Below are 144,179 nucleotides of genomic sequence, written 5' to 3'. Positions count from 1 at the left end.
TAAAATCACCTTTTTTTGAGGTTTTAAGCATTTATTAATGTTAATTCCTTGCAAAAAAAACAACAACCCCCAAGTGGTATTTTGATCTATTTACGGATCTTTGAGTATTCCTCTAAACCCCTTCTCTCTGAGCACCAGCCCCTCCCAATCCCCAAACTAACAAGCGGGTCCTCACATTGTGACATCACAATGTCACAATGGAAACCCTAAGGTCAAAATGTATATACATACATATATACATATATATATATACATATATATATATATATGTATATATGTATATATATATATATATATATATATATATATATATATATATATATATATATATATATATATGTATGTATATATGTATGTATATACATTTTGACCTTAGGGTTTCCAGTTCATATTCTGCACACATGTTCCTGTATATTAGTCCAGCCACTTGATTGTGGCGCTTCATGTATGCTTTACCTGCCAGCATCTTACATCCTGCAGTTATGTGCTGGATTGTTTCAGGCGCCTCTTTGCACAGCCTACACCTTTGGTCTTGTCTGGTGTGGTAGATCTGACCCTCTATTGCTCTGGTGCTCAGGGCTTGTTCCTGAGCTGCCAGGATGAGTGCTTCGGTGCTGTCCTGCAGGCCAGCCCTTTCTAGCCATTGGTAGGACTTCTTGATATCAGCCACTTCAGTTATGGTCCGGTGGTACATCTTATGCAGGGGTTTGTCCTCCCATGAGGATCTGTCCTCCAGCGCTGTGTCCTCTGCTCTCCATTGCTTGAGACATTCACTGAGCACACTGTCAGTTGGGGCCTTGAGCTAGATGTACTCATGCATCTTGGATGTTTCATCCTGGATAGTGGCTTCCATGCTCACTGGTCCTCGGACTCCTTCCGTGCGGCTAACATACAGTCTCAGGGTGCTGGATTTGGGATGGAACCCTCTATGCATGGTAAGGAGCTTTCGTGTTTTAACATCCGTGGTCTGTCTATCTTCCTTTGGCCATCTTATTATTCCTACAGAGTATCTGATAACTGCCGTGCGTAGCTGTTTATTGCCCGGGTCTTATTTTTCCCATTAAGCTGGCTTCTCAGGACTTGCCTGAAGCAATTTCCACATACACAAAATAACCAGTTCTCTGAAATATTGTTCACAAATCTGTCTAAATCTGTGATAGTGAGCACTTCTCCTTTGCCAAGACAATCCATCCCACCTCACAGGTGTGCCATATCAAGATGCTGATAAGACAGCATGATTATTGCACAGGTGTGCCACAAGAAAAGGCCACTCTGAAATCGTCAGTTTTGTTTTATTGAGGGGGTCAGGGGACTCAGACAACCAGTCAGTATCTGGTGTGACCACCATTTGCCTCATAAGGTGCGACACATCTCCTTCGCATAGAGTTGATCAGGTTGTCTATTGTGGCCTGTGGAATGTTGGTCCACTCTTCTTCAATGGCTGTGCGAAGTTGCTGGATATTGGCAGGAACTGGAACACGCTGTCAGATCCAGAGCATCCCAAACATGCTCAATGGGTAACATGTCCGGTGAGTATGCTGGCCATGCAAGAACTGGGATGTTTTCAGCTTCCAAGAATTGTGTACAGATCCTTGCAACATGGGGCCGTGCATTATCATGCTGCAACAGGAGGTGATGTTGTTGGGTGTACAGCTCAACAATGGGCCCCAGGATCTCGTCACGGTATCTCTGTGCATTCAAAATGCCATCAATGAAGTGCACCTGTGTTCTTCGCCCATAACATATGCCTGCCCATACCATAACCCCAACACCACCATGGGCTACTCGATCCACAACATTGACATTAGAAAACCGCTCACCCACACAATGCCACACACGCTGTCTGCCATCTTCCATGAACAGTGTAAACCGGGATTCATCCGTGAAGAGAACACCTCTCCAACGTGCCAGACGCCATCGCATGTGAGCATTTGACCACTCAAGTTGGTTACAACGACTATATATATACTATATATATATATATATATATATATATATATATATATATATATATATATATATATATATATATATATGTCTACTGTCTAGATAGTACTTTTGTAATCTATGTCTCTAACACGTTAAGATGGTCATCATTATAAACCAATTTATTACGGTAAACTGTGGATAAAGGTATGTCAACATAGGTATTGTTCTTTCAGTAAGAAGTTTGTGTTAAATGTTTCTTGGATTGCTCAGAAGTGTTTCTATAGTTTTTTGATGTGTCAAATTGGAGCACTCTGGAGCTGATGGTTTGTTTGTTTTTTATTCATTTAAAGTTCTAGATTGAAAATTAACCCCCTTGGTGGTGTAAAAGTAAAGGTTGGAAGTCACCTCTAAAAGGAAAACTTTATAAAGCCACTTTTTAATGTGGTATTTTGATCTTTTGCTGTCGCACAATGTCAAGTGAAAATATCTCAAAATTTGGCTTTTCACAACAGTTATTAACTTAATTAATTACAGGCCCTGATTGTTCACACAAAACAGTTAATTGCAGGACAACACTAGTTTCTTTCATATGTTAACCATCCCAGTCGTAAAAATGTACTTTTATGCAGACGTCACATTTAGACAGTTTTTTCAATAAATAAATCCCACATTGTTTGTTGTTACATACTTTGAAGTGCTTGTTTGCCAGATGGCCTTCAAACCTGGAGTTTAGTGCAGGGACAGTTATATCCGGGCTGTCATCACATGCAAACGTTTTCTTCTCTTTGATCTGCAGCGTGTTGGCATTGACCACCACATGTGACTCTGCAGTATCCGCTTTAACCCTGTCATGCATTGATTTACCTTCAGGTCACTCTGAATCTGAATGATGTTAAATCGTCTAAAGATTCAGTTACATATTGTTACGGAGACATTATACATACAATTCACAGTACAGCACTTCTACAAGGCCATTTCATTCATATCTGCTCTTTTGAAATGAGCCGTTTTGGGCATGCGGTTTCGGTTGGCTTTTAATTGGCTAACAGCTCACTTAAATGGTAAATGGCGTGTTCTTATACAGCGCTTTTCTACTTTCTTTAAGGCCCAAAGCGCTTTACAGTCACAGACCCATTCACCCATTCACACACACATTCACACACTGGTAGCGGTTCCGCTACCGAACACTGGCGCCAACCTCCCACCAGAGGCAAGGTGGGGTTCAGTGTCTTGCCCAAGGACACTTCGACTCATGGGTGTGCAAGGCGGGAATCAAACCTGCAGTTTTCAACAATGGGTCGACCGCTTCACCACGGCTGCCCATGTACTGCCATTCCATCCAAAGAAATAAAGTCTGTGGGAAGATGAGCTGTTTTGGTGGTTCAAATGAAATAATTCCAGGTTTGTGAACTCTCTACTCTTAGGCTTTCTATGTTCTTCATGACTTTCCTTGATTTGTATGGACGATCACTTGTGTGGACTGTATGGACGTTCAGGCAGGACTCAAAACTCCACCTGAACCAAGCCATGGTCAAGACCTTGAAGTTTCACATCTGCACAGATTTTTTTTTTAAAAATGATGCAGCTCAATTCTGTGTTGTTGTTTATTTCATTGTTGCTGGTTAATTATAGATCCACTCTATTGAAAACAGTGTTTTGGGTGTTTTTAACATGTTCTTGTGGCATTTTTTTTTATTATGGAGGACACGTACTAAGAAAATTAAGTATCAAATTGTATTTCTGAATCTTTCTATCCTTTTCAAATTCTCGTGAATCTGGAGCAGACGAAAAAGTTTAAAAAAGGGCTAATTTGTGACATTGATAATATGCTGGACGTGTCACAAGCTCCCCGCAACGGGAAGGCAAAGGGGGCGGGGTTTCTTCACGACTACAATCCCAACCAAAACTCAGTGGCCTATTTCTAACGAACGATGGCCGCTCTGCAGAAATGATGTCCCAGAAAACAACACAGGTTATATGATTATGACTAAAATTGACATAGCCAAATCATAATTAAAAGACCACTGGAAACACTTTTAAAATAAGTCAAAAAATGATCCGAGTGGGACTTTAATCAAAACAATTTTTCAGGGATCATGTAAAAACTTTTTTTTTTTAAGGATGCAGTTTACTTATGAGTGAAATTCCTCTGAAGCACTTATATTTGTTTACTTTTTAGTTCTTGTTTGTCAAGATAGATACTGATCCTTTCTGGCATCCTAAAGCACTCCAACCAGAGGCCACTACTTTATTGAATGAACAGAAATTTCCCATTTTTTTAAAACCTTTTAATGAAATCCGTCAAATATCTTTCGCAATTGACTTTTTTATGAGATAAAGACAGAATCAATTATAATACGCTGAGTGATTTGTTAAGGTTTTTCCCCACAAGTGTTAGTTTGAGATGCAAAGATATTGATGGTCATGATTGTACAGGAAAAAAGCACCTTATTTACCTACTGTCTCACAGTTGATCCGCACATTTTTAACATGGCATAACTGTAATTTATCCACATATTTGCCTTCTTTCAATAGTATTAGAAGTATTTTTTACGAATGAATAACAATAGATGAGATATTCTTATCTTTAAATTTTGAAAAATTAATAATGAAAAGAATGTAAAAAAACAGTTTTTATGGATCATCCATTTTGAAATTAGCAAGTTCAATTCAATTCAATTCAATTCAATTTTATTTGTATAGCCCAAAATCACAACAACAGTCGTCTCGATGGGCTTCGAAGTAAAACATGAAATCAAAAGGATCACGAATACAAAGAGTTCAATAGAAAAATACTAAAATGAACTAACAAACTGACTAAGCTATACTGGCATCCCTGCCCTTAGACCCCCCTTCGCGGTAAGGAAAAACTCCCAAAAAAACCGGATTCCGGAAAAAACGAAGAAACCTCAGGGGTGCCCACATGAAGGAGGGATCCTCCCCCAGGACGGACAGGCGATTTACCAGAAATCTTAGAGAAGAATTAACTTATCTAAATCTACAACTACATATATAAAAGTCCAGCAGACGAGCTTCATCCAGCCGTGGTTGTGGGGACAGTCAAAGGCGCGAGTCGAGCCGGAGACAGGAACCACAGCCAGGTGTAGGAGCAGGAGCAGAGACGAGGTACTCGGTCAGGTACAGAGCAGAGACGAGCCAGAGATGAGCCAGAGACAGGAACCACATCCAGGTGTAGGAGCAGGAGCAGAGACGAGGTAAACGGTCAGGAACTGGAGCACGGATGAGCCAACTGGAGTCTGAAAGCACTCCCACTCCCCAGGAGGGGAGAGGAAAAGAGGGACAATACATGAATCGCACTGCACCAAACAGAGGCATGGAGAACTAAATGATAAATTATGATCAAGAATAAGTAAGGTAAAGGCCTTCTACTGCCCCCAGTGGAATGATGAACTACAGGGCAGAAAACATGGACCAAGGTATGCGAAAGGGGTTTTTAAGTTAAGTTTTGATCATGCTAATGAGATCTGCATCTCAGACATACATTTATTAAATGCAAATGCTTATATAGGATTAAATGTTTGAAAGATGTTTTTTAAATACAGCTGTCCTGTCTAAAACCAGGGGCCAGAGTATTCACTTTCAGTATTTGGTGTTCTGTGACTATAACTGGAATTTCTTGTAGACGACATGATCTCAGCAGCAACTCTTCCCACAACACTTACACAAGAGCCCTCAAACCACAGGGCTCATTGAAAGAAAAGCTTGACCCCTCATCCATCTTGCAACACGTTTGGATAGGGATCTGTTCAATGGTTCAAATGTCAAGTCCCAGGTATTCAACCCCAGGGATGACACTGACCACTAAAATAAAAAAGTAAAACAAAACTGAGTGATGTGGTCACCACTACAAGAAAAAGTATGAAGTGCAAACATGCAGGAAACTGAACATTTCTTTGCCCTAATGTAGTTCTAACCTGCAGTCATTTGTGGTCCTTCACTTCTAATAGTATCCCTAAATGAGCTCCCATTTCCTCATCTCATCTGAGCGCAGCGTGACCCGCAGTTAGACCCTTGTAAATTCTTCCCCATCTGGCTCCTTTTAAGTCCATGTCAGATTGTCCATAATCGCCCAGTCAAAATAGTATCCCATCACCACCGCTTGTTACGAAGCAGCACTGAGCAAGAGGATGAGAAATACCAGAGTCAGAGCAGACTGCCAGCCTTCGTCATGTAACATGAGGAAATGAGTTTGTGTCAGGACTATTTTGGATTTGCTTTGAAGTCTTATTTTACCCTCTTTGCCTTCGGGGGGAACAGCTCAGAAAACAAAAGGGTGTTGGGTGGTACAGTGTTGGAGGATCTACTCAAATGCTCTAATAGGTCAAAAGGAAGTGCCTGGCCAATCTGGGTGGGTGAAGCGCATAGTAAAACCTCATTTATTAAAACCTGTAATGCATGCCACTGTGTCGGATGGCCGTGTTTGGAATTTCATCTTCCAACGGCAGCTGTAAAACCAGCCTCCCTCTCTGCATGCATAAACAAGTCCCTAGGAGAGCGTTTTATTACCCTGCAGCCTTGAGTTGCTCCATGTTATATTCATATTAGGGTTTACATTTTGTACTTATCATTTCAGTTATAATTTTCTGGGATTGAAGCCAACAATTTCTCATTCATACCAGTAACAATTGATACCCCCCCCCCCCCCCCCGCACAGTTATCAGACCTTCCTGTTGTGGTTTTTGTGCTTTTCAAAAGGATCTAAACAGACAAGCAGGGCATGGAAAAAAACGAGAGGCCCATTACAATTCCACCACTAAAAAAGACATATTTCTAATATTATATTGTACAAATTCATAGATCAATAGACGGCTGTGGGGCTGTCGATTTGAGCCAGGAGCAATAGACTCCTCCATGAGGAGGGGGAATAAACTGAAGGCAGCCAAAACAATGATTTTTTATCCACTCTGGAAAACAAATATATATATATATATACACCCACCAGGGAGTTTTTTTAAAAATTGACTAGCACACTGAGACAGACACATTAAAAAATAATAAGCCTTGAAGTGGACTACTTTAGACTTGAGTGCAAGTTTTTTGGATAAGTGATGGAAGCCTTTCTCAAAATTCCAACTTTTGATGCTAAACATTAGCAGTAAAAGAGTGAAGGACACGACTTGAATTCACACATGCATGGATGCACTCATGCTGCCATTGGTGAGCACAGTGGATGCCTCATACCCCCTGTTGTGTCCACAGCGATGTTCCAGGAGTAGGGACAGAGAGAAGGGCATCCCGCAGTGCTGTTTTGGGCGTCCTTGCCAGCGTCAGACAACTTCACTATCCCTGCCCTAGCAGGGGGCGATAATCACATCAGCATCCCCTGACAAGAGGCATTGAATTCAGCTTCGGTCCCCTTAAGAGTCTGGCATCCAGCACTCTCTTCCGAACATGCTGCTGACGTTGACAATAAGGAGGTTTGTGTTTCTTTTTTGTCACCAGTGCATGTACTCCCCCCCCCCCCCCCCCCAACATTCTTTTCTTTTTCTTTTGTTTTCCACCATATCCAAGATGCATCTCGGAGCAATTTTGAATTTCATGTCATAATGAAGGAAAACCGAATCGTTAAGGGCGAGCGCTACACGGTCATTACCCAGCATCTGAACGTATTCTCTCTGAAAAATGATTCATATTAGTGCTTAGTTCTTCTCGGTTCGTCATGGACATAGTAAAAAGTTCATTTGTTTTTTCTCTTGTGCAATTAAAGTTTTAAAAAATAATTTTTTTTAGCAATCATCAGATTTTTTTTTTGGTGCATAAACAAGTAAAACCATGTGAACTAACATGATACCTCTTTGACTCATTCTGGGCAGTGGCCAAAGACCAAGAACTCTTTCATTTTAAGAGATCTATCAACAACCGCTGTAAGCTATCAATGTAACTCCTTTTTTATGCTAGCAATTATTGTAAAAATAAAAACATAAGATGTTCTGATTTGCATTTATGTCTTTTCAAGGTTGCAAAATCCAACAACATTCTTGGAGAACCCGGTCCAGTCAGGACTAAGCAAGTCTCCTTTTTACTTCTGAAATTAACCAAAAGATGTGTGAAAACCTCACTGGACTCTTGGAGGCAGCTACCCAGGGTGCCTGGCTTCCTGCAGCTATGCCCTATTCATCACCTGCTTTGAATGGACACCACCAAGCCGCCTCTGACTGGAAGGCCAGGTAGGGTGTGGGGTGGTGTGCAAAGGGGGGGATTAGCATTCAAAGACCCGGGCCTTCCGTTCTGGATCTGCCATTCAGTCCTAGCAGGGGAGGAGAGCTCCAGCAGCGGCCAAGGTCATCATCTCCATCTCTGCAGGAGGTAACTGAGAGGACCATGGGAACGAGGCGTCTGGGCTCAGCTAGTTTTGGGCTAGTGAGCTAGCAGCACAGCGGGTGTTTCATCCCCCAAACATTCATCTGTTTGTGCTGCGGCTGGCAGTTCTGACAACAGGATAATTGCTATTGCTTTACTCTCTTCATTCTTCCTTCTCCGTGTCTTTTGTAGTTTTTTGCTTTGGTCTAGTCTCCTTCTGTGAGATTGTTCCCTTTCTGCAAAAAAAAAAAAAAAACACTAAGTAGAACTGGCAGAATAAGAAGCTACTACAATAGTGTTTCCAATGAGACCCTAATTGTTAATGAAGATTTTCACAAAATGGACTTTGTGGTACAATCAGAACCATTTTCATTGAACTTTCCAAAAAAGAAACTAGAAATTAGCGATAGAATGTCAACGATGAGCTGCAAGTGTTTGTTTCTGAATGACGTGGTGGAGAAATGATCCAGGTCATCAGTTTAAGCTGATTTGGTATCCTGTGGTGAGAAACACTGGGTTAAGAAGTCTGGATGGAGTAACTGGCTGTAAACTCCCAAAGTGGCTTAGAACGGCCAACAGACTCTCAGAGTTCGCCGACTGGGGAGACGAGTTTAGCCCGCTAGGTCCAAGAGCGGGACGCCGAATTCACGATGACGTCAAATGAGTCGTGGTCTTTTGCCAGTCAAGGAGAAGACGGGGAAACATGACCCGCTAACCCCACCCCTCCGCAAACACACCCCATGTTGGGATACTGGCAAGTTGTCATGACGACAGGGATGTTCTGCTGATGAAGTCTCACTCAGCGCCGTCCAATCAGATCGTGGAGCTTCGACTGCAGCGTGAACAGGGGAGGACGCACCTATTCCACTTGCACAATGCTGTGAGAGGATAGGCGAAATCCTGTAGCACCAGCGGGAAATTGGCAATCCGGGGGAGGTTGTCAACGGGCCGCCGTGGTTCGACAATGCACAAACAGCGGGGGTCGGAGAAAAGGAGCTGCCAGGTAGGGGGTCTCCATCTTGTAATACAGCTGGATTTCCCATTGGTACAAAGTATTGACGCGTTATTTATTGCTCACGATTGTTAAATATTCCCAAACGAATGATGATGATTAGAAGAATGTTGTCACTTGATGTTTGCTCTCGGTTTGTTTTCGGTAGCTAAACGGTAAATTACTCCTGCAGGTGGTTTTCACGAATCCGCTGCTGCTGCAAAAAGCAGTGAGTTTTATTGAAAAAAAAAAGGTGCAGAACTGACACGGTCTTTGACCTGAATGCAATTTGATGGCTTTTAAGTTTTTATTTCACTGCAGGAAACTGAAGGAGGCTAATGTGGAGAAACTGAGCAAATGAGTCGCCTGGTGTCAGTTTGATTCAGGCCTTTTATGTCAAAACTGCGGGGAGGATTTTTCCATTCGTTTTGTTGCTGCTTGACCAAAAGGAGATGCTGGGATTGTTTGTAGACCCATGCGATAGGGGGCTAAATCGTATTCATCTGTTTTAAGATTATCATTGTAATGAAACTCACCAGTAACCCATGTTTTTACTTTTTATGCTCAGATGTGTCCGTCATATAGAGGTTTTATTCGTCGCTCACTCTTATGGTGTTACTGAGCACTAACCCTCAGCCTACTCCCTCCCTTAACTTCAGTCCCGTGGATTCCCTGTGGGGTACCCATTGACAGGCTGACCCCCAGTTGTGGTTGTGTTTAACTCTTCAAACTTTAGATTTAAATGAAGGTTGTCAGCATGCCTAACCTACCTTTCTTAACTCCTAGTTGGAAATCGCCACAATTGTTGCTTTAAAATTTGCACTTGAGCTTAATACATGTCGGATTGGCGACTCCACAGTCAGACATTTAGCGCAGCTGGTCAGCTTCAGAGTTCTGTTGTTTTGTGAAACCTAAGATTTTTTTTTATCTATAACCATAGAGTTTTTAATTCAATCGTGAAGTCAAAATTGGGGAAATGGGCCTCATTGATGAAGCACTGTGGTCACGGTGATGATTTCATGGTTTTCTACCCAAATAGAAATTCAAAATAAAGTCAGAAACGATGGCTTGAAGGTATTTCTGAGATTACTGTAAAGCTGTTTGTGGTGTGTGTGGATCTGCTATTAGGGGAGATCATGTTCAAAGTGGGAATTTAAATTCGTTTACCAAAGACAGACTGACCTTTCGCCTCTTTTTTAATCACAGAAAATCTGTCTTGAAGGAAAACTTGTTTCCCCTTGTGTTGAATGTGAGATACTGAAACCATTTGGCTGTTGGAGGCTCTTTATGTCTGATCTTCAAAATGTTAGACTGCACTCAGGCGACAATCTGGTTATTGGACTATTATGTGGCTTGAATTAGTATCGGTGGTGCCTAAAGCACAAGGAAATCTGTCAAATTTTACCTTAGATAGAAATAATGAAAACAGTTTCTGATGGAAACCTTGAGGCTACATTAAAAAATTACTAATTTAAAGGCATTCTTCTTCAAAATTGTAACATTCATGCCTTGAACATAACATCACCCAGCAGAAACATACTTTTTAAAACCATGAGTTGATTTTGTAAGAAACAAAAAATTTAAAATTAAATAACAAACAATACTATTAATAATAATAATAATAATAATAATAAATATTCAATAAAAAATGTGGGTTTTGGAGTTTTTAACATGTTCTTGTGACATTATTCTAATAATAGAGGACATAACAAAATTAAGCTTAAAATTGTGTTTCTGATTATATCTTTATTCAACTCGTGACGTAGAAAATACGCTGGGTGGGCCACAAGATCTCTGCTCCACTCCACTTGTAGAGGAATAGATCCAATGTAGGTCTTTGTTTTCCTCACCTGAGCTGTCATCTGGCTCAACACTGTATGGCTGGATAGTTCCAATATTGTTCGCCATTTTTATTGCACCTGTTAGGTTGTTAGGGGCTGTAAGCTAGCAGGAGAGAGTCAAACGGAGAGCTTTCCGTTATGGGTGACGGCAAGAAGGGGCAGGGTTACTCCGTGCCACAACTTGGAGGCAAATTTCCAATGAACTCCTGCCACTCTGCAGAAACTATGTTCTACAAAATGAAAAGGGTAAAAGAGTACCTTTTATTCTACTATTTGTTTATTCACACATCAAATACGTTTAGGACGTTGCAGATATTGATGTCATACTGCTGCTTAGCAAGATGTTTCGTCATCCATCCATCTTCTGAATCCATTTTGGAGTTGCGGATATTTTGCAAAATTTTGAGTGGGGCTTCATATGACAGATTTTAAGGAATGTTTATAGCAAGTGCAGAACAATGTTTAAGAAACGTATTTTTTTTTTTTTTAAATGTTTTGTAAAGACTAAAATAAATGCCACAATTGGCTCTGGGACAAACCATCTAAAAAATGCCAAAAATGTCACAAAGGCCTCTGGGAAACCCAAAACAAGCTCCTTGCAGTTCATTGTTGTCCCTTGTAATCAAATGCTACTATTTTTTTAGATAAGACACTATTTGAAACATCCTGAGATGGAAGTAGAAGGTTCACTCTGATGTTTCATGAGCTCAAATCAATACCTGGAGACGCGCGTGTCAGTAAATGTCATTTTGTGGCTGATTGAACCATCCAGATGTTGCCCATTTACAGTCGTGCAGTTTCTATTGGAGAGGTTCCAGGGTAGCACCCCAAAGGTCGTCCTCCCCCAGCCCACCAGCCCCCCAGATCCAGGTGCTGTGATCTGCAGATGGGCACCCCTTCCACGACGAAAATGTCATTCCTGCCGGTTAGCCTGCACCCCCCCCCCCCCCTCCCCAGACTGAGCTAAAAAAATGTGATGACAGTCAGACAGCAAACACTTCATGCTCAGTCGATTCCCAGCCTTAACGTGTCCATTAGAACTCTGTGAAGATGAGGATGTGGTTTTCTCAAATTAATTGCCCATCATTTGTCTGCGCTCCGCAGGAAAAAATGACAACCCTCGGCGAGGAGCTGTCAGCTCCGGACAAAGAACGCTTTCCCTCCCTACCTTCCCAAATTTCATTTAATGGAGACAGACGTCGAGCACAGATGGAGCTGCAGTGCCGGCGTGGTCAGGTTGTAAACACACAGACATGAAAAGGGAGAGCGGCATTACAAACAGGTTTGATCTGTCTCAGGCTGTCCAGACTGGCTGACATGTTGGGGGGTGGATGGAGGGGGGTTGATTTAAGTCACTTTTATTTGCTCCTCCTCTGTCAGCTACCCTCGCCAGCAGCGTTATCATTCGGGCTGTCCAGATTTAAGACTCCGGCATTGAGAGAAGCATCACAATGAAACACCAGACGAACGGGCAGACAAACGTACCTGCAGGCGGAAGTGCTGGGAAACAGCTGAGGCCCTCCAATTTGTTAGCAGCACGTATTTCACTGAAGTCACACCAATGCCCCCCCCCCCCTTCCCCATCTTTTTCCCCCCTTTTTCTCCATTGTTTATTATTTTTAAAGCCCTGAAAAGATGCTTTTTTAGCTGGACTGGTCAAAGGATCTTCAATGCCGAATAAATCAAATTAGATTTCTTATTACCGCCTCTGTTTTCAAAAAGAATCAAGCTCCTGTTTTAATTCCAGAGAAATTGAGTTGCGTTTATCTCCACCAAGCTGTAATATTACCCTCTTTGTTCATATCAGATTAGCTCAGGAGAGAGCAGGCACATGCAGATCATGAGATAATGGTGATGGGTCTTTTCTTCCAGGCATGAGTCTAAGTGTATGATTGGCACGGTCTGAAGATGAAGAAGTGTCCACCCAGCCAATTTAGACGGCAGAATTAAAGGTCTAACAGAGGTAGAAAGTGAATCCCGTCCTTCACGGGAATCTGTTACTTCTAATATCACTTGTGGCCATGAGGCATATGTCTCTCCTGAAAGGTAATTGTACAGCTGCAGGAGAAAAATGAACTATCACTTTGGTCTTACGCCCTCTAAAGAAATGGTAAAAGGGAAAAAAATGGAGGGGTTTGGAGGAGAAGTGAAATATCGTTGTTGTGTGGAACGAAGCTGCGGCTGAGTTTTTAATGATTTTCTTACTTTTTGCTGCTCTAAGCTACTGTTGAACTTTCTAAAGGCTTTTAAAATGTTGTAACTTTCTGAATATTTAATGACTGCAGCTCCCAGATTCCCAAAACACACATTAGAGCTTAATGTTTAGGCCTTAAAAAGGTAAAAAATTAGATCCTTGGACTATACAGGATTTATGCATAACTGAGTAAATAATAGAGGAACGATCTGCTTAAAGTTCCAATCTGATCATCTTTTGATCTATTTCCAGTGGTCTTTTATAAAAGAAGAAAAAAACTGTTGAAAATTCGCCTCTAAATTGGGAGCGGGACTGTTGGGGCGGAGTGATTCTGCCTTCATTTCCCATGATCCCTTTGTCCCTCTCTTCTGCTAGCTTACGGCCCCTCACACCCCGAGCCGTACAGTTTTGAGCCAGTTCAGTTTTCTCGAACGAGAAAAATGAAGACTTACAGTACAGGGATCTATTTTTCTGCAACTGGATGAACTAGAATGGAGCGCAGCAGCGACGTTGTGGCCTGCCGAATGCAGCAGCTGCGCCATCGTTACCGGCTTTTTCAAACAGCATTTCTTTTTGCCTGTTTGCGATTCATCACATTTTGAACAAAGTCATACTCAGAAATGCAATTTGGAGCTTTTTTTTTTTACATGGATTTTTGTTTACATGTCCTCCATCCTAAGAAAAATGCCACAAGAAGATGCCAAAAACACCATTGGAGTGGCTCTTTAAGGGAATGCAACAGAGAGAGCATCCATCAACTGGGCTAAAACATCTGCCAGACAGCAGACCAGTGGTTTTTTCCAGGCAAGAAAGGCTTCAGCCATGCTCTGTTCCTCAAATCTAACTGCTGCCAACTGGTTTTAATTTCGGTTGTCTGTTTTAAAGTTAAAATGGGCGGGTCTTCAAGCAGAGAAACCATTTTTTTTATATATTTGACCATGTTTCTGTTGGAACTTTCTTTGCAGGTTAGCATGTGGTCTGCAAATACGAGCGCAATTGGACCGTTTTATTTTCCCAGGCACAGCTGCAGAAGCACGGGATTGATGTGTAACCCAAGCCGGCACTTTAAAGCGCGAGGGGTCTGGACAGACGTGGTCTTGATAGAGCACCAGATGGGGCTTTATGATGAAAAGATCCTAATCCCCATCCAGGCATTAGTTCCATCACTTGTGAACTACAAATACATCCACAGCATTTCACAAGAATAAAGAATCTCCTGTGTTTTTAGTGTTGCTAAACACAATCTTTTTGTTTTTTATGTTTTTCCAGTTTCTCATGTTATGTCTTCATCTTCCTGTTTTCCTCTTTTTTTTCTCTCCATCTTTTCACATCTCTTGGTTTGCCCCACCCAGTTCTCCTTTTGGTCCTGAGGATTTGCAAATGTGGCATTAACTAATAGTCTGAGAGCAAGGCAAGCCTTTCTATCTGCTGTAAATAATCTTTTAGAGCTACATGTGTGTGCATTACAAGATCTCCCAAAAGAATGTACACTAACTTCAGAACATGCTGGTGTGGGACTACGAGAACTGTTCCCCTACCTACACCTGTATGAACTCCATATTTATTTGTCAATTGAAAGTACTTTTTTTCATCTTCTTAATCTCAAATATAGTAAAGTATTAAGAAGGAAATTTATCAGACTAAACCTGGTTGGTACTGTAAATGTTCCCGTCCTTGAAATAACAGGACTCCTAACTAAATCCATTTCTGATTGCTGTGACATCATTGTGGCTCACCTCAGCATCATTCCGAACACGGCCAATTTTTGGAATGACAGAATGAAATAAGAGAACTATCCACGTGCCACATAAAAACATGCACCCCGATAGTGCTCTAATCTGAGCTCTAATAAATCAAAATAGCTGATTTTTGATTTATTACCTAATAGAAAACAAATATATAACACGAAATTGTTTTTAAAACAACTCTGGAAACGTACATTTTAGCAGAAAAAACCTTACTTTTCACGTGAAAGTCATGGATGTTTGGTCCTTTTTTGTGACCTGCCTCCTGTGGTCGTTTTAGGGGTTGATGATCTCAAATCAAAGAGCAGACTATGGGAACAAAACAGGAAAAAAAAAACTATAATAATATTTACTCTTAATTTCTTTAGTTTTAGTGGTCGAGCTGAATTAATGATGCAACCAAACCAGAAGTAGCACACTAGTGCTGATCTAGCTGGACTGGTGTGCTAACACAAGAGTCCCCAGTGCAAACCAATTTGACAGACCAGTACACAATAGCGTTGTGGTAAGCACACATGCCTCACAGCGAAAAGGTCCTGGCTAAAAGTTTGCATGTTCCTTCTATGCACCGGTTTTCTCCAGCTTCCTCTCACGGTCCAAAAGTAGGCATCATATGTCAATTGGCGAAATGAACTGGGTGTGAAAAGACTCTAGAATGACTTGGTGTGGCTTTGTGATAACTGTCCAGCTGCCCATGTTGTACCCTGTCTTTGCCGAACAGTGGCTGGGATAGGATTCACTCACCCTGGCACCCCAAAAGGGAGTAAGTGCTTTTAGAAGATAGATGTAAAAATGTGCCTCAGTTTCTTTCCTGAAAATGTAGCCTTAGTTTGTTGTGTCTTTCTTTCTCTTAGCTGCTAGATTAGGTTCATTGTTGGTTTTTGGTGTATTGGGCATTACATTTTTGTTGCTATCTATAGTTGTGTTGCTCTGTAACTGTCGGGTACCGGGGTCCAGGGCGGTTAGGTTCACCTTCACTTCCGGGTTGGGGCTTTTATTTTGTTTGGTTCCGGTTCGGTGTTCTGTTGTGCTTCTGTGGACTTGACGTCTTCATCGCCAGCACCTGTTTTACTCACCTGTTGTCAATCACTGTTGTGTGTATATATACCTTGTGTTCCTCCTCACTTATCACCGGATCGTTCTCTTATGACTGTTACTAGTTTACGAGTCTCAGAGCTTTCCTCAGGATTAAAATCCTTGTGTTTCTCAACTTCTGTCGTCCTGCATCTTGTGTCCACATCTTCGTTCCCTGACATTACGATCCGGTCATCATGGACGCAGCAGACGCAGAAGCTTCTCGAGCAAACGCCAGCAGCCAGGAGTGGGTCATCCGCCACCAGGAGGAACAGCTGAACTGCCTCCGCCGAGGTATGCTGGAGATGGCCGATCGCCAGGAGAAACAGCTGACTGCGATCTGCGATCGCATCGACACCCTGGCAAGACAGGTTCAGCAGCCGCTGACACCTCATCCGCTCCATCCCTCCTCTGCCGCATCCGCACCGATGGTTCCGGTCCAGACGTCTCCCGCCCCAGCGGTTCAGCTGGCCCGACCGGAGAGGTTTTCTGGTGACTCTGGGGACTGCCGGGCGTTTGTCATACAGTGTGAACTCCATTTCGAGCTGCAGGCTGCCAGTTTCCCCACGGATCGTGCCAAGGTGGCGTTTATTATTTCTCACCTCACCGGCAGAGCCGGAGCGTGGGCCACCGCGGAGTGGCAACGTGGGGGAGCAACCTGCGCCTCTCTTTCTGTTTTTCTCGACGCCTTCACCCAAGTTTTTCAGCACACGAAACCCGGTCGAGAGGCAGCCCGGGCGCTGATGCGGTTGACGCAGGGAAATCGTCGGGTGGCAGACTACGCTATCGAATTCCGGACTCTCGCTGCAGAGAGCGGATGGAATCCCGCCGCGCTCGTAGACGCTTTCCTGGAGGGGCTGTCCGAGGTGCTGAAAGATCACCTAGCTCCATTGGAGTTGCCGCCGTCTCTGGAGCCTCTCATCGCTCTAGTCATCAGGATCGACAATCGACTGCAGGATCACCGAAGGGGGCGCCGGTCGAACGTTTCCTTTTCCCGGGGACGTACTGACGACTACGACCCGCCCTCTTCTCATCCTTCTTCGGTTGCTTCCACAGACTCTCCTGTAGTTCCGTTGGAGGAACCCATGCAGCTGGGTCGTGGTCGTTTATCCCCCTCTGAGCGCAGACGACGGTTAGCGGCGGGTGAGTGTCTTTACTGTGGTCAGCGGGGACATTTCTGTAAGCACTGCCCAAATGTCTCCGTTCGTCATCAAGAGTGGGCACACTGACGAACGGAGGGCATGCGCCCACCTGTTCAAAATCCACCTCCTGTTTTCTGGAGGGTCATGTCATGTCTAGGGGTGGGGGGTTTCCTGTTCAGGCTTTATTGGACTCAGGGGCTGAACAGAACCTCATGGATGCCGAGCTAGCCAAACGGGTCGGACTAAAGACCGAGTTACTCCCCCGTTCTTGGCAGGTTATCTCCCTTAATGGAGAGGCTGTCGCCACTATTGACCAGATTACTGAGCCAGTCAACCTCATACTGTCTGGGAACCATCACGAGCATACTCGTTTTTTTCTGTTTGACTCACCACATAATCCGGTGGTTCTGGGGTTTCCTTGGCTCCTGGCCCATAATCCAGTCATTGACTGGCCTAACAACTGTATAAACAGTTGGAGTAATCACTGTCACAAGGTCTGTTTACGCTCAGCTCGGCATCCAGGGGCTGATTCCGCTGACCCAGTAGGACAGCCGTCCTCACCCGACCTCTCCAAGGTTCCCTCTGAATACCACGATCTGGGAGAGGTGTTTTCGAAATCCCGGGCTCTCTCATTACCTCCTCACAGGCCTTATGACTGCTCCATAGAGTTGCAGCCCGGTGCTACACTCCCCAGGACTCATCTTTACAGTCTGTCTAAGCCTGAGAGGGAGGCCATGGAGCAGTATGTGACTGACTCTCTTCGGGCGGGCCTTATCAGACCCTCTTCGTCCCCTGTGGGAGCGGGGTTTTTCTTTGTAGGGAAGAAGGACGGTTCTTTACGGCCATGCATTGATTTTCGTGGGCTAAACGCCATCACTATTAAGAACCGTTATCCTCTTCCTCTCATGAACACTGCATTTGAGTCTTTGCAGGAGGCCCGGGTCTTCACTAAATTGGACTTAAGGAATGCGTACCACTTGGTGCGTATGAGGGAGGGTGACGAGTGGAAGACCGCTTTCAACACACATCTTTGACACTATGAGTATCTGGTGATGCCGTTTGGTTTGTCCAACGCTCCAGCTGTTTTCCAGGGCATGATTAATGATGTGTTACGAGATTACATCCATCATTTCGTGTTTGTGTACCTGGATGATATTCTCATCTTCTCCAGGACCCCCAGCGAACATAGGCGGCATGTTCGTCTGGTTCTCCAACGGCTCCTGGAGAATAAACTGTTTGTGAAGGCCGAGAAATGTGATTTCCACTCCTCTAGTGTATCGTTTCTGGGTTTTGTAATCACAGGTGGGGAGGTGCGACCTGATCCGGCTAAGATCAGTGCGGTGGTGGATTGGCCCATCCCGGCCACTCGCAAACAGCTCCAACGGTTTTTGGGGTTTGCCAACTATCTACGCCGTTTCATCCGGAATTACAGCTCAGTCGCAGCCCCCCTTACGGGTCTGACCTCCACCTCCTCTCCTTTTCTTTGGACGGAGGCCGCTGAGGGCGCTTTTCGGGACCTTAAATGCCTTTTCACCACGGCGCCGGTCCTTGTCCAACCTGATCCCTCCGCCCAGTTTGTTGTGGAGGTTGACGCTTCGGACACTGGGGTTGGAGCTGTGTTGTCCCAGCGTAAGGGTGCGGACAGCAAGCTCCATCCTTGCGCCTTCTTCTCCCGCCGGCTTAATCCGGCGGAGACGAACTATGACGTGGGTGACAAGGAGCTTCTGGCCATCAAGTTGGCGTTGGAGGAGTGGAGGCACTGGTTGGAGGGGGCGGGTCAGCCTTTTGTAGTCTGGACTGATCATAAGAACTTGTCTTATATCCGGACCGCAAAACGGCTTAACTCTAGACAGGCACGGTGGTCACTGTTTTTTGCTCGTTTTGATTTTGTGGTGTCTTACCGCCCTGGCTCCAAGAACGTCAAACCGGACGCTCTTTCTCGGCAACAGGAACCGGTGGTTGAGAGGCAGCAACCTAAGACTGTGATACCTGCCTCCTGTGTTCTGGGTTCCCTCTCTTGGCAGCTGGAGAGGGATATCAAAGCTGCCCAGACCCGGGAACCTGACCCTGGTGGTGGGCCACCTAACAGACTCTATGTACCCAGGGCCGTAAGGAGTCAGGCCCTTCAATGGGCTCACGCTACTCGCCTCACTTGCCACCCCGGTGTACACAGAACTGTCTCCTTCCTGCGTCGCTGTTTCTGGTGGCCCAGCTTGGCGAAGGACGCCCGAGAGTTTGTTTCGGCCTGCACGATCTGCGCCCAGAACAAGGTCAGCAATCGACCACCAGCAGGTCTGTTACACCCCTTACCTGTCCCGAGCCGCCCGTGGTCCCACATCGCCCTGGACTTTGTTACCGGTCTGCCATCCTCTTCTGGGAAGACTGCAATCATGACGATCGTGGACCGGTTTTCCAAGGCAGCCCACTTCGTGCCCCTGAGGAAGCTGCCTTCGGCCGTTGAGACCGCCAAACTCGTCATTGAACACGTGTTACGGCTGCACGGCATTCCGGTGGATATCGTCTCTGACCGCGGCCCTCAGTTCATTTCACAATTATGGAAGACTTTCTGTGCAGCCTTTGGCCCCACGGTCAGTCTCTCTTCGGGGTTCCATCCACAGTCCAACGGGCAGGCCGAGAGGACCAATCAGGACCTTGAGGTGGCTCTCCGATGCGTCTGTTCCCGTAACCAGACCTCTTGGAGCACCCTGCTGCCGTGGGTTGAGTATGCCCACAACTCTATGACATCATCTGCTTCAGGTATGTCCCCCTTTGAGAGTTCCCTGGGCTACCAACCTCCATTGTTTCCGGAGCAGGAGAAGGAGGCGACGGGCCCGTCGGTTCAACACCTCTACCGCCGCTGCAGGCGCATCTGGAGGGAGGCACGCGCTGCTCTCCTTCGCTCGTCCGCAGCTAACAAGAGACTGGCCGACCGGCATAGGTTACCTGCACCTACCTACACACCAGGTCAGTTGGTTCTCCTATCTACAGCTAACATCAAGCTGCGGACGGAGTCGAGGAAGCTGTCTCCCAAGTACATCGGGCCTTTCGAGGTGGAGAGGGTCATCAACCCTGTGGCGGTCCGACTGCGCCTTCCTCGTACTATGCGTGTTCATCCAGTCTTTCACGTCTCTCAGCTCAAACCACACGTTACGAGACCTCTCCAGCCTTCTCCTTCCCAACCGCCACCACCTCGTATCATCGACGGTCAGCCGGCATGGACCATCAGACGCATCATGGACGTCAGACGGCTAAATCAAAGGGTAGGGTGAAGCCACAGGGGTAGGGGAAGAATTCAGATTCGGCTAAAGTCTTTAGCTCCATGATCCATGATGGTAGACTGAGCTCTCCAACTCTACACCCAAAACTGCTTCTGTCCCAACAATAAAAAAGTGCTCAAGGCTAATCTCTGCTGTAACTTCTTTTTCCCTTAGTCACATGCAGTCGTTCTGTGGTTAACGCTGCAGATTTCTGGGCTGTCTGGGCCCACGGAGGGTCGTAGAGAAGAGCGACCGCATCTTAAGGGAAGAGCAGATGTGTCTTACAGGTCCCTTGAGGCTCGTATGACCACTTTAAGGGACTTCACAGAAATACAATTTTTGATTTAAGTGCGTGTGGTAAGTGTGTCGTAAAGTATCGGTAAGGCTAAGTTGCACGCTCGTATGACATGCAAGTGATGCTGTTGCACAGTGCTTTTACGTCTCACTAGTCTTTAATAAGGTGCAAGGACTGACACCTTGTTGATTGCGCGGGAATGCTGTACACACCAGGTGACACTTAAGTACCTGTAGGACGCCCAAAGGATGTCCGGAGAAACTGCGCTTTTACTGTCTAAATTCTTAAGATCTAACAGTTAGAGTGCACCACGAGGAGTGCAAGCTTTTCTGTGAACAGCACTAACAAATCCATACTACAACGCCCCTGTATCTCACCTAATTTCCCTTTGCTTATGTTGTCTATTTGTTCCCTGTTTTTCACTTGCAGTTTCACTGTAGAAAAGAATGCTCATGATCATTTCTGCCCTACAGACTTGCCGAGCAGTCTACAACCTTGCGATGTTGTGGCACAAATATCCGGAGTTTAGGTTAGAATGTGTTGTATGACTTCAACTCGGTTTTTAGTTATGAACTCTTAAGGTCACTTCAGATAAGAGTTCCTATGTGAAAAAAAAAATCTGATTGAAATGTTAACAAGTGGACCATTCAGAGGTGTTTTTCCTCATTTGAATGATGCTTTATAATCTTTCTGGGATGTAAGCTGTCACAGGACTTTAAAAACAAATCACAGTCTGTATGAAACAGATAATTGTTAGTAAGCTCTTGAAAAGTACAAAACTGATTTTTTTCACACCTCAGACACTCTGAGCCACTTCCAGAACAACTGGGATCTGTAATTCCTCCATGGACTCCTGGGTGAAGCGAAAGGCTTTTTTCCAGCTGCTTTCCTGGTAAACCTGTGAAGAAAGTCACCTTATTAATGCCAACGTTGAGAGCGAGGTCCACATCACATGTGGAGGAGCAGCAGGTGTATCCTGAGTCTCTTTGAATTTCCAAACCTCTCGTGCAGTCATGGAGAATGAACCCAGCCACACTGCAGAAGCAGACTAATTCCAGTCATAGCCGCAGGTGAGGGAAAAGGCGCAGAAGCGTGAGTGAACTGTAGCTTCACTTACTGGTAGTAAGAGGATACAAAATGTTACATTTTTCTTTGAATGCATCACCTATCACACAGTCAGCTGCATTCTGCGAATCTCTTTTGTCAGGGGATGAACAGTGTTTCACACAAATGCACTGTTTACCAAAGAGGTCTGAATAAATTCAGAAAAAAATCATTTTATGTCCAGCAGTTTAAAAAACATAGAAAACACATCTGCCTGTGAGATTCATGCTTTTCGGATTCTGAAGGCATCTCCGTAAGCACGAGGGAACTGAACGTTTCTCTTTATCGCACACTTGCATCACGCTTGCAGGATATGTCAAAGCCTAAACTTGCATTTGCATGTGTTCAAATGTGCCTGAAAACCGCAGAAGTATCGTGGCCTCAGGACAAGTTCTCTATGACGCTGTCTGTGGAGTTTGAGCAGCGGCCCTCACCAAAACACCATCGTGCTGGTGGTAAATACGCCACTGTGATTTCAAAGAGGCAGTCTGAGAAAATGATAACTTGTAGAAAGAAATTTTCTTACCTGTTTCAGAAGCGATAAAAATTGGCCTGTTTTATTAGTGAGAGTACAAAGCTGTTCCCCAGTTTTTTAAAGGAAATGTAGAACACATGAACCTGTTTCTAGAATAATCTCTGTTCTTCTTTATCTGGACGAGATATAAAAATATTGTGGGGTGACGTTGTTGGTGGATCAATACTCCACTTATTTCAATCTTTTTCCATTGAAACTGAGGGTCTAGCTTTTGGTTCCTTTCTCGTGGTAGAAGTGCTTCGTTCCAGGTTTGCCCTGGCTCTGCTCCAGGTGTAGGAGGTGAAGTAGAAACAGTGTACAGATCTGCTGCGGCTGGGGACAGCTGAAGGCTTTCGCTGGGAGGAAAGTAACCCGAACATCATTTCACAGAGAGGCAGATCTGCAACATGAAGCATTCATGTTTGCTGTGTCAGGACCTGACAGGAAAATCACCCAGAGAGTACTGTGGCCGACGCCATGAAGGGGAGGGTCCTAGCAGCTGAATTAGAACTTCAGCCATGCCGGCCGTCAGAGCTATAGACGACAAACAGCAAAACACGGAGCTGACGATTTGATTTGCCGCATGCCTGTTTTGGTTTTTAGCTGTTTTTCTGTCCAATTTTTTCACTACACAATTTTTTCCACTTGCAATTAAAATTTCACACTTTGTTTTATTCTTTTCCTTTTTTAAATGTGTAAGCCATGTATTTATTTATAAAAAAATGGAAGAAAACAAAACTGCCTTTGCAGGAATGACAGTGGATATATTTAATGTACTATTTACACAGACACAATAAATACAGGCTTATTTATTCAATAGGAGCATTAGATGGTTTGTTCATCTTGAAATGGACTTTTCACAGTGTTTATGAAAGCTGTTAGGTTTAGATGCAGAACAGTCCTCAAGGGAGAGGCCTCAGACAAAGTCAGCAAATGGCATTAGACTTGAAAAATGGACAAACTTGTAAGGGGCACGCAGGTAAATAGGAAGGTCTTCGACCGCTTAGTGAGCCAGTGGAGCAAAAATGTTCATGCACATTTCTTCCTACGGACATGCTGAGGGCGTAGTGAACACTTATGCAACACGCTGGAGTAAGTAAGGGTGAAGTACAGCAGAGGCAGGCATGTCCTGTGGATGTTTTTTTTCTTCCTTTTTTCCAATATCTGCGCAAGAGGTGCTGGTGATCAAAGCGTACTTTATTGGTCACTTGCACATCACCTGCACATCCTGTGCATGCAGCATTTGCATGCACACCTCACTTAAACTCAGAGTGCAGCGTAAGGGCAGCATTCAACAGCTTCATATGTACACCGTAAGTGCGTGTAGCTTACTTTATCTTTACAAATACTTCACCACACACAACAATCATACCTCCTTTTTCACGACGTCCCTTGAAGTGGCTGTTTGAGGCATAAGGGAACTACCTGCACTCCTTTCTACCACCCCCCCGGCCTGGGCAACCCAGAAACCTGCAGCACCTGTACTGGTCAACCCCACTACTGGTAAATGTGACAAAGATTTAAGTTGATGTAAAACAAGACTGTGTTTTATAAAACATTTCAAATTGATTTGAACAGTATTTGAAAAGCATGCACTTAAAAACAGTTTTCATACGTGCTGAACTGGTGGAAGGATCTTAAAGTTTTAGTTTGGAGATACAGTCCTCTAACTTGTCTGTTGGAGAATAGGTGGTTTCACCTCAAAAACATGAATGCAAAGCAAAAAGACTTCAGTCAAATTTACCCTCACAGTGAAAGGAGAGAAAAATCCCTCCATGTCTCAGGCATGCTATGAAGCTCAACAAACTGAAGAAAAGTTCAAGACATGAAACTAGACTTATAACAAACCAGCCAAAACGTTTGGTTATTAGTGACTACAAGGTGTGCGGTAAACCCCGTAATTTAAAAGGAAAGTCGAAACCAGAAGTTGGCAAAAAGGAAGTGGTTATATTTTTTTACATAAACCAAATTAGTAAATATTTTAACAAAAAAAATATGATACATTTTTCAAATGTTTTGCTTCCAACCCATCAGACACCATAAAGTAAGCACAGTACCAGCATTAATAACAAGGCTACCAAAAATTTTCAATCCAAATAAAACTATTAAAGCAAATTCACAACAATAATTCTTTAACTTTTTTCCGTCGAGTAGCCTCAGTACCAGTCAGCACCTAAAGCTCTCAACTGTGCCATTAACATTAAGCAGCAAACTGAGGGCGGTAAAAAAACAGCTCTGATTTGTTCACTTTTCTTTCCAGGTTTGAAAAGCAAATACAGACTTGAGACATTAACCAAGACAAAAAAACAAAAACAAAAACAAAACCAGACTTTAATCAATTGGTTAATAAATGATCTGGCTAAACCACTGCTCTGAACAAAGTTGGAAACTAAATTAAATTTATACCTGTTCCTTTAACTCAAAAAAATGTTTAAAAAGTTTTAAAAAGTTTTGCTATCTCAAATAATAAAAAGCATTTAATCAAATAAATTAAATATTTTCCATTGGAGCAGAAACTTCCTCCTCTTCCTGTGTCTTGGTACAAGCCACATTTCTTTGACTGCACACACAAAGCCCAACAGTCATTCGTGTGCTTAAACAGATCTTATCTTAAACAGTTCTATGTATATTCATCTCAACTATTCCCCTGAATGTCAACAGAGATTTAGTCATAGAAGTGACTCGAGGAGGATTTCACCTATGAGGAAGAGATAGCTTTCAAATTCCCCTCCAAAACAACACAAGGAATACATGTCAACACAACTGACCCCATGTTCAGAGATCAACACAAAGCAACGTTTGTCAAATACTGGAAATAAAAGTGATGTTTGGGGGCATTTCACTGTTCACCTCTTGGAGTGCCCTCATTCCCCTCACACTTGCATCGAAGATCAAAAACGGTTAAACGGATTTTGTTCTCCAGTCCTAATATCTAAATGTGATCTCTTTATACAAATTATGCCATCGTACTCTTGTTCTTCATATGCCACCAGGCTGGTTTCTGCCTTAGCCCATATGCTTCACAGGTTGAGTCTGCAGAGAGGCAGTATTAAGACCACAACATCTCAGTGTCTGTTTCTCCTCCAGACTTGTGGTTTTAATCTTCTTTGTAAACACTGGGGATGGTTGAGCATCAAAATCCCATCAGACCATAGGTTTATAAAATACTTGGAATCACGCTCATCTGGTAGTGTTCAGCCACACCAGTGCTCGAGCTGCAAAGTTCTTGCTCTTGAATCCTGCAGAAACAAACATGTTTCTTCCCTAATCCCGGTTGTTTCACTTCATCCATTCAGCCTGACGTGATGTTTGTTCTGGCAAAACATTTGCTAGGTGGAGGTTTGTTTTGTTTGGATCTAATTAAGTGATAGTTAATATTCAGCTGAGGCATTTTGGCTGTTTTCACTGTGCAGATGTTCAGAAAGGATGTTGCCACCTTTGTTTTTAATCCTACTTTCCTGTTGTAGTTTAGCTGTAACTGCTGCCAAGGAAACAATAGTTATTCTAATATGCACTCACCAGCCACCTTCTTGACACACCCTGCAAGTAATGGCATACGCTGCGGTCACGAATACAACCACCACCTTCAAGATTTTGTGCCACCACCTGATTTTTTATTTATTTTTTGGGAAAATCGTTAGCGTGGTCATTAATAGACAGCGGCAGTCAGTAAGGCGGGGATGTCGCCATTACGAAATCGTGCGACAGCCGGGCGGCCACAGGGCGGTGGCAGCTGGATCGCTGACCTGCAGCAGCTCTACTTGGATAATGTGTAAATGTGTCCGGACGGCTGACTTCCAACAGGCTCCCTCCTGATTGGTTGCCATAGAAATGTTGACTCAGACCAATCACGGGCTGTGTCCAAATTCCTTCCCTACTCCGTAAAAAAACTATATAGTGTTGGGCTATATAGTGCCCTGGATTTTAAAAGCAATTTGAATACTACGCTCACTCCTTTTTTTGTTTGTTATTCTTACTGGCAAAAATGACGTCACAGATTTAAAGGTAAAAACCTAATAAATATGAATATTTTATGACACCTATTTATGAATCCACCGTGTTCTGAAGATTAAAACTTATTAAAAAAGATATAAAACTACATTTTGTTCACATGAAAACATTTTTCAAACGCAATGCATTGTGGTCTACATTCACCAATCTAGTGAGCACCAATGCACACTGGTTTTTTCACAGAGACTTCTGGGAAATGTCTAAGCCCCAGTATTTTGCAATAGCAGATTTGGACAGCCCTATAAACACACAATATAGTGAACTAAATATTTGAAAGATCCATTGGTTGCAGTCAACTTTCCAAAAAAAAAGGGAGGAGATGGCTTCAGGTGGGAAGCCCAGTGGTAGTTTGATGTTTGAGAATGTTTAATTTATAGAGTTTTTATTTGGACCCAACCCACGCTCAACCAGTTTTAAGACCGTTGACCCTCTTCATAAAGGAATTGAAAGTCACAGAGGACGTCTGTGGTGTAAATCGAGCACAGCTGGTGCTCCCATATGAGTCAAGTAGATATTTCCCACACCATTACACCACTACCACCATCCTGAACCATCAAACAAATCTAGTTGAATCCAGACTTTCTGCCTCTACATCTATGCACTCAGAAACTTATTTTCTGTTAACCTGGCTGTGAAGGCTGGTAATAAGGCTAGTAATGTGGTTTTACAGTTTATCTGAAACCAGTCTTCACATTGAGTTTAACCATTGGCTCTCACTGGCAATTTTTTGTTCTGAGAGGGATTCTCTTGGAAAACAGACTATCCCCCATGTTCAAACTAACCTGAGTCAACCTTTTTCCCAATCTAATGTTTGGCTTGAACATTAGCAACTATTTTTGGCCTGCTGACGCTGTCCACCCTTATGTCGCGCAAAAAATTGAGCTATTTGTGTAAAAAAACTGAATCCACTGTGTGGATGTGTAACATACATAAACCACTCAGATTCAGTGGTATAGATTTTATAGCAGCTGGACAATTTTGTACAACTATTGGTGTGAAGCCCCTTGAGGCAACTGTGTTGGAATATTGGGTTACATAAATCTAAATTTAATTGAATTGGGCCACTAAAAATTATGAAATATTCAGACAAACTGTGAGAAACATGGTGTAAAATGAAAACAATTTTGAAGGACAGACCTTTACAAATGAGTTCTTACCACACTCTAACACAAGTTCATTAAATTAAACCAACAATTCTCAAAACATTAGCCAAAGATTGAGAGTCACAGCAGAGATGACAGCTTTGACTTCATTTCCTTGCTTCACGAAAGCAAAGATGAAACTGGGTTGACTCACCCAAAGATACACACCCACAGCCGCCGCATGCCCTTAAATGGTCACATCACTTGCGTTTATGAACTGCATGCCACATCAGAGTGCAAACGTTTTTGGTGCATTCAGCATTGTCACACCGTGTGGATGTGCCATTTCTGTTGTCTGAAGCGACACAGTGCAGAGCGTCAGCTCAGGAAAATGAGGTTCTTTGAGGAAGTAGACACATATCTTCAAGGACACATACCACCCTGTAGATCAAAGGAGCTAGAGGACACGTTTGATGGGGAAACCACACTGGTTTTCAAAGCACTGTAGCTCTGCATCTCACCCGCCCATTAAGGCCCACGATGGAAATTCTATTACATCCGCCCGTCAGTTAATTGAAGTCCCAGTCTTCCCCTTGGGGGACAGCAGGCTGGTCTTTACAGCTTCATTGTCTTGCTGCATGATCGCCATTAATTATCTCCCCTCAATCACCTTCTCAATAACACAATTTTATGTTTGAGTTAGTTTTTGCGTCTTGTCAGGAATCTCTTGTGAAAATGCACTGATGTCTGACAGGAAATAGATCAGTTATTCGCATACAGCATTTACTCACAACATACCTTTGGGGAAGTTGTGTCTCCACTGAGGAGATGTTCTGTGTCAGCGTTGCTGCATTTGATCATAAGATGTATAACCCAGAGTCTGAAAAGTTTCTTAGTTTCATCCGACGTGTCGAAGAGGACAAGATAATGACGCAAGAGACTAATCTTATGTTTCTTTTTCTTAAAGCCTGTTGTTGGAAAGGGGGAAAGACTTCTTTTTTGTGGTGAAATTCTTGAGATCTTCTTCTTAAAGAGAGCAAGTCTGCAGATGTTTCAGGTGACAAGTAATAGACCATAAGGCCAAAATTTTTTCTCTTTCGGCTTGCCCCATCAGGGGTCACCACAGTGAAACAACCTCTCCTTTGAGGACAAGTCGCATGGTTAACTTGGCAAAGCTTTAAGCCGGATGCCCTTCCTGATGCAACCCTCTCAATTTATCTGGGCTTGGGACTGGCACAGAAGCAGAGAAGGGAATAGGGAGCAGCCTGGATTTGAACCCTGGTTTCTTGGATGGAAGGCACCGCAAACCAGCACGAGCTAAACCGCCTCCTTAAGGCCAAAATTACGCGACTAAATTATATCAAGTCAATAAAAGCTTTGTTGAAAAGATGGAATTTTGGAACAGATCTAAAGACAAAGCACTATCTTGCAACTATGGCTCAAAAGATAAATAGTTTAAAAATGTTATGACGATTGAGAACCTTAGTTCAATTTTTGGTCGCGTTCTATTTTTGGTCATGTTTTTTTTGCTCTTTTACCTTTTTCAGTCACACCAGGTTTCGGTTGCAACTATCAACAGCTGTCTTGATTGGTGTGAATTACCCTGAGTACCGTATATTTAAAATCTATGGTTTTCAGTTCTTCAGTGTCAGTTTGTGTTCCGCCATGATTTAAGTTTTGATATTATATGTAGAGGTTTGTGCTACCAAGCCCAGCCTCCTGCATTTTGGTCCTAAACTCCCAAATGATCTGCATACAACTCTACAGATTCTGGACACCAGAAGAGGAAAGAACAGGAATATGAAATGGTGATTGGGAAGGCCATTGTGGGCTTTGCAGGGGGTGAGGAATTTTGTTTTCTGAATGTCACAAGCATTCATTGTGAATGAGTTAACATTTGACTACTCAATTCTAAAATGAATTAGTACTTTTGCAGCATCATATAAATATTTGTGTTGCCCCTAGGTGTGCATTTGAGAGTTTGTGGTCCGGCGACAGACGCTTTATCCTAAGGGATAAAGCGGGTTCAGAAGAATATATGAGTTTTAATCAATTGTGGAATATCTTATACATTCTTTTGAATGAAACTCTTTTGCAACATTGTTCCGGTAGGAAAGGGCTCTTTAGATACCTGTTTGTTTTATAGAATAAATATAAAGTATTGGGAAAATATCACCCCTAGATTTTTCACACAGAACAATTAGCGGGAATTCAACATTTGTATTGATTTGTTTAATTAATCCAGTTTGAATTTACTTTCAAGTATGCAATTGTTAAAAATTTAAGGCCACTCAGCGATAACATTGAGGCAACAATACAGCTTTGGAAAATTATTTGCCTCACAAGATTCCCAGACAAAAAGAGATTAGGTTTCAAGATCTGTAATGTTTGAAATTAGGTAGAGTTCAACAGTCCCAACACATTTTTCTTAGTTTGACATTTCTTACTTTGTCTTGAGAAAACATTGGTTGTAATTCAGTTGTAATTCAGTTAAATAAGTACAAGTATGAATGAAGAGTGAATGAATAATGGAGACATTGTGAGCGCTTTGAGCGTCTGGAAAAGCGCAGATAAATCCAATCCATTATTATTATTATTATTATTATAAATGGTGTTGGAATTTTGCATGTTCTCCCTGTATATGCGTGGGCTTTTTGCCGGGCTCTCCGATTTTCCCCCTACACTCCAACAAAACATGCCACACAGGTTAATTGGTTAACTGCCCCTTTGGTGGGAATGTGGTTGTGAGTGGTTATGTGGCACTGTGTCAAACTGGCAACCAGCACAGAGTGTACCCCCCAACAGTAGTTTGGATAGGTTCCAGCAACCCTGAGACCTTGATAGGATTAAGCGGGTTAGGAAAAAGGGGGAATGGATCGAATGGAATAGTTTTGAACCGAATTAAGAACAATTAAAGTGTTTATTATGTTATCTGATTGCTTAAAAACATGTCAATAAAAAACAGAATTGGTTCAAGTGCTGAACCCTGTGGAACACCAAATAAAAGTTCAGATGACAATTTTAAAACCCATGGACTAACCCCTTCACGCCATATGTTGATAATTCGTTACAAACCATTTCATCCAGGCTTCCACTTAAGTTGGCATCACCTTGAAAAGACAAATACCCGAAGAATATGTCTCTATATAATTGGAAATCTGGTCAAGCATGAATGGGTGTAAATATAGAACTAAAATCTACCAGCGCAAAACCTGGAACTGGTATTTCACTACAGGAATATCTTCTGGCTCATGTTTACCGTCCAAGGGTTTCTTGGAGTTCCTGGGCAGATTATGGTGGATCAACGCCACACTGCTCAGAGCTTCTATAATTCCTCATTTTTGTCTTTGTGAACTCCTATATCTAGACCAAATGACTGGTTGGGACATTGAAAGGGAAATTACTTGCATTCTTCCATAATCATAAGAGGTATTTACATATGCTCTTTAAATAATTATGCGGTCCAGCCGGGAGCATCCAATGAATTTTTCACAAAAGTAGTTTCTGCTGTTTACATTCCTAAAATGTAATGTGGTTTACTTATGCAGCTGGATGGCCCGAATCAAAGCATTCATTCCCGGGGATGGAGATCGGCCAGGAGGGGAGAAAAGAAAGAGAGACAGGAGGGGGGGGGGGGGGGGGACTGAGGAGAGAAGTTCAAAGCTTGCGAGGTCAAGCTTGAGGGTCACCCTCTCTGTGCCTTTTCGCAGCTTGCGTGAATACATAACCAGCGATTGACTCTCTAATCAGGAGGGGCCTCATAGAAAATGCACTTTAATAATTATGGTTATCACGGGTCCTTTTCTTTTTTCCACCTTGTGTTTCAGTACATAAGCATCCAGCTGCATATTGAATAATCACGGAGCCACTTCTGCTGCTGCCGGCTTTCTTTTTGCCTCCTTTTAAAGCCAACCATTTATTTGTACCTGTTCCTCATAAAAGCCCTCGCTGTACAGCCTCTGATTGGATCAAAGCTTTGACCTGTGTTGCTGACTCACCTTTCATGGTCCCGCTGGAGCCTCCAGAGTGGGGACCTTTGCCAGGGCACCTGGGAATTACTTTGACTGTGGCGTCGTCGGCAGCTGTCACTGAGCCCTGGTGTGTTTGATGTCACCTCTAACGCGGCTCTCTGTAGCAATCATCGGGGAGATCTGACGCCCTCGCCGGGCCCTGAATAATAGAATAAATCTTCCCGTCTGCGACCACTGTTGTCACCTGTGCTCCTGTACGATGAAATGCTCCCATGCTTACCTCCGGGGGCTGATGTGTTCTTCCTGTCTCTTTCAGAGCACAAAGCGGTGTGTCAGAGCGGCCAGCCATGGGACAGAGCTGTCAGGGAGGGGGCTCAGCTGGCAGTGCCCGGGCCTCCTGCTGGGGCCACGGCTGTTTGAAGAGGAGAGTCAAGGATGCTTATGGATGACAAGGAGTAGCAGGAGAGGAGGACTTTTGGCTCTGCGAGCGAACTCCGTGAGCTGCTGTCAACAGTGAGAAACGCTGGTGAATGTTCATCCTGTCCTCTTTTTTCCATTCATTCAAACACAGAGTTCCCCCAGGACTCATTACAAACTGTCCTTGTTTTTAAAATCTTTGTATTTTTATAGATGTGTGAAGGAATATCACTGTTTCTATTTCATAGGCTAAATCCAAATTCCCTCTTTAACTCTTAAATAGCGGCTGGATGGTTCAGTTGGCTGCGTGCAGGACTGGTGCATGCCTAACAATGTAGCCAGGAGGGGGCCCAAATCTGGGTCTCCCTGTGCCAGTCCCTAGCCTGGATAAAATACAGGGTTGTGTCAGTAAAGGCATCCGAATTAAAATTCTGCAAAACCACCTGTGTGACTCATTGAAAGCCGTTTTGCTGTGGCGACCCCTGAAGAGATATGCCGAAAGGTCAAAAGACTACATAACTCCCTAAAAAAATATTTAGTGTGTTATTATCCAGTGCCCTGGATTTTGATGCAGTTCAGACACATACTTACTACTACTAACAACAGATGTTGTGTTTTTGCCGGGATAAAAACCTAATAGATTTGACCAATTTACAGGATCTGTTTATGAATCAATCCCCTGTGTTCTGACGGTGAAACCTTTGACATAAATAAATGTACCCCAAATTATTTCCCCTCCCTGTATCGCAGTTCACCTTTTGCAAACACAGTGTTTTGCTGGTTATTTTTCAGGGCAATGTTGCATGCCTTTTTTCTCACAGCTCATTACATTCTGAGTCCTGATTGGCTGTAGACCATGTCAATCATTTTCCTCCCTGCCGTGTCTCCCTCAAAGATTGCATCCAGCTTGCCAAATCTACATAAACATTAGATTGTGAGCAGATCTTTGGTTTCATTCTTCAAGTCAAAACTTTCAGTGTGCAACCGTTTCACACCAGAGGTGTCGCCGGCAACACATGAATAACACAGGCTCTTTGGCGTGCGGTAAATCCTTTAATGTTAACTTGGTCAACATGAATCAGCCTCTTTCCTCCGCGGCATAACCAGCTGGTTTACGCAGAGTGTGTGAGCACTTCACTGCTAAAACGTGTTGCACATCGGTGCAAGGCTGCTTTTCTCTGCTTCTTAATTTGTTGGAAATTGGGTTAATTGCATTAACTGTTCAAAAGTTACAGTAATGGAAAGAATCTAAACACTGGAGCTAAAGCTTCGGTGTAAAAGGGTTAAAGTCCCATTCCGATCATCCTTTGATTATTATCATGCAGCGTTTAGCCAAAATCCTGGAACATAGTTTCTGCAGAGTTGCAGCAGTTCATTAGAAATTCCTCTCTGAGTTGTAGGCAGGACTCTTGGTGCATTTTTTTTGTCTGATCTTGATTCACCACAATTTGAACAAAGAAATATTCAGAAATGGAATTTTGAGCTCAGTTTTTCTTATACATGACCTCCATCCTCAACAAAACCCCATCAAAGTGGCAACTGCCCTATGAAGGGCAGTAACAGGGGAGTAATGAGGGAATTCAGACACAACCTTATTGTTTTAAGGTTGATCCTGCAGTGAAAGACCATTTAATCACATCATCAATCTCTCCTTTTTTTTTCTTCTTAAGTCACATTTCAACATTTAAGGTGAACATGACTTTACTACTACTCACTGCTTTGTAACAGGTCAACACTTTAACCCATCAGGTACCCGAAGCTGCACAACTTCTGCAGCACAGACAAGTAGATATACTGTATAGACAGAGGACGCCATATTTTGTTCAGAGCTGTTTGATTGAGTTACAGTTTGACCATCACTCCTCGCTTTCACCAACCAGAACGAACACAGCTGCCGCTTGGCTCACAATATGGTTTTCATTATTTATCGAATTTAAATTTCAGCGTCTTCGATGAGCTTTCAGTTATTGCTGATAAGACCCAGATGCAGAAAATCTGCAGTAAATCAGTGCGCATGAAATGATGATCATGGCTGCGTGGCCGCAGAGCCACTGTCCTCATGGGGCGCACATGTGTGTCAGGCATCATCTGCTGTGGATTAGTGTGGTCTGGGAATGTCTGTGGGTTGATCCCACTGCTTTGTCACAATGTGTCACTTCTCACATCTTTTTCAATATATTGTTATTTACAGAGAAAATTGCTAATTTTTCCCATCTATTTGTTTATCTTTAAGTTTCTACTCTAATTTCTATGTTTATCTTCACCTATTTCTTGTCGTCTTCGCCTCTTTCCTTCGGAGATGCATTCTGCATTCCATGAATGAAGGCCCGCTTTGGAGTCAGCACTTCTGAAAATGGGCTGGTGCTGCTCCGGCTGAGGCTCCCCCTCCTATCTAGGAGCAGGAGATGAGAGTAGGAGGAAAATCCTCTAAATCCTCCAAACTCTGGAATCTAATTTCACTATAACGCGTGTGTTTGAAGAGATTAGGAATGTGGAGAGGAGCGATGAAGAATCAAAACTGCTATAAACCAATAGGGCTGCAAGTCTTAAATAGGCATTGGGAAAACAAGTGAGGACCTAAACTGGTTGCAGGTATTGCTGACTGCAGTTTCCCCAAGTCAAATATCAAAGACCAAGCTGGCAAACTGGGACAGAAACATCTCAACTGTGCAGACACCTGCAATTGCAGCCACATAGCTAAGCCCCCCCGATTTTATTAGTTTCTTCACAATGAAAGGATTCTGGTCTGCAAGCTAAATATGATGTTACACAAATATGAATGTAGCATAAACTGAATATCAAGTTTAAAATATTATTGTCATCTATTCCGTTTGCCCTTCCGTATTTCTCCCCAAAAGTGTCAAATGTATAAGATTTTATTTTTCATCATGAACCTTTTGATTTATACTCCAGAGCAATTTATAATCCGAAAAATCCAGCAGCTTTTATAATTTACGCATCAGATTTCAAGACAAATGTCCAATACATACTTCGAAGACAAAGACGCATCCAATTATCATCTTTCCGACAAGGATTTCAAAGAAGTGAAACATTTGTATTTCTGAATATTGCATGCATGCATGTACGTATGCATGTATGTATGTACATATGCATGTATGTGTCTATGTATGTACGTATGTATGCATGTAGTACATATGTATGTATGTGTGTATGTATGCATGTATGTATTTAAAATATTTGATTTAAATGTGTGCAAATCTAATAAAGGTAATATTTTCTCGTCTAACAAGACAATCTTTATTTGTTTTTTTCATAAATGCTTCATGTTATTTTGAAAGATAACTGGCTATTGCATGACCACAATGCATAGTTCACTATAATGTGTCCTAAACACACCTTAATCTTTGACAGTTCTTCATTTGTGTTTAAAATTGTGTCACCATTTGTACAAGTCATTGAAATCATTTCTGTTTATAAGAAAGGTAACACAACTGTTTTCTATTCATATGTGTCTGAATCAGCACATTATCACGGGTTAAAAAAAAAAAAACTTCCCTCAAGGTTTATATTATCCTCTGACGGACTGCAACAGGAAAGAAACCTATCAATCAATATTATCCTGTGGTTGTGGTAATCCCTGCCTGTGTCTAATAGGCTGCTGAGATCTTCTTTTTCTGCGAGCTGACTCAGTCAGTTAACACACCCGGCAGGCCTCTTCGCTCCTCTCCAGGGTGGTGTGAGAGGACCACCCCTGGATTAGAAAGAGCATATTTCTTTCTCGATCAGTGGGAATCAAGCCTCACATGGCTTTTACACATACACAAACACGTAAAGAGAGGAACACATGTGGATGATTACATCTGCACAGAAAACATCACAAAGCAGCACTCGATGTCACAAAAGACGACATGTAGTGAAACGGCAATTCATCATCCAGTTTGGGTCTTTTGAGCAGAAATCTGTGTAATGCACATGTGGGTTGTAAAAGCAATAAACACATTAAGCCAGTTAGATGTGAGGCGCCTTCGAAACTTTGAAACTGCAGAATCCATATGTTGCAGCAAGTTTTCATGTTTTGAAGGCAAAGGAAAGGCCAGATGAACTCTGCCTGTTCTTGTCGAAACTCTCACCTTCTGAGGAGTACGCTGTCATTCGTCTGCCTTCACCCTCCCAGCTCTCCGAGCTGTTGCCATGTAGAACAGGAGTGTACCAACCAGGGTTTGAAGGCTGATGCAGAGAGGGGATGGGCTCAAAGACTGACGGGAACGTGCCAGTGGAGGAAAAGGAAGATGGAAAAAAAAAAAGATGAGAAATTAGAAATATGAAAAGCAACCAAGGAGAGGATTGTGGGTGCCCCCCCCCCCCCTTGTTTTTGTTGTTTGCTTGAAAAAGCAGCTTTGGACTCTGTCCTTGACTGATAGCACAGCTAGTGGCACACAAACACACATGCACGAAGGCACACTCACAGATACACACATGTTTCCTTTGAACACTCTACATGGCAATCACCATGGCAACAAAATGTACAGAACGCAGTCAGGGAAGGGTATTTTTAAGTTTCAAAGCACTGGAAACAACAATGGAGACTACACAAAGGAAGGAAGAAACAGCAGAAACGACTGAGGCCAGTGAAAGTGCACACGTATAGATGTGTGTTCAAGGTCACAGCCCAGAGCCATGCGCATGCAGGCGGTGGAGGGTGGGAGGAACGTAAAAGATGGGCACCGAAATACAGAGAAATCAGTGCACCTGTGTGATAAATGCCGCTAGCACATCTACATTTGTATTGTTTAAGATAAGAGACAGGTCCATGTAAGCGTAGTCTGTCTAGACTGATGCATCTGGACTTTTAAAGTTGGTGCTTTTAGTTTGCTTTAGGTGTAAAACGTGCAGTTTTATTGAGTGGCCAGCAGGGGGCACTGAAATTGATTAAAAAGGTTAACAAAGAAAAAAGAATACTTGCTTCCGTCGGCGAAACACATGAATGAAAAGAAAATGAACTTGGACCATAGATGAATGAACCCCCTGATGGTGGTTAGAAGCCAGACCATGACAGGTGGAGAACAGGGTGAAGGAGGGCCAGCAAACTATCTGGGATGTTAGATATTGGCCTCAAGGGCCGGCATCCTTCTAATTTTTAGGAAATCCTGCCTTATCTTCTGCTGATTATTTCCATCAGGTGTACTTGGATCTTCAAGGCGGGTTAGTGGAAAGATATGTAGGACACTGGCCCATAAGGTCTGGAGTTTGACACCTGTCTAGAAAGTAGAGAAACAACCATACATGAATAGATTGTGTAATGTTTGTAATTGGCTGAGAAGACAGGTGGGCTAATTAGCTATTGGTGCAAAGTCAAGGCCCAATTGAAAATGGTGTGTAGGTGGACACAACAACTTAGCATGTAACTGAGGCAGATTTCACTTTATTTGCTTCCATTGTTATGAAAGCGATGTCAAATCTGTAACAATAAGGATGCACCAAGGTGGCTTTCACAGATAGGCTACGTTCACACTGCAGGCTGAAACGACCCAATTCCGAATTTTTTGCCCCTAAGCGGCCCAATTCCGATCTTTTCATGACAGTCTGAATGACACAGATCCGATCTTTTCAATTGCGACCCAGGCCCCGTGGGTTTGCCGTCCTGATTCCGAATTGTAGCCGTTCTTTTCAATTGCGACCGCAGTCTGACCGGCCAGGCGACTTGATTCCGAATCGTACGTCATCGACACGCAACAAACGTCATCATTTTGCGTTGAAGTAGGCGGGAACGAGAACGTAAACAACAACCATGGTGGACGATGCTGCTGAGACCAGTCATTGGAAGGGAAGCGAGATCCCCGATTGGATTAATAGTTGGGGTAATCGCTCTATTCAGGCCAAACTCCAGGGCTGGGCGGTTTTTGAAAAAATTTCCAGCTAAATGGCAGAGCGTGGTGTTGAACCTTTCCCGCGCTAACTTTTTTTTCTTTCTCCCCTTTCCGACGTGCTCAGAGAAGCACGGGGGACCCAGGCGATCCCCCTCCTCCTCCTCTCTGTTCTGATCCTTAGATTCTCCAGAACGGGTTGATAAAGAGTCCATAGCATTTATTATGGGGGAAACCTTCTTCTATTACCGTCATCCTTCCTCCGTAACACACAACATGAATGCGCGCACACACTGCCCCCCCCCCCCCATTCTCTATCGCGGCACGCGCTTGCACACACAAACACGCGGGCGCGCGGGCCCAACACATACACATTCCTCTTCCACTACAGTGGGTACAGACGATCCCGACTCCATTGCCTTCTTAAAATGAGAAGATTGTAATTGTGCTGCTCCTTCGTGAAAATAAATTTAATATTACAAAAAGAGCTCCGCTTTTGACAACACTGTTGTTGACATCCATGTTAACGTTTGCTCCTCAAACAACAAGTGACGTCGTTCACCGTTGAGTATTCTTCTGGCTTCTGCGCATGCGGGTCTCGTTTGGGTCGTGTCACGGTCACACTGGAGATCACAAAAGTTCGGATTTACTTGGAAATGTGAACGGTCTAGCAAACAAATCCGATTTTTTCAAAAAATCCGAATTGAGCATTAAGCCCTGCAGTGTGAACGTAGCCTTAGTCTAGTAGAGCTACTGGAATGGGTGGGAAATGCTGATACATTTTCCCCTTTATTTGCTTTGCTTTCATATGAAGAATTTTCTATTTGTTTCTCCTAGATCCCGCCAGCCTGCGCCCACTTGCACTTCCACGCTATTACATTAGCCTACGCGATCTTACAATAGACAAAACACTGTCTGTCTTTCAGAACTGTTCTCTTTACCTCTTTTGCCTGTTAAATAGGACACTGATGACAGCAGATGTGTTGTGATTTTGTGGCAAGCTGACACATAAGAAGCGATAATTGGTGCAACAGTTTTAGAGAATCACCCCCCCACACCACCACCACCACCTCCCCCAGGATGTTTAACAGTCATACGTCCAAACCATAAGAGGCCCTGCGTCTTCCAGCTGACCACAGAAAAGTTTGCTCGGCTTCACTGAAGCACAGAACAACAATCACACAAGCCAAACAAACAAGACTGTGGTGGTCAGACAGGACTGGCTCTGGAGAACATTTCCAGATGCCGCTCTATTGGACTGGCAGAAGTTTAAGTGTGCACCCTCCCGTCTGTGGGCTCTCTGACTTTTTGGTGCTTGTCAATTTTCCAACCACAGCTCATCTCTGTGGTGTGGCGGAAAATTTAGGAAGTACCTCTTAAAGTCATACTAGGGTCATTCTGTTGGTGTAGGTGGCCTTTTTCATTCAGGTTGCCCGACAAAACAAGAGTCATGCTGAGGTGTTCAGTGCTTTACGTGCCTCACAGTTTTTTTTAACGCTGAAATGCACATAAAAGCAGCTCCTCCAAAGACCACAGATACAGATATTCCTATTGGACATGAATGCAGTCTGAGCTTAAAAACCCTTTGCTTGTATTTTGGGGCATCACTCAAGCATCCGATTTGTTTTTATTTCTTTGTTTTTTCCTTCAGGGTCAGTTAGGATTGTGGGTATCTTCAGTCCGGATGGGGTCAGCTTGAATTTGCATGCCGATGATTAAGTGAAGACGTACGGCCAAAGACTGTTTCCAGATCCAAGAACAAAGGCTCATGAGGTCCATTGAGAGGAATTTCCAATTCCTGTTCTTGGAACAGAAAGCAGCATGACTGACATCCTGGGGAACAGCAGTAGGAAGGCAAACCAGGTGGAGGGGTTTTCCATTGGCTGTGTGTTTATTCAGCACATAATAACCGAGGCTTCCTGAAAGCATGTAGAAGAGCCGGTGATCCAGAAAGCTGTTTTCAGGGACTTGCTGGTTTGATAAGCTTTTCTATGGTCTGAGAGGGGAAATCTGAAGAGAAACTGCTAAAAGCATTATGGCTTGAACAAAAAGTCTACATAAGAGCGAAGGATCCTTCCATGAGATATTATCAGAAAGTTTTCCATGTAAATGGGATAGACACCTGACAAGAACTGGAGTTTGTTCAGCTGTGGATAAGTGTCGCACAATGAGCTGCTTTATGGAGTCAGCACACAACTGTGTTAAATATGTTGTTTGGATGAAATAGCAAACCAATGTCCAACTCCTGAAATGGTACATGCAAGAACTCCCTTTTGGTTCTTGAACGCACTTTTAGCACGAGGTGTTTACACTGGACTGTCGCTACCAGGCACTACTGCATGTACTATGGCCTCAGCAGCGTGTTTCGCCCACGAAAACTAAAAACAGCCGAACTTTTGCAACGACGGATGTGCATATTGCGCACATAAATGGAAAGCGTTCAGCTGATCACCGCTAGCTCCACCGCTAGTGTGTGTTCGCTTGGGGTGGGGGTGGCAGCGCAGACTCTTCCTGGATCAAAAATACTGCTTTGGGGTTTCTTTTCTTAAGGAATGAACATTATAATACACTTAAGAGCTCAAAATGGTATGCGGCCTTGAACGTACCATGTGCACACACTGTGCTTGCAGTATTTGCGCAGAGGACAAGACACTTCACCCTCCTTGCCACCAATATGGCTCCACTGGAGTGGGAATGCGTATGAATGTTCCGGTGATGGTCATAGGGACCGTTTGCGTGAACTGGCAGCCGCACCTCTGTCATCACCAAGTATGAATGAATGAATGAATGAATAATAGACTAATTGTAAGCACCTTTAGCGTCTGGAAAAGCGTAGATGAATCTAACCCATTATTATTATTTATCATTATTAGTGGGAACACTTTCATTAGCCTTATGAATTCATACTTCACAAAACACTTACCACATACATGACAATCGCAGGTTCAATTTTTAATGACGCCCCATGAGGTGTTCGTAAAAGACCTTAAAGGAACTGCACGACACCTTTCTACGGCCCCCTACCGGCCTGGACAACACAAACATACAGGTCACGTGTTCGTGTCAACCCCCATATGTGACTAAGGTTTAATGTCTATGCTAAAGGGATAGAGGGGTGTCAAACTCAAAGCCTTCCTTTTTTTCAAAAATCCCTTTCTATTCTGCAACTGTTTCCCTTAATAATGACAACTGTGCCCTTTAGCTTTGTTTTTTGTTTTGTTTTTTATCTCAGTTCTATTTTCTTGGTTCCTGTTTTGTTTCATGTCACTGGTTTTTATCTGACAATCATCTTCAGTTTATCATCTGCTGCTGTCACAATTTTTTGGTCAAGTTGTGCTTTAGAGAAAGACATAGGTTTCTGCCGCTAAACCCAACCTCCCCCAGTCAGAGGCCCGTCCCTGTGGTTTCAGACAGCTAAAGGTTAGGGCCAGCTGGAAAACAAGCTGGACATGAGCCCCCGTTTCCTGGAGTTGACACCTGTCTGCCTAAACTGATAGTTTTTAACTTTATTTCCACTTTAATAAAGGTTCTGAAGGAAATCCCAGCAGGCGTATTACAGTGTAGCCTCAGAATGTTTGCAGTTTGGGTGGATTTTGTGCAATTTTTGTTTGAACTTTGAAAGCTTTTGAAAATGGAGCAAACAAAGTTTATGATACACATTCATTCACGGGGAGAAGGGGTGGCCTTTTACAGCTGTTTGACTGTAAATAGAAAAATAACACTTATTGAGGAAGGACAAATCAAGTTTTGTCTCTTTAACAGATAAGACATAGCAGCATGTGGTCGTAAATGAAAAAGCATTACCGCCAGCAGAGTCGACGCTTAGGCTTCTGATCATTAATGCCTTGAATGACAAACTGAACCATTCGTTAGAGCTCATTAAAAGCAAAATTCAGAAAATCGACATGACACTATGAAGGGTCTCCTCAGGTCTCCAGTTTGGAGCCGTTATTATTTTTTGGAGAAGTGATCCAAAGTGAGCTTGACAGAGCAGCATTGTGTGCATCCGCAGATAGGGCAGGTTGAGCTCGATGTTCGCATGACCATGACGATGTTCCTCAAAAGATAATTCGATGATCTGTGTGTTAAGCTGCCAGGTTACACTAGCACCGCCGCCTCCTGACCCCTCCTCCTCAGACTCATTTCCTGCCATGGCAACTTATTAATTCCTGTCAGCTGCTATTCCCTGCCATTTAGAGATACAACCAAATCACATTATGTCTGTCATGGATTATGTGTACAGGCAATGCATGTCCTTGAAGAAGAAAGGAAGAAAAGATCAAAAATGTTCTTACAAATACCTTTAAGTGGATGTCGGAGGTGGAAGGTGTCTGTGTGTGGGTTTATCTGTGCTTTTGCGTCCCACAGATGTGAAGTTGGAAACACAGATACCTCTCAAAGATGCATCCAAATTAGTGAGCTCATTCTTTTAGAGACACTGCAGGAACATTAATCATTGAGTTTTGTGTTCAGAAGGCCAAGTGTGCAACCGTGAAACAAGAGAAGAGAACCTGAGAGGCCAAAGCGGCCATATTTGTTGATTTTTTTTCTTTCTTTTCTTTTTTTGTTGTGTGTGTGTGTGTGTGGGTGTGTGTGTGTGTGTGTGTCAGAGGATTGGAGGCTGTCACTTTGTAATTACCTCAGCAAATACAAGCTTTTCAGAGTGTTGACAGAAGCTTACCAGTTGGACAGGCCTGGGAGAAAATGAGAAGTGACAGGCCACAAACACCACATGGGATGTAAATAACTTCAACCCCCCCCACCCCCCACCCCCAATCCCCCCCTATTTTCATCACTGAATGATTCTCCAAGGATTTTAAAAAGAGTGAAAAGCGAGAGATCAGCCAAAATAAGAGAATATCCCTTTGCTTTCATCTTCCTGGGTGAAAAAAAAAAATCTTTGACATCCTCTCTTGCTGGCTGTGATGAAAGTCTTGGTGTTTTTATCCTCTTACATGAGGTGTTATAGCCTGCGTGCTCTAGCATGCGCCCCAAACAGGAGCGTTCACGTGTTGTAATGAACACTGGCACCTTGGAATAGTTTTCCTCACCTAAACGTGTGTAGGTGTTCGGAGAACTCCAGTTTGGGAGACTTTCTTCAGATGGTTAGTGTCAAGGAGCCAGACTTCTCACTTTTCTTGTGTTCTGGAGCTCCATGCAGTTTGTGTGTGTGTGTGTGTTACAGAAAAGCACTTTCAATGGACGGCCATGCACACACAGATTTCCAGCGAATCCTTTCAAGCTTTACCATTCTGCCTTTGGCTCTATACCACCAATATCTTCCTCTTTTCTCTGCTTGGTCTGGCTCCAGTCCAGCTATAGATAGTTAATTATGGTTTCTACGTGATGCACGGTCTCGCCTCCAAATACTTAAGCAGTGTTCTTTGGCAGACATCAAAGTGTCAGTGTTTCATTCCATGGGGATTAGTGATGGTACCGCGATAATGCCCCTGCCTGCTCGTTGAATTAAACGCCCATGGCTGGGTGCAGGTAGTGGCAATCAAACGAGGCAGGCAGTCATCCACCGAAACAACAGACAAATACGCCGCTTTGACAGATTCAGACATGCTATAAACACAACAAGGCTTTTTACTGGAAAAGCAGAGCAATTAAACACAAACTCAGCATCCAAGACAACTCTGGTCGGTGTCGTCTGAGACTTTCTGGATTTAAAAAAGCATCAACGTTGGTCAGAGCGTCTGCAAGCAGACAGTCACTGTCCTTCACTCATCTCGCAATCTCACGGCAAATTAGATTTTTCTTTTACGCATAATTGAAAGTGGTTTTCTGCATCTTTGTCCATTTTCTGCTCTCCAGAAAACGTCTTAAAAGAAAGAACAGTTGGACACACAAAGGAGAGATTTAAAGGGTCGGTGTCTATAGCAACTCTCGCTAAGATTCACAGAAAGAACAAATGACAATTGTTTAAAGGGCTGTGGGGCGTTTTAAGTGCAGTTTGTGTTGTTGTTGTTTTTTTTTTTTTTGCCAACTTAGCAGGTCTCGGGAGAGGGTCTGGAAAAACAGCCATGAAAGAAAAATCACAGAGACAGGCGGAGGGAAAAGCGCGAGGGGGGAAAGCAATAGAAACTTGTCCTTGTTGATCAATGCATGCACTGTTATTGTCTGCTCGGTTTCTTTGCCCACAAGGACGAAGGAGGAGTTTGAGAGGAGAGGAGTGATGCAAATGGGCGGTGTCTGAGACGTCATATTGAACACCTATGAAAGAAGATGCTACATTGTAGCAGGTTGCTGTGTGACAGGTTAGGTGTTTTCAAACAAGGACCGTTTGTTGGTCACCCAGAAAAACAAAATTTATGGACAGAAAACCATCGACGGATATTCAAACATAAATCGTCTGCTGTAAATCATATTTCTGCTCTGATGCTCTGAAGTGTTGTTGAACTTCCTTATAGCAAACAAGAACTTGATTCACATCACGATATTCCGATTTATTCCTTCATGGTAGGTTTGGTTCATCGTCCTAGACTTAGCTCACATGTCCCAAAATGCCACAGCAGGTCGACCTAAATGTAAGTTTTGCAACAAATTCGGCGGGTGTCCGCGCTGTGGCATTTGAAATCGGGTGCCGGCATTTTTCCACTCTGTGTGGCAGCTGGACAATTTTTTTAAACATCAGTCACATTTGGAAGTCGTGCTGTGGCAGTCCAGTGACATGCGGGAGGCAAGAAGGCAGCAGTGCAATAATTGACTGACAGGAGGGTCTCCAAGGTCCCCACAATCGTCTGATGATCAGCCGATTTCAGACTGCCACCCTCTGGCCATCCTCCTGCCCCCGTGCCCAACCCCCTGCACCCATGCTGCCAGCCCGTCCAAATGGGGATATGGCACTGGCAATCTCATTACGGTGTTGATGACACCACAGCGATTCCGAGACCTGCGTCTTGACAAATTGCGATTGATACTGAGAAGAATATGAAGAAGACAAAACATTGCACTTTCTGCAATAATCATAGAAGAAGAGCATAAGAAGGGTGAAGAAGAAGAAGCTGATGGGTGAGGCCATGGTTGCAGCACAGTGTTTCTCAGACAGCATGCAGACAGTTTATATACCCCCTAGCAGTTGGCGACACTTGGTGTGGATGTAGCATTTGTGGATGAAGTTTTGAACATTGTCTGGGAGCCTTTGAGCTTTGGCTTTTTTGCAGACGGTGTCTTCATCAGGTTTAGACGTCCAACCCTTTCTTGTTTTTGCAATCTACAGCTGAAAGAGATGCTGCTGAAGTAAAAAGTCAAGACTGTTTTTTCTCTCAGATGGAAAAGTGTAAAAAGTTTTCTCTGAAAGGAGTTTCCTACCAGAGCTGGTTGTACATTTTGATTAGGCAGCTTTATGTTTAAAGAAATGGCTTGATCTAACAAAACAGATGAATTAAATCAGAGATGTATAATTACAATTTTGGAAATGATTTATTGTAGGAAATCAAAAGAAAAAACACAAAAGAAGAGAAATAATTAAGTATATGTGTATATATATATACACATAAATATATCAAACTCTGGATGATTAATCATGATTTGATTGGAAAACGAAAAATTTAAAGAGATAATTATCCATTTATACAGCATCCACATGTAAATGATGCCATCGTGATTACTCTTAAACTGGAATTCAAAGTGTAATTTGAAATCTGTAAAATGAAATAGATTAGCTCATATTTTTTACCATGAATAAACTGAGCAGAGTTCCAGCTTTGGCCTGACCCAGCTACATCTCTGTGACTTTCTGATTTTCATAAACCGCTCTCTGACAACACTTTAATCCTCTGTCATGTTTGCGGTGGCGATTTGTCTTGCATGCCTCTTTAGTATACACTCTGTTACTCTTTAAGGTTGTTTTTTCCTCCCTGAAGGAGTAAACAGGACTGAATGAACTGTAAATTCATTGATTCTTTAACCCTTTAACCCCAAAGTTTTAGCTAGTTGAAAGCTTTAGTCTTTCGACTACTGTAACCCTTCCACTGTTTATGCAATTAACAAACTTCCAGCAGATTCTAAAGTGGAGAAGCCTTGTGCTGATGTGCAACAATTTACAGTAGTGATACAGTATTTATGCAAATAACGTGAATCAGCTGATTCCGTCCAAACTGTTGGAAATAAGTTCAAATTATAAGTTCATATTATGGTCAAAAAGTTATGGTAGTTCAAAGAGTATGTGTTTCGTAGCTGTCGCCACCGACATTTCTGGGGTGAAAAGATAAAACTGTGTTCTGCTCCAACCTTTCCTGGCATTTGATAAAGCTCCTACTTTGTCCATTTGGGATAAATTAGGGTTCTGCAGGATGTCCTGCTTGGAGTCTCAGATGCTACAAGCCTCAGTCAGCTTCTTCTGTTAGAAGTGATAGATACCCGTGGGCCGGGTGGGTGGCTGCCTGGAGTGCGGAGCGGGTCTCCCTTGGGGGGTCCTGGCTCGTACCTGGGGTCGGGGCGGGGGGATGCCCGGAACTCCTGGGTGGTGGTGGGGTGCTCGTCTGGGGCTGTGGGCGTCCCTCTCCGGTGGGGCCCTGCGTTGGGCTCTTCCGGCGCGGCGGGGGGCTGCTTTCCTGGCTGGGCTGGGGCGGCGCTCTCTTTCCCTCTGCGCCTCCCTGCTCTCTGGCTCTGGGGGCCTCGCGGCGGTCCGGCTGGCCCTGGCCTGGGTGGCGGTCTTGGTCGCCCGGGGGGCGGTTGTTCCCTGCCTGTTCCCGTGTGGCGTTGGGGGAATTCCGGCTGCCGCTGCTGCTGCGGCGGGGGTATGGGTGTGGGGGTGGCTGGGCGCTCCTCCTCCTTCTTTTCACATTCCACCATCCATTTTAGAAGAACATAAACACTCACCTGAGCACAGGTGTTAGCTCACCTTTGCACTAATAGTTTGCATGATTGAATGAATGAAAGATTTCACACTAGTTGGTTTAAAGGCATAGGTATGCGTTCGTGAACACTATCTGTTTTGTGTGCATGTTGACATGTGGACATTTTTGCGGCTAGCAGGTGTGTTGATAATATTTGAGTGTGTGTGAACAGGCCCCGCCCTTTTTGTACTACATTTGAACCGTACCGTAACGATAAACAACCAGTAAACCTGTCTGCTCTATGCTGCTTCATGGTCTTACCCCCCTTCCCCTCCTATTATCACCCTCCTACCCCCCCCCTCTCTCTAACGTCCCTCTCTCTTCTTCCCCTCTTTCCTTTTCCGTCCGGTCCAACACCAAAGATTTTCAAACATGATTGAAATTAATAAATTTTGGCCTCAATTACAAAAGGGGTTTATTCAGACATACCTTTGGTTTGTCTGAAGATGAATAACCCCTCTTGTTAAAATAAAATATGTCCAACACAAGAGGCCCTCAGCTCTCATCTGTTTGCCTAGCTGTTGGACAGGACAAGTTAAAAAAAAAAAAAAAAAAAAAGTGATAGATATTTTTAAAGTCCCATCCCAGTCATGTTTATTCTATTTTTAAAGCGTTCCCAGTGGTCATAAATTATGCTTATCTCATATTACTATTTTTTGGCCGAAATAAAAAAATCTAGGTCTTCACGAAGTAAGTCCGACCTCACCATTTGGTTTACACGCTTTCCTGCTAGCATATAGCCCCTCACACCCCCGACCTAACATCCCTCCATCCATTCTTTAAAACCCGTTTTCTCCCTTTCGGGGTCATGCGGCTGCCGAAGCCTATCCCGGCCACCCTGGACAGGTCACCAGTCTGTCGCAGGGCAACAATCACACACCCATGCAGACTTGCAGTCAGACCTAGGGACAATTTAGAGTAACCAATTGATCTATGAAGCATGTTACTGGACGGTGGGAGAAAACCCACGCATGCACGGAGAGAGCATCCAAACTCCACGCAGACAGGTCCCCCATTGGTGATTCTGTTTCAGGTTCCCCAAGCTGGGACTTGAACCGGGGTCTTCTTGTTGTGAGGTAACCACTGTACCACCGTGTTGCCCATATCTAATATTACAGGGGCAACAAAAAAAGAGAGCAATATCAGATGCAGCATGCAGTCTTATCCAAATTCCAGCTCAGAACAGGACGTGCATGGATACAGTCGTCTACAAGTGGATGCACCAGAATGGATCTGAGCAGAAAGCTGGTGGGCTATTGATTGTAGTTTGTACGTGTTTATCACAACGATTTGAATCAAGAAATACTCAGAAATGAAAGTTCAATCCTAAATTTCTTTATATATGTTCTCTATCATCAGTTAAATGCCACAAGAAGATATTAAAAACACCAAAAACAGCTTTTCAACAGAGTGAAAAGCAGCTTTTATTTTGAAATATTTCATAGTGTGTGTCTGTAAAATGACACATTGTTTAGATACACCTCTGAGTAGGTGTGTGTGTTTGGTGTACAGGACAAAAGGATTTGTTGTTGACAGGCGTATCTCCACAGACAGAGCGATGACCTTTTTTCCCCCTCATGAACTGGTTCAGCAGCATTCGGTTGGTATGAAAAGCAGAAAAAAGCAGAGATAAGGACAAAAACAAGGAGAAAGGGGAATCAAAGGGGGAGGCGAAAACTGCATGCAGGTGAAAAACGGAACAAAACCATAAAAACAACTGCAACAAAGAAACCAGAGGGCAGACAGAAAGTGAGCGTCAGCAGCCAGACAAATATCTGTGTTCACCTGTAATCACATGGTGCGGGTCGGCCTCGGCTCGCCACCATCCAGCGACCAACACTGAGCCCGCCTTCAAACAGCTATCTCCTCTTCTCACTTTTCTCTGCTCTCTCTTTTCACAGTCAGAGCAGACCTTGATGTTTTTTCCAATAATTGGCAGCAGAAGTTGGACCCCCCCAACGTTCTCTTTTTCTGTTTATCTTTTTCTGCTCTTCCTCTTCCTTCAGAGATGAATAGTTGGCGCGGGATCAAAGGCGGGCTCCGACCGGCCGGTCTGACCGCCTCAAAGGGGCGTTGGGCGCTGGCGTGGGCCCAGCTGTTGCACACGGCCACATCCAGATTTGCGCCACAGATGGGGCCCGCGGAGGCCTCGTCGCCCGGACCCCACCCCCCACCACCACCACCAACCCGCTCTGCATGAGAGGTCAGTGGCTAAAGTATCAGAGCGTGTACTTCCTGTAAGACAATCTGCTGCAACTGATTCCCTTTTGTTCCCATCTTTCTTCTTCTTCTTCGTGTTTATTTCCTCACTTCCTTGCTCCCTTCACAGCTTGGACCATCGGCGGCTCGCGGAACAGGAACACACGAGGTAAACGTTCTGCCAACACAGACAGACCCATGAGCAAATGAGAACACCCACCTCCAACTTGACCCCCTGCTGTCAGCGTGTAAATGTAAAAGCTCTGCAGCCAAGAAAAAATAAACCCAAACATCAGGCAACGTGTTTTGGGTTGAACAAGACCTCAAAATGAGAATATATATTCAACACCAGCTCAGCTTTCTAAGCGGACGGGTTTGAGGGCGACGGGTTTCTCTGAATTCTCCCGGAAAATCTGAAAGCAGCAGCACCTGAAATGCAGCAGAGCAGATATACATTTGTGGGAGTGAAGAAAAAAGATAAAGCAAGTATTTTTCCATAAGCGGCGCGCTGTCACGCATGAACTCCCCGGCTCTGCCATGTGTTTAAGATTAGATGTACTCTTTTATGAAACAAGAACGCAGTCAACAAACTTCAGCTGTTTCCCTGCTGTTCATGAATCAATTACGCTCTGTCCACGCCCTCCCCACACAGTCTGCGCCAACACAAGAAACCAACATGTTTCAGAGAAGATTCTTCATTTTTCTGATTACACATGAAAGTCAAATCCTACTTTCACATGTTGCTGCTGACATGTCTCAGCTGAAATTTACCCTCAAAGTCACTCATTTTCCAATTTTTCTCAATTTTATTGTCTAATTGTCTCTTTATGAGAAAAGTTTCACAATTATACACAGGATGTTGTACATTTACGCTTGGTTTTATTTAGTTTGTAAAACCTTTGTCAAATCATACAAATGTCACACAGCATCATTTTAGGAATACATTTAGGAAACTTGTCAGTCCTGGTCCAGATAGAAAATATTCAAACAATTTTAAGTAATTTTAATAAACAAAAACCAAAGTTTGTGTTGATGGAGGGGTTTCCAGTTAGTTGTGGAGTATCTCGGCTGCTGGAATGTTTTAATATCTAAAAGTCTTTTTTAAATAATTCATTTAGACCATTTGAGCAAAGCAGTAATTCCTCCTTAATATAAGTCATATTTATTTACATTTATTTATCGTTAAGATCAAAACCAGAAGCTTTATTGTCAATTTAATAAAATAAAGTGCAATTCATTTCAGTTGTGGAGCATTTGAGGAAAAAACAGAAAAAACATGTAAACCTGTAACTTATCGATAAAAAAAATGTTTTTTTAACCAGTACATCCAAATAAACTGCATGTTTGACCATGAAGCAACTTTAAACTTTACTTGAATTTTTTGTAGTTGTTATTATTTATTTCTTTAACGAAAAAAAAATTTTTTTTTACAAGTTTTAACTTCAACTTCAACTGTTTGCTGTCTTGTCTTGCTCCGTAGGATAGTCTGATGGATTTGTACTGTCACAAACCACACCAAGATTCACTTGGAGCCGCTGTGGATCAGGGTTGGTGGTTTGGATTCCTCGGGTCACATGGCAAAGTGAAAGGGATCTCTTAGCTGCTGTCAGTGAGGTAGGTTAAGGTGACGTAGCTGCTCCATAATTGCGGCATGACTGTGTGAGTGCCTGTGTGTGACAATGAGTAGATAACAAACAACGAAAAAACCTGGTTTATAAATTGAAAAAGAATAAAATAAGTATTGATGTTTTCTGCTCCTAGTTGGATCAGAATCACATCAGACGAGTGTTCACAGCCATCTATCATGTATTCTATGCACCCGCCCCTCCTCGATGCACTGTTTGTCCATTTGGTCAAATGTTTTCATTACGTGAAGCTGTGAGCAGATTATTTGACAAGTTCCTGTAACCGGCTGCTTGCACCAGTTACCAACCAACTCAAACACACGTCTGGTAGACTTGGGTTTGTCTTGTTTGATCTGCGCCAGAGTTCAGGTGAGCTTTCACACCTGTTAAACAAAGCAGACTTTCCAAGCATCACAGGTCTATAACAGTCATGTTTGTGAGAATGCAATCCAGCTCTGGTCTGGACTTCACAGTCCTGGTCTGAATGTATACTTGGTTAAGTCGTGTTTGTAAGTCACAGTTCTCTCTTCAGCTTGTGGCTTTGATAAACTGTCCAACCTATTTTCTGCAGTGAAATACAAGCATTTTTGTAATCAAACCCCTTTGATGATCGACGGTAAATACACTCTACCCGAGTGAGTGAGACGGAGTGTGATGAAGTTGATTCAGTCAGTAATTTTTTGCTATGCACCACCACTGGAGATATCAGTAAGCAATGATTGGTGTAACCTTAGCCTTGACCCTCCCCTAACCCTTCTCCCTTCCCTAACCCCCCAACCCAAACCCAACACTAACCCTAACCCCCTTTGAATAGTTCTGGGTCAACTTTTCTATGGTAACCACTCTCACTAATCCAGAGTATGCTTGTTGGACACCACTCACCACCACCAACGCTTGAAAGCAGACTCACAAAAATCAATCAATCAGTAGTTACCAACGGTCAAAATGAGACCAAACACTTTTATTGAGACATCTGATGGGCCAGTTTATAACTTGCAAAACGAAAAAAAAACAAGTAAAAAAAAAAAAAAGTAATAGATGTTTATTTCTCAATTGAAGTCTATGGGATTTTATCTTTTTGGAGCCAGTGGGTACTGTTTGGAACACAGTCTGGGAGGGGTCACTCAGTCCAGTTGTCATACAGTCAACCACCAACAATGACTTAAGGCCCGTTCACACCGGGACGAATTTCGTCGGCGAAGTTTAACGCCTCGTGACTAGACAAAGGGCACCAATGAGAGTGTGCACAACGACGCGAAAAAACGCCACGCGTCAAAGCGTCAAAAAAAAAACGCCTCGGGTTTGTTTGTTTTTTTCGACGCGTCGCGTCGAAATCTATTCAACCAATGAGAATGGCGCTTTTGCACACATGTCTGGAGCTTCTGAAGTTACAGTAAAACACAACTTGGGGGCGCTCAAACACAAAACTGCCTTGCTGAGCACACATACCAGCGAAGAAGATAGACGCCAAGTAGCGTCTACACAGCCGCGAAGAAATAATGACGGACATTCTGTCATGGTTTGAGTTTGTTTTGTCTTGGCTTTTGCTTTAGTTCTTGTTCTGTCTTGTTTGGTTCTGTTTCCTGTTTTATTTTGAAAGGTTTCCTGTCTTGTCATGTTTCTTGAGTTTTACTTCCTTTGGTCCCCATCTGCCCTGATCGTGTTCACCTGTGTCTTGTCTGCCCTGTCTGTATATAAGTCTTGTCTCTGCCTTCCTCCTGTGCTGGTCCATTAACTTCTGGTCGTGTGTTTAGCGTCTTCATGTGTCTTCGTCCGTTCATGCCATGTTTCATGCCACGCCACAGTGAGTTTTTGTTTTGTCATCCTGCTCTGCAGCGCCTTTTGTTTGTTGTTTATTAAACCCCCTGGCCTTGGAACTGTTTGCCTCCCGCCTCTGCGTCTGGGTCCTACCGGCTCTCGAGCCACCCCCCGCACATGACACATTCTAAAATATCCCCGAACCAAGCACCAGTTGGAGCTACTGGTGCTTGAAATATTCATGTTTTCTTTGTATTATTCTGACAAGCGCGTAAATACTTGCTCTCTTCTTCTGAGTGAAAAGCGACTTTAAGAAGCGTAAAGTTGCGCAGCGCCACCTTGTGTACAGGAGTATTTCTGTTTATATTAAGCGCCATCTAGTGTCAGGGAATGAAATTGCATGTTCGCTCGGCTCATCGTCAGCGAAAATCGCCTGGGTGTGAACACAAAAAACGTGGCGAAAAATGCTGGCGAATAACGCCTGGCGAATATTCGTCCCGGTGTGTATGGGCCTTAAGTCGCCAAATCTGACTTTCACACATCTAATTACTGTCGACCTTTGGTTTGAAGCATTTTAAAATATGTAAGTGTGTCATTAGATCTATTTTGTAATTGGTGTAACACCTCCAGTGTGGAGGTTAATGAAACTGAACAACAGACTTAACGTGACCACCATGGAAAAAAGTAGTTAGATCCAGCTTAGATAATAGCCCACTTAACATAGAAGCTCACTAATTAGAAGAACAGAGAAGATGATAATGAAGTCACCTAAGAAGGGTCAACTGGCTGGCTGTTGAGCTTCAAAGGTAACATCTTAGCTGTTGGAAAATTATGAGAAACCCAGGCTGCTGTTGTTTTTCTGTAATAATGGGCATTATTTTCACTTTTATGTGTTCCCCCTACAGAGAAAATAGGCCTGATCTTTCCCTTTGTGGCTGCTCCAACTGTTCACTTCCACCACCCACACAACACATTTTCCCAGGCAACAATGTTCCTCCAAAGTTTACACACAATAAATAACGATGTGCCCAAAGCAGTTAGCAGTGGCCCCGCTCTCAGTTTCCTGGCTGGAGTTGAAATGAAATGGTAATTCTGACTTGAGGAGGATTTCAAAGAGATGGCCTTTACTTTTCATCTTGGTTCATACCACGAGCTCACTGACACATTCACGCTGGGACTGAAGAAAGAAAAAGAAGAAGAGAAAAGAGCTGAATTTTAAGTTTTTCTATGAACTTCACTCTTTTTTTTTTGTCCAAAGAGAGATGTACTGAGATCTCTTCCCCCAGATGGACAGCATTTATATAAACAACCACCCCCGGTTCAGCCAATGTTTGATTGATGTGTCATTGTCCAAAGACTGTTTCCAGGCATTTGAATAGATAATTTGCTGTTTGATGTAGACATGTTCCTTCAAGGGCCAAAGGGCCAGATGTGGGGGTACAGTAGGGGTGTCCTCCTCCTGCGCTATTTTTGCCTTCAAACTCGCCTGCTTTCCACAGGGAGGATGACTGACACTTGAATCATTGAGCTTAAGATTTTCTAAAAGTCTATCTGAGAGCAGATTGAAAACGATGCTGTCAGATCAATATAAGAGGAAAAACAAGAATACAGGACAAAAAATTTGAGCTTGTAGGTAATAAGGGTGGAAGCCAGCGAAAGTGTTTACAAATTTGAAACCCAAAAGTGAGGTTAGTGTTAAAAGTCTGTGTGTTCCACCTCTGTACTTGCTTTAACCTGGATAAAAGTGTCTGGTGCTTCACTTTCCTTTCCAGGATTTAAAAACCAACCAGGAAGTAAAAAATGTATTTGGACAAAAGGCCACTGGAGGCAAGTTGCAAAAAAGTACCGATTTCCTGTTGACACCAATGTTAAAAGTCAGATTTGATACCTAAAATAGACCCTAGTCTGTTGTTCAAACCTGTTTTCATAAGAGAAAAGCTCATATCTACCACTGACTGTGTATCATTGTGTATAATGCCACCCATAGAAAATGGCTTACATCGTCCTCCGCCAAAAGGAAATCATTACAATCGCCTTTATTTTTTATGTTTTTGTATCACGGACACTGCCAAATTGGAGCCAGACAATATCAGAAAGCAGTGATTGGTCTGAGTCAGTCTAAGTCATTGTTTCTATGGCAACCGCTCTCGCAAATAAGGAGTGAGCTTGTTGGAAGTCCACATTCCTTCCACTTGAAAGTGGCTACATGAAATCTGTCAATCAAACATTATGAACATTGGATGTGGGGGGGGGCAGCAAGCACAACAGTCTACTTCTCTTCTATTGAGGCCTCTGATTGGCCAGTTTATAACTCGAACAACAATCATGTGTGTACCACATTTCTTTTTAAATTGGAGTTGGGTGCATGATTGGCTTGAAGTGCACTGGAGTCAGTTTACATGAGAACTAAAATCCTCGTGCTCAAACACATCAACGTTCCCTTGTTTCAGCGTCACAAGTATAGAAGATCATCGGAGGAAATGTTCTCATGTTAAAACGTCTTCATTCCATTGTAACCGAACATGCACACAGTCTGTCAGTGATTAGCAAGCAAACTGAGAACAAACTAAATAAATAGAGATGCAGTGATGTCTTCATTATCTCTCAGCTTCCCCGCTCATACAAAGCCAAGGTTAATGATTGTTGATTAAACGGCAGAGCTCGTGGCTGAAGGAGCGCATGGATCTCATAGAAGAGGTCACTGCTGGGAAATCACTGTCAGGTGGAATTAGCTGGTTGGGATGCAGACCAGGAATGCAGATGAGCCGCTCTTACATTTTATTTGCATAGATTAGTTCATTTTAATATTTTTTCTAGCATCTTTTGTCTGTTTCATGCAGCGTGCTGGTAAAATGGTAAGAGCATGCATACGTCAGGTGGATTAGAATTTGCTCACAGTATAAACAATGATTCTTGTTTAATTTGAAAAGGAGATGTACACTCACTGGGGAGCCGGTTTAGCTCGTGCTGGTTTGCAGCGCCTTCCGTCCGTGAAACCAGGGTTCGACTCCGGGCTGCTCCCTGTTCCCTTCTCTACCTCTGTGCCGGTCCCAAGCCCGGTTGCTTTGAGAGGGTTGCGTCAGGAAGGGCATCCGGCGTAAAACATTGCCAAGTTTACCATGCGACTCGTTCGCTGTGGCGACCCCTGATGGGAAAAGCCGAAAAAGGGAACAACATGTACACTCACTGGCCGACTGATTAGGTATTGGTTCTAGTAATGGGTTGGACCATTTTGACTTTAGAACTGTCTTAATCCTTGGTGGCATAGATTCACCAAGGTACTGGAAACATTTCTCAGAGGGTTTGGTCCATAATGACATGTTAGCATCATACAGTTGCTGCTGATTTGTCAGCTGCACATCCATGATGATCTCCTGTTCCACCACATCCCAAAGGTTCCCTGTTGGGTTAAGATCTGTGACATTTAAGTCCAGTGAACTCACTGTCATGTTCAAGATATCAGTCTGGGATGATTCCAGCTTTATGACATATATGACTTTATTTAAAGTGCCTTATCCTGCTGGATGTAGCCATCAGAAGATGGTACATTGTGGTCATAAAGGGATGGACATGGTCAGCAACCATACTCAGGTAGGCTGTGTTGTTGTAGCCATGCTCAGTTGGTACTAAAGGGCCCAAAGTGTGCCAAGAAAATCACTCCCACACCATTACACCACCACCACCACCAAGCTGAAGCGCTGATACAAGCCAGAATGGATCCATGCATTCTAACCCTACCATCCCAATGTCACAGCGGAAATGGAGACTCATCAGACCAGAAAACATTTTTCCGATCTTCTATTGTCCAGTTTTGGTGAGCCTGTGTGTATTGTAATGTCGGTTTCCTGTTCTTAGCTGACAGCTGTGGTCTTCTGCCTCCAGGTTGGATGTGTTGTGCTTTCTATCAGCTGTCTGGCCATTCTCCTCTGACCTTTGGCATCAACGAGGCATTTTCAACAACACTGGATCTTTTCTCTTTTTTTGCACCATTCTCTGTAAACCCTAGAGATGGTTGTGGGTGAAAACCCCAAAAGATCATCAGTTTCTGAATTACTCAGACCAGCACCAACAACCATTCAACGTTGAAAAGTCACTTCAGTCACCTTTCTTCTTCGTTCTGATCCTCAGTTTGAACTGCAGCAGATCGTCTGGATCATGTTTACATGCCTAAATGCATTTAGTTGCTGCCCTTTGATGGGCTGTTTAGGAAATGTGTACTTATAAGCAGTTAGACAGGTGTGGCTTATAGAGTGGCCAATGAGTGTAAATTCCTGTAGAAGAAACGGAAAAAATTCTACCTGTTGGGCTGATTTGACGAAACTTTTCATGACAATCAAAAAGTCAAAAACGCTTTTGTATAGGGTTAAAAAAATTGATTATTATTTTAAAGTTGAACATAAAATAAAGTAATATAATTTTTTACCTCTAACAGAGTCATTAAAATAATGTTTCTTCTCTACTCTAGAAAAAAAGATTAAGTGAAATTGTAAGTATGTGTATCACTAGTTTAAAATTTGACTTATTTATGTTGGAGTGATCATCAAATGCCTTGTCTTATACTGCCAGTGTTTACATGGAAAGTTGCAATAACGTTTGTCCCCAATAAAACCACAAAACCTTTTAGAAAAGTATTCAATCATCTGATAAGAGAAAGGAAACCATTTTTAGAGGAGTCCAAGAGTCAAACATGGTGGTGGTGCTGTGATGACGCAGAGATGATTTGCAACTTCAGACACCATGCAGAACCAAAGCGTCTGTCCTCCACCTGAAGACTGGAAAGGAGTATTTCAGAGCATCAATTCATGACCTTGAGCTCAAAGGAACATTGCAAAAAACATTATTTCAAAACAAATAGAAACAGGTACACATAAAAACAGGGCTCAAACTAAAAAAAATGTTGGATTTAAATTTAATTGAGTTTCGTGAGCTGAAAAAGCAATTTGTGCAAAAAAAGATAAAAATAATAATGAAAACTCCTGAAGTGTCTCAAAACGATTCTGTAAAGAGGACTGGACTGACATTTCCCTTTAAAAATGAAAAACACCCAATGAATTATGTGAGATTTGCAATTATGGTCCACCCAGTTATGAGGTTTAGGACTTGAATAAATTATAATAGTGTTCCAGGCAGGTTTTGACAGCTTTTTCTCCTAGAAAATGAAAAAAAAAGTTTTTTTTTAAATATTTTTTCCACAATCATGTCCAAGGTGGACATGTCAAGGTGCATTAAGAATCATAAGAATAAAAGACATTGATAAAAGCAAAAGACAAAAAACAAAAGCAGTATACCATAAATATGTATAAAATCATAAATGTCAAGGCGTTTGGACGTTTTCTTCACCAGTGTGGATGGAGCCAGTTTGATGACTCTAAATCTTGCATCACCACCAAGACACCTGCTGTTAGGTCACCAAAACAGTGCCTGTCTCCGTTTTTGTGTGAAACCTAAATAAGCTCCAAGGTCAAGCCTGGGATCTATTTGTCTTTTCTGCAGGATTTTAATCGCTCTGTTGCTTTTGTAGCCAAAACAGTTTTGACAATGGAGGTGGTTGAGACATAAGCTGCAGCGACAGGCAAACGGCTGAGGGCAGAACGTTGTAGCCTTCACACCATTTGCAGAGTGAGGGGAACGCTTTGTCTGGATCTGCCAGATCAAAGGCTGCAATGCAAATTCCTGCAGCTTCCGTACCATCATTTGATGTTTGGGGGAGCCAAATTATTGTGGTGATTACAGTAGCGGTACACAGCCGAGGGAGCAGTCCAAACAAGGCCCCTATTGTGGCTCTCAATTAGTGGCGTGACATCTCAGCACCCAACGTCTGAGAGGCTTCCCACAATAAGAGAGGCTGTTTGGGCTGATAAAGTGATTTAACTTGGTGGGGTTCTTTCATCTTCACTCACACTGGGATGTTTGAGGCTTGTGGGGATTCTGCACACCCTCACACCTCCTCTCTATTGTCACAACAGCACCACTGTCTTCGGTGTTTGGAGGAGGCCTGCTGCCCTGTGATCAAGCTATAGTCAACAATTAGAATTATTCGGTTTAGGATAATGTTTATGTAAAATTAGTGGAGGACTGAATGTAGTAAAGCAACCTTAATGAAGAAAAACGTTTTTCCTTTTAGATTCACCTCATGTCATATTCAAGTTGTTGATGGCAGCGTTCTATTTTTTCTTCTTATTTGTGTGCTGTGGTGAAGCACAGGGGCTTGAAAGCGTAACTTTGCCTTTGGGAAGGACAGAGGAACAGACAACCAGCATGAGCTGACTTCTTGATAACACTTTGCAGTCTGCAGGCTCCAATGATAGCTTTGATACTTTGTTTTTTGATTGTCTCTTTCATATTTTGCCCCTGCCTTCAGTATAAGCAGCAGCGGCGGCGGGGTCGAAGGGCAGAGACGGTGAGCAGACTACTAGGCTTTACAGAAATTGAGATTTGATGCCTCTCTGTCAAGGAGATGGACGGAGATGAAGATGGATGTTGGTTTTCAACTGCTTCCGGCTCCCATATGTTAGAGCAAACACAGCAACTTTGACTGACTGCACAATCTTGTTTTCAAGAAAGTTTCTGTGTGAAAAAAGAGAGAAAAAACCCCACTGGGATGCAAATAATGTCAACCGCATGTGTTGTGTTTGATTAAGAAACATCTCAGGGACCACAAGAAAGTTCCACTCTGATCAGCTTTTGATCTATTTTCAAAAGGGTTTCCAGTGGCTCTTAATTATGAAAATTCAGTTTTTGGGGCAAAATCAAAAAAGTCTGTGTTGTTTTCTAAGACAAAGTATCTGTAGAGCGGCAGTTCACTTGTTCATCAGAAATTCCCATCTGAATTGTGGGCGAGACTGTTGGAGTGGAAGTGGGCCTTTATTCATGTTTCCCCCCTATCTAGGGACTTGGATGTAACATAAAAGCAAAAGGAAAAAATTAAAACCACAATAACTCAAAAACTCTTACAAACAAACCCAGGCTGAAAGTAAGCTGGACATTTATTTACAGAAAAACTCAAAACTACAAAAAAAACCCCACCAAAATCCAAGGACTAAAGCCTCTAACAACAAACGAAGTAAAGCTCTGCTGCTGCCAGCTGGGGGACGATTCCAACAGATGATGCGACAGTATTTAAACCCTGTCACGTCTGGACGTCCTCGGCCAATCAGGTGCTCCAGATAATTTGGGATCCAATCGGCAAACAAATATAGGAGGCGAAAAAAGAAACACAGAACCTCCCACTGCAGCAGAAAGCAAAAGAAAATCAACTCCAAAAGTACAAAAAAACAATATTACAGCCACAGCCTTAACAGCTCATTTCCCATCATCTCTATGTTTACACTCTCTGCCGCTAGCTTATCACTACCCAATGACTCACTTTTATCATTTTAATCCAATGCATTATGGGTGATGTAGTGCAAACAGCCGCCGAACGCAGACAGACTCGCGTCTCTGAGCTTCATTGCTTTGTTCACTTGTTCCACAGTCTGACACCGGATTCTGTGGAAAGCTACACCGCTAAAGACGAGCTTTAGCTGGTATTTTTGTTAGAACTGAGAGACTTTATGAGCAGAATCTGAACAAGGAAGTGAAGACTTTAACCACTTCTGATTGGTCAGACTGATGACGTGTGATTAAGACTCCAAGAATGATTGACGGAGACAGTTAAGGGGCGGGACTTTGCAGAAAACAGTTATAGCTGCAGCCACATCGCGGTACCGTCATTGTTATCAAAATGTCTTTAATAGAATCAAATAAACACAAATAAAAAAGTATTTTATGACCTTTCATATTCCTAAGTACTCAGTGTTTTATCAGGGCCTGTTTGGATGAACAAAGAGCTGATATCCTGGAGATGGTAAATCTTTTTAGATCAGTTAATGAGAGCAATTTCCCATGGTACATTTGACCATCTCCCACGGCACACTAGTGTGCCGCGGCACACTGGTTGAAAAACACTGGGCTACATAAAAGTAAAAAAAAAAAGGGCTTCTATGGCAATTCTGAAATGACATCATGAGCTTGTATTATTTTCTTTCAGCAAACACGTTGTTGCTCCTTAGATTATGAAATCTTTTTATGATTAACACTTAATCATTCTTAACTTTTTTCCATTTAATTTTCTTTTTAATTGTTCTATATTAGGCATTTTTCTCCAATGTTTAGTTTTCATTTCAGTATATTCAGTGTATAACTGGGAAAGCATCTGCCAGGTTTCTTGAAAGCGAACCTTGGTGAGTCTGGCTGCAGTGTGAAAACAGACTTTCCAGTAAACCAAGACAGAAGAACCATGCGGTTTGGTTTACGGGAGAAAAAAGAGAAATAATATGAAGAAGTGTGAGTCAGGAAAAATAAGATGTTTTGTGGGGAGATGTGGACAATGGGGTTTATCATGAAATAGTCTGAGGGCTGTGAACTGGTCCCACATAATAGCAGCGTTTTTTTATTCCTGTTTAGGTGGCAGTAATCCTCATTATGAGTAATACTGACTGCTAAAACAGTGTTTTCTGGAAACTTCTCTATCTCTCTTTCTCTGTCAGAAAACTGATAGAGAAAACACTGATAAAGACAAAGCAGGGGCCCCTGAAACAGCCCCCCTCCCTTACTGAGGAAAACATTTAGCAAAGCTAGAAGGAGTTTAATTACACACGAGCTGCAGAACGGGCCCTTTTCTGTCAGCTGGGAAAATGCTTCACGTTATTGTTGGTTCAAGGTTTTCTAAAGGATGTGCTGACGTGTAGTGATCTGGCAGAGAGAAGACTTGCAGTGGTGGGGGTGGGGGTGGGCACCTGTTTATGTTTGAAAAGCGTGTAAGTTGCCTTCACAAAACCCCATCCATGGAAATGAAGCAAACAGGATGAAAGAGAGAGGAATAAGCAAAGAGAGAAACCTGGATGAGGAGGAAAAAGCTTTGACCAACGACTTGAGCGGGGAACCTGACTTCGTCTTTTACTGAATGATATCAGATGCTTTGCCAGCGAGAAAGGGGTCAGAGAGAGCACAGCGCAGAACCGTCCTCTCTCTTTCGTCCTCCTTTTCAGCTTGCAACATCAAAGGCTCAATGGATGCTGTTGCTCCAATAACTGCATGAAAAGAGATGGAGAAAGTTTTTTCTTTCTTTTCTTGAATTCAAGTTATTGCAGTATTCAGCAAGAAAGATGAGACAAAAAGTATTTTATAGTATTTCATACGTCTCTGTCTTAAGCTACGCTCACACCGGCGTCAGCGGTGCGTGGTCAAGCAACAACTCCCAATGAAAAGTCTATATGAACACATCCTTGTGCTCTTTTGTGGGGTCCAAATAACCCCACAAAACAACGTTAACGTGCCTTGGAGGCACGTTAACGTTGTTTTGTGGGGTCATTTGGACCCCACAAGACAGTGCGCTGCACCTATTTTCTTCAATGATCTGTGATTTTCACTGGGGGGGTCATCCGGACCACATAAGATAGCACTAGGGATAAGCACACGTTTCTGGCTTCTGCGTTCAAAACTACTTACGTCTGTTTTCGGGTTCAATGTGCAAGCCGCGCGGCCGTTGAAAGTGAAACTGGTTTAACTTTGACGAAACACGGATTTAGTGTAGTGACGTATCGGTTCTTTTTCGAATCACAACGGAAGTACCAACCAAACAACGTTAATGTGCCTTGGAGGCACGTTAACGTTGTTTTGTGGGGTTATTTGGACCCTACAAAAGAGCACAAGGATGTGTTCATATAGAATTTTAAATTGGAGTTGTTGCTTGACCACGCACCGCTGAGGCCGGTTTGAGCGTAGCTTAAGACAGAGACGTATGAAATACTATAAAATACTTTTTGAAAATTGTTCATGGAGGAGAAATCAAGGACTGCGGTTTGAGCCCGGGTGAAATTACACGACATCAAGTCTTTTTTTATATAAAAACAGGACTGTGACAGAAAAAGCCCGAAGCAAGATTTGTAAAATTTGCTCTGCTTTAACAATTTCGCACCTCGTCTACCAACTGTACATGCGCTATGTATCGGGTAGCAATTGTCCAGCATGAACGCCAAATGTTCAAGAAGCCCCACTCAACGCATTCTTGAACGTGCATCACATGCCTGGTGTGTACATAGCATCACATCCTTAACGTCCGGTTTGACTAAAAGCACCACAAAAGCAGAGGCTTTGCACCACTGATGGGAGCAGAAATAGAGCTGAGGAGGAGGTTTACGTAGCTTCTGCACCTACTTCGCTGTCATCAAGACAGGCCTCTGTAATTGGTGCTAAAGTTAGAAGGGAACGGGCTGTTACTTCACCGCAGACATTCCACACCAGGAACAGAAGAACAGAACCAAACTTGTGCTATAGAGCAAAGAGAACTGGCCTAATTCCTGCTTGCCCTTATCTTTTCACAGAGACCACCCAGCAGCAACAAGTCACTTCTCACCTTTACATTGAGTCTGAGGTGCTGAAATTCAGGGTTTCTGCTGTCCAAGAGGACAGCTCTAAGTGCCCACATCTGTGATTAGCTTTGTGTTCTGGGTTTGCTTCAGCCTCCTATCATCATCTGGACCCTGTTTGGAGAGATTTTTGTAAAAATCACAGCAGGATTACCGCTGTGAAAGGGAAAACCTGGAAGAGACCCCGGCGCTTCCGCTGCTCACACTCCAACAAACTGCCTGGTTTTTGAGTTTGAAACTCAGGAATGGTTTGTGACCTACAGGGGCGTCCCAAATGAGAAAAAATTCAAAGCAAACATCCTGAATTCACACGCAGCTGCATGCTTAGGCATTAGAACCGGGTGTGTGCCAAATATCAGGTGTCACCGTCCGTTAATTTTGTAATAAAGCAGCTCTTCTGTAGTTGATAAGCTACAGTGCAATTCCTTTTTTTTTAATATCAAAATGGATCCAGACTTTTGAGGATTTTAGAATGAACTCCTCCATTCATTTCCTCCCTTTAGCTTACATTTCCAGGATATTAAAGTAGAACACATTTAAAGCATGTTTTGAAGTTGAGTCATGGGCATCTGGATTTAATGTCTTTTTTTTTATTCATTCATTTTTTATTCCATTTTATCCCTTTCGGGGTCACGGGGCTGCCGGAGCTTCTCGTGCAAAGAAAGGCAGTGGACACCCTGGACTGGTCGCCAGTCTGTCGCAGGGTCAATTTAATGTCTTTCTTCTTGAAAACATTTTACCACTCATCAAGTAGCTAGTAGTAAAGAAGCTACGTCACCTGAATGTAGGATGAAAATCTTCATCAAATATGTGATATTGGAACATGACATGTGATATGTGTGATATGTGACATTCTTTAGTGCATGCTTTTCAGCCCTTTCAGCAGCGTGCACTCCGCTGTGAAAAGTTAACATGTTACATTAAGCACAAGAAATCACTGAAGCACAAATGATGAAAGCTGAGGGCGCTATGAGGATCTCTACATTGTAGTTCTTCATTGGTGGATTAGACCCTAATTAATGTCTAATCAGGACAAGGTTTTAGCTGAAGCATTAGCTGAACAAAACCAGACAATTGCAGGAATCTGTTTGGAGCATAAACAGGTTGTATTTGAAAAGAAGATGGCAACGGGCTGATCTTGTTTGTAATTTATTTACTTTTTAGTTCTGGCCATGTGCAGTTTAACCCTCCTGCACATCTCAGAGCTGAGCTAAAGCTCATCAGTCACACTTTCCTTCCAGTCAGAGTATCATGAACGTTTTATGAAAGAAGGTTCTGTTTCTAATTACCGAGGCAACACGATAGAAATGCGGGAAGTTTGCCCCAAAGTCCTGGCACCTGGAAGCGAAAAGTCTAAAATGCAAAGAAAAAAAACGACTTAGTACACACTGCGATAATTAGGAAATCTAAATGATTAATCTTTTCATCCGTGGGATGATCCGAGTTCAGAAGCTTTTAGCTTCTCATGTGTTGCATATCTTGTTTGGAGACCAAAGTTATCATTTTGGTGCCATTTTATTTAATTTATACTTGCAATCTTATATTTTCATCTCTCCATGTGCAAGAAGATAAATGCTGGAACTCTGGAATAAAAGGTTCAGTCCTTTGAACAGCTGTGGTTTAGATTTAACACATTATTTTTTACAGGAAGTCCAAACTTTAGAGTGTACTTAAGTAAGGCAGCCAGTTTTTTATACTTTTCACAGGTCTTTCATAAGTCTTTCATTAAGAGAGTAAAGAGATCTTTGTTTCAAGAAAATTTGTTCTAGTCTTGCAAAAAAAATATTCTTAACCAAGAATTTTTTTTCAACAGCAAATAATCTTAGTTCAAAAGATATTTTTAGACTGTTGGTAAGACCTTTTTCTTACCCCATTTGCACTTTTTGGGGTTTATTTAAAGAAAATATGCAGATACAAATTTCCATGAGGGCCAATTTTGCAGTGAATAAAAACTTTTAAACAGTTTTGCATCCTTTACCACTCAAGAACGAGCCCAGAAACGACACTTGGACAAATTTTGATGGCACATTGTTCCAATTTTTTGTTGATTTTTGGATTGTATTTCACTCAATTCCCTTAGAATCAGAATCAGAATCAGCTTTACTCGTCAAGTACAGTGCATATACAAGGAATTTGGGCTTTGGCATAACATTGATTTCACTAATTAGTCTTCTTTACTTTTAAATAGCTGCAAGAAGGAAGTTTCATAATAAAAAGAGGAATCATTTGTCAGCTTCAAAATGTAATGTGACAGGCGACTCTTTCCTGTATTTTTCACGTTAAGGCAACCCAGTTCTGAAGCTAAATTTGTTTGTAATTCACCAGCACCTCTTATATATGCTTTTTCTTCACAAAGCCAGAATTTAAGCTTAATTTTGCTAAAATTGTACTAAAAAGACACACGTGCAGCTGCTGTGCCACTAGGGGGCCTGAATCTTCTTTGTGTAAAACCCTGGCATGCGGTGGATTACAGAGGTTATTGTTCTTCGCTCTTTTGCAGCATGAGAACAGAAGAAGGTGAAGTACAGTTTCTGCAGATGCAGCTTCTGCAGAGAAGGTTTATCAAAAGCATCGCTGCAGCGCAGAGAGGCCGCTGTTTTGTCCTTCTGGTCTGGATTCATTCTTGGGGTCAATGTGCATGACTGTACATACTTTGCTTATCTGGAGAATGTAGTCCTTTCATCGCCGTCTCAAACAGGCCGTCTGTCCCTGTGCCTCTGTTTACCACTTTCCCGGTCGCCCGCACTCTTGACCCGCTGACCTTCGCGTGATGCCTGGCAGCCGGGCTTCTGATGTCCAGGACATCATGAGTCACAATGAGTCTACCGGCACCTCACGCTCTACTGTCCATTGTCCTCCTGACTGTGAGCGCCCTTGTTCTCACGGAGGACGACGCTGACACGGCACGCTTCCTCTGTAAATGAGAAAAGGGAGCGGGGAGTCACTCTGAAAGCACGGCCCTTGTTAGTCTGCTACGTCAGACTCTGAGCTGATTTGACCCTCTGACAGAAACTTCTGGAAACAAAGACTCCACATCTCCACAGAACGATGGTGGTCATTGTCTCTCTTTGCGTGTAATCGTCTTTCAGATGAAAGACTTTGGCAGTTCCACGTTTCTCTTCCATTGGTAAAAGTGTTTCTTTCACTCTTTGAGCCTTCGGCACATGCATCCCTGCTGACTTGTATCGGTGCTGCTGGTTTTTGTTTTGCTGGCGCCTGTGGAGGTTCGCAGAGAGGTTGTGTGTGTGGTAAATGTGTCGTAAAGTGCTTGTGAGGTTAATGTAAGTTGCACAAGTGATGCTGTCGTACAATGCCCTTACGCCACACTCTGGGAGTTACACACAAGGTGTGTAGGATGCACGAACTACACTCTGTATAATTTCCTGATTTTTAGTCGTCAGGTTGCGTGCAAGGACCACGCATTTCTCACGTGAACATTGCTAACATTTATTATTATTTTTGGTATTGTTTTATTATTAACCTTCAATTAACCAGGTAAAAAAGAAAACATTGATCTCTTTTACGAGGATGTCCTGGCCAAGAGGTCAGCAGCACACGTTACAGAGCATGACTAGACTATAAAATAAAGCAATGGCATCAGACTGGGGTGACCAATGCTTTTCGTTCAAAAGGCCAAAATCTAAATGTGATCCCAGTCCGTGCGCCAAATACCATTATTTTTTGCATGTCATGAAAAAAAAGCAGAGAATAAAGAATTTAGTTTAGGTTATTTATTTGTATTTGGTACTTTTCAAGGTAACACACATTAGTGAGACTAAAAAGTTAGTAAAATTTTTCTTTGAATCTCTCTCGATCTCCCACTCTCGACAATTAATTAGTCTCGCCAATGTGGCGCTGTCCTGTGCTGCCGAGGGCATCATGGAGTGGCTTGCTGTGACAGAAGTTTAGATTGGAACCCCCTAGAATTTGTTTTTTGTGCCTCACCTTTGTGTTTGGATAAAACTCTGTGTTTAGTCTCGTAGTGGCGGTGTATATTGTACTCTTTAAGTACAGCCACGGACTGCTGACGAAAAGGACAAACAGCCTGAGAAGAGATTTCAGGAGAAAAATAATCCTCCTCCCACATTTGTTCAAAATGCCTCTTATCCGTTTGCTACTGCCGTTGTCGCTTCATGAATGAATGGGACAGGTTAAGGGGTTTTAACTAAACACACTCAAACAGGCATGACTTGGTGGGCCAAAAGACAACCTTTGGTGGGCCAAATTTGGCCCTCGGGCCCTACTTTGGGCACCCTTGAGTACTTAACCCCTACACAACCTTGCATGTTGTATAAGTGTTCCCTTTAACCTGTTGCCTGTGGCGTGCCCATAGTAAAAATGTGCATGAACAGTTTGACCGCACTGGCTCCCTTAGCGGTCTACAACCTTGATACTTCTTGCAGGCCACCTCCATGCCCCGTACAGATTTGCATATTTTTGACTCGCAGACAGCCTGTTTCCGCCCACCTGTAAGGGTCGTTGTAACTAAAGGCTTTATCGTTGCCTTTCTTTGGTCCAAATATGAAGCGGATTGAGCAAAACATTGGAATTAGCTTGATTAGTTCATAAACTTTTAGATTATAGTTTCCCCGTTTGATGGTTCAAAGTAAAAAAAAAAAAAAAAAATCAAGCGTTTAGGTTTTACCAAAACCGGTTTCTGTGGGTGAAACGGATATGTAAAAGGTACAGAGATATCAGTTGTCATACATCTGATCATGCAAAATTTGTTCTTTCCCTTTGACCCATTCTCTGAAGGGGCAATGGAACCATTTAATAGTTGAATAACCCCAATCCAACCCTTCTTCTGGAGGAATGGAGCCAATTTTAGAGCTTAATTCTAAATCGAATTCACAATTACTTTCCTCCGCTGGTCCACCGAGGTGGCTGTCAGCCCCTAATTAGTCTATCTAAAGCATAGAGTTTGTCCATCTGCGTTTGGCTATATGTTAAGGTTTGACAGATTCCATCAGACACGCTGGTTTGATCCGGTGTTATACCTTGACTCTCTGGCATCATTCGGTGTCTTTTGTTATGGAAATCCGGCATCCTGCAGCCCTGTGTCCTTTGAAGGACTGAAAAGGCTCACAGAGACCTGAGCAGAGAAATCACTGGAGGTGTCATAGAAACAAAGATTAGCCCCTCCCTTGTCAAAAAAAAAAAAAAAGAAATATCTAGCTTGCTGCCTCGACATACAGAGAATTGCCCCAATTTCTCTCCTTTTATATCAGATGTGATACTTTTCAAGTCAAAGCTTTTGTAGCATATACCACATGCGATTTGGGCTCTTGTGCGGTGACACAAACTTTGTGACTTTTTGATATCTTGGTGAGCGCTGTCTGACAACTTTCTCTCAGTCACACTCTGCTTCCTATTTCTCAGCCCACCAAAAAAGCGCCGCCTCTGTTCCATCGATTGATTAGCATACATCAAGCCGCTGCTCGTCATGGCAAAGCTTCATTTGAATCGTCTGTACTTCCTCCGTGTCTTTCAACCAGCAGCTGTCAGCCACATCAACGCCAGGCATGCTCTGCGTCAGACAAAGTTAAATTGAAGCTCTCTCTAACACTATATATAGATAAAATGTCACTTCTATCGAGAGACACGGCACCTTCCAAGTCCTCAATACGGAGCGCTTCATCATTGGTTAAAACAAAAAAACAAAAAAACACGTTGAAATTGGAGAAGGGAGATAAGATGAAACGGTTACTTCCTTCTTTCTGTTTTGAGAGTCAAAGAAAGGAAAAGCCAAATGATTCTAAAGTGGGTGTAAGCGTTTAAGGGGCTTTGCTTTTTGATCTGCCTGTCCATCAGCAGAAGCGAACAGCACCTGCTGATGCTTCTGATCGTTAGATGCCCTCAAAGTGTCTCAAAGTCTCTTTCTTATCGCGGGGCGCGTCGATTAAAGGGAGGAGTATCATTTATTCATTTTGCCATTGAGCGCAGAAACAAAAAGCAGATTCCAGAGCTTAGCTTTCATTTTCGTCAAACTCTTGAGGTGCCGTGATGAAGTCAGCTTTCTTTTGAGAGACAAGCCGAGCGGAGGTAGAAAGATGTTTCAGGGTTTTTTTGCCGTGCAAATTAAAAAAAACCCAGATGTGATCTTTCAGATAAAGGAAATGGTGTTCAAACTTTTAAAACATGTTTTTCACAGCACGGTGAGATTTTACAGAGTTTTGTCTAACAAGGTGAAACAAAGGTGCTGAAATCTGTTACCTTTATTGCTTCCATCCTCATTCTATTCACACGTATGGAGAAGGAACACGGAGCGATTAAGTCTGCCTTTATTGGGATATGTTGAGATGATTGTGCCTCAATCAGCCCACTCCATATGTGTCTGCTGCCTCATTTCACTGCGAAGACAAAGCCCTTTTCATCTTCTTCCCATTATCTGATTCTCTAACTTTCCTCTTAGTTTGGAAGTCCCTTCCATTCCTACAGTGTCGCTTCCTCTTCTCCTTTTTTCTTTTTTTCATGTTTCAAATGCTCGATCCTGTTGCGAGGTTTCTCTTTGAAGTTGAAAAGTTCCTTTTAAGCCCAAAGTTTGTGCCGTCTTCACTTTTCAGCCTTGCAAGATGAATATCGGCGGGACAAAGCGCAGAAAGGAAAGGCTTCTGACGAGACTTCTGAAGGCCCAGGAGCTCGTCCCGTCTCCTCCGTTTGCTGTTCTCCTGTTGCTGAAAAGCCTCTGAATCAAATGCAAACGTAGGAAGTCAGTCTTTTTTTATGGTGGATCACTGAGGCCCTTGTAGAGAAGCAGCTCTGCTCAGGTTTTTCTGCACTTTTGAAAAATGAAAAATTGGTGCATTTGCTCATCAGTTATCAGAGCTGAAGAAGCCGTACATTCATAACCTGGACTAACGCGGGAGTTTATTCTTCTGATTTGCATGACTTAATGTGCACATATAGATTTAGACAATCAAGGGCAGGCTAGATTTAGCAATTTGTCGATATTTTTAAAAACCCACTTTGATGAAAAAGAGTGTTTTGGTGTTTTTAACATGTTATTGTTGAAAAGAAAATAAAGCTCAAAATTGGATATCTGACTATTTATTTACACAAATCTTTGTAAATAAAGAGCAGACATTTATGTGTCGTATTTGTGTCGTTGAAAATACGCCGGGTGAGCTGTAAGCTAGCGGGAGACCACGTAAACACAAAAAGCTCTCAGTGACGGGGAGGGGGAAGTGGGGCCGGGGTTGCTCCTTGCCAATGGTCCCGCCCACAACTCAGGGGGATTTTCAGAAGCCGCTCTGCAGAAACTAAGTCATAGAATAAGGCAGATTTTTTTTGGACTAAAAACGGCCCAATCTTAAGTTAAAGACCCTTGGAAACGCTTTGGAAATAGATCAAAAGATGATCATAGTGGGGCTTTAAGCAGATGGGAGCTTCTCTTTAGGGCTGGAGCCCTCTGGTCAATCTGAAATCAGTGTGAGGATCTGGGGGTGCAGTTTCAAGAACTGCTTTGTGGGAGGGCAGCCTGAAGAAAGAGCAGACCTCTGTGCAGATAATCACCCAGGGCCTCTGTAAACCATGGTGTTTATGCATTGTAAATTGTGAAAAGGAAAGCTTTAACATTGTGTGTTTCAAGGCTTTGAACATTGGATGGAATCCGGATTTCACCCACACAACCGCAGGCTCTTGCCTCTTGACTGAAATATCATTCAGATTTCAAAGAGTTTTTTTTTAGGCTGCTTGCAGAACGTCTAAAACCATTTTTGAGCAGCGTCTCTGCATTTTTGCTGTCTGTGCTGCAGAGTCAGAAGCCTTCAGCCAGCAGCTTCACACCACTCTGCTTTTGTGTTTTTACTGACCAGACACTTTCCAACGACAGCCTTGAAAGATGTGGCTTAGCTGCCTTCAAAAATGCTCTGAATCCAGAGAGGACATAGAATAATCCCTCAGTCCTCCTCCTCCTCCCTAAAGCACACACGGGTTAACAAAAGAGCATCTTATGCAAACACTCAATGGGGCACATTTACCGGTAAATGTTGTGTCAACTTTTCTTTAATCTTTGAAGCAGTTAATAAGAAAGATTTTTGGCAAGATTGCAGTTGTCACACCGGTTATCTCTTCCCCGCACTGTAATTCGCTCCTCGTGTAACACGCCTCCTCCTTTGATCTGTGCTTTCGAAACCTTGTGCTTCAACCTGTTTTCCCACTCGCTGTTTGAAGACCAGTAATTCACTTGATGATATCATTACGCACAAATCCAACTGAAGTTTCACCCTCTCATTGCAGCCGAAGCAACTCGTCGACCTCTGTCACCGCCGGCCTGCCAGCAGCCCGTTTCGTTTGTCATTTCTCTGCTTTAGAGTCTGGACTCTATTTCTATTTCAGACTCCATCACGATGTTTGTCTTGTGTCTGTTTGTTTGCATGATTGTGTTTCTGTTTGAGGGGAAAATATTTGAGGAAAAAAGAAAAAGGAAGAAGGAAGAAGGAACATACATATTTTTGCGTCTGAAGCCTTCCAGCAAGGAAGCAAACGTTTCAGTTTTGAGTCAGATCACTAAAGATGGCCCCCATGTATCCAAGATAATTTGGAAAAAATCCTTTCAAACCTATCCTAACACTTAAAAAAAGTAATTGCACCCCCACAATCTAGTAACTGGTTTCATGGAAAAGATGACAGATGCCTGTACAATACAAGCTTTTTTAATATGGCAGGAAAAAGAGATGTATTCATTTTTGCCACAGTGTCATGTCTGCAGATATGATCAGTGGCTCAAAAACCAGAGATGGAGATCTTGACTCTCAAATCCAGGGTGAGAGTCATTCTGTTGATGAAGTAGAAATCAGGCTGACAGATTGACTCTCACTCTGGATTTTTGTCTAAAGGTGACTTGGATCTAATGATCTCATCGAGCCTGTAAAGAGCTTTGCATACCTGGAATCTATCGTGACGGCCAACGGTGACCTAAAACCAGAGATCACCCGCAGAAAGGCACTGGCAGCATCATCTACAGTCTCTCAGAAAACACTCTGGCGGCATTGAAACATCACTGGGAGCTGACCGGGAAAAATGGAAAACCCTTGTTTTTTACGTCGGCTCTACGCACCAGGAAGGGGCATCATCCCCCCCGCAAGAGCCTTGATGATGATGATAACATGGATTTGAAAATGCTTTAATCAAAAGAGGTTTCAATGTTATTTCAATCCCTTTAGAAAAGCCTCGGCCCGTCGCTCCACAGAGATGCTGTCCTGGACACAGGGATCAGAAGCATTGTTGGCATTAGCTCACTTAGCTTTAGCTGCGTTAGCCTTTGACCGGGGTTTGATCTGAAATCCAGTAATGATCACATAGTTCACGCTGAAATGTTGTTCCAGGTCGTCCACGCGTTTCTCCAGTATATCCTGTTGTCTCGTTGTTCGTTTTGGCCAGGAGGTCTCCTGATCTTTTCAGTTATCTCCAGTAGGGGCTTTGGCTCATTCTTCATGACTTCTCAGTCAAGTCTTCAGATACTTTATTGCTGTCTTCGTTGGTCAGCTCTCTTTTTTCAGTAAAGGTTTGTCAAATTAGGTTTGAAGACATTTTCAAACGGTGCTAATTGCAGAATTATCAATTACATCATGTTGCTGCCAACAACCCAATAAGAAAATCATGAATGCTGCATTGACGGGTAAAGCTGAAATAAAAGTCAAAGTGGTTCTGACATTCAAAGATAGCCTCTTGCGGTTGAAGAATGTGGCTGAAGAATCAAAGGTTGTGTTACCACCTTGACCATCCATGTGTCAAAGTGTCTTTAGGAGAGACACTGAACCCCAATTTGCTAATGGTGATTATAGGTCGGGGCCATTATCAATAACATTATGTTTGTGAATGTGTGTGTGAAAAACGCTATTTACCAAATGACTTTTTCAACTATTTGACCAATCAATTGACATTAAAGTTCCATAATGTAACAACTTGTGACAGGAACCATGAAGGGGAGCAGGCCTGGCTATGTCTCCTGGTCTGGAAGAAGGTCACCAGGGCTCCTCCCCCTTCATGGTTCCTGTCCCTGGGGAGAGTCATTGGGACTTTTCCTCTTCATGCCTGTTCCTGAGGAGGGGTTCTCTGAAACCCCTCACATCTGTTTGGCTGCAGGAACCTTCACTGTTTTCTGGACTTGTCTTTGTTTTGTTCTTCCATGCCTCTCCTCAGGTATTTAGCAGTCTGGGATCTGCCCTCTGGGGGAGGGGTACTGTACATTGATTTCCTCTTATTTGTCTTACTTCATCTTCATTAAAGGGTTTTAAAGGAAGACGTGAAGTTGGTTGGTGTCAGTTAGGAGTAGGCAGAGGATAGAGTTCAATGGAGTGTCCTCAAGATTAAGAAAAATCTGCATTATAGAGTTTTCCAGCAAGAACAACTGTATTACACTCTAATAGTCCAATTTAAATCTACAAACTTTTTCAGCTCATCTTGGATTTTTTTTCCTCAGCACAACCTGACAGTTTTTTTTGTTGTGTTTTGAATTTTGAGGTCAATAAATGTGTGGTTTCTTCAAATATGGCATTATTTTGGCCATCAAGCTGCACAGAATCCTCCAATTATCATACTACCAGGGCCATGTTTTAATGTTGTTACAACACTGTGGTGGTCTCTGTCCGGGTGTAACAGGATGCAGATGTAGTCAAACGTTCATGTGTGTCGTCTTGTTCATGTTGTTAAATCGTGAATAGTAACTTAATGAAATGAGGTCTTTACTTCTTTTCTTGTTTTGCAGCTTTCTTTTGTGGGTTTTTGGATGAGTTCGGGAGGAATTAAGGAAAATTCCAACATTTTTTGTTGGATTTTTCCTTAATTCCTCCCTTTGCTGTTGTACTCTTGGAATGATTTTGGTCAGTTTTTTCCCCTCTAGGACGGATATCTACCGTTTCCTTCATTCATAGAAAATAACACACCATAATCATCACATCGAAATCTACACACTTTACAAAGCTCAGTTTGTATCTTTCCCTGCTATTTTTTTATTTTTAAGGCCAATAAATGTTGTTCCTTCAAATATGGCGCAATTTAGGTCCAGAACAGCCCCAGATCATCACACTACCACCACCATGGTTCACATGTTTACACTGTTTTGGTCTCTGTCCAGGTATCTGCGTTCAGTCTACTTTTTTTGTGAACTGTAACTGAGGAAAATAGGATCTGCACTCCTTCACTTGATATTCTGCTTTCTTTATTTCTTATTGGATGAGTTGCTGTTGTTTTCTTGGAGTGATTTTGGTGGATTGGTCTCTTTTAGGAAGCTTATCTACTATTTTCACCATTCATAGAAATGTCACTGTGGCTCTCTGGAGTCCTGACATTGCACACTGTAAAAACTGAATCTTAAGAAGGTAAAAAGAAAAAAAAAATCAAGAAAAAAATTCCTAATTATCTGTCTTCCATAAAAAATAATCCATAAAGAAAGTACAATGGCAAATTTATCCTCATTTGAAAAAACGTATCTTAGAGAATATAATTTTTTGCCTAAAATAAGAATTCTTGTTAAAATAATTTTTCTTGCCCCATTGACAGATGTTTTTTAAAGCAAATCTACCAATTGGGCCTGCACGGTGGCACAGTGGTTAGCACTCTTTCCTCACAGCAAGAAGGCCCCTGGTTCAAGTCCCAGCTGGGGGACATGAAACACAACATCAATGGGGGACCTTTCTATGTGGACTTTGCATCTTCTCCACACAAAATGTTCTCTCCAGGATCTCTGGCTTCCTCCCACCATCCCAAAACATGCTTCATAGGTTAATTGGCAACTCTAAATTGTCCCTAGGTGTGAGTGTGAGAGTGAATGGGGTTGTGATTGTGGACATTCTACACTGTGACAGACTGGCGAACTGTCCAGGGCATTCCGCCTTCACCCACAAGTGGCCGGGATAGGCTCCGGCAGCCCCGCGACCCCGAAAGGGAAAAGCGGAATAGAAAATGAATGAATGAATCTACCAATTGTGTAGAACTTTTAAACTCATTTTTAAGGGATTGTATTTGCAGTGCAGGAATATCCCAGTACATCTCAACAGACTGACACACCTCAGTGACTTACGTTTGCTTCAGTTTGCAACATGACATTGTATTTCTTTTATCTTTAATCATGGTTGACTCTTTCCGAGTTTCTCTTTAAGTCATTGCTTGATTCAACTGGTCTGGCACTCATGAGTGTTGGGTGTGGCAAGAGAAAATGAACTCTCTCTAAAAAGATCTGGTTAACCACATCTTATTCATTACACCAGGAAAATATTTTCTACATAGAGACACAAGTTTCTACGACTTGCTTTCGCTTTAAGTAATGAAATCATGCTTGACAAAATGCTTTTTATATTAATTCAGGTAAAGGGCGTCTGGATGTTTGCAGCTTAACAACCATTAAGCAGAATTTAGAATAAAAGAATTTTGTTTTGTCTCATTTCTGGCTGCTTTCTTCTTTCTGTTCAAAATGAATTGGTTTTTTGTTGTTTTTTTTCAAATGCACCTGATTTATATTATGCTCCAGAAACATTTCCAAAATCCCAGGAATGCTGTAAGGAAACACACAAACCGTGGACATTTGTGAGAGCTAGTAATGATTTGTATTGTGTATAAAAGCTGGTACAATTATGTTTTATGACTTTTCAGCTCAAACTAGGCTCTGAAAGGAAACATGATCAGTTTTGTCTGTGGAATGTCTCAGCAAGAATGTGCAAAGTTTCTGAACTTTCACCTCCAGTATGCTGCTGAACTCAGGCATTCCTGCGCGCTCGATAACATGCAACCAGTGTTGACTCTCAGATCGGTGCGTGTCATTTCATCCATCTCTAAATGCAGTATTCTTTTCAGGCATTAAGTTGTTTCTTCTTCTATTTTTTTCCAGAATATGCCTTAAATTTTGAATTCATCACCACATTAACCCTGAATTTAGTAAGTATACCTCTTTGCTTTGTGGAGGCCCAGATGACACATGATGAGTGAACTCGAGTTTGCCAACAAAAATACAAAGACGTTTCCTTTGCTTATTTACTTTCAACTAGGTTTTTATCGATTGATCAACTGAAGATTTTGTTTTTGGTTTTGGTTTTTAACAAAAACATGTAGACATATTCAAATTGTTTTTACCAATTTTGTTTAAATTACTTTTTATATTTGTTGGCATACAAAGATGCTGAAAAATTGGGAGACAAATAAGGATTATTTATGTATTTTCTTTTTTTTTTCTTCTTTTTTTACCAACAGGACACATTTTTGTTATATATTTTTCCTCGTATTTTGGTGTTAAACCGTTTAAAGCCTCCAGTCACCACACCCACCAGTTGCTCCGGGAGTTTCAAAATTAACCTGAATTAATAGCAAGCAGCCGTTTGCAAAAAATAAACCAAGTTGTAGTAAACAGGAATTATCCCTTTAGGTACGGGATGAGCTTGGAATTCTGGGATGGAAAACGCGCAGGGCTCCGATTAAAAGGGGCTCAAAGCTCACATACACACACACACCCACACATACACACACTGGCCTTCAGTCCCCAGATCTCCAGCTGCCCAGGGCTCTAAAGTCACGCTGTCCCAGTGTGATTGAAGGTCCAGCTGGTAGACCAGCCCTTTTGATCTCTTTTTCTTTTATGAGAAAGACAAACAGCGCCTCGTCGCCACCAACACTGCTGTGATTGATACACACACATGCTCACATTGTGATCAGCCGGGTGTGGACACACACACGCACACACATTTTCTTAATGGATGTATCTGTCGCTGTAATCGCTCTGCTAACGACTTGCTCAAATTCTGAATGAGACCTAAAGGGTGGAGCTAAAAACAGGAGATATAAGCTGTGCCTGGAATGTTTTGGTTTGTTTCTGTTGATTGAAGCTTCAAGAATGACTTTGTTCATTTTGGGTTTGTGTTCCTGTTGGTGCACTCAAGTGTGAGAAGATGTTTTAAAACCAGGAACTGTCTCATGAGGTACAGTTTGTTTGCCACAAACAGACGTAGATTCTGTTTTCCAGAGTGCATAGACACTGCTGTTGTGGAGGCTGTACGTGTTCTTCTCATCCACTGTGTCTGTTCTGTGGTCGTGATCTGCGCTCGTTGGTGATGGAGTTTCTCAGCCTTCTCACTTCTTTTCAGTGTTTATTTTACATTTCTCCTATAACTTGTTATAACATGTTTTTTCCTGATAATACCTTGAAAGCAGACATGAAGGGGATTACAAAACTATATGTTTGGAGTTGCTTTCAGAGTTTTTGCGTTGGTTGAAAGTTTCCTTGGTTTTCTGCCGCCTGAATTCAGGACGTGTCCAAAATGGTTCCACAGCAGTTTGACAGGGCTGTCAGCAACATTTCAAACCGTTCTTCAGAGAAATATGAGAAAGAAGCAAGGCAAACAAATAATTACAAGCAAGAAAGACGCAAGATAAAACATGAATGTGTTGTAAATGCATTATTTTGGGTGTTTCTACCCCAGAATGGAGGAGCTCAATGGGAGTTCATGAAGGAAATTTACATCCAAAGGACACGAGAGCTGATGATCAGGCGTGAACAGAGTAATGGAGGGTCGATGAATGTGTGGAAGACAGAACATTTACTACATGTCCACTTTTTCATGATGGAAAAGGTAGGAAAGAGCAATAATGGATGAAGGTTGATTTCTACTGACGGAAAGTATTTCGTTATTACACCACATCAATAAGACACAATGCTGTGCTTTTGTTTCTATCAAAGTTCTATTGATAGAAAAGAGGTTAGGTGAATTGCTGGCCCCGCCCCTTCCTCTGGTCTATGTAGGGACAAAATAATAACTGTTTGGTTTTCAGAGAGCAGGACTTTTAAGTCATTCAGGAATCAGCAAACATCAGAAAATCACAGGAAATTCCACTTTTTGGGTCAGAAATAGGAAACACAGTGACAACTTCCAACAAGGCTGTAACACATCAGACCCAAAGAGGTTCTTCCCACATCGCCATAGTAACTCCTCAGTAACCGCCTTGCAGTATGCCTCCACCGAACAAAGCAAAAGTGCTGTACCCGATGTTGATACAGACATTCAAAAGTGGTCAGTGAAATACAAAGTTTGAATAAGTGAACTATCCCAACAAGGATTGCAACGCTCATGAATTCCATTATTTTCTCTGGTTACTTTGCCCCGCCCTCGTAATTCCTGGCCAATAACTGAAGAGATCTTTAGTCATGTGGTTTTGTTTAAAAGCTTAAGTCCAGAACAGGAAAGTCTGCTTGACAACAGTCTGAATACAGACCAAACGCAAGGTTCAGGACTCGATCAGGACCAAATTAAGCAGACTGGGTCCGGACCCACAGATTTTTTTCAGTCTGAGACAATAATAACCAGACAGACAAAGGAGTTCGGTCATCAGTCTGAGGTTTCTTCTGTTTTTTCCCTGCAATCCTTTTTTTAGGGATTTTTCCTTACCGAGAAAGAGGGGGGATTCCCAGTTTAGTCTGTTTAGTTTAGTTTAGCAATCAGCTATTGTATTTTATAACTGATTTTGTGTTTTGCACATTTAGTGAAGCCCGTTGAATGAACTGTGTTGTAATATTGGGCTATATAAATGAAACTGAGTTGAATTGAATGAGTACCGGGATGAATCTAACGTTATAGATTATGGTGAGCCTTCATTTAGGATCAGGATTTAGAGAAGAGAGAAACAGTGAGGCCGACAGATGAACATCGTCATGCATATTTGCTGTTTCTTATATTTGTCTCAAAAGTAAGATTTTGTCCTCAGAAAAGGTTTACCCCTTGATTTTGCTTTTCCCCACCACGCTTGACTTTCCCTAAGCGGCCCGCTCTTCCACAGCCACACACCAGAACGAAGGCAGAGATGAGCGCTGTTTAGGGCTAAACGATATGAGGAAAACTCGCGATATGCGATATTGGTGATTAATACTGCGATAACGATATAATTTGCGGTATATAAACAAATAGCAAAACAACCAAAAACATAATTTCCATTTCACTGCAACAGTTTAAAAATTATACTCCAAATGACCCTCGTCGACGTAGTAGTCAAACATCTAACATAAAAGGGCTCATCTGATTGATCAACAACGTAAACGGGTCCTTCCGATTGGTTAAATGCATAAAGGGATTTATTTCATTTGTTCAATATTTCAAGCTGCCATGAGATTGTTTTAGCACATTTAAGGTAACCATTTATTGCGATTTTCGCCGTCTTTTGCGGTATGCATATTCCACAGCTTAATGTCGCGATAACGATAAATTTGCAGTATATTGTGTAGGCCTAGCGCTGTTGTTGTCTCTCTTTGATCAGTGGGAATTGCTGAAAGGTAACAGGTAGAGCTAAGAGAACATGTCTTCTTCTACAGCCTCAGCTTGACCAGCACTTTGCTTCAAAACCGCCATTTCTTATCAAAATAAAGGTTTGACGAAATGCCCAGTACACTAAAAGATATACCGTCCTCTCACAGTCCTGTCCACCTATGTATACCTTGATTATTGTGATTGTTCATACCATCACAGCTGCTTTAAGGCTCCCACTGCTCGCTTTCTACAAGCTACCCGCTCTTGGTGAGACCGAAACTTTTGAAAAATCAGCAGGGTGTGAGTGAATGAAGAGAGTGGACGACAGAGGAGTCAGGAAATCAATGGAAGTGGTAAATATTAGGAACCGTAAATACACAAAGACAGAAAAACAGAACAAAGTAAAAACAAAAAGAAGCTGACAGAGAGATGTGGAAAACAGAAGAATAAAGAACAACATAGACTGAATGCAAAAACAGGAGATAATTCAATCCAGACTCTGTGAATTCCAGAGGTCAGATGCGTTTCTCACCCCCACGCCCTCCGTAATTCGCCGTGTTGTCAGGCTCCCTAATAAATCAACGCTTTTATGAAACACAAGCGGCAGCCAAAGATCAAAGGGGAAAATTAGCAGCTGTCTTTTTGCTCTCCTTTCATGTTCGCCGCAGGGTTAATCACCAATTGCGCCATCAGCCTAATTTCTGCTTTAAAACAAACTCCCCAAGCAAGTTGGAGGGGGGGCTGTTTGTTGGCACTTCCATTTTATGGCCCTGGACTTTATCCTGAGACAAGAGGAGGGAAGAAAGGGTGCTGAGTGTGATGGACTGTGTTCCTACCTTCTCCTATTCTTCCCTCCCTGCGTATTCTTTCACTTTTGCTGCCTTCACACTGCTTTGTTGACACATTCGAGCAGCTCTCACTGCCGGCGTTCTCTCCTCCTTCTTATAGCTCCAAGGTGGTGCTGCTGAACTCTGATGACCTTTGTTCTCCAGCTGTTTCTGTTTTTCTCCTGCAGGACTCTGGTTACTTCTCAGGAGCTGATATACCTGTAATTTTAGACCAGACCTGGTGCGATAACCTGAAGTTGGTAAAAAGAAGTTGCGAAAGTTTCACATTTTATTTAAAAACATTGAAAACGGTGGGTGTGTTTACATGTGGGTGATAGGGGTTTCACTCTGACCTTTTTGCCCACACTACAGTTTGTTTACAATGTGGCTTTGTTACAGCCGGTGTACGAGCTCGGCTGAACTTTGGTGTTGACCAAATGAGCAGACTGTGATCCACCTTGAAACGAGGGTCTAGGTTCAGCCATGGCATCAGGCCCGGCCTGGCCTGCCTTCTGAATCAGCCCCGCCCCCAAGACAGGCGCTGCAGTATTGTTCCTGGTTTAGACTAAGTATTGTTGTACCCTAAAATCGCCAAAAATGGACACAAGCCAACACAGAATGCACAAGCATGAAATTAGCTAAACTACTTCTGCATCAGTGAGGCAAGTGCAGCCAAGCACATCAGCTCTGCTTCTCTATTCTGCTGTTTGGGAGCGTTCACCGCTGCTTCGCAGCAACACTCACATTCCCTCGCCTGGTCCAGATGACCGGACGAGTCATCAGTGTATCACCGTCAGATTCTTTTGGAATATATATTTACAGCATATATATTGGTTATTTATTCTTGATGGTCCGCGATCTACCCACATGTCCTTCATCGACGCAATGAGCACCACAGGTCTCAGTGCTTTGAGTGACGCAAGTGCTGCGCCTTTCACACATTTGACCACAGTAAATGTAGGTGCCATGAATTAACTGTGGCTGTTATTAGGGTGAATGAATATTGTTTTTGTTTGTGTTCTGATTATAGTATTAGGCATTCAGCTGGTGGGTCACATGTTTGTGAGACATTAAGTGATTTAAACTCACCTGTGGTTATTCCCCGTGTAAGATGGAGGGGGGGGGGGGGGGGGGGGGGTTGCCGTCTCTTTTGTCTGACCGCTTTTGTGCTTTTTTCTTGATTTTTTGCTTTTTTCTTAATCCCGATATCATAACTGAACTTAATTACCTTCTTTTTTCACTACTAAAAAGTTCAAACTTTGAATTTGTGACTCTTTGGTTTTTGAAGTCGCTACAGTAAGACTGAGACTAGGGTTGAAATCCTGTTCTAAAATTATCAAAACTACACAGTCTAATTTGTTCACTTTAAACCAAAACAGTTTAAAATATTTTTTTCAAACAGATTTCAAAATATTATTTTAAACATAAGAAATAAAAGCCATGCTTATGCTGCAGTCTCATGACACGAAATGGTGCATAACAAGGAAAAACCGACACGTTCTATTATTTACCTCTTTCTATAGATTCCACGCTGTTCTTTGACCTTTTCCTCGCCTCTTCTCTTCTTTGCTTTTGCGTTTCTCTCCTCCAGTTTTGCTGCCTTTCTCCATCTTTTTCCTCTCTACAGACGGTTGTCAGAGAGGTGCATAGCAGCAAAAGCTTTGATGATTTTCCTCTTTGCCTATCTGCTGTGCAATATGTTTTGAAAGTAACCCTCCCTCTGAACACCTGCTGAGTGGCTGCGTGACACTGGAAAACATCCCACAATGAGGGTCAAAACACTTTCATCTTAGTTTTAGCGATAGCTTTGGGAGCTCTCTCAGGATTAAGTGAACATTATGCAGTTGGCCAGAGCTCAGGTTCTGCACACTTACTCTCCCCAGCTTCTTTCGCGACTTCCTTTTTTCACAGTGGGTGGCTTGAGCTCTTAATTTAGGAGGAATATCATGACCTTGAAGTATAAATGGTGCCATTTTTCACAAAATGAAAATTACAAGTTTTTCTCCCAACAGTTTGTTGACACTCATGAGCCATGGCGGTTTTTGACTAAAAACATGGAGTGATATAAATAAGGCTCTTGGGTGGTTTTGCTCTTTATCTTCACTTTGTGATTAAATATGAGATACTTCTGGAGACTTGAGGGTGAGTTCCAGTTTTCAGAGGTTGTGACTCACACTCAAACCATCAAAGTCTGAATAATTATTACTTAACGTCTTTTCAAAATGCGCCCTGCGTTGTCGTTGTTGGGTTCTTGAAGCGTACGTTAACTGTCAGGACTGCTGCGTGTATACTACTGCAGTCACATGTAGGAGCCGCTGTCATGCAAGTTTGCCCCAGACGATGGGTAAAGTCGCCATGGATTGTGTGGAGTAAGAGGGTTTTTACTTCGAAATATAATTAGTCACAATAACATAAGAAATGGTCATCAAAACATTTATTTAAAAAATTCTGAGCAAAAAAAAAACAACTTAACTTTTAACTACAAAGATGAATTTTAAAAAAACGTACCTGATTTATAGTTTAAAAGTCATAGAATCTAGAAGACAAAATTTAAAATTAAAGGACTAGGATAAAAGTAGAATCTTGAAATTAAAATAAGGAGCTTTTTTTTTTTACTGTCTTCTGGCAAAAGAAAAGTTTTCACTGAGGGATTACTTGGTTTACTTCCAGATTTTTGGCTCCCATCACATTTGGATCAAGAAATCTGATTGCAGATTTGGTCATTGGGTTAAATGCACCCAGTGACCTGCTGCCCATTTTCTTCTGTTTCTATTAAAACCCTCTCAGTAAACGCTGCAGCTGTTCAACATTTATTAGTTTGGAAATGAATTTATAGTCGCCCTCATTCAAGATACAATTGTGAGAAAGAAAGTGCAGCATCTTTCAACGTAAAGCTTCTCATTAGGAAATAATAAAAACTGCATCTGGTCCCTAAGAGGTCTTGAAATGAGGAAAACGCACCCTTAGGTGAAAAATAAAAACGAAATGCTGTCATAAAATTGTGTCAGTATTCGCTGAGTCAAAATGTTAAGGCATGACTCAGAGATGGCTGTTTGAGCAAAAAGAGATTGAAGCTGTGCTTTTATTATCTGTTTATGGAGGAAGTTGGCAGAGTCTGCTTCTTTGACGATCCCATTGTGGAACATTTGTTACCCTTTTTTTATTTATTTACCACTGCTTTAGTCAACCAACATTCTGTTGTTGGATGGGTTTGATTCTGTTGTTCAGGGGAAAAAGTGACTTTACAGTCAATTTACTTTCTTATAGGGAGTAAAACAATTCCTAATTATTCCTCTTTTTTTCTCTCTGTGCTTAATGCATGGTGCCCCCCCCCCCCCCCCCCCCCCCATAGCAAAACCTTTGCCCCCACTTGCACTCCCCCCCCCCCCAGTTGAGTCTGTTCTAAAGATAAATTAACAGAGCAAATTATAAAAGAGAAAAAACTCAAGCTGGGCCTGGACTACTAATGGTTAACTGAAACGATCCAACCATTCTGCATTTGCATATTGTCCATATGTTTTTGGAATGTTGTTCTTTCACATTAAAACTTTCTCCCTTTGCTATTTGAACTCACTTTTACTCCTTTTACTTTGATATTCTTTGCAAAACAAACAGCAGAAACAGCTTGAGACCTGCAGAGCTGGAAGTGAATGCAAACTGGCTGGATGATGAGAACGCGAGCCGTTCCACAGGTGACTGAATATCTCATTCATGCTGAGCACACACTGCATTGTTTGGTTTTGTCGGCATGACTGCCGCCGTGTGTGAACAGGCTTAGATCACTTGCTTCTCAGTTGAGCCCGTTTCAACCAGCAGGATGTTGAAATGTGACTATGACTCAAAGAGCCATTGTTGCATCCTTTTTGGTCGTGTTGCCTTACCTTTGTCCGCGGCATCATTTAGTCACCAGAGGCCGTTCGTTGGCTTTATTGTGTGTGGACTGAGCACCAGTCTAGCTGCTCTCATCTTTTCTATTCAGCTCTAAAAGCCCAACTGCTCTCAAGTCAAACACATCCCAATAATCACTTGATGCTGGTTAAAAGTGGCCGTCAGGGTTCAAATGAATGGTCACACATATTTATCACAATCACTTGATATATTTACCACGGTGTAATTGATATTATTAACAAGTAATTAGTACACGTTTACTTTGTCAGAGGAAGTACAGCTCAAAGGACCATCAAAACACAAACCGGATCTGCAGCTCACACTTCAAAGACAGCGGAGCTATGCGCTGATGCAACGCACCGTTTGAAATACCGTTTCTAACCTGCTGCTTTGTGCTAATCTGGTGGCAACGGGATGTGTTATGTAAATGAAGAGGGGTTTATGGTTCTGCAGCTAATCAACAATGTAATGGGGGCTCGTCACACAGCTCACACCATAGGTTGGTGAGAATCTCTTCAGAATTCTAGCTATGATTCAGATTGCCACTAAATCTTTGATTTAACAGAAAAAAATGTGTTTTGGGAGAAAAACAGGCCACGGGGCAAGTCCAAAGTTACTGGAAAATGTGTAAAAGTGTGAGGAGGTGTAGACACTTCAGTCAGGGATGACTCTGTTTTCCTAAAACTGGTTTTCTCTTATTGGTTTTTGTTTACAGCCTTCATTAGAGCAGCTGTGGTAACCGCATGACGGGGCTTCTGCTGTTAAAATCACGCACAGGTTTATGTGATGTTTCTGCAGGTTTCTCCACATATTCAGGTCAAATTAGCAGTGCTTTCTTTGAATGAAAGTATATTTGTTTCCTGCTAACATTTCATCTCACTGTGTTTGAATACAAATTCAAGCTCTCCATTCATTTAATTTCCTTATAGCAGACATTGTAGAGAAATGTTCGTATAGTTTAAAAACGTTTAGGTTAATAACCATAACCTGCTGCCCTAACCACCGTGGGTCCTGCATATAAATGGGGAGACGGCATTGATGCTGCACTGATGCTCTTCATCCGATGAAGACTCCCGCTTGGACTTTTGTTTTCTTGAGGGCTGGGGCTTTACCCTTGCTGGGTTTCTTGGGAGGTATGTTGTCTAAAAATGTGTACATTTGTAAAATGACAAGATTATAATCTGTGCTCGGAGTTGCAATGACCAGCGGTGTAGGATGGCCCGCTTTTTATTTACCCTGGGCTTCAGGGCGGCCACTGGCACTTGATACTGACGGCCACTGTCCGGACACATTCAAACATCATCCAATCCAGTCGCCGTGATTTGGTAACGGCATTATCCCCGCCTGACCGACGGCTGGCTAACTAACGCTGTCTACATTCGTGACCAGGCTAACGATTTTCTAAAAATCGGGCGGCGGCATGAATTCTTAAAGATTCTGACAATGCCTCCTTATCCTGCGTTGGCGGTTGCATTTGTGACCATCATAATAAACCACTGCTGATGTATTTGACTTTTTCAGCCTCAACTGTCCTCTTCTTGCTGTTATTCATGCAGCTGCATCCGGTCATAAGTCAGTGCACACATAGCTGAGAGAGGTGGACAAACTTGCAGAATTTCAGGATCCCTTTGAGAGTGCAGCTCAATTCTGTGTGTCCTAACTGATTGGCAGGAATATTTTCATTTACAGAACAGACAAATCAAATGTTTGTTTCTGGCAATGTCAGCATTGCGCTGCAATCTGGAGATTTCAAGTTCTAGAGAAACTGTGCCTATTTAGCTCTGCAGGCAAATGTTCGGAGCTGAGCAGGGAGCAGAACACAAGACACATTGTGCCTGACAAAATCGCTTTTGTAAAATCTACATGAAACACTGGTTGATGAGTCAATCAGTGCAGCGGTAACAGTCCTGTCTCCCTGTTTGAAGTCCCACTCCAAGAAGGAGGGTCTAAGGGCAGGGATGCCTTGTTTAGCTCAGTCTGTTTAGTTTATTTTAGCAATCAGCTATTGTACTTTGACAGATTTTATGTTTTCCTATAATTATCAGTGTGAAACCCAATGAGACAACTGTGTTGTGAGATTAGGCCATGTAAATAAACTGAATTTAATAGAGTATTTGGAGCTGTTTTCAAAGCGTTCCCATTGATCTTTTAATTCTAATTATACCATGGTCCGGGTGAATACTCGATTCTGAATGGCTGCTGGGTATGCGTTAAAACCTGATAACCGCACGGTGAAAAAAGAAGTTCCGGTCGGCTAGCTTAAATGATTTGTATCACTGCGCCGGCTTCTGTAAAACAACCTTTTGCTTCATCATCTGGGCAAAAACAAGCGGTAAGCGATTAACTTTCCCTCTGAATTGATGCTTTATTCAACCCATCGGGAAGATCAACATATATCGCCGAATCTTGACTGCAGCGGTGGTACTGCACGACGCGGACTATATGTTATATATATGATGCGCCGCATCACGTAACATATAGTACGCTGTTTATGAGAAAAGTGATCCAAATCGAAAAAAAAACAAGAATAAAGTACTAAAACTGAAAAAAAAAATTTTTTTTGTAAATGACCATGGTATAAGCGGGTTAATGGCCTTCGAAGTGTGCGGTTACTATTTTTTAACGCACTTCGCGGAAGCAACCGTCCGCTTCGCGTCGGACGGCGTGCGTGCGTTAAAAAGTAGTAACCGCACACTTCGGCCATTAACCCTCACTTATGCCACTTGTAGCCAAACTAAAAAAAAAAAACGTGTCGTTTTCAAGAACGTAGTTTCTGCAGAGTGGAAATTCCCCTCCGAGTTGGGGTCAGGAATGTTGGCAGGGGCAACCCTGCCCCCCTTCCCATCCCCGTTTCTGAGAGCTCTGTCTGAATTCTCTCCCACTAGCTTACAGCCCCTCAAACCCCCAACTTAACATTACCTGTGCAACAAAAATGACAAGCAATATGGGAGCTATCCAGCTGCACAGTTTTGAGCCAGATTCCCGGTCAGATGAGGAAAACATGTCATGACGCTCTAGCGTGAGGACCCAGATGCTGTAACCCAGAAGGAAGACAGGTGAGGGATTTGGCGAGAAAAGGTTTATTATTCCTGCTAGGAAGATGGTAGGAGTAGTAGCTGGGTGAGGTCCGGACTTGACTACGGCTGGTGGCGTGGCTGGAGGGCTTAGTGCGGTTAAGGAGAGCCGTGGGATCCTCAGGATGTCTCTGAGCAGCAGGAGGGAAGAGAGCGCTGATGTCACTCGTGAGGTGCTGGTAATCCTGAGACAATAGGCAATAATTAGTTTGAGGCTTGGAACAAGACAAGAGTTTGCAGAGCAAAAAACTTAAGACCAGGCATAGTCACCATAAGGGGTAACGAACTGGCGTTGAACTGATGAGTAAGGTCTCCTTTTAAGCAGTATGGCCGATGAGGTGAGTGGCGTCAGCTGGTGGCAATCAGGGAGCAGAGCAGGCAGAGCTGGAGGGGGAGGAGTCTGACAGGCACCATGACAAAACAAAGATGTCTACAAGTAGATATGTCAGCATGGAGCAGAGCAGGGAGCCCAGCATATGATCTAAATAAACTCTTTTTTAAATGGCTTTTTTTCATCTGCTCCTGATTCACAATGTAAATAAAGAAATATTCAGAAATGCAATTTAGAGCTTAATTTCCTTAATATTTTTCCTCCATCTTTAAAAAAAAAAATGCGACAAGAATATGTTAAAAACACAATAGAGTGGGTCTTTAAGTTGACATCGCAAGAGTCCCAAATGATAGGTTTTGAACTCAAAGTGGAAAAAAAAGACTTGTTCGTGTCTGAATAACAGGTGAGGCCTAAAAAACGATGTGCAAATGAGTGCATGCGTTTTCCACGCTGGAATGGAACTAGACGACCAACCGTTTCTGTGTGCACTGGTCCGGCAAATATTCACTCAAATCAGATAAAGTCTACGTTTGGCCAAAACGGATTAGACCTGGCATTGTTTCTATACATTATTAAAGTTTTAAGCCACCGAAAAACAGGATTGAAAAAAGAAAAAAAGAAGGGAGAGCGGGAGGAGAAAGTAATTGTTCATCCTCTGTGCTCACACCTACAGCTTATGAAGCGAATCCCTTATCCATTGCTTCAAAAGATGACCACTCCGGTTGATTTTCACTTTCATAACAACTTTACCTGACTTATTTCTCTGCTTGTTCATTAAGATTGTTCTTTCCTAAAGCGGAAATTAAAGTTTGTTTTTTCCTAAATGGGGCGTTTGGGAAGGAATGCTCCTAACAAGCCATAACAAGCAGATGAATGCCTGGCTTCTCAAACTTTAAGGGTGTTATGCACCATGTCCAACTTCAAAGCCCGTCTTTACTCCACACTTTAATTGTATCTTCTTCAAGCCTGTCTGCCTGACCACCATCTGATTCTGCTGACAAATGCACTTCTCTCTCTACTCCGCGCTCATCCTTCTATCTCTCCATTCCTCTTTCTCCATCTGTCATGGCAGATACACCTCCTCTCTTTTCTTTTCCTCCCTAAGCTTCTCCAAAGTCGCTCTGGCTACAAGTTTCAGCTCCGGCACCCGGCTTACGGGACTTTTTTTTTTTTTTTTTTGCTAGTGTTGACATCTGCCTCTCATGCAAACATAGTGTTACTTTTTTTTTTGCCTCTTTTCTCTTTTCCGTTGCTTCTTTATTTTATTTTTTTTAACCTTTCTTTCTGAGCACAAAAACAGACATTCACGCTTCCCTCCATATGGGCTTTAATTTGCCATTGTCCCCCAAGATATTCCTCGCTCAGGCTTGAGATAAAGGGATAATCACTTCAAAGGGAAGCCAGGGGGGAGCCTGCCCCCTCCCTCCCAGCTGAAAGGAGAAGTGGACAATACGCTAATTGAGAGGGGGAACTGATCACAGGGTCTGTTCAAAGGGACGCCTGGCCACGCCAACTCCTCCCTCCGACGCACTTAATTTTATTAGTGTTTATGGTGATGCTTCAGCCAAAATTATCACTCAAACGCACCACAGCCTTTGAACTCCCAAATTTTGGGTTATTTGCAATTATCCACCCTTTCCTCTGTTTTTCTGTGTAGGATTTGTGAGGAGGAAGGAGCGCTAAAATGAGAGAATTTATTGTCCGCGTTGGAAGAATGCAGGCTTGTGAGCTGGGGATGTGATGCAAATCCAAAGATCCTTAAAAAAAAAAAAAAAAAAGAACTGATGCAACTAATGGTGCACCATCAAAGGCTGCCGCATTTTTTTGGTGCAATAAAAACAAACAGGGCAAAATGAAGCTGGACTCGTTTTCTAATCTCTTTTCATTCCACTGTCATATTTTAGATCCTCTATTTCCGGGTTTCTCTGTGACACCTATGCAAACACAATTGGAGTGAATACTTTCACTGGTCTCTAAGAGCAGGCTCTAATTAAAGACGAGCTTTGTTTCCAATCTTCGCTGAAACGCCAGATGCCTTTAGTTTCTTCCAAACCACGAGCTCTCAATTAGCCTCTAGCTCACCTCGTTTTATTGGGTCTTCATAGCACGTCGGTGGCAGCACTTGGGTCTTGTATTGTGCTTTCAAAGCATTTGGATCTTCCTGTGAAATGGTTAGGACCCCAACAAAGGGGTCAGGTTGGGGTCAACATTAAAAAGAGAGGCTCTTATGGCTGCTTTACAGCCACCCTGGCTCTTTTGTCACTGCAGAACAAGAGCATGCAGATTCAAGGGTCAACAGGTGTGGTCTGAAGGCTTTAGCGTCTGATTAAATGTTCAAAATGAAAGGATGAAACCTATGGCTGCACTGGTGACCACAGAAGTTAGGGTTTGGAGGAAAAAGAAGACTAAAAAAAACTTGCACTACTTAAACAGCCTGATCTCCAAATGTCATAAAAGGAGATGAAGCCTGTCAGCAAAAAAAACAAAAACAAATTCTGACCGAGACCCTCATTCCCTGACATATACTGCCTTAATCTGTGTTAGGATAACATTTTACCCTCGAATGTGAAATATGCTTCATTTAGGATTATCCTGCAAATATTACATTTTGAAACCCGTCTGTATCTCAATTTTGCCTTTACAGATACAGATAAAACTATGGTAGGGAAATGTAATGACTTTAATTGGGCGTCTCTGATCAGTGGTGAATATCAACCACTGACCCATTTTCAGATCTCTGAGACAGCTGGAGGCTTTGGAGCTTGATTTTCTTTTTTTTGCAGCAGCGATATTTGCTTGTCGGAGCCCTAAGATGTGGCCATGAATGACCTGTTAAACTCTCATGCACATACATAGCCAGACAAAACAACAGACACGTGGAAACAGACGTTGTTATGCACTTTGCTAATGACACCTTGCAGCAAATATTTCTGTAAGTACAAAGGGAGTGGCTGGCGGGACACCATCAAAAGTTAAGCAGGAATGTCTACTTTTGAATATTAAGGAATGCAACCAAAAATATTCCAAACCAGATGGGATTTTTATACCTTATAAGTCTTTTTAATGTAGAAAATGTATGTTCGGGGTGTCTGAGGGCTTCCAGTGATTGTTTTAAATCAACAGTTGCTCATCTGAAGGAGTTTGTTCCCAAAATTTTTAAATTAAACAGACTTTACTCAAGATGCCATTTTGAATCTACATGGTTCTAGTTATGCATTTATGCTTATTTTTTCATGTTCAACTTGACATGAATTAATCAAAGAAGCTGGATTTCATTAGCTGTCTTGCCCTGCGCCATCATGAGAGTTTTGTGAATTCGAATCCTCTGACTTATATAATTATATTCCCTTTTAAAGTTGATTTTCAACATCAAAGGGACAATATAGCCTTTGAAGTACCATGGGATTGGATCACTGTCTAACCCGCTCTTTAAGATTCTGTCACAATGACATTAGGAAAGTCATGTGAATTAAAAGAGTGGAGAACAGCTCTTGCCTTTCCTCTGTGTCCAATTTCAGTCAAAATGTCATGCTGTGCCATTTTCCCCTAATGTGGAGCTGGCGAATGTGCTACATGGACATCTTTGTGGCTAAAATTCTGTGACTATTATGTAAACTATTTGACAGTTTCAGTCCACAGGATTATAGAAAAAAAGGCTTATAGTTTAAAAGTATTGTTAAAGCAATACTTATGAACGTAAAAGATACTTTCCTGCAAGTTTTATTCCACCGATTTTTACAGTATTTGCAGCCAACAAAGTGTAAGTCAAGCAAGTACCGGTATATTATAGACTGTACATTTGGTGTAGGAAATATACTAACTAAATACTTCTGCAGACTGACTGAACATTTTAAGTTAACAATATGTAGATAATATATTAAAAGTAAACTTTAAGTATACTGCCTAACTTTTAGTATAGACTACTTATAGTACACTTATATAAACCACTTTTGATCAATGTATCCTTAGCAAAAAGTGCTACACCTGAAGTTTGTTTTATTAAGTAAACTTGAGTATATGTATAGCAGGTATGGACTGTGTACATCTAGTGTAGGAATATGTGTAGGAAGTATTCTAACTGAAAACTTCTTCAGACTGAATTGGATCATTTTAGGTTAACAATCTAGATAGAATGGAAAAAGCTAACTTCAAGTACACTGCCTCACTTTCACTACATCCTACAAGTATAGTTGTGTTAAACTTAAGTAGACTACCTTTTGCTAAGGGTACACCTAAAAGTAGTGCACTTGAGTATAAGTACAACAAGTATACAGTACTATGGACCATTTATGTTTATTGGTAATGTATTTAAAAAGTAAACTTCTTGGATACTGCCTCACTTAGTATAGACTACGTATAATTGTAGAACACTTCATTCGATTCATTTTTGCTAAGGGTACTCTTAGCAAAAGTGCACTTGCACTTAAAGTTTATTTTATTTTTATGTATACTTGATTGCAAGTATACTATATGCCCTTTACATGTAGTGTAGAAAATACACTAACTGGTACTTCTTCAGACTAAATTGGATCATTTTAAGTTTACAATATGTAAACTGAATTTAAAAAGTAAGTGTACTGCCTCATTTTTAATAGACTAAATATACTTGTAGTAATCTTATACTTCCAGCAAAATGTCCCGCCAGCCACTCCCTTTGCGGAGTATACTTCTTAAGACTAAATTGGATCATTCTAAGTTTACAATATACAGATTTTAAAGTTGTACAAAAGTAAACTTTAAGTATTGTAAGTATACTGCTTCACTTCAAAGGTAGACAATTCATATTACAACTAAATGGAACATTTCAAGTTTACAAATTAAAAGTAACTTGAAGTATACTGCCTTTTAGTATATATATAAATATATATATATACTACATTGAAACAATGTATTTTATACTAATTAAGCAGATTATAAATGCAAGAAAAATGCAAAGTGAGGTGTGAATAGAAGGTCAGTATTTTCTTTTTTTATTCTTTTGAAAGTTTTTTGTAGCAACCGTCAGTGAGAATAATACAGTTGCTTCGGCGGATCGCTCTCTTTGACGCTCCAAAGCCTCGGGGAGTTGGCTCCAGATTGCTTGTGTTTGATAAGGTCCTGACAAGCCACTAAAAACCCTTCCCGGTCTTTAAAGTTGATCAAACTTGCATAAGCGTGCACAGAGACACCCGCGCTCATAAAAGAGCACGCGGGAATATCGATTAATATGAATTAAATGCTTTTGCACAGTTGACTTTAAATCCCAGCCATTTTTATTTCTGCTTCATCTCTTCGCTTGGAAGGAGACGCAGCGCTGCGTTTTTATGTATCTTCCGGGACCAGGCCGGCGGTTCCTTCCTTTGAAGTCCACAGTTGAACCTTTAGCCCGGCTGGTGAAGAAACAGCCGCGAGGGCTTCTGCCGCCTGCCATGACTTCTTGAAACACTACCTGTGGAGAAAAGCCGGGGAGGAGGAAGAAGAAAAGATTTCCCTTTTGATTCACGTTAAACCTGTCCAAAGCGCGGACGGGGGCAGGGAGCAGCGCCGCGGCCGTTTCTGGGACTTCTTCTTCACTTTGGCGTTTTCTAATTAGAGAGACGACTCGAGCAGCCGCGCGGATGGTAAGTTGTCGGAAAGCTGTTCCACAGGCCCCCCCTCTCGGCCGCTTTGATGTGCTACTGCGGGGCTTTCAAGTTTAGAAATGCGGGATGTGTTTCTGTTTTTTGTGGGCGAGAAATACACTGAAATAGATAAGAAGCTTATATGTTTGTTTGTATGAAAAACCCGAATATTTGTGCGTCTTTTTCTTCTGGCTGGGAACATTAAAAAAAAAAAACGTGATGTATTCTTCAGTTAGAGCCCCCTCCCTCCCGTTCTCTCCCCCCACCTCCTTTTCTTTTTAACCTCCTCCAGATTTTGACACCCCCAGTGATCTACATAGGCGGAGAGCCTGCCTCCTCTGAGGTCAGTTGTTGAATGGGACAGCGCACCAAAACGCGGCGCCGCCGTTCAGCAGAAGGAGCACACATCACATGTGGAGCGGCGCGGACTTAAAGTAGTCCGCCGCGCGCGTTCAGTTGCGCTCGCCTGTCCCCGGCTTAGTGTGTAGTCTCTCTCTTTATATATATATTGGAAACCATTGGAATTAGGCGAAACTTTTTGAATCGGATTTTATTCTGCTTGGAAGGATATGCCCGCGATGGTACGTTTTCATCTCTGCTTCTGCGTCTTTTTGGACTTTTTTTCAGTTTGTGGTTGAAATCGCCACGTTTGTTTGTCTTTCAATGTTACAGCTATTATCTTCATTTAGGGATGAACGGCGGCGTTCCCCGCAGGGCTATTTGCGTTTAGGGGAGGTCATGCGGGCGCAGGAGCTGATGCAGACGCGGAGAGATGCAGGCAGGCAGGCAGGCAGGCGCGGCTGCGCTGCGGACAGAAGCGGGTTTAATTGGAGCTGAAGCCCGTGACATGGACTCGTTAGGAGAACATGTGTAAGCCACAGCTGTGAGGACGCGTTTTTGGTTATGAGTGAGAAGATTAGTCCAGTAAAATGTTACTTTGATGTGGCAGATCAATGCACGTGAAGAATGCAGGCTGTGGTTGATCTCTCGCTTAAGTTATAAATAGATAAATGAAACGATAGAAGCCTTTCATACTTCCTTTCTGTGTGAACCCGGTGAGGCTGTTCTGAAAGGGCTGTTTACTTGATGTCTTTCTTTGAAGTTCAGCAGGATCTGGCTTTGATTAGATCAATACTTTGTGTTTCAGAGTGAAGAGGAGCTGAGAAGGTCCCCCGCTGCTTTTAGAGAGTGAGGAGAAACAGGCTGGAGCTCAGTGGAGGCAGAAAGGCACTCACACACGGCGAGCAGAGCTGGAGCCATGAGCAGGGCGCTTACGGAGCACATCAGCACTAGCTTCCGAGAAGATGCTCCTCGTCCTCCGGTGCCAGGGGAGGAGGGAGAGGCGTCATGCTGCAACCCCAGCAGACCTACCAAAATGAGAGCCCAAAGCAAGGTTAAGGAAGCTGCCGCTCCTCCGGGCTCCACACCGCGGAGGAACGAGGATGGACTCGGGGAGCCGGAGGGCAGTGCATCCCCGGACTCGCCTCTAGTCCGATGGGCAAAGTCTCTGCATTTCCTCCTAGGCGACCAAGACGGTGCTCACCTCTTCAAGACCTTCTTGGAGCGGGAGAACTGCGTTGACACTTTGGACTTCTGGTTCGCCTGCAACGGCTTCAGGCAAATGGACCTTAAGGATACCAAAACGCTGCGAGTTGCCAAAGTTATCTTCAAGCGGTACATCGACAACAACGGCATCGTCGCAAAGCAGCTGAAGCCTGCAACCAAGACCTTCATAAGGGATAGTATCAAGAAGCAACAAATAGACTCGGCCATGTTCGACCAGGCGCAGACGGAGATTCAGTCCTACATGGAGGAGAACGCGTACCAGATGTTTCTGACCTCTGACATATACCTCGACTATGCGCGCAGCGGCTGCGAGAACGCCGCATACATGAACAACAGCGGGCTGGGCAGCCTCAAGCTCATGTGTGGATACCTTCCTCCTCTCATTGAAGAAGAGGAGTGGAGTTGTAACGACCTGAAGGCAAAGACATTGGGCTCTGTGGTTGGACTGTCCGCAAAGAACCTGAGGGCCACCGCCGCCATCCGGACAGCTGTTGAAGTCCTGGAGAACAAATGCAGGTATGGGAACGCTCCTTCATTATCCCGCTCTAAATATGTGGCAGTTATTTCAAATATGCCTTGGAGAGAGGTAAAAGCGCATGATCAAAGCTCAGAGAGGAACATGCATGTGTGTTTGTGCCCTCCTGCCTTGTAGTTAGTCAGGGGGTGGAGAGGCGGGGAGGGTGCAAAACATGAATGCATCTGAGCCTTCCTTTTAAGTAAATGGTGTCTTGCAGGCAGCCCTCTGCTGGCTTGCTCAAGTTTCCTGTGCTTTGAAACCCTTCCTCCGGTTCAGGAATGAACTCAGACACCAAACCTCATGCCACATCAAGGAGTGTGCTGCTATTGTAAACTTCTGCCTCCCCCCCCCCCCCTGTCCTTATTGCACCCACTAAGCCATATAGTTATTGCTCACTGTTGCAAAATCTTCCTTAATCCAGGGAAATGTAGAGTTAAAATAAGTAGACTCCTGGAGGAGACATTGTTTTCTTGGTCAGAGATGAAAGCGGTGACGATTTGTGGAAAGCTTTTATCTTAAGAAGTCGTCCCACACACCATCCAACAGCTGAAAGTCTTTTTAAGCCAGTAACATTGTGAAAACAGGATTTTTTTTCCCCCCGCATAAGCCTCCATCAAAGTAGCTTCAGCTTACTTTTTTACCAAACAACTTTGTGCACACATCTGGACTCGGTTATTCCTCAGAGAGTTGATCGTGTCTCCAGAGTTCGCTTTGTTAAGAAAAGCAGGAGATATTGGTGATTCATTCCTTTTCTGTCATGTTATCTAAACATTTTTAGAGATTTCTGATTTAAAAAAAAAAAAACTTGTGCACCAAAGTGATTAGGTTTAATAAGTCAGTTTAAGCATTCCCCTGAGGATTTTCTCCTTCATGAGAGCAGATGTCAGATAACATCACAGCACAGTTATTGTTGTTTCTTTTCTTGGAAGGGACCATGTGAAGCTAGAAGCCAATAAGCACAAGGATTGTTGACATGTGGGCATATCCTGCCTTGCAAGTGTGGTCCTCTGCATTTTTATTTTGTGTGTGTGTGTGTGTTTTCCCTGAAAGAATAGTGGGGAGGGATGGAGCCCCTTCTTTTCTCCCTTCCGTCACCCACGTTTTCCCCCTGCCTCTCACCGTCTCTCTGGGTCAACCAATTTCCATCTCAAACATGTGGAACTAATTTTGCCACTGCATACATTCTGTTTTCCTTCATCTGTTTGAGGGACCTCCAATCGTCGACTACAAAGCGGGTAGAAAGGCAGGACAACAAAAAGACATTCTCGGCTCGGCGCTGCCGATCCGGCTTTTGCGGCGGAGTTTTTCCCTCTCTTTGTTTTGCGTCCAACGCTTCTATCTCCTCCGTTTGAAAGAAAAAATGTGTCTAACAAGAGACCAAGCGTGGTTTGGAGGGAGAAAAACAGGAAGGAGGGGGGGAGATCATGAAAGAAAGGGGGAGTGGGGGGGGGGGGGGAGTGCAGAGAGCCCAGCTGTGCTAAATACCTGACTCTTTGCGTGGACCTTCCAAAGGTCAGATTTGTGCTTGGGGCCTACAGCTTTAGTCATGCTGGGGTTCTCCTCAGCACTCCCGGCAGAAGGCATTCTCATAAAGAAAGAGGCCCACCTTCCCCCTTTCCCCTCTCTCCTTCTCATTCCTTCTCTAAAGCTCAAGTTCCCCCGTCTTCTCCTTCCCTCCCTTCCTTGTCCTCCCCCTCACTACTGGAACAGGAATGCAACACAGCAGGAGAGAGTAGAAAAGACAGAGAGACTTTAGAAAGGAAAGTAGGGGAGAGTTGGCAAGGGAGGGGCCCTAGACCATCTGATAGCGGAGAGGAGATGGAGGGGAGAGAACTGGCGAAAATAGTATAACCAACCTGAAACCTGACGGGGGGGGGGGGGGGGGGGGGGCATGAGAAAGAGGACAGGATCAAGAAAAAACAATACGCCCACATGTTCAACATCACTGTCCCATTCCTTCAACTCCTTAAAGATCCAGAAAGCTGTTGGGTTTTTTGTGGTGTTTTTAATTTAACACATTTATCTGATTTCGAAAATCATTATAAAGAAAATTAAGCTCAAAAGTGTATTTCTTTGTATTTCTTTATTCATCTCATTGTGAATCAGGAGCAGATGAAAAAATTCCATTTGAAAAAGAGCTTATTTAAAAACACTCAGGAGGCCAGGAGCTCACTGTTATGCTCTGGTCTGCAAGAGGGAGGGGAAGGGGGGCGGGATTGCTCTGTGCCTATGGCCCCGCCCACAACCCAGAGGTGAATTTTTAATGAACCACTCTACCTAAAAATGACACAAGTCTTTTTTTTTTACTTTGGCTTATAACAGCATATTCATAATTGAGAATAGACCAAAAGATAAGAATGGGACTTTAAGAGGAGAACATTCACAAATCCATCGTAAAGATGCTACCTTTGCTTTTGAATAAAGGACATGTACCCCAAACTGCCACCTCTCGACACAGATCCTCAAAACAAATGTCCTGGCTGCCCCTTTTCAGGTCGCATCGCCGGGGAGACCCCGCCAGCCCCTACTTTGTCAACTCTGGCTACATTTTTGCCCCCGCCACCAGTGCCAACGACAGCGAGATCTCCAGCGATGCCACGACAGACGACTCCATGTCGATGACGGACAGTAGTGTGTAAGTTCTTGTTTTCTGTCCCTCCTCCTGGAGCTCCAGCTGGCTGTGATGAAGCAGCACGGCTCATTTCTGGACAAAGTTCTGAGAACTTTTATTGTTTCCATCACATCTAAACGAGGCTGGACCAGGTTCCAGTCAACACCTTTCCAGGAAAAAAGTCTTGTTGGTGTGAAGGAAAATATTTGGTCTTGTAGTTCAACATGATCTGCTTTTCTTGGAGCCAAGGGAATGCACTACTGAGGAATAATGGCGTGTAATGTATTTTAATTATCCTCTATGACCGACTACAGGTAATTCTGTTAATGTGTAGCTGTTGCTGTACGCCCCCAGGAGATAACTGTGGGAAAGTCATTACGTCTGAAGACCTTTTTGAAGTTTATTCTGATGCATTACAGGCTGGAAAAAACACTAAGAATGTCTTGATGTGGGTGGGGGTGTTGTCTCCCTTTGCTCAAAGTTGATATGTATCCATCCCACCCACCCTTCTGCCACAACAGACTTGTTTTTTTCATATTATCTAATCGCTTTTTCCCTTTGAAGAAGTGGAGGAGCGAGGGAGGGAAATGGCCGTTCGGGCCTCAAGACAAACTCATTGAAAAATGTTGGCAGCAAATGAAAGGAGGCTTACTCACATGGTGGGTCGGTTTCCTGCCACTGGCCTCTGCGGCGTGCTGAGATCATGTGTCTGCGAGGCTTTAACAGGGTTTACTCATTTCTAGACCTTCGGACAAGACTAAAGGAACTTCCCCCGGCCCGATTGGGTCAACCCAACCCCAGAAAATGAAAGCAGGGAAAGAGGGAAACGTTTTTCTCTTCCACTTTCCAGGAGCATTTGTAGGAGTGTTGAGGCACCAAGTGCAAGGGAGTGAGAAAATAAAGTGCATGGAGTATAAAGGGCTTAACTGAATCGCTTTCAGCCTATTGTTAGGTGAGGGGAGCTTAGCGGGATAAGAGGGTGGCTGGCTGCTTTGAAAATGACTTGCACTACTGAATAGGACATCGCCATAAAGTAAAGGCCCATGAAACCATGAAAGAGTCTACGGCTGTTTTTCTTCCCCAAACCTGGACAAAGAGCCCAGTTGTCTGCCAGGGTGGGGACAGTTCACACTGAGAGAAACACTGTTGGTTAAGGGGAAAGTTTTGTTTGCTGCTAACTTTGGGGCTCTTGTCGGCACATAAGTTCTTCCGGGCCGTTGAGTTTTACTTTTGAAGGGTTTCCTGTGTTTCTTCCTGCGCCTTTGGGGAAGATGGTTTGTTCTCTCAGGAGCTCAGCTGGAGCTGGTCGTTGCTCCTCATAGAGGAATCTTTCTGCAACACAGGTGGCACCGTCATTTCTTCCGTTGTTTATCGAGCTGTCCTGGAACCGCTCTGCTGAGAAGTGCTAATTGCTAAAGAGTCATGTTTCCGAAACGTGCTCTTGAATCACTTCCAACAAAACCAAATTCCCAGCTTTTTTCCAAGGAACAATTTGATTAGTGTGGCCTTTTTTATAGTGGTTAAAAGACGAGAGCAAATTTGAACCTCATTTCCTAGATAAAGAACAAGAAGAGAAGGATTTTGGGAGGGGTAAGAAGTGGGGATTTTTTTTCTCTCTTTTTGCTTATATCTTATTTATGGATTTAGTTGGACGCTGGGGAATGCTGCTGCACCAACTTCAAACATTACCTTATCTTACAAACCAGCCTTTTGATGTTGCTGAGATCAGAGGCTCACTGCAGAGCGCTTGCCAAACGAAGATGGCAGCGGGTGCATATGTGCATGAGTGTGAGATTTCAAAGAGGCAGCAGAAAAAGTAGCGTTTGGGCTAGGTCAGGCACATCTGAACAGCCCGAAAACGGCCACGGTAATTGGCCAAGCTTAGTAGCAGCTGACCGGCGGAGCCATCAGACGAAAGGAGCAGCAGAGAACGAGATTCCCAGAATAAATGCTCAATTGTCCTGAGACTTTCTGTGTTCCTCAGTGTTGGCTGCAGAAGGTCATGAGCACCACTTACTGTTTAGACTTTCAGGGTGTTAAGCAAATCATGTCAAAGTTGACGGGCTGATGTAATGCTATCTGTGGAGTGAGTTAAGTGTAGCCATTGTCTTGTTATGTTTTGTTGTTGTTTTCGTTGCCGCCTTGCTGGCCTTCTAATTTAGCAGGAATGTGTGCAGCGGGCCAATATTCTGTGGTGGTTTCATCATTTCTGGGCCCGTCTTCAGTCATTATGGAAGAGCTGTGACCTCCCCGATGAGCTGTGTCACTAACTTTCCAGACCTCAAACACTCATTGATGTCTTTGTCCTCCACAGAGATGGAATCCCTCCCTACAAGCTGGGCACCAAGAAGCAGCTCCAGCGAGAGATGCATCGCAGCGTCAAGATCAACGGCCAGGTGACGCTGCCGCATTTTCCGGTAAGCCCGCCTCCTCGCGCTCTCCCGGCAACATGAACGTGACCCGCTTCTGCAAGAAAGTGTCGAAGAAATGGGGATGTAAAACTTTCCTCCTTCATCGCGATTCTGCTAACAAAGCTTCAGACGGAGGCTTTGACTGCTATAAGCGGCACAGCAGAAGCTTTGCAGCTGCGCTAATGCTTCAGATAAAGACGTCAACGATGGATAGAGACTGAAATAAAAATTTGTCATGAATCCAGGGTTGTTTTGACCCTGCTGCTGCAAGCACATTAAAGTATCTGGGTCAGAATAGAGTGACATAGGGCTAAAAGGCAAGAAAATAAACACAAAGCTCCTCTGTTTTTTTTCATATTCAAACACAGGTATGTGTTTTAGTGGGATTGTGTGTTTGTGGACGTGTTTGGCATTGCTGTTTGTTCCCCCAGATTTTGTGTTTTTTTTTCCCCCCTGTCTTTGTGTTTTTGTCTTCTACCCTCTCCCCCCCCCTCCACATCTTTCTCTTCCTTTCCCCACTTGTACTCTTTTAATGTTTCCCTCCTGATTTGGAGATGGCTCTGTCTCCCATGATGCACCAGCCCCAGGCAGCGGGGGCCCCGTGCAGGGCTGGCGCTCCTTTGCCAGCATCTCTGCTTGCCTTTCTTCTTCTTCCCTTTATCGTGTCTACAAAGAGATGAGAGGGGCAAAAAAAAAAAAAAAAAAGGAAAAATCAAGACAGCCAGTGTGCCAAATAACAAAAAAGTAAAAAAAAAAGGGAGTAAGAGAAGCCAGTGCATATTGTTAAAAAAAGGATAATGTGACTAGAGTACCTTTGAGCTGCCCTGCATGCTGCCTGGAAGTAAATTACTTCTTCACCTCAGATCTTCCCAGTATTTGCCTCCTTTATCTTCTCCCTCCCTCTTTCCCTTCTTTCTGTCTTCCTGCCACTCAGCGCACTGCACTTATCAATCCTCTTCCTCTCCTCATGCTGTTAATTTTGTCACCCTCTCTCTCTCTCTTTTTTTTCTGCCCCCTCTCCCCACCTCACCCACTCCGCTCCGTTGATATCTGGCTTTTATTCTGAGATTTAAAGCTGCGTGTCCCTCCCACCCCAGTGTGCGTTTGATGTTTGACAACGGCCCTTTGAAGTGAGCTGACTTCAGAGGCTGCCTTGCTGATGGCTTGGTCGGGCTACAGAGGGTGCAGGCAGGGGGCCTCCCCTCCGAGCTAGACCAACTGCTACCCCGCCATTTCTACCCCCTTTTCTTTCCCGTGCCCAGAAGCTTGGCACTGCCGAGGGCACTGGGCACGAGAAGATCTGGGGAGGGATGGCCAGCCGGGAAGGTTTAGGTTAGCTTGAGGGCGAGGGCGTGTGGATTAGGCCTCCTTTTTTTTGGAATCGTGGCAGACTTTTTGAGATGAGGGCAAGGGCAGCGGATTAATCCACCATATTGCATCAATCAAAGAGCAAATGAAAGCGTCCGCCTTTGTGTGTGTCTTGCGCAGAGGACACACCGACTGCCCAAGGAGATGACCCCCGTCGAGCCCTCTGCCTTCGCCGCCCAGCTCATCGCCAAACTGGAGAAGCTGAGGCGAGAGCAGGACACCATGAGCTCGCTGGAGGAGAGGCTGCAGCAGATCCAGGAGGTAAAAGACGCGTCCACTTACAGTCAGCACGAATGCTGTTTGTGTTTTCCAGTTTTGGCTTGTTTAGCTTGGCTTTTCTGAAGCTAGTGTCTGCTCTACATGTCTGCTTGAGGCTCTTTCAAGCTTCATTCTTCTTGAAGAGGAACTGTCAAACTTTTGTTTGTAGACAAACGATTAGTTCTCTCAAAAGTGTGAGTCTCATAGATGAAACACATTGAAAAATAACGGTGAGACAAGAGCGTATCAACGTATCTAGAGGTTTACCTAGTCTGACTCCAGAAAACGAGACGTCGGCGGACTAATTTTAACATCTTTGTCTTTGCACAGGAGGATGAAAAAAAGGAAAGCAGCGACGTCAGCGTCGGCACCTCCCTGCACCACCCTCTGCTCCCATCTGGCAGCCATTGTGAGGAAGACCCCCAGGCTATCCTGGACGAACACCTTTCACGGGTGCTGAAGACGCCGGGCTGCCAGTCGCCTGGCGTGATTCGGCATTCGCCGCGCTCGCGCTCTCCGGACCAGACAGGTGCTCTGGTGTCCTCTGGGCACGGGCCCTTCTTCGGGGCATATCATGGGACCACCAAGGTCGTGATGCCAACGAGCAGGCAGCCCACTAAGCACATCCACCACCACTATATCCACCACCACCACGCTGGGCCCAAGACCAAGGAACAGATCGAGACCGAAGCGGCTCAGCGCGTGCAGTGCCTCTGCCCTCAAGGGGGCGCCAATTATTCCGACTTCATACCTAAGTGAGCACCTCCCCGTCTGTCTTTATACCTGATGTCTTTATGTGCTCAAATTGACCGACACCTTCTCCTCCTCCAGTCGCTGCAGCACTTTGTCCAGGAGGCCGCTCAAGGCCTGTGAAGAGGGCGTGTCCTCGCAATGCCTTCCCCTGGTTTCCACCGATCGCTCACAGAATGTCTGGCAGTGGATCCTAGAAAGTGAGAGGCAGGGCAAGCACAAGCCACACAGGTGACGTACCGCAGCATCACCGTACAGGTGTAGACAAGACTACGCCGCTCTCTGACCTCCCCTCCTCTCACCTTTCACCTCCAACAGCACTCAAAGTCTCAAAAAGTCCAACCCGCTTGACTCCAAGATTCCTCCTGTCCGATCCACCTCCTCCTGGGGTGGAGGCGGCATCGGCAACGGGGCTCACTTCCGCGGCCATCACCCGGGTCACCCCTTCATCCAGGATCCCGCCATGCCTCCGTTACCCCCACCTAACACCCTGGCACAGCTGGAGGAGGCCTGTCGCAGACTGGAAGGGGTTTCCAAGCCGCCAAAGCAGAAGTAAGTCAAAACACACCGAGCGACTTTCACCTGCATGTATTCTGAGTATTAATTCATCACTTACTCTGTTGGTTTAACAGACATTCATCAACAGCCAGCAGCCTTCAGAGGGACAGGAGCCTTCCAGCTGGTGCCCTCCCCAACGGAGGCGGATCTCAACCCAACCCTTCACTTCAAGGAGACGAGTATGAGCTTTTTTTGCTTAAACTTGGATTCTTCATACTTTACCAGTTGTGTGTGAAACAGGATGTCCTTTACCTGACTCTGCTATTCAACATGTGCTTCACGGTGCTTCCAGGTCTAAAGAGTTGGTGGTCACCTACTTCTTCTGTGGCGAGGAGATTCCCTACCGCAGCATGATGAAGACCCACTGCCTCACCCTGGGTCACTTCAAGGAGCAGCTTAGCAAGAAAGGCAACTACAGGTAAATGTGCAGCAAAAGGCGCGAGCCACAAAGGAAAGCGGTTGCATAAAGGTTTACTCATGCCTGCTGGGATGGCCCTGCTGGCATATCAATGAGCGTTTGGGATTGATGTGATGAGTGGGAGTGTGAAGGACGGATCCTGATGCTCATTGGCTGTATTGGAACATTCAGAGAGGAGCAGAGATCTGGGTGTTTTTATGTGTTTTCCCTCACATCTGCTGCTTATTTCCATGCAAAGGCAGCTTTGATAAAACGGCTTTGAAGCTTGGGCCATTTTTATTTAGTTGCACAAAGATCACTGCAGAGGCCCCTGCATTCCTCGCCCACAGTATTGCATCAGGCTCTGAAATCAAATGCTGCTAACAGCGCCTCCTGTTAATGGCAGTAAAATGCTCCCCGTCAGTGTCAGATGATGGAGGCTTCGCTTTAGAAAATAACGCCACCAGCCCGTCACACCGACATCAGCCATCGTCTGTTTCTGGTGGAGGAGAAGATGGACTGCCTTTCCCAAAGCCCTTCAGTGGACGAGTGAGAATGGATGTCTGGCTTCAATGGCAGCAGAATGTGTGGAGCTGGTTAATTTGGACATGGCAGCGGTACAGCGGAGAACAGTACTCAGCTGCTCTGCCAGATGTTATTGGTGCCAGATGTTGCAAAGAGAGAAAAATCCTGCCACATAAAACATGTTCCAGAGGAAAAGCTTCTTCTGCCTCTGCAGCGAGCTGTTTGTGAGGGAGGGGGTCTGTTCTGGGGGAGAAAATGAGATTGTGAAGGATTGTGCTTGTTTTTTTTCTCTAAAAGTTGGAGAAAAATGAAAGACATGGAAGCGCTGGGCTTTAAATCTTCCCTCCTGCAGGACGTATGACAGTGTCTGGGTTGTTTGTTACCGTGTCGTTTGGGACAAACTCCGGGTCGGCCGCGGCATCAACGCCGCCGCACGTTTAGCAGCTGCGATAAAACAAACTTTGTAATCACTGCGGGACATTCGGCTGTTGTGTACGTTTACGCCCCTCTGCATGTGTAGTTTGAATGATTCTAAGCTTACCTCATAAAACACGGACCCCCCCACCCTTAGTTTTCTTCCGTTTTATATTTTGAACACATGGGCAGTATGAGGCAGTTTTCCATTACAAAGCTTATCATTAAATCCCCTCCTGCTGATCTTTCGCTGGGTTTAAAGTAGAGAGTAGAATCATTAGGCGCTCTGGGAGACTTCAGTCACCAAGACAAAAAAAAAAAAAAACCTGGGAGTTGTCTTTGTGGGGGGAGAGGAGGGGGGGATTGGACTGGCGATGTGATCTGTGACCTCATGGAAGCCGAGCAGCCGCCACCTCCTCACTCCTGCCTGTTCCAGCTTGGCCTGCATCCAAAATGTCGCTGCTCTCTTTTGTGCTCGCCGCTGATGATCAGAAGGCCGATCAGAGCACGAGTGACAGCCGCCACGCCGGAGAGACCAGCACGGTTCGGAGCGCGGCCTGGCAGTCACCGGCAGACTTCCAGGCACCTAAAATGTCAACCTGTGCTTCTGACAGGCCCTTCGCTTGACAGCCAGCCCAATTAAAAGCTATGCACACCCAGACAGTGGGGAGGTGGGTGTTACTGAGCAGAAAAGGGAAGCAGGAGTGACTTAGGACAGCCTTCAATTAACCCTTCGGTCTTAACATGTTGTGGAAGAAGTGGACCAGCGGATGAGCGGGAGTTTCCACCAATGGTTGAGCTCTGTTTGCACAGCGGCGCTCTGTGGAGTCCAGCTCTAACTTTGAAGTGTGCAGAGGTGGTGATAAAGTTGATGACTAAGCTGTTTTAAAAAAAAACTTATTCTATCTGCTCCCACTGAGCATCTTTGCTTGATTTGAACTAAACAAGTGCAGATAAGTTTGGAGTCTGGGAACGGTTTTTTGAGGATTATGAAAATGGAGGCACAGTCCTGCATGTGTGTTTTTAAAAATGGTGTTTTTCACATGTACTTGTGTCATTTTTCTGAAGGTGAAGGACATGTATAAAGAAAATGAAGCTCAAAGATGCATTTTTGAGTGTTCCTTTATTCAAATCCTTAAAAGGAGCAGATGAAAAAATGCGTTTCAGAGCTGTTCAAAAACAGCATAATCATAATCAAAAGACGTTGAAAATGGCTCAAAAGACGATCCAAGTCTTTAAGTACAAACTCCCGAAAATCACCTTCTAATCTGGAGCCTCTCTGCGTTTGTCCTGCAGGTACTACTTTAAGAAGGCCAGTGACGAGTTTGAGTGCGGAGCAGTGTTCGAGGAGGTGTGGGAGGACGCCGCCGTGCTGCCCATGTACGAGGGCAAGGTCCTGGGCAAGGTGGAGAGGATGGACTGAAGGCAGCCGGAGCCCCTCCCTGCCCCCCACCTAAAGCTAAAGCTTCCCTGAAAAAAACGAGCGACAGACTCTAAGAAAAACAACTCTCTTTATTTTTTTTCCTGTAATATTAAGCTAAACAGAGTTAATATATCCAGCACAAGAGGAGCGATTGAAGGAAGACGAGCCAATGAAGTATGCCCAACTCAGAGGAGGCGCCGCCCCTCCCTGACTCTCCACCAAGCAGCCTTAAGAACCTACGCTGATTTTAAGGACGATCGGAGGCAAGCGGGGGGGGAGACCCGGCCTCCTGATAATAACCACTGAAGGGCGTGGGGGGGGTGACCCATGCTGCGTTGAAGTGTGATGGACTGGCAGGTGCTGCGGACGCCAACCTGCTGCAGCAGTGTCGTCCATACGTGTGCATATACATACATATATGTATATATACATGTATTATCTTGAGTTTTTTTTAAAAAGTATTTATTGACACAAAAACACCTTCCCCCTCTTTTCCAAGTCAAACCTGTGATCCCGCCCCCTTCCTGTTTTTCCAGCCAATGGGCAAGCTGCTGTGAATGTTGGGAGAAACCTGTCGCGATGCTGTTTCATGTTTGCTCCACAGATGTTGTCACACTGACTTAACTCCCATCGCCTTGTTGCCCCGTCTGACCCCCCCCCCCCCCCCCCCCCATACCTTGTGCGGGTTGTACTTCCTGGTGGGGTGCAGTCCCGGTCTTCTATGCTGCTGATAGTTTTACGTTTGCGGCGTCCGCCAGCGCTCCCCTTCTCCCCCTCTGCTCTACGGCAAACGGAGCTCAATCTTTTCTCGCCGTGCCTTGGTTTGTACAGCAGGCAGCGCGTGGGGACAGAAGGGGGCGGGGCAAGTTACATATACGGGCGAGACCTAACGACGGCAGTGTTTACAGCCCACACACCAAAAGAAGGAACGCAAATCAAGTTCGGGGGAGGACACGACTTCGATGGGGAGGGGGGACAAGCAAAAACGTGAACAGTGAAGAACTATGGCTCCAGAATAGTTTGAATGTTGTTGCATTAAGACCGTTTCTAGCAGAGTTTGTGCAGACTTTTTAATGATGCATTCTGAAGTATGATGCACACCGTAAACACAAAAAACACGCAACTGCTGGGTTTTTGAGTACAGCACCTGTGCCTACATGGATGCCATACCATGTGCTACCCTGTTTCAGGGTTTTAATATATATCCCTTGGTTTTCAGAAGGGTTTTATGTTGAAAAGATATTTTTATGCTTTTAATAATGTCCTGTAATCATGTCTTGTTTTTACACCATTGCCCTTTTTTTTTGTTTATTCTATGTAAGCTGTAAATTATACATTATATACAGAGTTTCATTTAAAGATTTACATGGACCTATAATTATTGTAATTATTGAGAGATGTAGCCTTTATTAAAGTTTTATATTTTTCAAATGAAAGATCGGGTTTGTGGACTTTTATGTTGACCAACTACTGACTGTGAAAGGTCATGTGACCCATAGGTTGATCAAATTAAAGCCAGTTTTGCAGATAAACAGTCAGCTTTGTTTAGGCAGAACATCACAGATTCCTGCCTTTGCAAAAGTAAAAACATTGAACCAACAACCTAGATATATTTGTTGGAACATATTTTTAAAGGGGCTGCTCTGGAATTTGGAATTTAATAACCACACGTTAACAGGCCTTAACCATAACGTTTCTAATGTCAAAAAGGGAGTAAATTTACAGATTTCAGTTCAGTGAATTCAATGACAGTATCATTAAAAGTGTTGGGCCAGGCAGGAAGTATCGCTTCTTTCATTTTACAAACGGGGGAATAACCTACCTTCATTACAAAGACCCCCTGTGGTGACTTGATGTACTGCGTCTGGTTCCAGTAACTTTCTCTTTTCTTCGCTGTTGTTCACCTTTCGGTATAACCCTTCAGGGGTTCGTCACAGCGAATTAGGTTTCACTGAGTCACACGTGTGGTTTGGCAGAGATTTTCACACCTTCCCGACACAAGCCTGAACTCTATCCTGGCTGGGGACCGGCACAGGGGAACCCACACTCAGGCCCCCATGTTTTTCTATATAAACTGACTCTTAAAGATGTAGAAAGACTCTTCTTTTACATCTATAAAAATTTCATTTAACCCTTGTGCTATCTTAGATGACCCCACCCTTACATTGACGTGTTCTCCCTACCATGACTAAGGTGGGTAAAGGTGGAAAGATTTCATGTAATCCATGGACACCAGTGAAGATCACAAATCATTGAAGAAAAAAGGTTCAGAGCACTGTGTAGTGGGTCTAGATGACCCAACTCCCAATGTTAAAGTGCCTAGGATAGCACAAGGGTTGAAAACCACAACTTTTCTTACTTTTTCACAAATGGTCACATCTGACCTATAGTGGCTGTGTGACACAGCATCATCAAAGGCTGTAAAAGTTCATGAAAAAATAAACCCCCACTCACTTTCATGTAAAGTGTACCCCCATAACAACAGGAATAAACATGCAGCCTGTCCATGGACTGAAATGTAATCTGTACCTGGACTGTGGGAACATCGTATGCACCTTATTGTTTTATATTTGAGATATAAAAAGGCGCCCAAAACAACCAGAATCAAAAGATAAGACGGGTAACGGCTGAAGCCTTGACCTCTGAACCAGCCTTATGGGGCGGGTTTAACCACTGCCAGACTCAGTTCTCTGACATTTTCCCCTTCGTCAAAAGGTCATGGTTTGGTGACCTCATATCCATGGCTGACATGAACATATGCTATTTGTCTGAGTCATATACAGACATTAATAATCCCCAATCTCTCAAAGTGAAGGTAAACCTGAAAAAAGTCGTGTCTTCTGTCCCTTCAGGTCACGTATCAGAAATCGTATTAGTTATTGAAAAATAAGCTCATTTATAAAGAAAGACGGTGTGTAAAAATACCATCAGTGTTTCCATGCAGTTTTCTTGTGGTAGTTAGCATGAACCCATTGAAAACAGTCACAGTCTCTTGGCATACAGTATTAGGCAGACACAGTTGTTTCCCCTTTCACTGAGAAAACCTGCCAATTCCACTTTTCCTGAACGTGGCGGCCCTCACTGTCAACCTTACTGGTTTTATTGACGGCGAACATCTTAGAAATGAGTTAGTAAAGGTCACGGAAGGGTCGTACGACCGTTCCCACAGGTTTACAACGGCTAAAAACCCAGTTTAGCTAACCACATTCAAGAAATGGTCCACACTGAACATTTAGTCAGAAAGTGCTGAGGGCCGCATAGTATTGACTGTAGAAAAGGAGCCTGCAGGCCTGTGGGCTGCATTTGGCCCACGGGCCAAACAATCTCAATACAAGTCACTGTGGCTGTTGTGTTATGGTGGCAGTTTGATCTAAAATGATAAGAATAAAAAGGCAGGAGTCACAGGCGGGTGGCAAACCAGCAACCGCAGAAAAAAAGGGGAAAACTTGCGTTCGTGAATCTGAATGTAAACCGAAATCACTGGGCGCCCCTCAGCGACCAAACGGGCGGTTTCTCCATTCAGCACTTAAACGAGAGACATTAGGCATGGAAATGAGGCCATGGGCTAATTGGTGTTATTAAAGCGCAGCGAGGACCAGCGTTGCTCTCTGAAAGTCAACACAAACATTAATGAACCCCCCCTGCTTCCCCTGTCAGAGGCCCTGGCCGGGCTTGCTGCAATTACACGGCTTTATGTTGGGAAGAGCGTTTAACGGCAGAAAGTGGTTCAGCGGCGGGGAGTGGATGCTGCAGCGTCCATGGAGGACTCCCTGAAAATGCAAAGGTGGGTATAATAAAAAAGTCAAACGAGACTTTTAAGTTTCCTTTGATGGTTTTAGTGAAAAGGGGGGGAAAAATACATTTTCTTTTTGACTTAACAGTTTGTATTTGAAGAAAAAAAAAGCTGAGAGGGAGCAGATTCCTGTTCATAGTCAGTGCTTTACAAACCCCACAGAGCCCAGAATCAGCTCCTCCACGGACTTAACCTGACAATGAGGTGGCTTTAATCAGGCCGAGGCAGATACCTTCTGTTGAGCTGTCTGGAATGAGGCAGGTGTAGCCCCCCGCCCCTTCCACCCTTCCACCCCTCCCTGACTTCCCCTAACTCTATTTTTACAGCCTCTTGGGGCTCCGGCTTTGAAGGGAAACCTATCCAGGTAAATTGCTTGCATTTTTCCCCACTGAAGCGATGATAGACGGACACTGACTGTCCCGTACCCCCCCCCGACCACCACCACCACCATCACCTCACCCCGCAGTCTTTTCATCGACATTCCAGCCCCAAAAGGTGCTTTGTTGCGCTGCAGTGCAGGTTTCATGCCGGTCTTGAAGTTCCTGCTTTCACAGGAACTTGATTTCCATGTAATGCTTCTTGACCCGTTTCCATTTGGATTTGGAGCAAAGAAGGAGTTTTCTTTTCTTTTCTTTTTCCATGATCGGTGGGATTTTTTCTGTGAAGCAACTTCTATTTCACTGGACGTGTTTCATCTCATCCCTCTGATGCCTTCATCCATTCTTTCTTTTGCGATTCTTGTAATTGGCATTGCATGCTTGGGTCCATTGTAAACATGGCTGAGTGAGAGAGATTTACCAGTCCCCCTCCAGACTACACCAATGTTCATAGCGGGCCAGGACAGCTGCCTATTGTGCTTTAGGAGCCTTTGTCGATTTGCAGAGGGCCCCCATTTTAATCGCCTTTTTCTTACTCTTCCTGCCCCCCCCCCCCTCTTTTGCATATTTAATTGCCAGGTAAAATCATTTTGTGGACAATCCGTTTAATTATTTGATTGTACAGTAAGCGTAAAGCGTGAGCGCGGGGAAGTGGAAGGGATAAAGGGGGACAGAGGGAAGGAGACAGAGAGGGAGAGCAGCAGGCAGCAGAGAAAGAAAGGAGTCTGTTGCCAGAACAGACATCAAAGCCCAGCCTTGATGTTGATGTTGAATGGGCATTAATGGTTTCTGAAGGCAAAAGATTGCACAGGAAAAAAAAAGGAAGAAAAAAAAGCGACAGAAGGAGAAAAAAATAAACCCTCCTTTTTACTCTGACAATCCCACCAGCCATCAGAGTAAATGCATAAACACTGGAGAAAGGAAGACTCGGAAAAGCTGCTAGATTGCTTGCTTTCATTTCCTTAAATGACCAAACGGTGAGTTACGGTCAGATGTGGGTCAAATGGTGTGTGATGGGAGGTGATCAGGAGGCCTTTACAGCCTAAACTCTCAGCTTTAAAAACCCCAAAATGAATGTAATTAAACTCTGAGGGCTCATAGAGCGTGAAAACAGGACAAAAAGAAAAGGTTCTGATGCATTCCAGAGGGGAAAAGTGAACATTTCCCTTGTAACCCTTGTGCCATCCTAGGCACTTTAACATTGGGAGTTGGGTCATCTAGACCCACTAGACAGTGCTCTGAACCTTTTTTCATCAATGACTTGTGATCTTCACTGGTGTCCATGGATTACATGAAATCTTTCCACCTTTATCCTCCTTTGTCATGGTAGGGAGAACACGTCAATGTAAGGGTGGGGTCATCTGGGATAGCACAAGGGTTAAAAAGTGTCACTGCACGGCTCTGCTTTTATGTTACCAGTATAGTGGATCTGATTACAGGTAGGGGTATAACTTTTGGTGATTTAGACTTAAAAAGAAGTAAAAACTTTAAAGACCCACTCCAATAAAATGTTTTTGCAGTTTGTAACATGTTTTTGTGTCATTTTCCAAATATAAAGCACATATATCAAGAAATGTCAACTTTAAACTGCATTACTTGGCATTTCTTTCTATTCATTTGAATCAGGAGCTGCCAAAAAAAATGCCATTTGAAAATGCCGGAAGCAGCAACATATATGCTGCAAACAACACACCATAAACTCCCTGCTCTGCTCCAGTCTGATGCTTCCACTTGCAGACAAATACGTAGATCCATTCACAACTTCCTCTTCCTCATCTCATCTTAATCTGGCTGAGAACCGTACAACTGATTTGCTCCAATATTGCTCACCGTCTCTGTTGCTTATGTTAGGTTGGGGTTGTGAGGAGCTAAGCTAGCGGGAGAGAGTCGTCACAAAGGAATGATGGGAAATGAGCGTAGACTTACTTACTCCCTGCCAACTCAGAGGTGAATTTCTGACGAACTCCTGCTGCTACAGAAACTATGACTTAGAAAGACTTTTTTATTTGGGCTAAAAACGGCATAATCTTAATTTTATTTAAAAAAATAATTTTACAATCGATTAAGATGATTGAAGTGGATCTTTAAAGTCCCCCTCCAATAGCAATTGTTGTCTTTTGAGTGTTTGTCATGCACATGTGGCATTTCTCTTATGAAATAGAACAAATGTAAGAAAAAATCCTGAGTATTTTTCCTTTTAAATTGCTGTCAATCAAACGGTGGTGAAGACGCTTGGTTTGAGTTTATGAGCCGCTGTGATGTCACAACGGCCCTGGAGTGCATGCGTTTTGCACAAGCTCCATGATTTGGCCCGTCCAGATCACATCAGCTCAGATGTGGGAGACGAGATGACGGCACATTGCTGTGCTGCCGTCACGCATTTTAACTGCGTCCAAAGCTGGATTTTTTATTAAAATGTATTTCAAATTAAACTTAAAGCTTAAGTTTAGTTTCCTAATAGTTTAGTTGAGCCTTTCTTGGCTTCATGGTCCTTTTTTGTTTGTTAGTGTTTTTCCTCAGACCCAGTCACACAAGGTTGGATCTGTTAATTAACCACAGCTGAGTCTCTCAGTCTAAAACCCTCAGTTTCCTTCTGTCTTGTCTGTGTCAGATCACCCACCTTTTTGCACAGTTTTCTTTCGTTATGTTTAACTTTAGCTGGTATGGCTGAGATGTTTTGGTTAATATGGTTCTTCTGCATGGAAAGTTCTGTAGCTCAGCAGAAAAAGGGAAATAAAGTAGACCCTGGACTTGATGAACTCCCACTTCTTGAAGGTAAGTAAGTAGTTAAATCATCTATTTAGGAATCAATTAAATTATCATTATTATAATAAAATGATCATTGATAAGATAAATGAAAACAAAACTCAACAAAGAGATAAAATGAAAATTCCTCCATACTTGATGTTGTCTTGATTAACCCTTGTGCTATCTTAGATGACCTCACGCTTACATTGAGGTGTTATTCTTACCATGACAAAGGTGGAAAGTAATCCATGGACACTAGTGAAGATCACAAATCATTGAAGAAAAAAGGTTCAACGCACTGTCTAGTGGGTCTAGATGACCCAACTCCCAATGTTAAAGTACCTAGGATAGCACAAGGGTTACAAAGATCTCCTGAAAAAGCTCAAAGTGATCCCCGATAGCTAATCTGGGCGTCTTTCTTCTTCCTTCCAATTCTTTCTTCAAAAGAAGGAATATCTGGAATTTGCATAATCTTGACGAGCAGAAGAGATGGACGTGCACTTTTTTCTTTTTCTCTACTTAAAAAAAACAAAAACAGATTTGTACAAGTTGGTGGTGTGAGCTAAAAAAACAGAAAGGAGTTTCTTTTTCACTGCTGATTAAATTTTTTTTTTTTTGCTATAAAAACTTGCATCTTTGCCGTAATCCATGAATATAAACAACTTGGAGATGGAGTTGGTATCTGGGATGAACTTTAATTTCTGAGAAAATGCGGCCCCACAAATCCCAGAAAATTCTGCATCTGGGCTGTTGATTCATACTGGGTTATATGAGAAAAGAATACAATGGCAGAGACCAGCTTAATGATAAGTTGTAGCTGTCGAGTGTTCCATTCCAACAGGATCCAAGATCTACTGTCGACGGGTTTCAGGAGATAGTTAGAATTACTTTGGATCGGCTGCTTTCTTTGGGAGCAGAAACACTTTTAGCATCTCGGTTAGGAAGGAGACAACTTAAGAAACGGGCGATGACATTGTTCGTTTCACAAATAGATGGTTTACACCTCCAGAAATCACAGTCAGAAGAACGCGAAGCAGCTTTCTGGCTCTCTAAGCTCTGATTTAAAAGCATTCTTTCCGGACATTTGTTCATTTATTTTGGGTGCATCCATCCGTCTTCTCCCCTTTCTCTCAACTTCTGCCAACTGAGTGTCAGCTGTGGATAAGCATTGTCTATTTTGTGTAACTACCCCCCTGTTGGGTTTCAAACCACCCCCAAGAGAAGGCTGTGTTCTTTGGGCTGTGCACAACTGTGGGCCCAAACCACCGTCAACAAGGGGAACAGTTTGGCTGGCGATGGCCATGTTTACAGATTGGTGAACCACAGCTCCATTTAGCAGTGTTCGTTCGTCAGTAAACACCACAGGTCGGTGACTTTCTCAGATCACAAAGGAGGAACAGGGGTACAAGTATGCAGTGTGGTCTGAGCGCGGTCGGATCTGGCCATGGCTCGGACCACCATTGTTTAAAAGTTTGGATCGGTGCGATGATCTGATAACGCAGGTCGCCGTGGCACGGATAGCTGCGCACATTCCTGGGCGACCAGCTTGGAATGCAGTTCCTCGAAAGGCTTCGCCTGTGGCCTCGGCCCAGAGGGTGTGTGGTGTTCTTTTGAATTTTGCCTTTTCTCGGACAATCCTGAATATTCTAAAAATACAGTGTGGTGCACTGTGGAATGAATGCCTGACTCCCTCCTATCTTTGGGCCATTGTGCACAAGGAAAGGATGCTAATTTGTGAAGATACGACCGCTTCGACACGTGTTAGCGCGCTGGTCCGCATCGCATAGTGGCTCGCCTGATATGCTAATGTGAATGTGTACAGTTGGGGTCAGAATGAGTTTTAAAGTCTGTCATGAAATGAGGGACAAAGGAGGAGACTCATTTCTAATTTAACCCCCAGGTATAGAAAACAAATAAAAAATGTCCTTTTGATTTTACATAATGTGAAGCCACAGATGAAATTAGAAAACTTTTAGAAAAACAAGATCATAAAGTCAACCTAAGTCGACATTTTTTTTTTAACTTACAGGATGGAAAATAAACATTTGTGTTTAATCCTTTAACACAGAACCTCAGCTCCTGTGTTGACCTTCTTTCAACGACCATAACTTACTCTGTCTACTCAATGGAACTCCAGCAGCTTCTGAAGCACAGAAAAGCAGCTTTGCTTAGTTGTGCAACATTTCACCTTAGTAATGAGTGGCATACCTGTGCGAAGCTGATATGAAGAGCCACTTTCCTCCTTGTCAGACTCAGCTGATTCACATTATTTGCGTAAAAGTTGAAGAATTACGGTACGTAAAGAGCGTTGTTTGCCTTAGTCATAACTGCCGCTATGGGTAGATACTGTCACGAGGGCGAATGAGGGAAGCACCCAGGCGCAGAGAGGAGGAGGAGGCAGAAGGTTCCAGGAGAACAGGCTTTAATAACTAAAAAAACTACAAACCAAACCCATGGCCGGGAGGTCGCGCCGTCCGGTGAGGCGGGTCTGGCCAGCAAATGGCTGGTAGGTCAACCTCAGAGTCTGGGGCAGGTGGCGCGGAACAAGGTGCGTCCGGGACCCTCCTTGGAGCAGGGACGGGATGGGGTGTGTCCGTCACCCCCCTGTCTGGCACCCCCCTGTCTGAACCGTCCTGGGAGAAAGGACGGGTCGAGGTGCGTCAGGCACCCTCCTGGGAGCAGGGACCGCTGGGTCGGAACAGGAGACTGGAACCGGTGACTCGGACCAGGGTGGGTCCAGGACCACCTCTGGAACTGAGACGGGACGTCAAGTAGGATGGCGAGTACGGCGCCCCCCCCCCTTCAATCAAGTTCAAGTGGTAATTGCACGCCATCTGGGTGCTCTGTGGCTGCAGTTAGAAATGAGGAAAAAACTCAATTAGAGCGAAGTTTGCGTGAGCATCCTAGAGGCGTCTTTTGGGCACCGACGTATCACCCACACTACCTGTGCGTGCAGCATTCACATGCAGCCAGTAAGAGGTCAGTACTTGTTCCTCACTAGTCCCTTAGAGTGTGGTGTAAAGACACCGTACAACAGCATCGTCTGCATGTCATATGTGCGTGCAACTTACATTAGCCCTAAAAAATTCTTCACAACATTGGTACGTTCCATTTTCATGACGTTCCTTTGAGGCGAACACGCGAGCCTCAAGGAAACTGAAAGACACACCTGCGCTCCTTTTAAGATGGGGCCCCTCCTCTCTAGGACCCCCCACAGAAACCTGTAACACCTGTTCTGGTCAAAACCCACACGGATGTATGTGACAAAGGCGTTGCATTGGTTTATTATGGTTTATTAGTCCAGTTATGAACCTGTAGGATGATCCTAAAAGGGGGTGGGGGTATAAAAGATATACATTTAAGGCACTATCAACATATAACACAACTGTTTTTAATATCAGCAAACAGCTTCTACCTTTTACAGCCTTCACAACAAATACCCATCTCCATTTGTCTATTTACCTTCCTCTGTCATGCAACCACAGGTTATTGGCAACAATTGTCTTACATAACTAAGACGGATGTGCAAATGTAAATGGCATTAGGCCAGTTTGATTCATTTACATAAATTATAAAAACATTCCATTGTGTGAGAAAGAAAGATGAAGAGAGCAGATTTGTTTGATTGGACCAGTGTCTGTGTGGACTTAAGCAGCTCATGTCCTCAAAACCACAACCTAAGATCACAACAAAAATAGCAGCAATATTCCAGCTCAGACAAGGAAAACAAAGACGTACGTGAATCTATTTATCTAAAAGTGGATGCATCAGAATGGAGCTTGTGGCCAATATTGAGATAATATTGAATATTGAGATATTCAATATTGAGTATATGAGATGTGGAGTTTTGTATATGCAGAAACTGAAACTTTCCCTATTTTTTTCTTTTTAAGATTTCCTGATAAACATTTGCGAAGTAAAAGTCAGCCAAATCATGGACTTGCCCATTCTTCAGTTGTGGAAAAGTGTCCAGCTGCTTTTCTGACAGTAGCTGCAGGATGAAATGGCTCCAGCAGCGAGGCCTCCACACTCTAACTCAGTCTTCCTTTCAGTCTGCACCACTGAAAACTGTGCTGATGAATAGCAGAGGGAAAAAAAACACAACGGAACCAGCCTTTTGAGAAGGCCGTTTATGTTCCCCCGTCTCTGACAAAGAGGCTGCAGCGGCGTCCGGGCGCTGCTGTCCGTACACGCTGCCTCGCTTGGGTGTGGCAGTCACAGACAGCATTGAACTGAGCTTGTTTTTAGAAACGTGGGGAATTTTTACCGTGCTTTTATCCAAAGACAAGCACGGCGCTTCAGAGCTGCGCCTTGCACACACACATTCAGGTCTGCAGTCCATTCCCCAGACAGCTGTGGGAAATGTGGTGAGGCCACTCCGGCTTTGGATGCTTCCCTGGAACCGCAGGGATAAAACTTGCCGTCGTCATGTGACGCCATCATGTGACTCCTGCAGACCAGGAGCCTTGAGGAAGAAGAAGAGGAGAAGATTTCTTAAATGATGATGTTTTGGTTGCATTTATTGACCTTGTAGAGTTTGCTTGTCAGTCAGTTGTCACTGTTTACACTGCCCTTTCTGGGCGACTTTGGCTCAAAGAAGCACCTGGGATGGGAGCCTTGGAGCCAGACCGTTTCCCATCGCACTCGCTCTGCTGGCAAAGCTCGGGGCTTAGCTGCCGTTGTTTGCTTTTTACCCACAGAGCAGAGCACCTGTTAGAAATGGAGCCCCACATAATCCAGCTGCAAGCCATTTTCATCCAACACCCAAGAAGATAACTACCCCAGAAGACACGCCATTAAGCTAAACGCCGCTGATGATGGGAACTTAGAGGGTAGAAAGTTGCGGGCGCAAAATGGCGATTTGCAGGAAATGTGTTTTAAAAAGCTCATGAAAATCTAACAAGGCGAGAAAACGTCTCTTTTTCTTCTGTTCGCTGTCGCCAGCTTGTCCCTCTTCTGGCTTTTTCCACTCAGAAGCAATTACAATCAGTTTCCCAACGCTGCGATCCCCACTGACGGCCTTTGTTCTTCCTGTTTGCTGTTTTCCCTCTTCCTAAGCTCTTCTCCTCCCTCCGTTCTTGTGGCTTTGCTTCTTGGGTGAGGAGGTCGAGGCTGGGGGCAGAAAAGACAGAAGGGAGCGGGGTGGCGGGGTAGATGGGGGGGCTTGCATTTCCAGTTTTATGACTAACCACATGTGTTTCTGGATCTTGGTATTTGTGTGTTTCTCATGGAAACGAGGGTGATGGAAGAGGATGCCGGGAGAAGAAAGAAAGAAAGACAGGCATCTGGTTGTTGTTTGTGGAATTAAATTCAGAGCCGGACTGTTTGTTTCCTACAGTGAGCGGCAATCATCATCTGACTCGACTCTTCTGCAGGCTCTGGTTTAGCTTTTTATTGGAAGCACGTATTCTCCCGATGGCTACACAAAATACATGATCTGTTTTGATACGAAGAGAACTTTCTTTGGTGGAGTCTCCATCTTTTTATGGGGAGCAGACAGACTGTACATGGAACAGTTTAATGAAACAAACATGTTTGCAGATGAACAGGAAACATTCTCCTGGTTTCGAGTCCTGAGCTGTGGTTCTCTCTTGCTCAGGCTCAGGCTCTTTGGATTACACTGTTCCTCTCGCCTTGAGCCCCTCAGCTGGCACTGGCCTCCTCATTTCAAAGCCTTCATTAGAAGAAGGGGCAGGTGCTCTGTCTCCCTCTTCCTCATTTCTCTCTTACCCATCAGGCAAAGATGGTACAGTGGCTTCCATTCTCATTTGCACAACTTTAAAGGGCCTGGACCATGCAAAATCTTTTTTGTGCGTGCTTTTAAGTGTATTATAATGTTCATTCCTCACTATAAGTAACCTCAAAGTGGTATTTGATATTCTTTCAGGCATTTCTGAGTATTCCTCTAAAAATGTGCACTCTGGGCACCCGCCCCTCCCAATCCACTAAAACGGGCGGGTTTTCACATTTGTGCATGTGAAAGTGAGAACAGCCCCTTCCAAGAAGAGTCAGAGCAGCCAGCACCGCCCCCAGGCTAACACACACACACACCCACCTCCTCTGTGGAGCTAGAAGTGATTTTGTTTTCTTTTGTTTTTTTATGGACAATATGCACATCCATCTTTGCAAAAGTTCGGATGTTGCTTGTTTTCATGGGTGAAACGCAGACACGCTGCCATGAAATGGGCGGCGCCCATACAGAGTGAAAACCGGTGAATCAGAGATCGAGGCGTCTTACTTCCGGTTTAGAAAAGAACTGAGGAAAATAACTATATACACCGTTCTCTGCTGTTGCCCTCAACCTCCCCCAGGAAGAACCCCACTGCCCACCAGCCGGTTGCCTCTTCACTGGATCAGCCGTCCACATTTCTACGTTCGATAATTTGCACAACATTCAACCTAATCCCCGTCTGCTTTTGGGTCCAGCTTATTCAAAACCTGACAGAATGTCATACAGCCCAATGATAAGGATTCACTGGTTAGTTCTAAGCAAATTGTTTGTATTTTCAGTTATGAACTTAATTGTTTTTTAATGTTTTTTACTGTTGTGTTCAGCACTTTGTCTCAACTACTGTTGTATGAAAGTGCTATATAAATAAAATTGAGTTGAGTTGAGTTGAGTTAATTGTAGTTTGTAGTTTGAAAACCGTGAAATATATTATGTGTCTAAAAACAAGGTTTGGAATCTCTGTTTTTAAATCTGATTAGATCTAAGTATCAAAGTTTGCAGTGTAGTGGCTTTTAAGCCATCATTTCACACCAAACTCCACCCTTTAAATGAATTATTTAAGGTTTTACTTGGTGGAAAAAGAAGAAAAGGCTGTGATTTACTGTCTTTTTCATGAGTCTGGAAAGATTATTGAGCATTGAGGAACTTAGCTGTCCTCATGAAAAAATTCCTTAGTGGCAATGCTATAGATCTTTATTAGTCAATGTGTCGCACTGCAATAATTCTTAAACACGAAAACAATTAAAATGTTACATAACAGACTGTGAGGGACCGACAACTCATAATTTTAATGACCAGAATTGTGTCAGTACATCTCATTTTTATTGGACGGAAATTATTTGGCGGATTTTTGTCATGTTCCAAACAAAACAAAGACTTTATTAACAGAGATACCCCCCCCTTTGGAGAAGGAGAATTAGGCGGATCCCTTTGCCAAAAGCCAATAAACAACAAAACAGGAAATGCTTTTGGAAACTAAACACTAAAAAAAGCTGCACTTATTCTAAAAAAACAGTTTGTTAAAGATGGAATTTCAGTTCATACAATATGAATTTATATCATTTATCTTATTATTTATCTCTAAAAAAGTTTTTGAAAGAGCAAACTGTCGAGCACATTTTGTTATGTGTAGCTTCCAGTCAACATTATTTAAATGTGGATTTTGTTCAGAATCATTTGGGGATTTTTATATACTTTTGAATGTTTTTTTCTCAGTTGAGCCATTAATCATCAGCGTTTGGAGTATTGTTCCTCTTCCTTTAGGATTGATGTTGTAATGAGTCAAAAGAACCGCGGTAAACAGCTGATCTTCAGCCATAAGGCCTCAGTCTATGTTCACTAAATGCAGGAAGAACCAGAAAACTAACAGCTGTTTATGGACAGATTGCTCTTATGCTTCACTGAGAGCTGATGTAAGGTGACTGAAAGGAAGGTGGACTGGAAAAAAAAGTTAAGGTGAAAAGAAAACTTGATATTTGGAAGTAAAAAGAACAAAGGAAACTGAAATATCTGAAGATAAAAAGCTTATTGTCATTTCCAAACAATTACTTCCTCATCTTAAAATGTCAGACATACTTTTCAAATCTATGCAGCTTTATATAAAGTCAAATACAGAGGTATTTTCTTCTGTGTTCCTTTACATTTAGGCCCATAAGGATTATTGATCAGTCGCAGAAACATCAAAATTGAGAGATGAAACATATTAAACAATCAAAACAAACCACAGACGAGAAAACATTTACATTTCTTAATAAATGTGCAGAAAATACTCTGTTTCTGAGCAAAAAGTGAAATCACAAACAAAATTGTGTTTAATTTAAGACATTTTGTCAGCAGAGGACAATAAAAACAATGTGGATTGAGCGACAAACGAGAAACATAAAAGCAAAAACACAAACCAATCATTGAGCCTCACTCAGTGCAAAGTATTGTCTGCGCCACTCTGGCTGCTTTACCGAGCATTATATCCAGACCTGGGGCCTCATTTATAAAACTTTGCGTAGGATTTGCATCAGAAGTGGCGTACGGATGAAACATAGGACGTGCGTACACACAGAAATATTCGGAATTATAAAACCGTGCGCACGCACATCCTACGCATCTTTCCCTTAATAAATCACAACCAATTCTAAATGTAGCGCAGCTTTTGCGGCTTCATGACACGCCCATAGTTGCCCATAAATAGTCCGTGAAACGCCCACAAGCTAACATTCATTGATTGCAAAATCATGGCAAACGCAGAGAGGAATTTAAAAAAACCTAACTTCACTCAATGTTTTGATTTGATTTGAATTTGATTTGAAATGGTTTATTTCAAGCAATTAAGTAGAAATAATACACAACAGCAATATAAAAATCAGTTATACATTCATACAGTAACTAATCAAACTTAGGATAATTAGACATATTAATAAATATTGCTTGAAAGGGAGTGGGAGGAAGCGAACTTATATAATCCCACCCCGATTATACTGTAACCATTTTATTACATGATTTATCAATATCCGGTTCCCAGTTTTTATCAGACAGAATTAAAAATCATAAGATATCGATAAAGCACATGACAAAGATGAATTACTTAAGTATTACGTCAAAAATAACTATTTTAGAAATCAACATGGCAAATGCATATCAGTCATCTGAACAATATGCAGATTATGTTACTTATAAAAGCCATTCATATGAATAAAACATAATACTACATAAGTAAAATAGACACAACACTGTTTCAGGAATTTTCATAGCAAAAATTTCATCAAGTATCAAAAGTTAAAAACATGTGCAAAATTATGCTACATTAGGAAAGATTTTTGAATCAATTTATCAAGTTTTGGAGAAAGTGAAGTAATATCATTAAAAGTCAATCAATTTAACAATTTTCAATAAGTGATTAATCATTTGTTTTACTTTTTTAATATTTTTATTTTTATTTTTTTATTTTTTTTATAATAAAGTAATGCTGTAGGGGAAAAATAAAAAGGGTCCATAACTGTCGATTGTCCAAGGTTGGTATTTCTTCTTTTACTGATAACAGCTGATCTCCTGGGTTCAAAACAGAGTTTATAGTTCTCTTCCATGTTATGTCTGCAGACATTAGATTCAGGTCCATATCCTTCTTCAGCTGATATCAGCGACGGTGAAAGTTGAGGTTAAGTTGTCTGCAGGTCAGAACTCTGCTGTTATTCAGGTTACGTAAAGTGATGAATCCACGTGTCATATTTCTTGAAATTATTTGGCTCTTCGGTTTATTACTCCATGTTGTTTCAGACGACCGTGATCAAACACTTTTCAAAGTCTTTCATGGTGTTCACAACCACAACCTTTGACCGGTCCTCTGGACCGAGCGGTTTGACATAAATCCTGCAGCCTTTAACCCAAGTGTTCTCAATCTGCTTACGCTTCCTGAGAGGCCTTGCATGTTTTGAGATTTCAGCATTCCTTCTGGTCAGATGGTCGTTCAGTTAAGCAGCCGAACCTTTCAGGTGTTTCCTTTGGGTCATCAAAGCTAGCTTGTGTTTGTGATTCACAAACCTGATGAGGATCGCTGGTTTATCCGTCTCCTTTCTCCTGGGGAGCAGGTGGCAGGTCTCGATGGTATTGAGATCCAGGGAAATCCCTTTAGATGTGAGAAATGAATGTATTTGCTGTTCCAAAGACACTGCACCCATCTCCGTATTGGCACTGCTAGCTACGCTAGCGCTAGCATTAGCAGTGCTAGCTCGAGGCTTGATTGGTACTCCAGTGAGAATGACATTATTCATCCTTACTTGCTGTTCCACATCGTCCAGAATCTCGACCTGGTTTTCTCGCTGCTCGTTTTGAGTCCGAAATCTTCGGAACTCTTCCATCATATCCCAAAGTGGGGTTAGCTTAGCCGACACTTGTTCCATAAAACTTTTCAGCGTTTCTTGAATAATGTCAAGAGTCTTCTTGAGGTCTTCATATTCCTGGGGTTTCTTCGGGGGCATGGTCAGCTCTCTTTTTTGAAAATCAACCTTTTAAGTAATTTGAAGATAGTTGTATTCGCAGAGAGGCACGCCACGCGTCTATGTGAAGTAGAAGTTATCGTTGACGAGGTGGAAAAGAGGAGAAAAATGTTGTTTGGAGGGCACAGTGTGGGCATTACTAATGCCAAAAAGGCACGTGAGCGGCAAACAGACGCCGTTAATGCTGTAGCCTCACAACCTCGGAGCGTGGCCGAAATAAAAAAGACATGGTCGGACATCAAAGTCGAGGCATCAAAAACGTCTAGCGCTCCATCGCCAGAGTGTGTCTGCCACGGGGGGGCACCGGAGCGCCAGATGCACATGGTGACACGCGTGGTTCCTCCGAGTGCTCCTCTGTAACGCCGGGCCCAAAAGCCCGCAGAGGTCCAACAGGACGGCTCGAAGAAGTCGGAACCGGCTCATAAGCCACTTGCTGTCTAAAGATGCGTTCACTCCAAATTCTTCCATTTGCCATATCTTCTAAGAGCGCAAGATCAGCCATTGTGTGTCATTACGCATTGTGATGGGGCATTTTATTTCCCTCCATTTAATTACATCTGACAAGCTACAGATGTCGGTAATAATCCACGTGGAAATGGGAAATTGATAAGCGCAAATGTAATTTCTTGTTGCTTTGTGAATGGTTGAGAAATACGCCATACATTGTTTTATCAAAAATAAAACAAACTAAAGGCATATGCATGAATACCATAATTCCGTAGCTTATGAAGAAATGTTTTACTATGAAAAAAACTTTGCCCAGTGGACAATTAGTACGTCTGTCCGTCCGTCCGCACGCCCGCACCTATATCTGCTCCGCCAGACGGACACATTAACGAGAATATCAGTTCTGTACATTATTTTGTTCTGTTAACTATATTATTTATGAGGATGAATTGCACAACATGCCAATATTGCAGAACATATTTAACTTTTCATTTTGCAAATATGTGTTTATTTGAATTTCTGTTGTAATTTTCGTTAGATTTTTTTTTGTTTGTTTCATTGCTGATCGATCAAACGGGTGTTGGTGTAGCTGTTAATTGTAAGACTTGCTTTGTGAAGTCTTCATGTTATTTCTGAGAGGCAGTATTGTCATTTTCACTTTCACGTGTTTCTTCCATCTGCCGACGGTGTCGCCGTTTTTCATTTCACCCGTTTTTGTGCGTACGCCTGGGTCAGAGCTTGCATGAAGGACCGCACATTTTCCCGTCAAGTTTGCTTTTTATAAATCTCAATTATTGCGTAGAGAGTGGCGTACGCCTTCTTTTGTGCGTATGCAACATTTATAAATGAGGCCCCTGATCTTCTGTTTCCTGACTGTTTTGTCTATGACTCCGTTTGCCTGCCCTGAATCTCGTCTGGATCCTGACTACTTTAGTTTCCTCTCTGATGCTCCCATGCATTGTGGACTTTTAGCTTAGCTACTAAACCTGCTGGATTTGGAACCAGCCGTCTGCCTGTTCTTGTGACAATGCCATTATTTAACTTCGAGACAATGCCACCTTTATGTGACCTTACCAGACATTTTACTTAGGTTGGGAATTTTCTCATTATCAAACAGGTGTTTGACATCTGGCCCAGTCTGGTGGGCGTGGCCCCACCCAAACAGCCGATTGTTGGACACATTAAGAGGGATGCAAAACCTTTTGTGGAAGACTGCAGGCGCGAGTGGAAACATGAATCTTTTTCTGTCCACATGTCCCATTAAAAAGAAAAACATAATTTTTGTGTAAGAAGAATTGGAAAATCTGGCCAGCGCTGTCCCAAAGAGGACAAAGATTTGGGTGAGGAGAGAGGAAAGGCATTATTAGAAGCCAAAAGTCATCAGTCAGATAAATTTGCAGTCCTGCTGGTCAAAGATGAAACCTGTTGTTGATGGATCACCTCCATTGATCTCAAATCTTCTAGTTTAGCAGTCAAATTGAGGCTGCAAAAGTGATGGCTAAAATCTTTATCAATGCACCGACGTCTGCTATTTGGTTTTCATCCAAAAACATTCAATGAGGCCGTTTGGGGCCCCAGGTATATAAAATAATGGGGCCTTCTGCAATGGTTGTATTAATCATTTAAATAAAAATCCTTACCGTCTATTGAAGAACTTGGAAAGAAAACGGGTGTGGAAATTATTTTCATGTTCATGTAATGTGTCCAGCTCGGAGAATCCAAAATGTTGGGGGCCCCAGGCACGCGCCCACCTTTGCCTAGTGGTAAGTCCGCCTCTGCATGAAGCTCATGATGAGACTGTTATGCTTTTGGAGGACAGTTTTTCAGTATAATTCGATACACTTTCGCCTCTTTTTTAATTGATTAAAATAAACCAGGCAAACAAATGTCAGTTACCTTTTTACACTTAAAGTACAACTTCATTTGGCAGATTTTCCTGTTGAACATTTTGCGCGGTGTTGATATCACTGCATGTTAGGGACGTAGGTGACGCTGCTGCATTATCTGTCGAGGTTTCCAGGATGCTCTCTGATTTAAATCACTGGGAAAAATGACTGTTTTCAGAAGCAAAATTAGAAAGGCAGCGTCTAAAGTGGAACATCAAAGAGACGCGTTCATTCAAAACAGTTTAGTGTCGAGTAAATCACGCTTTTCATGAGGACGGCCAATCATTTGTCAAAACGGGACACTTAAAAAGGCGAAGAGATGATTTATTTATGTGTTGATTTGACAGTCGTCACGGTTCTGTTTTTTTTTCTTTTTAAATGTCAAAAATGGCCTTTTTTGGGGCGGTGCTGGAATCCGAGAGGAAGTTTTCAAAAGATCCAGGTTTAGCCTGGGTTGGAATCGCTTTGAAAAAAGGTGAGACATTCAGTTTGCTGATCAAACCTCCCACTTTGGGGGAAAAAAAAACACTAAATGAATCAGAGTGCTTGCGAACGGAGCGAGAAGGTCATGAGTGACAGCGCGCAAGTGCGAGCCAGGAAAGTGAACCAGGAGGATATTCAGCATCGCTTTATTTGCCAGCGTGTAGGCTGATGTAAACAAACACGGAGCTTATGCAAGCTTTTGATCTTCTGAACCGTGAAATCTTCTCGGAGAAAACAGGAAAATTAGGCCCCACTGTAGGGGAGGAGGAGGGGCACGGCAGGCAGAGGCTCATGGGAGAGGATATTTAGTGTGAGATCTGGAGTTCCAACTTATTAAATGAACGTCCCCTTCTGACTTAATTTGATACAGCTTAACGCTGTTTCCCCCAAATGTTTAACCCCGAGGAGCTCATAAGGACTGGTATTGGTGGAATTACTGCGCCCTCATCAAAGTGGTGGAGTTGTAATCGAGCCCTTTGTACTTTAATTGTCTTTATTCAATGGCGGGTCCTCATGGCAAAAGAGCATTCAGCTGGAGAATCCTCTGGATAACAAGGCACCCATAACCGGGTGATTAGCTGGGCTTCAGCGAGGATGAGGCTCCTAATGACAGTGCGATCTGAGCCGTTGCGCTGCTCTTTTTATATGTGGATCTCATTTAGCAGAGCTGATTTTCATCATTCGGACACATTCCCAGACTCTGTTTTGTTGACACTGCAATAGTGGCTCAAGGGGATGGAGGGGGGGGGGGCAGCAGGGTGATAAAAAGGAGATGGGAGGGGGGCTACTTGAAAGACAGAAAATAGAGAATCAGCTTCTTTGCCCATCAGCTTTTAAAATTCCTTTCCTTCACACAGCTCGCTGGTAGGATATGTGAGTTTGGTACGGGGGGGGGGGCACTCCCTTTTTACTCTAAAGCTTGTGCCCAAGAGCGATCCATTTGAACTTCAGTGAGAGGCAGCTCTTCTTGTGAGGACTTGAAACGGGCGTCTTTTGGAGGCTGATAGAAGTGCCCAGGCATGCCTTCTTTATCTGATGTGATGTGAAGCTCACTTTTGTTTGATGACTCCATACAGAGATACAAGCGAGTGGCCTTGGCGGAAAAAGGAGCAGAGAGGGGGAGTCTGGGAAGACATCGGCACTGACGTTACCGCGCCACACCTGACACACACAAAGCATTAGATATTTGCTCTTTAAAGATGAGGGTCATTTCCAGCCGTAACTTTCTTAAAGTTCCACTCCGATCATCTTTTGATCTACTGTCAAAGCGTTCCTAGTGGTCTTTTTATAACCATTTTGCCATTTGTGGCCAAAATCAAAGAAACTGTGTCATTTTCTAGGACATAGTTTCTGCAGAGTGGCAGGAGTTTATTAGAAATTCACCTCTGAACTGGGCGGGACCGTAAGCGCAGAGCAACCCCGCCCCCATTCCTCTTCCCGTTGCTGACAGTTTGGAGCAGGAAGCTTGTGGCCTGTCCAGCGTTTTGTTTTCTACATCACAATTAAATTTTTTTTTAAACTGTATTTGTTTTGTCTGCTCCTAATTCACAACGATTTGGTGAGGATTGTGCGTTCTAGTTTGGTGTTTTTAGGTAAGGGTAGTACGGGAAGCTGCTCAGGGCGGCAATTCAAAGGGGGTGCAGGCTCTGCGCTTGGAAAAAAAAATCTGTGCTGCTTTGGTTTTCTATTATCTGTTATATCACAGTGTTTAGAACGGCCTGAAACTGTGAATTTACTGGGAATCTACCTTCAATTATACTTTATGTCTACTTTTTCTTCACCAGTGTTCCCAAAATGGCCGATTTCCTGCCCAAATAGACGGTTTTGATTCTAACTTTGCTGGCAAAAAGGACTTGGACCAAAAACGGCCACCAGGCATTATGGGATGTGAACAGAATAACCGAGCAACAATGAGACAGCAATTTTTTCATGTTTAAATCGTTTTTCTCAAGAAATTTTCCATGTTTCTATCGTTTGACCAGAACTTCTGTCATAGCTGCCCATTATCATTAATTAATGGACACCCTGCAGCCAATCAGAGTTGAGTTTTCACCTGGACCATAGTATAATAGACAACAGTGGTCTCCAGTCGCTTCAGTGTTTTGTTGTTACTACGTGACTACAGCTGATCATACATGTAAACAATGTCCCCCGTAGACTGTTTCAAACCCAGAAGTGGTGGAAAAAAGTAAAAAACAAAAAACAAAAAAAAAGAGTATTTAACACGCCACTATATGCATTTGTAAAAATGTCCATTACTATCCACATTTATTTTTGTCCACAAGGTTGATTAGTGTCTTTTTGGAATTTTTGACCATTCCTCCAAAGGCGCCTTAGTGAGGTCACACGCTGATGTTGGCCTGGCTCTCAGTCTCCACTCTAATTCATCCCAAAGGTGTTCTGTCGGGTTCAGGTCAGGACTCTGTGCAGGTCAGCCAAGTTCATTCACACCAGACTCTGTCCTCCATGTCTTTATGGAGCTTCTTTATGTCTTTATGGAGCTTGCTTTGTGAACAGTCATGTTGGAAGAGGAAGGGGTTCGCACCAAACTGTTCCCACAAGGCTGGGAGCATGGAATTCTCCAAAATGATGATAAAAAATTATGAGAAATGATAAATAAATGACTATGATAAATTGTGGTATCCTGAAGCATTCAGATTTCCCTTCACTGGAACTAAGGGGAATAGTGGTCTATGTCCATTATTTCTCCTCCACCAAATTTCCCACTCGGCACAATGCATTTCAAAAATGTACCGTTTTCTTGGCAACCTCCAAACCCAGACTCGTCCATCAGATTGCCAAATGGAAAAGCATGATTCATCACTCCAGAGAAGGCCTCTACACTGCATCCACCGTTATGCATGGCACTTGATGATGTGCCATGGAAACCCATTCCATGAAGCTCTTTGGGTGCTGTGCTTGGGATAATCTAAAGGTCACAGGAAGTTTGGAGCTCTGTAGCAACTGACTGTGCAGAAAGTCTGGGACCTCTTTGCACAATTCGCCTCAGCATCCGCTGACCCCTCCCCTTCAGTTCATGTTGCCAACCCCTAGGTGGCTGAATTGCTGTTGGTCCCAAACTGTCATGTGCGGGGGAGGCTCGAGAGCCGGTAGGACCCAGACGCAGAGACGGGAGGCCAACGGGTTCAGGACTAGAGGGTTTAATGTCCGACAAACAAAAGGCTCTGCAGAGCAGGATGACAAAAACAAAACAAAAACTCACTGTGGCGTGGCGAGGGACATGAAACGAGGACGCTAGACAGGAATGACGTAAAACACACGACCAGAAGTTAATGGACCAGCACAGGAGGAAGGCAGAGACAAGACTTAGGGCAGATGGGGACCAAAGGAAGTAAAACTCAAGAAACATGACAAGACAGGAAACCTTTCAAAATAAAACAGGAAACATAAGCAAACAAGACAGAACAAGAACTGAAACGAAAAATAAGACACAACGAACTCAAACCATGACACAAACTCTTCCATTTTGTTATGATAGAGCTGACAGTCGAGCGAGGAAACTTCACCACTGGACTTGTTGCACAGGTGGCGTCCTATGACAGTTCCACAACTGGAATTCACTGAGCTCCTGAGAGCGACCCATTCTTTCAGAAATGTTTGTGAAAACAGTCTGCATGCCTCAGTGGTTGATTTTATGCCCCTGTGGCCAGGCCACGTGATTAGGACACCTGATTCTGATCATTCTGATGGGTGAGCGAATACTTTTAGTTCTATAGAGTAATTCTAAAGTTTATGCCACCATGGGTTCTTACTAAGATTATTTTGCTATTAAAAAACTCTTTTAATAATATCGTTTTTGTTACAAGAAGGAAAATATGACATTTTTTGTTGAAACAAGTGTCTTTTTAAGATTTGTTTTTTTTGCAGTAATACTTCTAACAAAATCAGTTTTCTGATTTTTAAAGCAGGTTTTTTGACCGGATGCAGCAGATTTGTCAACATTCCAATTTCCGCAGCACATTTGAACCCTTACAGCCTTTGTCTGCATTAGCTGCTGTTCAACTTTGTCTGATAGCATATCAAAGGTTTCCAGTCTAAGTTTGTTTTCCTCTTGAAATGCAGTCTTTTCTGTTTGCACGCTTTGAAAATACTTCTTTTTGAGGAGCAAACCAAAAAAAAAAAAAAAAAAAACACAGGAGCCCTTAGATGACAGGCATCATGTTAAAATGGCCAAAAAGCAAAAATGTCACCAGAAAGCACATTCTGCATTACTTTTGATGGAGACGCGTCTTTTAACAAGTTTTCTTTTACAATCTTTTCACATCATACAGAGAGAGAAAGGGCAGGAGACAGCAGACAAAAGAACCCAAATGCAGAGACTTCACTTCTCCCTTGAAGATGTTAAAATTAGTGTCTTAAAAAAAAAAATCAAAGGCCCAACATTAAACGGTGAATGATGCTTGAAATGTCGACACTGCAGCGCTTTAGAAAAAAGGGACGTGAGATGAGAGCTACTTGCAACAGACTTTGGTGTCACTTCAAAGTCTTGACTTTAAGAAAGTTGGCTAATATAACACTGATAGCAGAGTCTTTACCTGCTCCGTTGACCTCGTCCGAAGCTCAAAACAGTCTAGCCACACACCTTTCGGACATTACCTTCACACCGGGAGGTGAGGGCCGCGGGGCCTGTGGGTGGAGAGGAGCTTGGTTTGCCGTGTAACCCCGGAGGTCGTCTTTGGTCTCTCGCTCTGTGATGGCTTCTTTCTTTTCTTGTTATACTTAGAAAAAGACGGCTGCCTTTGAACTCTGCAGCAGCCGTGGAAGCGGCTGGAGTTTCTCCACTTTGGCGTTCAGCTGTCAGCGTCTGGCTGGGCGATCGTGATGGGCCGGTATCATTAGAGGCTGCCGCACGCCGGACAGACATCCATGCATTTGCTGACACCGCGTATAAACAAGACTCCGAAAAAGTCAGTGTTTGTTTTGTTTTCTGGGGGGAAGGGGGTCATTTTAATTGGCTCAGCCTGCGAATTTATGTGCATCAAAGGACCCATGAGCAACAGAGACCTGATGTGTTTGGACTGGCAGGAAGTTGCTTTTTTAACTCCCAGATTTAAGGCTCACCAAACGATGCTTCGGCATCTCTTGTTAGTGGTGAATCACGCCGAATCGGACGGACAAACTTGGTTCGACAGAAATTCGGCGCTGCTACAGGTAAAAAGATCAAACGCTTCCATCTGCGCGGTGCCACCATTATGACAAAAGATTAAGAAATTCATTTCTTTTAAAGCAGCTGTTGAGCTTCAAATCTTCAGCATGGGTCCCTGCGATGCATAAAGCCTCTCTCCACCTTTAATTTCTCTGTAAAGACTCTAATTTTCCCGACTCCAGGACTTCAAAGAAGCAAGGGCTCCCAAGTCCACATCCCTGCGAGCGCTCCGTGAATCTCCTTTCTTTCATTTCAACCCCCCCCCCCCCCCTCAGTAAATATGTGCAGTCGCCGTGCTTTTCAAACAGATTCCTATTCTCGTGTATTTATTTTAAATGAATATTATTAGCTGGCCGGGCAAGAAAAGGTTCTTATGCTAATCCCCAGAAATCGCAGGCATTTCCATTTAATGCCTACTTATGGGCCATTCTTTAACGACTATTTGCCTCACAGTCTTAGCAAATGAGCTCTGCACCCCAGACTCCTCTGCACTTATAATTTCACTGGAAAGTAGAACCCCACCCCCCCCCCCACCCCTCCCACGCCTCCTCCTCCTCCTCCCCCAGCCCTCACCCCTCCCCTTTCTTCACTTTGATCCCAGAATGTGTTTTTGAATCTGCTGGTTGTGTATTCGAACATCAATAGAGCCACAGTTGCTTGTGCTTTCTTTCATTATTTTTCAAAGAGATAAAACGAAACAACAGAGGGATGGGAGGAGACGTGAGGGTTTGGAGGGGGCGATGGTGGGAGGAAATGAGGGAGGGTGGATGACTGTCCAGGACCAGCCTCACATTGCTGTGGAGTTAATGTGGAGTCGCATCCTTATCAGATGTGTCTTCTGCTTAATAAAAGCTCTGACCTTCCTGCCTACTTCCCTCCACCTGTCTTTCGATCCAGCCTTATCTTCACAACGTAAATATTTGGGTCCCTTCCCCTTCGGATGATGGAACATCCTCATTCGGCTTCCCCGCCGTAGTCAATTGTAGTCACTTTTGCACACCACTATGCATGCTTGCGAAAGAAAATTAGCAAAATCCCGCAAAACGTTCATTTGAACGTCTACATGTGACGTTTGGAATTGCTGACACATGCAAGGACTCATCGTGCTCTCTGTTCCCTTAGACCAGGGGTGTCAAACTCATTTTCACCGCGGGCCACATCAGCATAGTGGCTGTCCTCAAAGGGCCAAATCTAACTTATACATGTAACAAAATGCAATGAAAAATAAATGTAACTACTCATTAATGTTAAATAACTCATTACTATATAACGTTTTGACCCTTGTGCTATCCTAAGCACTTTAACATTGGGAGTGGGGTCATCTAGACCCACTAGACAGTGCGCTGACCCTTTTTTCTTCAATGGTTTGTGATGTTTACTGGTGTCCATGGATTACATGAAATCCTCTTCACCTTTAACCACCTTTGTCATGGTAGGGAGAACACATCAATGGTCATCTTGACCCCATAGGATAGCACAAGGGTTAAAGTGACAATTACAGTTGCATAGAAAACATGTTTACTTGTTACCCTAGCATAAATCCTTTAAAATTTTGTCCGCTTATTAAAACCCACATAACTCCATTAATGAAGGATGAAATTGTCCAAATGAATAAAGAAAAACAATGTAAAACTGAGCTAGACAGGGCATGTATTACACGTGTAACATTTTGTCTGCATACTCACATAAGATCTGCAAACATTGAATAATTACAGCAACTAATAATAATAATTTATACTTTATTTATCCCACAATGGGGAAATTGTTCTCCGCATTTGACCCATCCCCTTGGGGAGCGGTGAGCTGCAGACGAGCCGCGCTCAGGAGACGGCTGCCGGCTTGGCAGAGCGGGGATCGAACTGCCAACCCTGTGTACGACCTGCTCTACCGCTTGAGCCACTTGCCACCCAAAAACTACAAATAAATAAAAGAAAACTTTTATTTTAAGAAATTAAAAACTTGCATGCTCGCGCGGGCCACATAAAATGACATGGCGGGGCACATTTGGCCCCCGGGCCTTGAGTTTGACCCATGTGCCTTAGACTACTATACCTCTAGTAACACACTGTCATAGTCGGAAGAAGAAAATATTTCCCAAAAATTTATTTGTAAATAAAACAGAAACTCATCTTTTTATTGTGTCTATGTAGGGATACCCCGGAGTGCAGCATTGGAGCCCCTTTGTTTTTCTATACATACATCTATTTAGGCCACTGTATGTACTTGTGATCACTTTTAGCCCCATTACAATCATGCTGAAGACACATAAGCCTCGTTTCCACTGAAGGGTACCGTCCGGTCCAGTCCGGTTTGAGATGGTCAAGGCATCAAGAGGAACATTGGCAGTGGTTTAGCACTTTCTTTTATGGTAACGATCTTCGGGTATTCAACGGGTTTCATTGTGTTACCTATGCCCTAACCGGTCTGTCCCATTTTCCATGGACCTACAACCGACGGGTGCCCAAAAACTGGATGATTCAGTCCGACTTAATAGGTCCATTTTATAATGGAAACGCTCAAAATACCAGAGCAGACTGTACCAAACCACTGAGTGGAAACAAGGCTAAACAGATCCATCATTTATGTGCAGATTCCTGAGCAGATTCCTACCATTCCTGAGCAAAATTTGTTGATGACTTCAAGTTCAATGACTATGCACGTCAATGATCCAATTTTACCCTGAAAAGATGTATTTTAAAGAAGAAAATAAGGGAAAGGTTTGGTAATCTTTGCTGGAATAAGGCCATGTTCCAAAAAAAAAAAAACAAGACTGGTGAAACATTGTCCAGACAGAATGAAGAGACAATAACCATTGTATTTTCTCTATATTACCCATTGACAGATTAATTTACCAGTTAGAAATAATTTCATTTCCTAAGTAAATTGTTTCCTGTTTAGATTTTTAACTGTGGAACCTTTCATCCAAAACTTCCTGGAAGAACCTGACTTGAATAGTGGGCTAATTAAGCTTCATGGCTCCATTGGCAGGTTAGCTAACTCAACAGTCATCAGTTTACCAGCGAGGGGTTGCTGATGAAACAGTTTGCAAGTCTGAAATACTCAGTAACACATAAACAGAAGTATTTTTGTTGCTGCATGTCTGTAGATTCTCATTCATCCAGGTTGATTCAGTCAGGGTAGAAGGTAAAAAAAAAAACAGTTAAGTGGACTTAGTCTATCTAAGACTATCATGTATCCAATCATGCATCATCTTGTAAATCATGTATCCAATACAGACATTATTAGGGGCGGCCGGAGTGCAGTGGCAGGGTCGATCGGAATATTGCGGGTTCGATTCCCGCCTTGCCCGCCCATGTGTCAAAGTGTCCTTGGGCAAGACACTGAACCCCACCTTGGCTCTGGTGGAAGGTTGGAGCCAGTGTTCGTCAGCGGAGCCGCCACCAGTTTGTGAATGTGCGAATGTGACTGTGACTGTAAAGCGCTTTGGGCCGTCGAAGTAGGTAGAAAAGTGCTATATAAGTATACGCCATTTACCATTATTTGTACATTAAAATGGGCAATTACTAAACTGTAATTCCCTTCCAGCCGTAGAATTGCTGCATGAAGAACATCAAATCGTGGACAATAAACCAAGAACACCGTCAGGCAGTTGAGAGACTCTTTACTGGAGATGCAGCCAGATGAAATGGCATCCCATGGAAAAAACAATAGAGAGCAGAAACCGAAAACTGCAACCAACAAACAATAATATTTAATAATCTGCTGTGAAACCACACAAATTGAATTGATTTAATTTGCTAAGAATTGTTTAACATTTGATTCACATTATGAGGTCAAAACTAATTACAAAATTTAATTTATTTTTTAAATCAATTTACCTTTTTCTTTTGTGTATTCAAGATCAGTTTTGTTTGGACATGAAAAACCTGTTTCACACAGAAAGCAATTAAACTGAGCAAAAGGTGAAAATGTCATAACAAAATTATTTTGCTGAAAAAAAGAACAAGCCCTTTTTTGAAAAGCACATTTTCAATAAAATAAAATCAAGTCATGAACTTGATGATTTGAGCATTTTTTAAATTAAAGATTGAATCAATGTTGATTAATTGTTTTTGTCTGCTTGTTTGTTTTAAATAAAGTTTTGACTTGAATATTAATGGGATTAGGCCTATGTTCTGCACATCCGTGTAGTGGTTAGCATTCTTTCTATTTATTTATTTATTTTTAACTTGTCCTATCCAACAGCTGAGCAACCATGAGAGCTGAAAGTGTCTTTTGTTACACATATTTTACTGTTACAACAGGGGTTATGGTTATGGTTAGCATTCTTACCTTAGAAGATTCTTTCAGGGATTTCTCTGTGAGGTTTTTGTTTATTCTCCTTGTGGATGTTCTCCAGCTTGCTACGACAGTCAACATATATGAATTGTAGGTCAATCAACGACTCTAAATTGTCAGTAGGTGTAAATATGAGTTTGTTTTCTTATTTGTCTTTGAGTTGCCCTGCGCTGGATGAATGAAACATCCAGGGTGAACCCAACAGTAGCTGGGATAGGCTCCAGCATCCCGGTGACCCAAAAAGGAACGGTACGGTAAGTTTGGAAAATGGATGGATTATTGTGGAGGATGACTGATCAAAACAACGGCAGCAGTTAACTCTTGTGATTCCTCTATATGTGCTGTGCAGGACCACAGGGTTACTGGAGCCCATTTGAACTATTTTAGGGAAAAGGTAGGGTACGCCCTGGACTGTACGCCTGTTCACCGCAGAACCACACACATTCACATCGAAACCACAATTTAGATTCACTGATGAAACATGCTTTTGGACTTTAGGAGGAAGCCTGACCGTCCTGAAAAAATCCACACACATTCACGGGCAGAAAATGTTAACTCCACACCAAAGAAAGACTCAGCCCGGATTCAAACCTGAGCCTATTTCAAATGTACTGGCTGTAGTTTCTTTTTTTTTTAGACTGTAATAAGGTTTGACCTTCACCTTGAATCATTGGTCCACCCACTGTGGTATCCAACCCCATAACTGTGCTGAACGGGGATTGAAGATTCCCACTAAGATATAATGAGTGACGAGCTGCTTTCATTTCATCAAAGCTTTTATCTTCAGTCCAAACCCCTGCTGGAAGACTGTTTCTGAAAAAAGAAAAATACATTTTAAAGGGTTTTTGATGTGATCCTTTCCATGGCCTCTCTTCGGTCCGTCATGCTCACGTGGTGCATCCGTGTGTTCATGCTATCATAATCTGAATAGCATCACTGTACCACAGGAACTTATTTTGTCTGTGTGTCAGGAAGTACACTAGGCCATTTTTTTTTTTTTTTTTGGCTTGTGCAACAGCTCAAAATCATTACTGCCCAGGCTCAAAACATTGCTCGAAGAGTGCTTTCTCTGTTTCTTTCATGAGGACTGTGAGAGCACAGCAAGTGACTCTGAGGCAATAGATTTTTTTGCAAGATTTGTGGTGGAAAAGAACGAAACTTGAAATGGCAACAACAAAGACAGCATTTGTTCCTTCACTGCGCTTGCACCCTCGGTCTAGGGTTTTAATCTCTTGTTGTTTCAGACCCAAACAGAGACAAAGGCGTCGTGGATCAAAGCAAATGACTATCAAGCTATCAAACAAGCACCACCAACCTGCTATGATTCCAAACGATGACTGCGGCAGAGCAAGGAGAGAGTCGGAGTCGGGCAGGTCACGTATTGTTTCCAGTCACTTTGATGCAAAACTTAAAACACAGCAAAAAAAAAACAAAACAAAAAACGTCTACCATTGAAGATGGAAAGAGGAGAAAAAGTAGAAAGAGGGTGTGATGTGAAACATGCTAACGCCGCTTTCATGCCTTCGCTCGCCTTTGTTTCACTAGTGGTCATACTGATAACCTTTATTAGGCTTGATCTGGAATTAAACTCGCAGACCTGCAGCGCTTTGAAGCCTCAACTGGGCCTTTTCCTTTCAGTGCCATAAATGCAGGTTGTTGTGTGAAGATAAAGCACTACTGAAGGATATTTGGACTTGAAAGCACCTTAGATATTTTTGGGTTCATATTTCATGTTATTCTCTCCCTTTTTTGGCCAAATGAGCATCCCTTCCCCCGTTGATAAATGCCGTCGCTGGCTCCCTAAAAGTGATAAATGATGGAAGCACAATGTGTTCCAGGCTGACACATCAAAGTGTAACCATGACTGGAGTTTGCTTTCTTCCCTTCCCCTCGCCTGTCTGTCTTTCTTTCCCATCGTTGCCATCAGCAGCCATTTGCTCCCTCCTGGATTTGTGTCTCTTTCATTTTAGAGAACATCATAGTCACTTTTTCAAAGTCATCTTACCAGTTGCGGTTGGGGTGAGACAACCTTCTCCTCACTTTGCTCGCTCCGGTTCATCCTCCCTCCAGAAATCTGATCTAATTTTAGTACAGATCACATTGTCTCTCGCTGTGACAGCTTCCTCTCATCCTGCAACCCCCCCCCCCCCCCCCCCCCCCCCCCTCTTCTTCCTAAAGCGAGTCATGTGCGGTGGGTGATAGGGCAAATGTGCTTCGGTACTGTCAATGAGTGCGAGTCATTTAAGTTAAACTGCACGGCACATTGTCTGCCTCGTCGCATCAGAACAAGAGACAGCGGCAGCCACATTGTGTTCTGTTATTCAGCCTTTTCTGTTTGTGATCACTGAGCCTCAGTGATGATCGCGCACATTAAGACTGTTTGATGCAGCTGCTGATGAATCCTTGCCATGTTCTGGTTTGGCAAGGATGGCCCTAGTTACCACTGCCCCCCTCACAGGGGGATACGGGCACAAAATGGGTAAACCTTTACACACAGTTGGCCACACAAAATATCAAGGTCGTGGACCGCTTGGTGAGCCGGTAGAGTGATGATGTTCATTCATATTTTCTCCTATGGGCTCACTGTTAAAAATTATCTTAATCACATCTCCACATTTTCCACCAAGCTCCGCCCATTCCTCTGTCTTTCTGCAACAGTCTCAGGGTACCGACACACTGGCCGCGTGAACGCACATTCAGCCGGTGGTGATCACACACACCGGACTAGCAGGTAGTGGTAGAGAGGGAGCTTCTTCTTTTGTTGTTTTTACTGTCTTACTAGCGCATGTCCGCCACCTACAGTACGTTGAGGCTTGATGTCACATGTTGAAGCGGTGCAAATCCCACAAATTTTGCTTTATTCCGATTTATAAAAGTCTTGGTGTCGTATGATTCCTGTAGCGCAAAAAAAGTGATATTTTTAATTTTTCCTTCCTGATCCTGTTTACAACGGTCTGTACTTCTGTCCTTTGAAAAGGACGATATCCACATTTCACCACCAAATCTGAGTCCCTCATTCCTCAAAGTTCAGTATTGTCACATTTTAGCAACCAAGTAAATTCCACTATCTGTTCTGTGCGCAGGGGTCGTTTGCTGTAACGACCCCTGACCGTATGTGCCAAAAGGTGAACAACATACATACATTCATGCATACACACACACACACACACACACACACACACACACACATGCTATCATGATCTTGATGAGGATTTGGAAACACGATCACATTCCTCACATCCTATACACACTTTCACTGGCTCTGAATCCACCTCAGACGATGAACTTCACACCCATTATTCTCTACGTGCTGACCAAGATCGTACTGAACTTCTCGCTGCAAACTCTTGCTGTCAGGGCAAACACAAACTGGAAAAACAGTAGATGATGAGGCTTTGGAGGCAGCCACTCCATGTCTGGAGAACCCCTCGTCTGAACACCTCAGGGGTCCTTTGATGCTGGACATTTTTTCAAAGGAATTCAGACCTTTCTCTTCAGCACAGATTTTTCTTTGACAGTTTTTAATTTATAGCATTTTTCCTCTAACTTGTTTCACACTGAGTTTTATTTTATCTTGAGATTCTGAATTTCCTTAGTTTAAAAAGAATTACAGGCAAAATTATTTTTAGATGAAACGTTCAAACTCGGCAGATCACCGACCTGTTGGAGGTCAGTTTTCACCTCTGGCTATTTCCTTGAAGCTTGTTCATCAAAGTTAAAGTTCTGCTCTCAAAGTTATGATTTCCTTTTCTCTAAAGGCACAATTCCTTTACTTCAGGGCAGCTCGGATGTTCACATTCAGCTTAAAGATACAGAAGTAAAGCCCTTTAACCACAGCTTCAGAACTTTCTGCAAGCTGTGGATTTTTGAAGACAGCCTGATTAGAAGTTTCAAAACTAAGCACACTAAAAACAAAATCAGGAAATACATTAAACAACAACCAACCGACTACACATTTGGGTATCTGGCTGAATTTGAGCAAAGACGAAGAAAAGAACATTTCAGCACATTAACAAATCTGATCAATGTCAAAGTTTTTGATCTGACCCGTCTGCGGTGCAACAAAGACATCTTTGGCACCCCGCGTTTGGCTTCTCTGCAGAGTAGAGGGGAATAAAGAAACGCAACAAGATGTTCTTAGATGTTCAACAAGCCTCAATAACAAATCAATATTTAGACCTGATGCAAGCTCTAAAGAGTCAAGACCCACTCTCCTCCATCCTCCCATTGCACACTTGCATGCAACCTTTGGTTCTGGACATTGACTGTATATGAGACCTGGACTGAGTGGTACCAAGAAGACAAAACTCCAAAATGTTTTGCACTGCTAACTTTTTTAACACTCTTCTTCTTTCTCTTTCGGCTTTTCCCATCAGGGGTCGCCACAGCGAATCATCCTTTTCCACCTCACTCTATCATGAACATCTTCTACCCTAACGTTAGCAAACTTCATGTCCTCTGTTAAGACATCCATATATCTCCTCTTTGGCCGTCCTCTTGCCCTCCTGCCAGGCAGCTCCATCTCCAACATCCTTCTACCAATATATCCACTATCCCTCCTCTGAACATGTCCAAACCATCTCAGTCTGGCTTCTCTGACTTTGTCGCTAACACAGGCAACGTGAGCCGTCCCTCTGATGTACTCGTTCCTTATCCTGTCTAACCTGGTCACTCCTAAGGAGAACCTCAACATCTTCATCTCCGCTACCTCCATCTCAGCCTCTTGTCTCTGTCTCACTGCTACCGTCTCTAACCCATAGAGCAGAGCTGGTCTTACCACTGTCTTGTACACCTTTCCTTTGAGTCTTGCTGGCACTCTTCTGTCACACAACACTCCTGACACTTTCCTCCAACCGCTCCAACCTGCCTGCACTCGCCTCTTCACCTCTTTTCCACAATCCCCATCACACTGAACTGTTGACCCCAAGTACTTAAACTCCTGCACCTTCTTCACCTCAGTCCCCTGTAACCTAACGCTTCTACCTTGATCCCTCTCGTTCAGACACATGTATTCTGTCTTACTACGACTGACCTTCATACCTCTTCTTTCCAGAGCAAACCTCCACCTCTCTAGCTGTTCCTCCACCTGCTCTCTACTCTCACTGCAAATTACAATGTCATCCGCAAACATCATTGTCCAGGGAGATTCCTGTCTTACCTCGTCTGTCAGCCTGTCCATCAGCATAGCAAACAAAAAAGGACTCAAAGCTGATCCTTGGTGTAGTCCCACCTCCACCTTGAACTCCTCTGTCTGACCTACAGCACATCTCACCACCGTCATACTTCTCTCATACATGTCCTGAACTACTCTGACATACTTCTCTGCCACTCCAGACGACCTCATACAGTACCACAGCTCCTCCCTCGGCACCCTGTCATACGCCTTCTCTAAATCTACGAACACACAATGCAGCTCCTTCTGACCTTCTCTGTACTTTTCCATCAACATTCTCAAAGCAAAAATGGCATCAGTGGTGCTCTTACGGGGCATGAAACCATACTGCTGCTCACAAATCTCCACCTTCTTCCTAAGCCTGGCTTCCACTACTCTTTCCCACAGCTTCATTGTGTGGCTCATCAACTTTATTCCTCTATAGTTGCTGCAGTTCTGCATGTCACCCTTGTTTTTAAAGATTGGGACCAGAACGCTTCTCCTCCATTCCTCGGGCATCTTCTCACTCTCTAAAATCCTATTGAACAACCTTGTTAGAAATTCCACTGCTGTCTCTCCTAAGCACTTCCATACCTCCACAGGTACGTCATCAGGACCAACGGCCTTTCCGCTCTTCATCCTTTTCAGAGCCTTCCTAACCTCATCCTTTCCAATCTCTGCTACTTCCTGCTCCACAACAACCACATCTTCCTCCCTTCTTTCCCTGTCATTTTCCTCGTTCATCAGCTCCTCAAAATACTCCTTCCATCTTTTCTGTACACTCTCTTGGGTTGTTAGCACCTTTCCATCTCTGTCCTTAATCACCCTTATCTGTTGCACGTCCTTCCCATCTCTGTCTCTCTGTCTGGCTAGCCTGTACAAGTCCTTCTCTCCTTCCTTTGTGTCTAACCTGTCATAAAGCTCATCGTAAGCTTTCTGTTTGGCCTTTGCCACCTCTCTCTTCACTCTACGCTGCGCTTCCTTGTACTCCTGTCTACCTTCCTCAGTCCTTTCTACATCCCACTTCCTTTTAGCCAACCTCTTCCTCTGGACGCATTCCTGTACTTCCTCATTCCACCACCAAGTCTCTTTACCGTCTTTCCTCTTTCCAGATGACACACCTAACACCTTCCTACCTGTTTCCCTGATAGTTTCTGCTGTAGTTTCCCAGTCATCTGGAAGTTCATCCTGACCACCCAGGACCTGCCACAACTTCTGCCTAAATTCCTCACAAGTTTCTTCATTCTGTAGCTTCCACCACTTGGTCTTCTTTTCTGTTTTCCCTATCTTCTTCTTCCTGACCTCCAGAGTCATCTTACACACCACCATGCGGTGCTGTCTGGCTACACTCTCTCCTACCACCACTTTGCAGTCATTAACCTCTCTCAAATGACCTCGTCTACATAGGATGTAGTCCACCTGAGTACTCCTACCTCCACTTCTGTATGTCACTCTATGTTCCTCTCTCTTCTGGAAGTAAGTGTTGACTACAGCCATTTCCATCCTCTTCGCAAAGTCCACCACCATCTGTCCCTCCAGATTCCTTTCCTTCACACCAAACCTGCCCATCACCTCCTCATCACCTCTGTTGCCCTCACCAACATGCCCATTAAAGTCTGCTCCAATAACAACTCTCTCTCCTCTGGGAAAACTCTCTATGACCTCATCCAACTCATTCCAGAATCTCTCCTTCACTTCTAACTCACAGCCAACCTGTGGCGCATACCCACTGACTACATTCACCATCACCCCTTCAATTTCTAACTTTAGGCTCATCATCCTGTCTGAGACTCTTTTCACCTCTAGAACACTGTTTACAAACTCCCCCTTCAGAATCACTCCTACCCCGTTTCTCTTCCTATCAACACCATGATAGAAAAGTTTGTATCCTCCTCCAATACTACGTGCCTTGCTGCCCTTCCACCTTGTCTCCTGCACACACAGTACATCTACCTTCCTTCTCTCCATCATGTCTGCAAGCTCTCTGCCTTTCCCTGTCATTGTGCCAACGTTAAGAGTCCCTATTCTCAAACCTATGTTCCTGCCTTTTCCCTTCTCTCTCTGGCAACGGACCCTTCTGCCTCCCCTCTTTCTTCGACCAACAGTAGTCAAATTTCCACCGACACCCTGTAGGTTAACAGCATCGGTGGCGGTCGTTGTTAACCCGGGCCTCGACCGATCCGGTATGTCTAAAGTGTTGTGGATGATTCGCATGGTTATTTTGGCAATTTTTACGCCGGATGCCCTTCCTGACGCAACCCTCTCTATTTATCCGGGCTTGGGACCGGCACAGAAGTTACTGGCTTGCAACCCCTAACTTTTTTAACACATTCTTTCTAATCCTCATTTTCATGATATTGTTTCTGCAATGCAAGTTACTCAAGTTATAAACTGACCAATCAGATGAGACGCCTCAATTAAAGCATGCAGTGCCTGCTGGCCCCCACATCCAAAGTTTGACATGTTTCAAATCAAATCAATTTATTTGTATAGCACTTTTCCAACTCGTACTACTCAAAGTGCTTTTCATAAAAAATCATAATCAAATGTTAAAAACAAAAGTAAAGACAATACACAGATATATGTGTAAAAAAACCCATTCATCGTCTACAATGTGTTTTAGGTTTCACCAGTGACATGTCCAATGTTAAAGGGTTAATCGGAACGTTTCAAGACAAGGTTCAAAAGTCAGCTGCTTAAAACATTACTTTGCTTTAAAAAAAATCATAATAAACATAACTTTTTGGATGACCCTATACTGTATTTTCATCTCTTGCTCCCTTTGAGGATCATTCCCAAACTAGAGTGAGCTAGAGATACTTTATTGGCTAATTTATTCCTGCAAGGGCTGAATGACAGAGCTTATCTCATCTAATTCCAAATATTACTGCTGCTCCCTTTCACCTTAACCACATAGCTGGGCAATTGCTCACGCAGCACAGAGAGCAACGCTGTGTGTAATTGGCGGAAGACCCCTTCTTGAATTGAATTAGCATCATCTTTGTCCCCACTCCTGGAGAGAACCCCTAATTATCCATCTGCACGTTCCAAGCGAGGCCAGTACACAAGGCAGGGGACAAAGGCATCAGGCCCTTCTGGTGGCCCTCGTTTTCTGGGCTCAGGGGTAAAAAAAGACCTACGGACCTTTGTCTGGTGAAATGAGGGTAAACTCTCAAATGGTAATTGAAGTCTGATTGCAGATGGATCTTGTTAATTTTCCACCACCAGGTCACACTGTTAACTCGAGGAATGGTTCTGGTGTTGGCCTGAATGTGCAAGCCGCGACTGCATGTGCGAAACAAGACTTTTGAATAAGATCACAGAGAGAGAGAAAAAAAGGAGCGCCCAGACATTAAAGCGAACGGCGTTGCAGGGTGCCTGCTCAGCGTCCAGCCTCGCCTCTGATTAAAAATGGTAATGTGTCGCCTTTGTGCTTTGAAGTTGGACGAACAAAGATGACAGCACACGGGGTGGGGTGACGGATGTTACTATGAGACAACATAATCCTTTATTTGTCACCATACAATGACAGCCCAACTGGGCGTTGTGAGCGTCTGAATCAATCACGCTGGAGGGAGTCCGCCAGCAAACACCTTCCCCTCGCCTCAACTTCTACATGCGTGCTGCTTGAATTCGCTGCATTCTATCAATAGAAAGCAAGAAGGTAAAACGAGAAAAATGTGATGTATACTAAGTTTACTATCAGTTAAAAGACTCACATAAAAGGCACATGGATAAATGAATTGCCAAAAAATAAAACACAAAAAGTCGTAAAGCACAAAAGTAAATAAACGTATTTATTTGTATAATGTTAAACGCACATACAAGGCCTTGGTCTCAACAATCCTTGTGGGTGGAAATGGGCAGAAAAATTGGTATAGGGTGTGCAAATAGCCCGCACGAAATGTCAAGGTTACAGACCGTTTGAGAAACTCATTTCTGGTGAAATGAGGGTAAACTCATAAAAGCTAAACAAGTCACTTTTGGTCAGATTTTAGGAGAATATCCTCAAGAAATTCTACAAGTCTGACCACAGGCGTGTAGTGAGCGACATGTCGCAGCGAGCATTTATACAACACGCAGGGGTAAGTAAACCTAAACTGGGGGAGATTCGAGTGCATCTTACAGATTTTTTTTTTTTTTCTACCTCACCAAATCTTGCGCATTGCAGAAGGAGCCTGTTAAAGGTTTTTACACGATAAGTGCGTGATCCTTCCTGTGTAGCCTGACTGTCAAACTTCATTTACCCCAGGCATGTGACACACTTTCAAAATGGCGTTCACACCAGTCACCACCCGATACCACCGCATGTCCGCCACCAACA

General features: G+C 43.2%; 1 protein-coding gene across 4 annotated transcripts; it reads left to right on the top strand.

Moving 5' to 3' along the window:
• Window positions 1-48,592: 48,592 nt before the first annotated feature.
• Window positions 48,593-106,724, top strand: axin2 (axin 2). Of its 4 annotated transcripts, XM_020709766.2 has the most exons (13): window positions 48,593-48,759; window positions 48,886-48,924; window positions 50,236-50,369; window positions 93,638-94,572; window positions 97,068-97,208; window positions 99,499-99,601; window positions 101,084-101,224; window positions 101,552-101,976; window positions 102,053-102,202; window positions 102,290-102,523; window positions 102,604-102,708; window positions 102,822-102,947; window positions 105,162-106,724. In XM_020709766.2, exons 4-13 carry the CDS (start codon window positions 93,749-93,751, stop codon window positions 105,286-105,288), a joined length of 2,376 nt encoding a protein of 791 aa, XP_020565425.1. In that variant the 5' UTR covers window positions 48,593-48,759; window positions 48,886-48,924; window positions 50,236-50,369; window positions 93,638-93,748; the 3' UTR covers window positions 105,289-106,724. The 4 variants fall into 4 exon arrangements, with proteins under 4 accessions (XP_020565425.1, XP_011484172.1, XP_011484235.1 ...); XM_011485870.3 differs by lacking the exons at window positions 48,593-48,759; window positions 48,886-48,924; window positions 50,236-50,369 and adding an exon at window positions 92,243-92,490; XM_011485829.3 differs by lacking the exons at window positions 48,593-48,759; window positions 48,886-48,924; window positions 50,236-50,369 and adding an exon at window positions 92,794-93,071.
• Window positions 106,725-144,179: the final 37,455 nt, after the last annotated feature.

Source organism: Oryzias latipes, chromosome 1, assembly GCF_002234675.1.
Source record: "Oryzias latipes chromosome 1, ASM223467v1".
In the NCBI taxonomy this organism is placed as follows: Eukaryota; Metazoa; Chordata; class Actinopteri; order Beloniformes; family Adrianichthyidae; genus Oryzias; species Oryzias latipes.
This window is presented reverse-complemented; position numbering and strand designations above follow the sequence as displayed.

Excerpts from the sequence above, each read along its gene's own strand:
- axin2 (XM_020709766.2), top strand. The coding sequence starts at position 93,749 with ATGAGCAGGGCGCTTACGGAGCACATCAGCACTAGCTTCCGAGAAGAT. Across the intron at positions 94,573-97,067 it reads GTCCTGGAGAACAAATGCAG|GTCGCATCGCCGGGGAGACC; the intron begins GTATGGGAACGC and ends GCCCCTTTTCAG. Across the intron at positions 102,948-105,161 it reads AGCAAGAAAGGCAACTACAG|GTACTACTTTAAGAAGGCCA; the intron begins GTAAATGTGCAG and ends TTTGTCCTGCAG.